At 39.3% G+C, this 140151-nt stretch overlaps 1 protein-coding gene across 3 annotated transcripts; it reads right to left on the bottom strand.

The window, feature by feature from the left end:
* Positions 1–12888: 12888 nt before the first annotated feature.
* LOC139442629 (homeobox protein Meis1-like) lies at positions 12889–120574 on the bottom strand. Of its 3 annotated transcripts, none has more exons than XM_071223488.1 (13): positions 120505–120574; positions 106200–106313; positions 105850–106073; positions 105312–105459; positions 104552–104602; positions 103778–103828; positions 102424–102624; positions 78759–78891; positions 60610–60767; positions 50154–50230; positions 19559–19617; positions 17065–17139; positions 12889–16674 (listed from the first exon to the last, which is right to left on the bottom strand). In XM_071223488.1, the coding sequence occupies exons 2-13, from the start codon at positions 106209–106211 to the stop codon at positions 16337–16339; spliced, it is 1527 nt and encodes a 508-aa protein (XP_071079589.1). In that variant the 5' UTR covers positions 106212–106313; positions 120505–120574; the 3' UTR covers positions 12889–16336. The 3 variants fall into 3 exon arrangements, with proteins under 3 accessions (XP_071079589.1, XP_071079590.1, XP_071079591.1); XM_071223489.1 differs by lacking the exon at positions 120505–120574 and adding an exon at positions 107026–107111; XM_071223490.1 differs by lacking the exon at positions 120505–120574 and adding an exon at positions 106566–106584.
* Between the last annotated feature and the right edge of the window lie 19577 nt (positions 120575–140151).

A 140151-nucleotide genomic window follows, 5' to 3' on the forward strand; every position in this document is an offset into this window, starting at 1 on the left:
ATTTGATTTTACAGCAGCAGGCGTGTTCGCACACTGGGCAATAGAACCCGGATCTTCGACGTAATGAGCGAACGCATACACCACAAGGCTACCCAACCACTTAGCTGTAGACACGGTGGCATGGTTTATCAAGTCAACGTTGTAACATGGCGGTATAGGTAAGGTACCCATATAACTACCCGTCCATTACAGGACGCTCGGACAAAGAACCACATATTACAACAGTTTCACGGGATACATTGCCGATTGTCTTGGTTGAAGTTCCGTCACAATGTCAATGAAATACGGTGTTCTGAATCCTCTACCACACTAACGTACCACACTGAGTGAAGGAAAGACAATAGTCTCGGCTCAATAAGCGGCCCCACCAAGTTTGATTAAAAGAATTACCTGCTGCCTGAACCTGTGTTATATTTATAACAGGTACTTCTAACTCTAATCACTTGGAGGTAACGTCTCACTTCACAATACTCATTTCAACGTCTAGAAACTCTGCACCAGACCATGGAGCAAAGTCGCCCTTTAAGCAGTCCTACCTGCAGTCGCAGACAACCTGTACTCCACGTATGTAAGTTGAAACGTAAGAACGGTTTTGGCTGCGACGATGCACCATATTTCCTATACAGGTGCCGTAACGGTGATATAGCTCGTACCACCACACTCCCCATCAGTCCAGATGGTGTGAGGTTACAGCGCGTTCATCCAGGCATCTGTTAGTTACTGGTTTACCAAACATATCCAAGTATGTCCGCCAGTTGATCGGTACCTCGTTCTGAAAGCCGGAGTTTTGAGTCTAGCAGAATCTTGAGAGGCAAAGGGATACCAGCACGTGCTGCCACAATGACTTGATTCGTCAACACCTCAGTCGTATGGCAGTCAAATTTATTTTGTATATTTTCCTCAAGTATTAACTATTATTATTAGCTTTCTATAACTAATCACACTGAATTATTTGTGAAAATGTGACAAATCCCTCACAACCGATTTAGTGTGTTTCAGACTCGCCGAGACACAGTCTAAAGCTTTAGGCTTGGTACAAGTTAGCCGCCTCGACAACTCCCACTGCTTTCCTCAATATATACATAAAGGCAGTCCATTAAGTAGTGGGGTAGATAATGCAGGAGATGTGACGAAACCGATGTCCCCATGCCTATATAATGGACTCGTTACACCCACGTGCTAAAAATGCGTTTCCCTGAAATTAGTTGGAATTTTTCCGTGTCACCCTATGGCACGTTCTACGGTTGCTATGGAGATAGAGGGGCGATCCCAACACGCACCTGCAAGTTGACGGTGCGCATGTTTACAAACATTGTCCATATCATGATGATGGTCTCGGTGTTTAAGTAAACAATTTATCTGGAGAACGTTAACCGGAAATCTACTGGTCGGAAAAACAAACTTCATTGGATATATCGTTGAAATGAAGTTAAAACAATATGATTGTAGTTAATAGTAATTAAGTATGTATACATTGCCAAAGTGATATTCAAATACGTATGTGATACCAACATGTTAAATTAAAATGCTTGCAATTTATTCGGCCAAACAAACATACTGGAATTAATAGTTATAATTAACTGGTATTTTGAAGGTGACGACTGGATCCGTGATGGGCTGGCTGGCTGTTGTAGTTTAGTTTCGTACCCCAACTGTGTAGTCCCGTGTTTTACTAGCAGTTACGGAGTTATGTCCTACACATAGTGTAGCCATCCTTTATGTGAGCAGTGTACGGACAACAGCATTGGTAGTCTGACGTGTCAGTCGCTCACACATAAGGTTTTATTACAAAGTGTGACGGGGTGGATGGGTGGCTTTACATGCAATCAGCCACATGCTTCACGTCTCCAGACTCCGTGGATGGGTGGCTTTACATGCCATCAGCCATATGCTTCACGTCTCCAGACTCCGTGGATGGGTGGCTTTACATGCCATCAGCCACATGCTTCACGTCTCCAGACTCCGTGGATGGGTGGCTTTACATGCCATCAGCCATATGCTTCACGTCTCCAGACTCCGTGGATGGGTGGCTTTACATGCCATCAGCCACATGCTTCACGTCTCCAGACTCCGTGGATGGGTGGCTTTACATGCCATCAGCCACATGCTTCACGTCTCCAGACTCCGTGGATGGGTGGCTTTACATGCCATCAGCCACATGCTTCACGTCTCCAGACTCCGTGTATGGGTGGCTTTACATGCCATCAGCCACATGCTTCACGTCTCCAGACTCCGTGTACCTTCCATCAGTCGCGTTATAAATGTATCATTAATGGTATTTTGCGTAAAGCTTGGAAATTGGACTTCCGATGTGAGTGTAGATAAGTTCTACGTTGTGAAGAGAGGCTGCGAGTTATGCCATAATATTCAAGTAATTTGTATATAAACCAAAGAAAAGAATAAACCAAATATCCGACATTTATTATGATATTGGGTTTATGTTCTCGAGACTGAAGTCACATGCAACGTCAGCCTTACTATAACCATTGGGGTGCGAGTGAAGGTGTATGTGAAGTGAGTTGGTGTGTGTGTGAAGGTGTATGTGAAGTGAGTGGGTGTGCGGGTGATGGTGTATGTGAAGTGAGTGGGGGTGCGGGTGAAGGTGTATGTGAAGTGAGTGGGGGTGCGGGTGAAGGTGTATGTGAAATGAGTGGGTGTGCGGGTGATGGTGTATGTGAAGTGAGTGGGGGTGCGGGTGAAGGTGTATGTGAAGTGAGTGGGTGTGCGGGTGATGGTGTATGTGAAGTGAGTGGGGGTGCGGGTGAAGGTGTATGTGAAGTGAGTGGGGGTGAGTGTGAAGGTGTATGTGAAGTGAGTGGGGGTGAGTGTGAAGGTGTATGTGAAGTGAGTGGGGGTGAGTGTGAAGGTGTATGTGAAGTGAGTGGGGGTGAGTGTGAAGGTGTATGTGAAGTGAGTGGGGGTGAGTGTGAAGGTGTATGTGAAGTGAGTGGGGGTGCGGGTGAAGGTGTATGTGAAGTGAGTGGGGGTGAATGTGAAGGTGTATGTGAAGTGAGTGGGGGTGAGTGTGAAGGTGTATGTGAAGTGAGTGTGAAGGTGTATGTGAAGTGAGTGGGGGTGCGGGTGAAGGTGTATGTGAAGTGAGTGGGGGAAAGTGTGAAGGTGTATGTGAAGTGAGTGGGGGTGAATGTGAAGGTGTATGTGAAGTGAGTGGGGGTGAGTGTGAAGGTGTATGTGAAGTGAGTGTGAAGGTGTATGTGAAGTGAGTGTGAAGGTGTATGTGAAGTGAGTGGGGGTGAGTGTGATGGTGTATGTGAAGTGAGTGGGGGTGAATGTGAAGGTGTATGTGAAGTGAGTGGGGGTGAGTGTGAAGGTGTATGTGAAGTGAGTGGGGGTGAGTGTGAAGGTGTATGTGAAGTGAGTGGGGGTGCGGGTGAAGGTGTATGTGAAGTGAGTGGGGGTGAATGTGAAGGTGTATGTGAAGTGAGTGGGGGTGAGTGTGAAGGTGTATGTGAAGTGAGTGGGGGTGAATGTGAAGGTGTATGTGAAGTGAGTGGGGGTGAGTGTGAAGGTGTATGTGAAGTGAGTGGGGGTGCGGGTGAAGGTGTATGTGAAGTGAGTGGGGGTGAATGTGAAGGTGTATGTGAAGTGAGTGTGAAGGTGTATGTGAAGTGAGTGTGAAGGTGTATGTGAAGTGAGTGGGGGTGAGTGTGATGGTGTATGTGAAGTGAGTGGGGGTGAATGTGAAGGTGTATGTGAAGTGAGTGTGAAGGTGTATGTGAAGTGAGTGTGGGTGAGTGTGAAGGTGTATGTGAAGTGAGTGGGGGTGAGTGTGAAGGTGTATGTGAAGTGAGTGGGGGTGAGTGTGAAGGTGTATGTGAAGTGAGTGGGGGTGAATGTGAAGGTGTATGTGAAGTGAGTGTGAAGGTGTATGTGAAGTGAGTGGGGGTGAATGTGAAGGTGTATGTGAAGTGAGTGTGGGTGAGTGTGAAGGTGTATGTGAAGTGAGTGGGGGTGAATGTGAAGGTGTATGTGAAGTGAGTGTGAAGGTGTATGTGAAGTGAGTGTGAAGGTGTATGTGAAGTGAGTGGGGGTGAGTGTGATGGTGTATGTGAAGTGAGTGGGGGTGAGTGTGAAGGTGTATGTGAAGTGAGTGGGGGTGAGTGTGAAGGTGTATGTGAAGTGAGTGGGGGTGAGTGTGAAGGTGTATGTGAAGTGAGTGGGGGTGAGTGTGAAGGTGTATGTGAAGTGAGTGGGGGTGAGTGTGAAGGTGTATGTGAAGTGAGTGGGGGTGAGTGTGAAGGTGTATGTGAAGTGAGTGGGGGTGAGTGTGAAGGTGTATGTGAAGTGAGTGGGGGTGAGTGTGAAGGTGTATGTGAAGTGAGTGGGGGTGAGTGTGAAGGTGTATGTGAAGTGAGTGGGGGTGAGTGTGAAGGTGTATGTGAAGTGAGTGGGGGTGAGTGTGAAGGTGTATGTGAAGTGAGTGGGGGTGAGTGTGAAGGTGTATGTGAAGTGAGTGGGGGTGCGGGTGAAGGTGTATGTGAAGTGAGTGGGGGTGAGTGTGAAGGTGTATGTGAAGTGAGTGGGGGTGAGTGTGAAGGTGTATGTGAAGTGAGTGGGGGTGAGTGTGAAGGTGTATGTGAAGTGAGTGGGGGTGCGGGTGAAGGTGTATGTGAAGTGAGTGGGGGTGAATGTGAAGGTGTATGTGAAGTGAGTGGGGGTGCGGGTGAAGGTGTATGTGAAGTGAGTGGGGGTGAATGTGAAGGTGTATGTGAAGTGAGTGGGGGTGAGTGTGAAGGTGTATGTGAAGTGAGTGGGGGTGAGTGTGAAGGTGTATGTGAAGTGAGTGGGGGTGCGGGTGAAGGTGTATGTGAAGTGAGTGGGGGTGAATGTGAAGGTGTATGTGAAGTGAGTGGGGGTGCGGGTGAAGGTGTATGTGAAGTGAGTGGGGGTGAATGTGAAGGTGTATGTGAAGTGAGTGTGAAGGTGTATGTGAAGTGAGTGGGGGTGAATGTGATGGTGTATGTGAAGTGAGTGGGTGTGCGGGTGAAGGTGTATGTGAAGTGAGTGGGGGTGAATGTGATGGTGTATGTGAAGTGAGTGGGGGTGCGGGTGAAGGTGTATGTGAAGTGAGTGGGGGTGAATGTGAAGGTGTATGTGAAGTGAGTGTGAAGGTGTATGTGAAGTGAGTGGGGATGAGTGTGAAGGTGTATGTGAAGTGAGTGGGGGTGAGTGTGAAGGTGTATGTGAAGTGAGTGGGGGTGCGGGTGAAGGTGTATGTGAAGTGAGTGGGGGTGAATGTGAAGTGAGTGTGAAGGTGTATGTGAAGTGAGTGTGAAGGTGTATGTGAAGTGAGTGGGGGTGAGTGTGAAGGTGTATGTGAAGTGAGTGGGGGTGCGGGTGAAGGTGTATGTGAAGTGAGTGGGGGTGCGGGTGAAGGTGTATGTGAAGTGAGTGGGGGTGAGTGTGAAGGTGTATGTGAAGTGAGTGGGGGTGCGGGTGAAGGTGTATGTGAAATGAGTGGGGGTGAATGTGAAGGTGTATGTGAAGTGAGTGGGGATGAGTGTGAAGGTGTATGTGAAGTGAGTGGGGGTGAATGTGAAGGTGTATGTGAAGTGAGTGGGGGTGCGGGTGAAGGTGTATGTGAAGTGAGTGGGGGTGCGGGTGAAGGTGTATGTGAAGTGAGTGGGGGTGAATGTGAAGGTGTATGTGAAGTGAGTGGGGGTGAGTGTGAAGGTGTATGTGAAATGAGTGGGGGTGAATGTGAAGGTGTATGTGAAGTGAGTGGGGGTGAATGTGAAGGTGTATGTGAAGTGAGTGGGGGTGCGGGTGAAGGTGTATGTGAAGTGAGTGGGGGTGAATGTGAAGGTGTATGTGAAGTGAGTGGGGGTGCGGGTGAAGGTGTATGTGAAGTGAGTGGGGGTGCGGGTGAAGGTGTATGTGAAGTGAGTGGGGGTGAGTGTGAAGGTGTATGTGAAGTGAGTGGGGATGAGTGTGAAGGTGTATGTGAAGTGAGTGGGGGTGAGTGTGAAGGTGTATGTGAAGTGAGTGGGGGTGAGTGTGAAGGTGTATGTGAAGTGAGTGGGGGTGCGGGTGAAGGTGTATGTGAAGTGAGTGGGGGTGAGTGTGAAGGTGTATGTGAAGTGAGTGGGTGTGCGGGTGATGGTGTATGTGAAGTGAGTGGGGGTGCGGGTGAAGGTGTATGTGAAGTGAGTGGGGGTGCGGGTGAAGGTGTATGTGAAGTGAGTGGGGGTGAATGTGAAGGTGTATGTGAAGTGAGTGGGGGTGAATGTGAAGGTGTATGTGAAGTGAGTGGGGGTGAGTGTGAAGGTGTATGTGAAGTGAGTGGGGGTGAGTGTGAAGGTGTATGTGAAGTGAGTGGGGGTGCGGGTGAAGGTGTATGTGAAGTGAGTGGGGGTGAGTGTGAAGGTGTATGTGAAGTGAGTGGGTGTGCGGGTGATGGTGTATGTGAAGTGAGTGGGGGTGCGGGTGAAGGTGTATGTGAAGTGAGTGGGGGTGCGGGTGAAGGTGTATGTGAAGTGAGTGGGGGTGAATGTGAAGGTGTATGTGAAGTGAGTGGGGGTGAATGTGAAGGTGTATGTGAAGTGAGTGGGGGTGAGTGTGAAGGTGTATGTGAAGTGAGTGGGGGTGAGTGTGAAGGTGTATGTGAAGTGAGTGTGAAGGTGTATGTGAAGTGAGTGGGGGTGAATGTGAAGGTGTATGTGAAGTGAGTGGGGGTGCGGGTGAAGGTGTATGTGAAGTGAGTGGGGGTGAGTGTGAAGGTGTATGTGAAGTGAGTGGGGGTGAGTGTGAAGGTGTATGTGAAGTGAGTGGGGGTGAGTGTGAAGGTGTATGTGAAGTGAGTGGGGGTGAGTGTGAAGGTGTATGTGAAGTGAGTGGGGGTGCGGGTGAAGGTGTATGTGAAGTGAGTGGGGGTGAGTGTGATGGTGTATGTGAAGTGAGTGGGGGTGAGTGTGAAGGTGTATGTGAAGTGAGTGGGGGTGAATGTGAAGGTGTATGTGAAGTGAGTGGGGGTGAGTGTGAAGGTGTATGTGAAGTGAGTGGGGGTGAATGTGAAGGTGTATGTGAAGTGAGTGTGAAGGTGTATGTGAAGTGAGTGGGGGTGAGTGTGAAGGTGTATGTGAAGTGAGTGGGGGTGAATGTGAAGGTGTATGTGAAGTGAGTGGGGGTGAGTGTGAAGGTGTATGTGAAGTGAGTGGGGGTGAATGTGAAGGTGTATGTGAAGTGAGTGTGAAGGTGTATGTGAAGTGAGTGGGGGTGAATGTGAAGTGAGTGTGAAGGTGTATGTGAAGTGAGTGTGAAGGTGTATGTGAAGTGAGTGGGGGTGAGTGTGAAGGTGTATGTGAAGTGAGTGGGGGTGAGTGTGAAGGTGTATGTGAAGTGAGTGGGGATGAGTGTGAAGGTGTATGTGAAGTGAGTGGGGGTGAGTGTGAAGGTGTATGTGAAGTGAGTGGGGGTGAATGTGAAGGTGTATGTGAAGTGAGTGGGGGTGAGTGTGAAGGTGTATGTGAAGTGAGTGGGGGTGAATGTGAAGTGAGTGTGAAGGTGTATGTGAAGTGAGTGTGAAGGTGTATGTGAAGTGAGTGGGGGTGAATGTGAAGGTGTATGTGAAGTGAGTGGGGGTGAGTGTGAAGGTGTATGTGAAGTGAGTGGGGATGAGTGTGAAGGTGTATGTGAAGTGAGTGGGGGTGAGTGTGAAGGTGTATGTGAAGTGAGTGGGGGTGAATGTGAAGGTGTATGTGAAGTGAGTGGGGGTGAGTGTGAAGGTGTATGTGAAGTGAGTGGGGGTGAATGTGAAGTGAGTGTGAAGGTGTATGTGAAGTGAGTGTGAAGGTGTATGTGAAGTGAGTGGGGGTGAGTGTGAAGGTGTATGTGAAGTGAGTGGGGGTGAGTGTGAAGGTGTATGTGAAGTGAGTGGGGGTGAGTGTGAAGGTGTATGTGAAGTGAGTGGGGGTGAGTGTGAAGGTGTATGTGAAGTGAGTGGGGGTGCGGGTGAAGGTGTATGTGAAGTGAGTGGGGATGAGTGTGAAGGTGTATGTGAAGTGAGTGGGGGTGCGGGTGAAGGTGTATGTGAAGTGAGTGGGGGTGAATGTGAAGGTGTATGTGAAGTGAGTGTGGGTGAGTGTGAAGGTGTATGTGAAGTGAGTGGGGGTGCGGGTGAAGGTGTATGTGAAGTGAGTGGGGGTGAGTGTGAAGGTGTATGTGAAGTGAGTGGGGGTGCGGGTGAAGGTGTATGTGAAGTGAGTGGGGGTGCGGGTGAAGGTGTATGTGAAGTGAGTGGGGGTGAGTGTGATGGTGTATGTGAAGTGAGTGGGGGTGCGGGTGAAGGTGTATGTGAAGTGAGTGGGGGTGAATGTGAAGGTGTATGTGAAGTGAGTGTGGGTGAGTGTGAAGGTGTATGTGAAGTGAGTGGGGGTGCGGGTGAAGGTGTATGTGAAGTGAGTGGGGGTGAGTGTGAAGGTGTATGTGAAGTGAGTGGGGGTGCGGGTGAAGGTGTATGTGAAGTGAGTGGGGGTGCGGGTGAAGGTGTATGTGAAGTGAGTGGGGATGAGTGTGAAGGTGTATGTGAAGTGAGTGGGGGTGAATGTGAAGGTGTATGTGAAGTGAGTGGGGGTGCGGGTGAAGGTGTATGTGAAGTGAGTGGGGGTGAGTGTGAAGGTGTATGTGAAGTGATTGTGAAGGTGTATGTGAAGTGAGTGGGGATGAGTGTGAAGGTGTATGTGAAGTGAGTGGGGGTGAGTGTGAAGGTGTATGTGAAGTGAGTGGGGGTGCGGGTGAAGGTGTATGTGAAGTGAGTGGGGGTGCGGGTGAAGGTGTATGTGAAGTGAGTGTGAAGGTGTATGTGAAGTGAGTGTGAAGGTGTATGTGAAGTGAGTGGGGGTGCGGGTGAAGGTGTATGTGAAGTGAGTGGGGGTGAGTGTGAAGGTGTATGTGAAGTGAGTGGGGGTGCGGGTGAAGGTGTATGTGAAGTGAGTGGGGGTGCGGGTGAAGGTGTATGTGAAGTGAGTGTGAAGGTGTATGTGAAGTGAGTGGGGGTGCGGGTGAAGGTGTATGTGAAGTGAGTGGGGGTGAGTGTGAAGGTGTATGTGAAGTGAGTGGGGGTGCGGGTGAAGGTGTATGTGAAGTGAGTGGGGGTGCGGGTGAAGGTGTATGTGAAGTGAGTGGGGGTGAGTGTGAAGGTGTATGTGAAGTGAGTGGGGGTGCGGGTGATGGTGTATGTGAAGTGAGTGGGGGTGAGTGTGAAGGTGTATGTGAAGTGAGTGGGGGTGCGGGTGAAGGTGTATGTGAAGTGAGTGGGGGTGAGTGTGAAGGTGTATGTGAAGTGAGTGGGGGTGCGGGTGAAGGTGTATGTGAAGTGAGTGGGGATGAGTGTGAAGGTGTATGTGAAGTGAGTGGGGGTGAGTGTGAAGGTGTATGTGAAGTGAGTGGGGGTGCGGGTGATGGTGTATGTGAAGTGAGTGGGGGTGAGTGTGTTTGAAGGTGTATGTGAAGGTGTGTGTATATGTGTGGGCCTATATGCTTGTGTATGTATTTGTATATTTGTGTGGAAGTGTTTTTATGTGTAAATGTGTATAAATGGAAGTGTGTGTATGTGTGTGCATGTACGTGTGTGTGTGTGTATGTGGTCGTAAGTGTGTTTGTATGTTTGTGTATATCTAAGTTAGTGTATGTGTGTATATATGTTGGTGTGTGTAAGTGTGTGTATGTGTGTGTATATTTAAGTTAGTGTATGTGTGTGTGTGAGTGTGTGTGTGTGTGAGTGAGTGAGTGTGAGTGAGTGAGTGAGTGTGAGTGTGTGTGAGTGCGTGTGTGAGTGAGTGAGTGTGTGAGTGTGTGTGTGTGTGTGAGTGTGTGTGTGTGTGTGTGTGTGTGTGTGTGTGTGTGTGTGTGTGTGTGTGTGTGTGTGTGTGTGTGTGTGTGTGTGTGTGTGTGTGTGTGTGTGTGTGTTGTGTGGGTATGTGCGCCTGTATGTGGTGAGTGTGTGACTACGCGTTGTGGGTGTGTGGGTGTGTGGGTGTGAAGGTGTGAGAAGGATGAATGTGAAGGTGTGAGTGCAGGTGTATGTCAAGGTGTGTGGGAATGAAGGTGAAAGGGGATGTGAAGGTGCGAGGAGGTTTGATGTGAATTTTCGAGAGCGAATTTATAGAGAGTGCGTAAGTAGTGTTGTGAGGCGGGTGGAGTATTTCTGTGTGGATGTGTGAAGGGTATGTGGGGTGTGTGAAGGGTGGGTGTGAGAAGTGTGGAGGATTCCTCTATGGATGTGTGAAGGGTATGTGAGGGGTGTGTGGAGGGTGTGTGAGGCGGGTTGAGGATTTCTGTGTGGATGTTTGAAGGGTATGTGGGGTGTGTGTGTAGGGTGTGTGAGGCGGGTGAAGTATTTCTGTGTGGATGTGTGAAGGGTATGTGAGGGGTGTGTGGAGGGTGTGTGAGGCGGGTGGAGTATTTCTGTGTGGATGTGTGAAGGGTATGTGAGGAATGTGTAGGGTGTGTGTGGGAAGTGTGGAGGATTCCTCTGTGGATGTGTGAAGGGTATGTGGGGTGTGTGTAGGGTGTGTATGGCGGGTGGAGTAGTTCTGTGTGGATGTGTGAAGGGTATGTGAGGGGTGTGTGGAGGGTGTGTGAGGCGGGTGGAGTATTTCTGTGTGGATGTGTGAAGGGTATGTGGGGTGTGTGTAGAGTGTTTAAGGCGGGTGGAGTAGTTCTGTGTGGATGTGTGAAGGGTATGTGGGGTGTGTGTAGGGTGTGTAATGCGGGTGGAGTAGTTCTGTGTGGATGTGTGAAGGGTATGTGGGGTGTGTGTAGGATGTGTGAGGCGGGTGGAGTATTTCTGTGTGGATGTGTGAAGGGTATGTGGGGTGTGTGTAGAGTGTTTAAGGCGGGTGGAGTAGTTCTGTGTGGATGTGTGAAGGGTATGTGGGGTGTGTGTAGGGTGTGTGAGGCGGGTGGAGTATTTCTGTGTGGATGTGTGAAGGGTATGTGGGGTGTGTGTAGGGTGTGTGAGGCGGGTGGAGTAGTTCTGTGTGGATGTGTGAAGGGTATGTGGGGTGTGTGTAGGGTGTGTAAGGCGGGTGGAGTATTTCTGTGTGGATGTGTGAAGGGTATGTGGGGTGTGTGTAGGGTGTGTGAGGCGGGTGGAGTATTTCTGTGTGGATGTGTGAAGGGTATGTGAGAGGTGTGTGGAGTGTGTGTGTATGTGTCAGAAGGATATGCCAGGCTTCGCGATGTGCTTTCAAAGACAGTTTGGGTTATGTGAAGGATGTGTGTGAGGTTGGTGAAGAGTATGTTAGGTGTGTGGAGGGTGTGTGGGTTAGGTGGAGGGTGTGTGTGAGTTGTGTGAAAGCTGTTTTTGAGGTTGGTGAAGAGTATGTTAGGTATATGGAGGGTGTGTGGGTTAGGTGGAGGGTGTGTGTGAGTTGTGTGAAAGCTGTTTGTGAGGTTGGTGAAGAGTATGTTAGGTATATGGAGGGTGTGTGGGTTAGGTGGAGGGTGTTTGTGAGTTGTGTGAAAGCTGTTTGTGAGGTTGGTGAAGAGTATGTTAGGTATATGGAGGGTGTGTGAGGTAGGTGGAGGGTGTGTGTGAGTTGTGTGAAAGCTGTTTGTGAGGTTGGTGAAGTGTATGTTAGGTGTGTGGAGGGTGTGTGGGTTAGGTGGAGGGTGTGTGTGAGTTGTGTGAAAGCTGTTTGTGAGGTTGGTTAAGGGTATATTCGATGTATGGAGTGTGTGTGATGTGAAAGGAGTTTGTGACATGAGCGGAGTTTGTGTGACATGAGCGGAGTGTGTGAGGTGGTAGTCTGTTCTGTGAGTTCTGGCATGAGGTTGGTGAAGGGTAGGAGATGAAATGAGTATGAGGTTGTAGTGTGGAGATTGTGGAGAGTTTGTGTCACATGTGGGAAGGAGGGCATGTGAGTGGTGTGTGATGTGCACAAGGTATGTCTGCATTGAAATTTACTTAAGTTGAAGGCGTTGGTGTGTGTGGAAGACTCACATGAGCTGAGAGGGGGACATGAATGTAAGGTACTGGGGTTTATGTGTGAGGCGAGTGTGTTTTGAGGAAGTATGTGAGTTGAGTGTGTTTTGAGGAAGTGTGTATAGGGTGAGTGAGTGGGGATATGTGTAGGTTGTGGGTGAGTGTTTTAAGTATGTGTGCAAGGTTTGTGGAGCTCATGTATGATATGGGTGCAGAGTTTACACATATATACAGGATGCCCCAATACATATAGCTGCAATATCAAGCCAATTTCAAGAAATGGCACTGACTGAATGACCTGGCAACAAGGCCTATGAGCGTCTGTGGTGAAGATGTACAGACATTCACCTCCATTACAATACTGGTTTCAAGTTTTAACACAAGATGTTAAGGATGTTATTTTTATACAGTTTCCTTGTTAAACCTGGGGGTACAGAACACATCACCTGCGTTGTCCAGTCCCCCGTGGGACAGGTATCATCGTCCTTGTCAACAGCAACAGCACTCCACATTCATGTTTGCATAATCAGGCGTCTGCACAGAACAGCTAATGTTATACCCCCTGTGAAAATATCCATTATGCAATTGGCAAATCCTTTGGGAGGGTACGACTCACACAACTGAAGACTTGAAGAAGATTGTCCAGCATCCATGGCAGTTCAGCCTGCTACTGGCATCACAATTTGCATTGCACTGCTAAATTGTTTATTAATCAGGTAAAGTCAAACCAACCAAATGATGACAAATTCTATCACTTCCAGCAAAACAACTGTCTATTTCACATGTTCCAAGTGTATAACGCAGCTGGCATATTCCACTTGGGGACTATGAACAATCCATGCCATAGTCACTCCTCTGTAACACAGGTCTTCAAATATCAACAAGTAAAAATAACCAACACAAATTTTATTTCCATAATAAAGATATTTTTATTTCTGCAAGAGTTCATGGCAAAACCAAAAATCTGGTCTGTAATTATTTGAAAGCTAAAGAAAGTGGAGTACAGCTGAATGAGTTTCTCTCTCCCTTGTATTCCCATAATGGACCTTAAATTCTATTTTCTTTGGACGAGTCCATTTGGAATACAGGGAGGGAATATGAATATTTAAACCTGCCGTGTATGAATTACAGATCATGTTTTTTAAACTTTGTGTGGCATTCAATTTGAAGCAAATAAATAGTAATCTTTGGTGTAATCAGTGTATTGAACAACAGTCAGCAAAGTTAAAGCTTGGCAATGGAAAATAAAAATTTGGCAAATAATTTGATTTTTATTGATGAATGATTATCACAGAAATAGAAAACACAGTTATCAATTTTCAGTGAAATAAAAATTTGCATATCTTGAACAGAAATAATCTAATATCATACTCTAGATATGGAAAATGAGGAAAAGAAAGTTCTTTGGCGATTATGATGAAGTTGAACTCAGTTAATACACAGGAAGCATGTCGTCATAATGTGATTAGACAAAATCCACATATATACATACCATCACTTCAACAGAAATATAAATACTTGCACCTCTTGCACATTACACGTAAATATCAAATTGATATGTCACACAGAGTCTAGCGAGGTTCAATGATATCTAACCCAGTTACTTCCCTTTTTTCTCACAATAACATCAAAGATGGGCTTGAGCTACACCAAAATGTTGACTTGAAGCAGAGTGACATTAATACACGAAATACAGACAGGTATGAACACTATAAACAGAGTTAGATTTATACAACAAATGACCTGTGAATCTTCCACAACATGAAGGAACTTGTATGTTCAGTATCTACAAAACTGTACATTGTAATAAAAATATTATCGGCTATTTATGTTATAAATCTGGTTAAACCCTGATCTTCCCTCTCTGATTGTCTTTCCTGTGCTTGACATCAAACATAAGAGCAGCAGCTAGCATTACAGAGTTATCTCCCATGATGATTTGTCTAGAGAGTAGTCTCCCTTGATATTTCTGACTGCCATTTTGACAGTATTGTTTTAATATGTCCAACAGTTCTCTAACACATCTATGCACTTTCATTTTTCAGTATTGTTTTCCAAACAAAATGTATGATATATTGGCTGTCCAAAAGAGGTGTATAGTGGGATAGTTCTTAAACTTGGAAACTTGTTTTTGTTCTGTCATGATGGAAAGATACATTTCAGAAACATTAACTCTGCATATAGTTAAAGTTTGTTCAAAATATGTGGTTTAAAAGAGAAACATTTAGTAGGAGACCTGAGTGATGTGGTCAGACATCGGCTCAAGCAGTTTGGATATTTGTGTGAGAATCATTAATGGCTACTTTAAAGACATAAGAGAGTAAATATGACAAAGAACTTTTATTATTTTCATATTTTCTGAACCTCTTAGGAAATATAACACATTCTTATGCCTTCTTAAGAAAGATTTCAGAAAAGTGTTGAGAAACAACCAAGCAACCTGCCTTATGAATAATGGAATATATATTTTCAGATGGGTTTTGTTATTTATAATGAACAGTGACTTCTGACACTATATTAGACTTCTGGGTACTGAGAATTGAATATATTCTCATAATCTATGTTCAAAAATGCATTATTTATTCTATACAGTTATTATGTGAATGACAATATCTAGTTTTTATTTGTCCAAGACAAAACTTAATTAAAACTTGTTTCTATGTTCACTGACTAAATCACATAATATCATGAAGAAATCATTTAGTTTCTTTTATGAATTTGTCTCAGCTTACCAAAACTTTTTGAAGGACTGATTTGTAAATGCAAACTTTGACAGAATACACTTTGTACTTGCCATGCCATAAATCAAGTGATGCCTATCACCACGCATCTTTCATCACAGATCTGTCACCTGATGCAAACAAACGTCGCTGTTTTTGATATCAAGAGAGAGAGAACCGAAGTGTACTTTCTGGTCTCTTGTTCTTGTCAAATGTCCAAATCTGTGATCAATGTCATGGGAAGATTACTCACTGATTTCAAATGCTTTGAAAAGATGACATACCTAGTCACACACTTAAAGAAAAATGTCGAGCAAACAAAATACTAACATTTGGTATGAGCAATTGTTTGAAAATGATTCTTTATTCCTGTGGGCATCAAATCTTGGTTGAATAATACGGTCACATACAGATTGTTACGGTGGACATCTACATGTTCACCATTTATCTCTACCATGCAGCAACTTCCACAAATCAACAGCATTTATTCTAAATACTCAACAATTTTGCACCAAGTTTTACACAGCAAAAGTTTGCTTATTTTTCTATGATACATGTACAAATTTGAAAAGGACAGTGAGGTCAGGGTGACCCAATTAGCACAGGTCATGGTGACCCAGATGAACATTTTGGTTCAATGACTGGGTTCTTCATTAACATAACAACCGGCTAATACTATAGACCTTAGGACCTGTCCATATCAGGACAGATAGAGAGACTAAAAAATACTTTGGTCATAGGCCCTGCCTGATGTGGGCTACATCTGAGGCGTTGTTCAGCCTCCAGGAGATCTGGAGCGACATAAAGCGTCCGTGCCTCTTTGCTCGCAGCTCTGCAGCTCCAGTTAATTTCAATAAGTTAATTTGGAATGCAAGTACATTTTTATGTTCCAACTTAACACAGTTCTTGAAGCTTAAAACATTGAAATGAGGTATTTCGAGTCTTTGTAAAGCTGTTGCAGGACAAACATGTCACCAGTATCGGAGTCTATAAATGTTGTACATACACATTCCTTGCTACTTGACAGGGGAGGGGTGGGAATGGGAGTGATAACAGTCATATCATATCCTGGGAAGGGGAAAGTTAACAATATCATTTGTCTCAAGAGAAAATAAAGTTTTTAACTCAAAACCAGGAGCTAAGAATGATTTTTTTTTTGAATGAAAATATTTTTTTTCAGCGGTGCCATGTCTTATCTTGGTCATGTCACCGTGTTGGCATGGGCAGGAAATTAACAATGGCAAAAAGACATTATGATCAATGTCCTCTGTGACTAGGTCCTGTTAGAATTTACACACTGTAGCACAGCTCCTGGGAACTCCTCCAGTCAAAACTCCACACCGCAAATGTCAACTAAAGCATTGTGGGAATCTTATTCCCTTGCAGCGTCTGCTGTGAACCACCACCACCACATTCCCAGAAGTCTGATCTTCCGTTCATCCATCCACCCGTTGAACTGGTCGCGTCACGACATATGCATGTGGCTGCACCGTAGTTTACAACTACAGAGTTTTATAATCAAGCACAGCACGTGCACAGCTGCCGGTTTGGCGACGCTCGGCCACAGCCAAATATCCCTCGCAATTTTGTCCAAAAAAAACACTTCTTCAGAACATATAACGAGGATCAACAAGAATCGTCACACTTTTGACAGAACCCGTTTGAGCGTTTATCCAGCGTGAATGTCTTGTATATGCTGTCCCATTCCGTCCATGCTGGCGTGAAGGGGAGGACTTTGGGTTGCGGACATCCCATGGTGAGCCATTCCCGTGGCGCCGTGCCCCATCATCATGTGATGTGGATGACCAGGAATCAGCATTGCTTGTGAGTGCACAGGGGGGCTGAACTGGGACATTTGTGCATAGGACCCGCTGACAGGGGGTGCATACATATCAGTCCGGTGCATCCCCTGAACCCCCAACATATCGTAGCGCTGTGATCCTTCCAGGTGGGAGTACCCTGCCTTCATAGGATCGTACATGTCCGCTCCATGCATGCCTTGCAACCCTGAAATACACACACAACACTTAGTCAAGTTCTCTTCTAAGATTATTGGGTGTGAAGTGTTAAAACTTATATCAGATCAGAATTTCTTTCACTTGTTGAAACTTAGAAACTAAGAAACTTAAGATCAAACTTAAGATTCATCAAGAATTACTTCATGAATCTTTTCGAAATATTAAATTGGACCAAAAAAATAACTACATGTAAAACAAGCACAGACAAAATCACGTATTCGTAGGTGCAAAATTATATAATCTAAACAATTTAAGTCATTACATATAAAATAGATAAAGACATTTAGTATTCTGATTAAACAGCTATTTCTGGATTGAGTGATGATGGTCACACATGTCCAGGGGACAGCCATAGAGGTCACAATGCATATGTACTTACTTCCCATCTGCATGTGTTGGTTGTCAAGGTAACCCATCCCTGCCTCCGGATTGTATGCTGCATGTGCTCCTGGACCTAGAACAGCAGAACGGACATTAGAAACTGAAGAGGTGCCTCTGACATCCCCCTGTACAAGATGGACTCTTCCATTAGCAAATGAAAGGATGATTCCATGTTTGTACAGGGAAGGCATGTTGTTCAGTGGCAAATTGTAAATAAAGATGTTCATGCATTTGAAAAAGTGCCACAAAAACAGTATTATCATAATGGAAAGAGAATGTCAATCAAGATAAGATATACAGTGTTTCATTTTGTTACAGGTTAAAGATACCAATAGTTTTGTTCATCGAATTGCCTCAGTTTTTTTAATTGTTGAAATGAACACTGTTATGGTGCCATATTGAGGTTGTACATTGCATCTTGATTGACAGCTGATTGACATCATGCAGAAAGAAACCACGAAAACACACAGCATCAGGTCAAAGGTTGAGAGATATACAACTTTTTCATCATGCAGGTGAGGTGGGCATGCCTTATTGATCAATTAAATGTGCAATTCAATTTAAAAAATAACTCTCAAAATATTTCCACTTGTCCAATATTTATACATTAACTGTGAAGATGGTGAGAAAATAAAATAGCCCCGTATTAACTGCTACTGGAATCAAAGCAAAACTGCTCAATTGAGCCTTCGATGCTGCTTCCGAATTTTAGGCCACAGAGGATTCGAAAATTTTTAGCCAATCAGATTCCTGACAATTCTTATCTGCTTGACTAGTGATCTATGATGGTTTATCGTGATGAGAGTGAATGGAAGTGAACATGTCGACTGTAGTAGAGGGCACGCTTGTGAGTAATTGCTCAGATTGAGGAATCGGCAAGCTGCAGGTACCCTTGTTTAAGCCAATGAAAAAACATCTCAAAACACTTTCCAGAATCAATCACAGATCGTTGATTTCTGTCAATAACGACGACTGTGTTGGGACGGAAGGGTAGCCAGGGAGACCTTGGCTAATGTTGGTTTTTCAAATGACATTTTAAAATTCTTTCACAAACTGGCTAAAAGACTGGTATGGCGGCTTGGCTGTAAGAGCTCAGTGATGTACAAATTTGAAAAATCGGCCTCACATCTTCGTTAATGGTGCATACGATTTGTCGTAGATGGCATAGTGCCCATATCATCACATGAAATGGAAATTTGATTATTGTAATTTGCCCCACCATTGAAAAAGTCAGAGAATTAAACATCAAACAGTCTGATTGGGATAATTAAATAATCAAGTTGAAACAGACGCACATTCCGAGAAAAACTTGCTTGAGTTGGACTCCCACTGGACTAATTAAGTGCAACAATTGAATAAAAATCATCACCACTAAAAGAAGATTTATTGAGTAATTATAGCAAATATTGTGACAGTTGTGATATGTACAAGTGTCAGTGGGACCTACTAGCATGTGGTTCTCGGAATTGTCAGTAGGAAATGTACAAGCTTAAACAATGACAGAAAAGTCTACACACTAACGAGAGAGAAAGATTAGCAGGAACAGCAGGAGGGTACATACAAAGCAAGGAGTAGGTAGTGCCGACAGAAAGGTACATGCCAATTTCGGCAGGAGATTTGGAAAATTTGCACTTTCATGCATGTGTGATTGACAGCTAGTGCAATGCGCAAGCATGTTTCATCTGTGAATTATAAGTTCCCACATCTTGAGTGAGACTCCTATTCCTATATAGCATCCCTACTAATGAGACGAAAGATGGAAATCGTTTCGCTTGTCAGATTATGTTGTCCATTTCCTTAAGAAGTTGATGACATGCTGATAAAAGTCAGGCATGATTTAAACAGGTATCATAAAATAAGACAAGAAAATAATATTTGCTTTTAAAAAACACATTGTGTGGTGATTATTGTTGGATATTAATTACCTGTGATCATGTTACCGGGTGATCAGACCGACACAAATATGTCCATTTAATACTGATATACAGCAGATGATCATGGTATTCCATTAAAATGTTATTTCATCTCTGACAGGTCTTTTGATTGATGTGTCAGAGGCTGTACTTGGAGTATAGTCAATGTACAGTGCAAAGTGCAGCATGCAATTTATGAGTATTCGAGTATCATCCACAATTGGAAAAAAGAGACATAGGAAAATGGTGAAGAAAGAGTAGAGAAAAAAAGAGACTAGATCTAGATGTTGCAAGCGCATGCACATATCTTGGAAAGGTAAGTCATCATCTCTTGTGGGTGGGGTGGGGAAGGGCTTGGGGGGCAGGATAGTGACCTTCACCAAGTTTAGGTCAAGGTCACAGGTCAGTTCCCTCTCTCCAGTGATCTCTACTCTCTCCTAGTTGTGTTTTGAGCAATTATGTGCTCTCTCTTTTTCGGACCACAAGTCCGAGTTTTACCTGGGGAGAGGCCGAGAGATTCAGCTGATGACGACTTACGCCTCCGATTTTTGAACACAGTTACCAGCTGAGATGACTTGCCTGCTCTATTTGATTGGTCAATCATTGGTTGAACAATTCTTCGTCTTGCATTGATAAACCTGAAAGCAAAAAAAAGTATTTCCTAAAACATCCAACACACCATGTAAAGCATCAAGCTAAGCCTATCCCGCCTTTGTTCTACAAGGCAGCATGTTTGCCATGGTGATGAAAGTTGAACGAACAAAGGAATAACATATAATACACCAAAATTAACAGGCTCAATAATAATTTTTGACACCCTAATCACGACCGTGAATGGCCACACAGCAACTGGGGGTAATTGGAAGGTTTGTACCTGGCTCTCCCATCAGTGCATTCTAGCAAGAATGAAAAGTCTTTTCACACCAGAAATTTGCTGAAACCACTCGTGAAGTGACAAGTGCTATTAGAGCTTCATTAAAGTAGCCCACTACTATTGAAAGTATGGGTGATAATCATAAGCAGAAACCTCCACAAATATTTCTTCACAATTTGTATTTTCTAGGCACTCTTATTCTGTCAGAGGCACAATGGTCCACTTGATATTGTGTGGAAGAAAAAACACTCTCTATGCACATTTTCAATACAAGTAATACAAATAAAAGCCACTAGCCAAGCGAGGTAAGAATGAGAAGCAAAAGTGTTTGAAAACTATCTCCAAACTTCTCCAAACGAGTTCTCATTCCTCAATAATAATATGCCAATGCTCCTTGACAGAAACCTACTAGGGATAATTGGGATCTGTTTTATTTGCTTAGTTACAAAGGCATATTCGGGTGAAGTAGATCGCGGCACTAGAGGGCGCTAACCTGTTAGCATAGGCTAATAGCAACAATACCAATGTTGAGACTCTAGGCGGAGCAAGTTTTTGATTCACAATGCCAATCGTTTTATTTGTTGAACTTAATTTGCTTGCTGGCTTGGGGGTCCTATCACAAGCATGCAGATTTCCCACCTTGTTTCTCCTACAACTGTGGGCTTGCCAATAACAAGGGGTGATATTGACACTGGGTGCTAATTTCATACTGCAGTATTTCTCTTCAGCCCCTCTTTCATATTTTTTCATATTTTCTCAAAGCATTGATTACAAAAATTTAAATTTGAAATTTGAAACTTAGCTTATTAATTTTTATTTGAAGGTTGGAGACAGTGTTGTTGAGAACAGAATACTCTTTACCACGTCTATAGCTGTCACGAACTTGTCTCTAGCTGTCATTGACTTGCTTTATCATATTTGCAATAAACAAAGCCTGTACCTTGTACAAAGCAATAAAAGGCCTGTGGTATAGACACAGACAATAACAGCAAGTGCATACAGTTGTCACACCCATTCTTACTCTGCCCTTTATCTGGCAAGTGTTCAAAAACAAAATATGTCTTATTGTCATTTCCTCCATCCAAAGAACATTTCTAGATTTAAGTATTTTTACAACAAAAAATGTCATGCTGATCTGTAAGTTTTAGAAATTAACTTAGACAAAAAATGAAATTGTGAACTTTTGTAATGATTGCATTAACACAAAATCTATAGCATCAAATCTAATCAGTTTTCCTCTGAAGCTAGAACTGGGGACAGCAAAGCTTTCAAAGACCCAAAATTATCAAAATCATATTTTCTTTGAGATCAGAGAACATTTTCTGGCTAAATACAAATTGAACATTTTATGGGTTAATACTAAAAAAACCCTGACATGTGCCACATAGTCTAATGATGAAACAACTACAGACACAAATGAAATTCTGAGTTACGGACTAGTTCCTATGTGGATTGAAATGAAGGCCTGACAAGGCACATTTGAATAATTGAAATAATAGGGTCCCACTGGGCCTGCATATTACCCTCTCGAAATATTCATATCCCCAATCTTCATTCCAAATAATTTGCTGTATTGCATAATTTTCTGACATTGGTTTAAACTTGGAAAAAGCCGTGGATAATTTGTGTGGGGAGGGTAAATAAAATCTCAATGTCAGATCGGTCAAATTTGTCTTAGACAGTTTTCCAGTCGGAACAATTACCACAGAGTTTTGGTGGTGGGCAAATCCTTGTGGAGAACTGTGTAGTTTGCAGAGTACCTTATGATTAATTGCTGAATACACTATCGAGGCGCCAAGACGAACCTGCCTAGCTTGGCAATTTGTGGCAGTTTGGGTTTGGGATGACTCGTTCTCATTAAGAGGTCAGGGGATGACCTTTCTGACTCCATTTGGAACAGATAGTTTCCGAAGAAATTGCACAAATTGCACCACAGGCCCAGGAGGAGAGAGAGGCTAGGGAAATGGGGCTGACAAAAAACACTCTTTGAAATTAAAATTTCGTTTTTCGGGTGATTAATGGCGGAAGGGGTGAAAGCGATCTCTGAATCCCGGGGCTCTGCCATATTCTTTCCAAGACTCCACTGGTCCAAATTACATCTTCATTCTCATTAGCCAGGTCCGCTGCGATCGGGTTACGATTTGATGATATTCTCTCCCCCTCTTGCTCCCCATCCTCATCCCACTGTAGCCTGCCCTGTACACCTCCCTCCCTCCCCAACACATGGTGTTGGGGAACACAGGGGGCCTTGGCCCAAACTGCACGACAAATGACTCTCCCCTCGTTTTCATTTGCACTTCAGAATGCCAGGATCACAAGAAATGGCAGTTACGGGCAGGCAACGTCCCATCTACGATAAATTCCAACTCTAATCAAAGCCTCCCCGAGGACGTCCTGAGCTGTTGGAAATTCTCTGACTGAGCCCAACTGATAATTGAAATAAAGCCTTGGGTTGGTGGTACCATTGATGGCACTAATGAGCACATTATCCCTTGTTAATGTAAGCTACATGACCCATAAGCTACAATATTGGCTTTGACATAACACTGGCTCAACAATTTGTGCAAATAAATTTTTCTCCCTCCTGAATGCTCATTAGTGAAAGCGTTCTCCAGTTATGCTAAATGGTGCAAATTTCAATTGAGCTTGTCCGCCTTGATTGATAGGCAAAAAAATACAGACAACTTTCTATGCAAAGTTGAGTTTTGGTCCAGTAAGGATGTGATGCAAGGTATCATTTCTTGTTGTATTTCACAAACTGTGGGACATCATTATTGTCATTGGATGAGAGTTTTTATAACCTTTCCATGTGAACAGATGGCTTATAACATTAACAAACTTTACCCATTTCTCCAGTCACATATTTCAAATTCAACCAATTGAAATAAGTTTGTATTATGTCTGCAGGGTGAAGGGAGATGTGACATATTGTCCATGACAGAGCCAGCAGAGGTGGAAGGAGTTACTTCCCTTACGTTATCTTTCAAATGCCCCAAGCAGTTCTGTATTTTCGAAATTTAAAACTAAATCTTCAGTAAAAAAAAAGAAGAAGATTTTTTTGTTTTTAGAGAATAAAACCTTAAATTAAAGGACTTTTAAAAACATTTTAAATCATTTCGATTCTTCACCATAATTGAAATGCAACTGCTTCTTTCAAGGTGTTCGAATCCTACAAATCGATACGAGGTTGGGTTAATATGCCAAGATTGTTTGGGTTACCTCACTGAATGCAGAGACACAAGAGAAATGCTCACTGGCAATTATATTGGACTGGGTACGTTGGATGAAATATTTGATGGCATCGTGACAGTTTCATAACCGCACTGACCTATCCTGCCAGGTTCCTGAGCAATATTAACCCTGCAGGATCCCTCATTCTGTCAAGGTCGTCTCGTTTGGTCATCAGGGCTGGGGCAGGCCCTCCTCGACCTCCAGTGTACCAATCATCCGCCAATAATCTACTGAAGAAATTACTGCTTTCCCACGGGATTTGGAGGGCCATTTTCCATGCGAGTTTTTCCTGACGACATTTTGATATTGAAGGATATGGGCGACTCCACTGATGGCTCTTTTAGTCAATTCTGATCAAGTCGAAAGCAGTTCCATTTCCCTGTCTTCGGTTCCAAAATTTTAATTCTCTGTAGCGGGTGTTTCTATATTGCCATGAATCTGGCTCATGAAAGGCGACTATAGCAAAGCATTCACAAATTGTGCACATTTCTCTACTATTTCGAAAAGTGTGAACATTCGATTTAGAAAGTTCACAAATTTAAAATCAACTGATATAAAATTATATGAAACTGTAAAGGAAACTAAAGAAGTAAAATATGTATGACTATGAGGGTTAGAACCTGAGAACCCTTTCTTCATTACCTGCTCTGACATCTAGAATCTTAGAACCTACATTAGGATTTCTTTCCTCTTAAACCTGTCAACATTATCAGCTTGTCATCTATCCATACTTGCTTAAACTGTCATAAAATAATGAATTGCCCTAGTCGGAAATGAGTTGAAATTCCCCCGAGTTGAAAAAAATACTCATCATTCAAAAATCTAGTAATTGTGATTTTTCTTCAAGATTGTCAAATCTATATGAGAGTATGAAATTCTACCAGACACAACAATTCAATTTAATTCAAAACTGACCGAAAATTGAAATGAAATTGCATAAATGCTACAGACTTGAATCCCACACAGCAGTGGATAAGGACTGTACACTTATCGCACAAGACAAATGACTTGTTTTATCAAAGTATGCACACATGATTTTCAGCCTCCCCCCCCCAATGAAATCCTGAAGCTGTAGATGGTGTGGAGAAAACTCGCCTGCTCTCGTGTACCCCCTTATCACCATGTGGGGGTCTAGCCCCAGTTAATAGGGATATAGCAATTATTTCGACTTATAATGAGCCGACCTCCATCTAATGGTGGACAGGTGGCACTGATCGTAAGAACTTCGCATCAAGGATGTCTAACTTCCTTGCCTCGTTTTGTATTACTATCATTTTCTGCTTTCTCCGACTACACATCCAATTTTCGACTTCCTTCGCCCTTTCTGAGCTATTATGACCTTCTTTTTCCCTGTTCCCTTATAGGAAATGCTGCATCCGAGAGGCTGTGTTTCCTAGAGAGGAGAGGATATGGTGTTTTCTTTCTAAATATGAAAAAGTTGCTGTTTATGGATGAAACGAGGGCCCATTTATCAATCAGTTTATATTCCGGCTGATATTTATAGGTCTAAGTAGAGGTATTGCTATGATCAATTAGGGCTGTGGAGATGATGTTATCTTTCCGGATCCATACGAGTCAAGTAGAGTTTTTAAGGAAAATCATCTTTAGCTTGTCAATAATTGAACTACAAACAAAATGTCTCAGATGGCTTCTAGAATTACAAATGCATAATAATCTAGTGAAAACATTCTCAGTGAGTATCCGATGATGGAGACGGAAAGATCCTGATTGAAACACTGATTCAGATTTAATACCTGCAACAATATGGTCATGTTGATGAAAGGTATGCGTCCCATTTGACTCCACACAGTTCTGGACATGTAAATATTGGGATTGTACGTAAAGATGATAGTCTAAAACTTAACACGATCAAAACAATTTTCAAACAAAAATCATACTGTTGCATGATAATAACATTAATATCATATATATTTCATGATGGAACATCGGCATTATTATGTCCATTTCATATTAAGATATTGTCATAATAATACTCATTTCATGATGGATATCAGCACTTTAATGTTCACTTCTTATTGGGATATCAGCATACTAATGTCCAATTCTCACTGGGATATCAGCATAATAATGTACATTTCATGCTAGGATATTGGCATTATAATGTACATTTCATGCTAGGATATTGGCATTATAATGCACATTTCATGAAAGGATATCAGCATTATAATGCACATTTCATGAAAGGATATCAGCATTATAATGCACATTTCATGAAAGGATATCAGCATTATAATGTACATTTCATGAAAGGATATCGGCATTATAATGTACATTTCATGATAGGATATCGGCATTATAATGCACATTTCATGAAAGGATATCAGCAATATAATGCACATTAGAAGGAAAGAATATCAGCATAATAATGTACATTTCATGAAAGGATATCGGCATTACAATGTACATTTCATGCTAGGATATCGGAATTATAATGCACATTTCATGAAAGGATATCAGCATTATAATGCACATTTCATGAAAGGATATCAGCATTATAATGTACATTTCATGAAAGGATATCAGCATTATAATGCACATTTCATGAAAGGATATCAGCATTATAATGTACATTTCATGAAAGGATATTGTCATAATAATGTTCATTTCATGATGGATATTGGCATTATAATGTACATTTCATGATGGATATCGGCATTACAATTTTCACTTCTTATTGGAATATCGGCAGTACTTGTCAATGTGAAACAGATGTAAGCACTATCATGTACAGTTCCTGATGTGAGCTGTGAGGGCTGTCCCACCTGGCCACAGTCCCCCCAAGGGGGTTAGGGAAGTGTCACTGCCTGCGCTTGGCTGCGTGGAGTCCGAGTGGGTTAGCAGTGACAAGCCTTGCACCATGTGCATCTTCCTGGCGCCCTGCAGGGGCCATTGAGGGGCCAGGGACCACTCTGTGCACAGATTACACATGTTCTACAAGTGCCATGGACCACCACTTACTGAATCATTAGTCCTCACATGGCACACTGAGCATCACAGCTAGTCAAACGGGAGACATGTGTCAGTAATGAATTTACCATCTTCACAAAAGGTGGAAATTTTATTAGATTATAGACTTTAAAATTGTATTTTTGAAACTGATCTGATTTTTATAAATTGAATATTTTGCTAGGAATTTGATTAAGCTGCTAGACTCATCTTGAGTGAAATGAAAAAGCAATTCTTGTGTTGATTGCAGAGCATGGACATGATTAGTGAAATTTACGTGTTGTGCGCTTTGTGAACTGAACATCGAAGTCAACGACCATGCAGCCTCGGAGAGGGAACATATTTCACAAACACACAGATTCGGTTTCAGGAAACGAGGGAGAAAATTCTTGTGATGATTGTTAGACAAGAATATGATTATTGAAATGTACATGATGTTTTTCCCTATGACATAAACAAAGGTATGATTAATGCAAGTTGGCTGGGGGTATCGTGGTTTATCTGACATGTACATGCTCCATAAATATAGTGCAATAAAGCACAATTACCAAGCCCTAATTGACATTCACTTGAGTGTGAAACTTATCTGTCCAGGAAATATAAACCATAAGTGATATTTACGAGCCTTGTACCTCACGTAAGCTGCTGATCATCTCTACCCTGAGTCTCCGCACTCCACATCTATGCCGCCATTCCAGGCCTCCCCTTTCCCGAGAGAGTTCTACAAAGGTAGCACTTTTCAATAGGAAAATTAGGGGAGAAGCGCCCTGAATAAAAACCCCATTTTCCAAAAATTACTATAGCGGATCTCTTGATATTCCTGATTAACTGAGGTGCCCTGTTACCATATAGCCTGCACAGAAAAACGGATTTCTAACTATAGCCTATTCTCTCACTTCTCTATGAGAATTGTGATTAATCATTTCACTGCTTATCAATCGATTTCGCACTGACTGGATCAATTCTTGTTCATTTCAACTCAAGGTAGCTTTTTCTACATTTCATCAGACCTAATTTTCTGTAACGTATTACTTGGTATTAATGACCACAATTTCTTCTTTTGTGGTTTCTCATGCACTGCTCATATTTCTTAATGAATTTGTTTAGAATAATGAGATAATATACTTATTTCTCCCCCGCTGGTATCACAACATATGACTGCGATGTTGGTGAAACGGACAAATTTGACATAAGCTTCTAATTATCATTGCAGCCCAGTAATAACAAAGTCTTTTAAGGCCTCTTCCAGCACATCTACAGGATATGACACCCAGATAACCTCCTTTTATTTTCACTAATTGCCATGTGTTCATTTTTACACTCAGGAAATTAACAACTTTCACCTTCCGAAGTCTCATCCTTTAGACAAGTAGAAGACACCAAACCATCCTTATGGCTTCATTGTATCTGAAGGTGGCCATGGCATCGATTATTTATAATACTGCCCCTGGCTATCCGAGATGAGGACATGAAATAATACAGAAAGATGCACATGCTTGAGATGGTCGTCATGTCAGTGCTACAAGAGACTTAGTGAACACATTCTACAGCAATCACAAGCAAGCCTGGAACACAGGCAGTTCCACTCCAACCACCTGCCCCATCGCTGACCAAGGATGCCACAACAAAATGCTATTTCTATACCTTTAAGTTTCACGAAAATGACATTTGTTTCGGGGTTGTGCATTTCTTTTAATCCTACAATAAACTCAATTCTGTGTCGATTGCATCAGTTGTACTTCAGTGCTCGTTTGAGGCGATGGCAATTTTCTGCTAGTCCGTAAAGGGCTGAAATGAGACCGTGCACAAAATAGCACTAATAAACAGGTTTAGAAAAGTCTCATTTCCTGGTGATTTTCACCAGTTGTATCAGTGCTCATAACACGACGCAATCAGCGTCTCTAGTGAAAGCCATGTGCCAGCTGATAGTATGTACTTAACTCGTTAATTTCATCCCCACTTTACTGCCGATGTAATGTGCACTGATGGGATTTTTGTATCTAAATAAACATCCTTTTGCCGTTTTTTGGTATCATTTCCTCCACAGTTTATCTCCCACGATAAACTTTGATTTGTAGGAATTTGAAGGATCGTGTGATGAATACTTTATTGCCTGTGAGCTTCCCAAAGAGACATGACTGTTTGGGACGATGACAAGTCACGTCTTTCTTGATGTTTACAATTTGAATTAAAATTTACCTCCTTCCACATCTTAAAATAAAAAATTGTCACCAAGTCATGAAATTTTTAAACTTTTCAATTGGAAAACTTTGACAAAAAATATCTTTCATTAAGTACTAAAATTTTCATAAAGCCACTTGAAATGAACATCAGTTAGATACCCGTAATAAAATCCATTTATCATACATCCTTACAAAGTATGAAATTCACATCACCATTTGACCTATTACCTTCCCATCTTAACTATCATGTAGGACTCCACTGTTAGCAACATAGCATTGCCTCTATTCATTAAAACAGAAGCAGTATTAATGGGTGACTGTCATCTCGGAGCTGTCAAGCTATCAATCATGAGGCATACATTTCATCACTGTCAGTCAGCAGCAACACACTGCTATGTACATGTCTACAATGCAAGGAACATCTACAAATGTTTGTGGTTGAACTTCACAGATGTCATTATCTATAAATGAATCCAGAAATATGGGTGTAGAAAATAGTAGGAGTGGGTAGCCACACCCTGAGGTTGACCTGTTCTTTTCCAGGATATTACCCAGGTTAACACATAATTTGCTGATTGTAATTCTTAATTTGTCAATTACGAGAGATTGACACTTAATGCAGCACAAACGCGATGTGCGGTTACTTATAATAGGGGGCCAGCACAAACACCAATCACCCACGGAGCAAATGTCTCGTTCATCATCCATGAAAACAAAATGTCATAAACAGCAGGGAGGTAGGGATATTAGCGATAATTTTGCAAAAAGGGCACTAAGCTATCGCATTAAAGTGGTTAGATACCAGTCATAGACACTGTGACTCGCGTCAGTTGAGAGGTAGTGGATATTAACATCATAACATACATTTATAGACACACAATGGGAATGTAGGCCAGGGATTACATACGCTGATGGACAGCTGATGAAGCAGGCGAAATATAGTATTATTCATAGGCTACATTCATCACTGTGATGTGTACATAGAAACATGCATATGCTTTGAATAATGATTCAGAAATTTTAGCAATTTAATTTTGACAGCATGAATAGTGTCATAACAACATAGGCACAAGTGTGACTGTAAACGGTACAATAAACGTAACCTGGGAATTCGGTCATAAAAACTTATAAGATGTAATTGTGAGTTTCCCAGTGCTTATCATTAATGGCTGTCGTCCTTTACGTCCCTAAGAATAGATTCGGGAGATTTATAGTGAATATAAATACGGCGTTTTATGACTATTTAACAACTTTCAAGCACACCTGCCTACATACTTGTGAAATTCACAAAAGTCGACCACGCACTTGGCAAGTAAATGCTTCCTTTAACTCAGGAAAAGAAATGATTATATTTTTTTCTATTCCATTTTGACAATCGCTACAAATCATTTCAAATATGTTTCTGAAGATTCAAATGGCAAGTATGAGTTATCCCCCTTAATGGTGCAATGTCTTGTTAATGAAGTTGAGATGTTTTCAGTGGGAATTCTCAGTGAGGACCCAGATGTAAAAGAGAACATTTATCAATGTACAAGTAATGCTCCTGATGATCGCTATGTAAATAGATGAAGAGAACACAATCTTAAAATGGCTAATTACGCATCACAACAGTTCTCCGAGTCAACCTTGCACCATATACCAACATACAAATTGAAACTTTTCTCATAAAACAGCAAGATTACTGTGCAGACAGCGTATTGAAAATGCCACAAGATGTATGGAAGTTTAATGGCGTTTCCTCTGCACGGTACCAGCAAGATACATGTAAAAAGCCTGCAGATATGTTTTCACGAGGAGCTTTACTGCCCCCTGTAAAAGTTTTACGAGTGTGCCAGAATGCGCGTGTCTGCTCAGGAGGGCCGGCAAGTTTAATATTCAGTAGGGTAACTGGGCATCCATGTACATCTCAGTCCAAAGTGGCAGTTTGAAAAGCTATTAAATCGTAATGTTGGCCTCATGTCATTGAGTCGATATAATGAAGCAATTTTTGCCCCAGTTCTTATCAGGCTATTAGTGCTCATCTTTACTGGCATCTACTGGTATATATACTGGTAAGTAAACACCAGTTGGAAAAACTGTGACACCACTGGCGAAATTATGCTTCTTTTTATCTGATTGGAGATAATGAGCTTAGCAAATGTGGCATGAGCGTCCATCTCGGCTTGAAATAAACCCTGAAATTCATGCAGGGTTATTCTGAAATCAGTTTGCTTGCTGAGGATGATGTATGAGCCAACCAAGCAAAGACCATTAACAACTAAAACCAGACAGGCTTATTATCAGTATTTGGAAGTGCAGGTTCCAAATCTCCATCTCTAATACACTGAGGCTGAGCAAGGAAAGGTGGGTTTGACAGGGCACCTGCCGTGAAGTCAGCATGCTTTCAGTGTTTCTGACATATTACATCATGAACGCTCTCAGTACCTTTGCATATTTCAACCTCTGTCTATTTGGTCCCTGTCGTGGTGATGAATTTGAAAAGCGGTGTAAATATGATGTGTGTGGTTTGTGGCTATCATGGCATATTCTGTACACTCTCCATACTCTCTGGGTAACCAGCTCCACGCATTTCTGGCATTTGGCATAAATTTAAATTCCCCAACATGACATCTCTGATAAATGGACCTTTTGATGAAAACAGACTGTAGAAATGTAAATTTGACATATATGATTATTAAACCGCAACGATGCAATTCACATCGGCAACTCAATTAGTAAAATGTATGAAATGCATTTGGACTTATTAGATTACCACACAAAAACAATGTATAAAAAACAATACTTAAAATTCATGCATTATTCTTTCAAACTTCAAATCCAGTTGAATAATACAAAGAATTATTTTTACAAACAACAAAATCTATTAATGGCAGTGAAAAAAGACACTAATCTTCAAATCCATATTTCTTGACATAATTTCAGACCGATACATCAATCTATACTAGAAATGGCCAAACTCCCAATTTTTGCCCCTAATTAGCACCAGTGGGTTCTCTGCGCGCCTATCCAGGATGATGGGTCTCTCCTGATAAGACTGAAGCCACAATTTTTCAGTTTGTTGGCCAGGCCTGTATGAAGGGCCCTATCTGGCCCTGGCAGACCCCGATATGACACTACTGTCCGGGCAGTGATGGATGGCTACGTCCCTCATCAGGTCTAGGAAGACAAGCCATAAAGAGAAGGAAGCCACATCTCGCATTTCTCATTACAGTCTCTAGCTATTTGTCTTTCTTGGTGTATTCAAATCTTCCTTGAATAAAATTTCCTGGAATGATATTCCTTGTGTTGGATTGTTCTCAACTGAGCCGGCTGGCATATAGTATTTTTCTCTTCTTATTATTAGTTCATACTTTTTTTTTCAAATATTAAATCACTCAAGTTAAGGATGTTAAAAAAATATATTTTTGAATTATGATCCTGACCTGATTTCAAATCTTCACACTCAATTTCTGAATTTATGGCCCCCAATTTTTATTCAAAATTCAAAATTTGAAGAAAAAGAATATCACAAATAATTCAATTTAAACAAAATGGAAGAGACAAGTAATTTGAGAATAGTTTATGAAATGGTCCCAAGCCATGGAGGTACTTTCTGACTTAGCCAGCGCATTGGGAGTTTGTTTTATGTGAAAAGAGAGGTGGGTGGCTGGAACGGAGACATAGTTAAACTCCCTGTCCCCCTCTCATAAATTATTCCCCCTTCCAGCTTCCTTCCATTCTGTCACCATGGCAACACAAATTAAAATTCTGATAAGGGATAGAAAACAACATTAAAATGTAATGCGAGATGTGTGCTGGATAAGACTGTGAAAATTACCCTGCTCCCCAAAAAACTATAATCATCCCATGCTATGCTTCACAGTAGCAGCACGCAGCTCCGTCTCCCTCCACCACCGTCCCCCCTTGGCAAGAGGGTCAGAGGTGAGAGATGAGCACCCTTGTTGGTGTCAGCCCTTAGGGGTCCCACTTAGGACTTTGAGGGGACCAGACACAGGAATGCCAGTACCAGAATAAGATACATTTAGGGCTCTCAGCTTCTTAAACTGATGGATGTGTATTTTATCTTATTTATATTTTTGTTAAAAAAAAGCAGATCTCACAAAATTCTCATTACCTGCCAGAAAAAATCAAAACTCCTTATTCATTTTCTGTTCAGCATATTTGTTTCAGTCACAGGTCAAAATGAGGCAAGTTTCATTACGGCTGACGAGTCCTTAAATTAAAGCAGTGTGATACCACATAAACTGTTTTTTTTCCTTTCTGAGCCAGTGTCTTGCTCGCAACAATTTGTCTTGGTCTATTACAAGTATGACAGACGTGATATATTTGATTGATGATGGTAGAGGAGGGACTCAGAAAAAAACACATTTTCTTTTTCACTGCAGAGCATCACTGACTAAGCTACAATCTAATATCACAAAGAAACTACAGTCAATGCCAGGATGTCATTCTGGAAATAATATTTAATTGTCATTGACATTATCACTTTTCTCTGGTTTGACATACTAATATTAAATGCAATTAGATAGTAGCTGCAACTTGTTTTGTAAAAAACATAATGTCATCTTTGAAACAATGGCATAATTATGATGCTTGCATACAAATATGAACACAAAATGAGAATGGATGCACAAGAAAAACAATTTTCTTTTCACATTATAACATTTCAATGTGTTTCTACTTTAAGGCAAAGCTTTGGTATAAGCTTTCAAAATATTTATTGATAAAGGAGTGATATTTGGATAAATTCTTGTATGATAATAGCCACGCGCAAAAGCTCTGCATTATTTTCTCTTTAGAACATTAGAACAGGGCTTGGAACAGCTTCAGGGAACACAAGGAAAATACAAATACAAGGGGAAGTACAGCAGGAGAGAGAAGGGAGGAGGATGGAAGCCACATGTTCTGTTGCCTGGGGCCTATGATGTAAAGGCTGCCCTATGTAGAAGATGAAGAAAGATATCTATTCACTTGGCTCAAGTGAAGGTGAACCATCAACACACAAGGCCAAGGAAAGGGGGTAACCCTAGCTTCTTGATTTTCTAAACTCCTGTCATTAAAACCCCATTAGGCTTGGCCAAATGTGGCAAAGGGGCCAGTGTGCAGCCACTCTGGACACCTTGACCACGGATAGTGACCACACAATTCTTTTATGAGTATTTCACTAGCTTTTGAGGACTTTGGCAGTGTGCCTTGCATCAAAGATGATATCTTGTGTCGAAGTCGCCTGTGAAAAAGAGATTCTTCTCTTTCGTCCTATACTTCAATAATGTTTTCCGATGAGGAAAGCAGATCGGAGTGGCAGAAAAAGCCTCCATAGACGACCAATTTCAAATGGTTTCAATTAAATACAGTTTAGGGAAGAGAAAATCAGAGATGCTTCCATAAGCAAAGACTGGTATTGGGATGTGGGAACAGAGGGGACTCAAAGGGGTGGCTGAAGCTCAATGGAAGAAAGGCTATTAGGGAGAATAGAAGGGCTTGAGCGTGTTATTGGGTTTGACAGATGACAAATGATTAGGGGGTGGGTTGCAACAGTGGTCAGCTTGACCACCATGTTACTTCTGACCCATTAGATACAACACCGGTCAACATGGCTACCCTTAATAAGGGCATATGGCCTTTATACAAAGCCTCACAGTGTGGCAGGAAGAGGACAATGTTGCAGCGCCCCCTATAGAATGGATACCTAAATTTACCCGCCCTGCTTCCATTCACAAACTCACACGTTTAGTCCACCATTCAAGGAATTCCTGTTGAGCAAAACCTGGACTCAAATGTCTGCATAACAATGAAAGGGAAGTACTTAAGCCCTTATGCTGGACACAGCTTTTCATCCGGCAACCCTTTTTACTCTTCATTCAAAAGCAATATAATTCACACAAAACATTCTCCTAAGTCATGGTTTTTAGCATGCCTGCTTCCCATTGTTGTTGTATCTGACCAAGCAATATTCTAATGACCAATGTTAAAACCCCTCACATGTGAACAATATCTAAAAGGATTGAGAGTGGGACGTCTGAGATTGCAGTCTTTGTCCAGTGACTACTGTAGGTACCATCAGGGCACAAATTGCTCCCAACAATCCAATAGATTCTGTGCAGTTCCCGCAGAAACCGTACCATCATCAAATTCCCATAATGAGATTCTCTCCACATTGATGATATTATTACGGCCATCTTTAACGTCTTGGATACATGGGATAATAACTAACTGGCTACCAAGGTGGCTCCAAGATGGTCCAAACCCGCACCTTCCACGAGAAAATTACAACTCTGTCTCCAAGAAGAGGATAGGCCTAGACTGAAGTGGCCTCACTAAATGGCTTAACAAGAGGAGTCTTAGATGACTATTGTCAGTGTCGAATGACCATCTTTGCATTAGACTCCCTAAGATTGAGTTAATCATAATCCAAATTTTCCAATACAGCCCCATACATAAATCAACCCTGTATCATGTGATTATCTTGGGAGTTGAATCTGAACCAATACTTTGTAAACTAATGTATTTATTCAGAAACCTCCATTGTGGTGTCTCCAACTGATCGGATCATTCCAATAGATAAGAATTTAATTATTTTCCAAAATGTCAGTTTTGAAATTCAAACTTTGAAAATAGAATCTTTTAGAGGCAGTATCTCTTTTCCCCAGTTTCTAGAGATAACTAAAGAAGGATAATTACTGATAACGATTAAGAAAGTGTTTGAGAGCATTAAAATATTAAATTTGTATTGTTTAGCTACTCAGGAGATTTCTTTGGTTTCATTGTCCTCTGGGTATACCTCTTGAATATTTAATCCAGCTGTGCAGCAAAAATTGATTAGCGATTAAGATTTTCACATCTTGATCTTCTTTCAACATCAAAGAGTTGGCAAAACAAAGAGTCTAAACATTCCATGACACAATCACCTCAGAGTAATCAAACTTTGTCTCTCAAACAGAAAATATCAATTTTTCTCCACCTACAGATATTCATTCATGCCTTACCATCAACACAAGGAAAAACTAGGTGAATTATATCCTTGTTGAAATCATCGTAAAATGATTATATTCAGAGTGGGATAACTCTAATAAAATCACCATAAAACTCCATAGCCAAATTGAACACTGAAATAGGGAATTATGAAAAATGCCCAATTTTTTGGCCAAAATTTAATACAAGATTAATTCTGGCCAAATTACATACATGAGTGCACTTGCCTCATGCTTAATTGGTCGCGCATCAAAATAGGATCTGCATATGCATAATCATTCACGTAGGTCTGGTAAGGTTGAACGTTTATGAATCACAGGGCGTCGACATGTTTCTTGTGATGTATTTCGGATCACAGATCCATAACAACAATTAATTTACTGTCATTTTTATCGCTCACGTGACTGTTGGAAGCAGAATTCACGCGAAATCAACGTCTCTACACTAAACCAGCACAACAGCTACAATGTTGCAAATTCCAATAGGATCGTAAACAAGACAGTCTGAAGAGATGGTGCTCTTGACAATGATCAGTGTTTTTGCCATGCTGAAGTGTTCCGCACCACTGGTTCTAGATAGCAGCCATATTTCACACCCCACTGAACTACAGGAGATTTATACGCCTTCGTTATGTGAGAATAAGTAACACGTTCTATTGCCTAGGCTGCCTCGTATACATTGGTAATATCACTAACTGTGTCATCTTTGTCCACTATACTTGTTTAAGGTTTTCGGCTTTAACAAGCCGTCTCATTGCTGTTGATCACTTAACAGGGTTGAAATACATGCCATTATCCCCGTGGTGGGCCTTTCATGAAAGCATGTTGGAAGACATTAAAATTTCTTGCATGATTTGTCCGAGTCTGGTCAAATGAGTATACAACTGGTTTTATTCCTGTTTCTCAGCTGGGGGCAGCTAACTCTCTAGCAGTCTGGGAATACAACAAAGATTAGAGTAGCCATCACACTCCACAACACTGCATAGTCGCCGTTCCAAAAAAACCCTTGTTATTTCCATAAATTTGCTAAATTAATGTGAAATGGATAGGACAGAGGGTGGCAGTTTGAAACAGAATAGAAACAATCTTATGTATCACCGACCTTCAAAATGTCAAAATAATCACAAAGTTTATATTCATAAATTTTTAACGGTATGGCACGCATGGAGCGAAGCTAATTAGCAAAATTAAAACCAATATTTTTTCATTAACTTTAGCACGTTAGAATTCCCCTCGAGCACAATTTTAATAATCAAAGTGCATTCAATCTGCTTCTCAAGTGGTAGAAAACATTGTGAAATAATGGCCACAAGGCTACCATAATGGCCTTGAGTTGGCAGAACATCTTTAAGCTTTCAACTGATTGACTGAATAAATGCTACATTTTATCTGAAGAGATGAGGATAAATTCCCATCATGCTAAGGAGTGTCCGGCTGTTCCTTGTAATATACCTCACATCAGTGACCCATTGGTCACACTCTACCTTGCGGCTTCCCCAGTGACACAACGCAGGACCCAGTCAGGGGGAAAATTGCTACCTGTTTTCCTAACAAGAGACGCCAGGCCGTTCAACAGTACTGGCACCCAAATTCTCTAGAAAATGTGTTGCTTAATGACAGATTCGCGTGATTCTCTACGATCAGACAAAAATACACATCATGTTGACCCTCGACCTCTATTTTTTTCCTCCTTCCAATGAGGAGATTTCTACAGCAATTGCTTCAATGCTGTGTGAAAATTACCCAGGCTGACCTGGGCTTGGCCGAAAACAGAGGTAGCATTTGCTGCGACCAGCTTTCAAGTATTAGGATAATTGGCCGAGTTGTGCATGAAGCCAAACAGTCGAATATAGAAGTTAAATGAAAGAATTTCCTTTATCGATAAGGCCTCCTGCAAGCCATCATACACAGCCTGACTGCCTCTCTCCGCTCGAGTGCCCCTTAGGAAATTTCCTGATCCTGTCCAATCTAGGTAAGGCCCCTCATCTTCAATAATCCTCATCGCAACATAAATGCTTCAACAAAGGAGACCCATTTCTTAAAGCCATTTTTCTCAATTGTCCTAGGAACAGATGAGGCAACCTCTATGGACCTTTCAAATCAAGACCAAAGATTTACTTTTCATTTCTTGACCAATCCTATTTGTCCAAAACACCCAGTACAATGACCAAGTATTCTCCAGCATCAAATCTTGTGGCAAACGAGCTGTGCACAAGCCCTACTGCTGGCCAGTGGTGTAGGACAAACACTGCACTGGGTACATTACACCCCACTTCCATACCATAAACCCTTTCACCTAAGATCCCCTTAACAAATTACTTCTTTCATAAAGTAAGGATTATTTAATTTTCCTCATTTTCCATTATTCGAAGCCCCTTCCGGGGGTCAGAGAACTCCCCTGGCCATTTCACCCACAGAAATGGATCAGTGAGCCGTATGTAAAATTTAATCTCATGCCGACTTTTAAAATGATATTTGTTGCAAAAGGTCATGAAGGCAACAACACATGACATGTCTTCCTATTTGGGCTCTATATTTAGAAGCGTTTTTTAATAAACATAATGACAATACTTTGCTTTTTTCAGAATACAACATCTAGGCTGTAATAGCAACACACAGAAATGGTACCCCCCCCCCCCCCCCCCCTCCCCAAAAGTATATTTATGATGACTTGTTCATGTCACCTCTAAGTGCTCCCTTTACACTAAGTTTTCAACTAAATGAATATACTTCCATCAATATAAAAAGCTTAAAAGAGGTCACGAGTCATATTTTCTTTCGAGCATCTTGTGCATGAAGACAATATAATGTAGTGTTTACACAGAATCCAAGGAACTGATGCAGAATACCTATAACAGTATGTATGATGACATGTCCGATTTAAAGCAGTACACCGGAGCGACTTTAGAAACATATAATCACAATTGTAAATGATCAGATATTAATCTGGGCTGTTTCTCCTGTCACAGCTGTATGTAATGAGAGATTAGATATTGAGCATACAATTTCACGCCCTTTTTTAACTGGAAAAATTATCGTTTATTCAAAAGAACAATTCTCAATTACCCATTTTTCCACATCTGTTGCCAGTGAAAATTGCTTTTTGGTAAATTTGAAAAAAAATTTCCTTGTAATCGGAACTGTTGCCTGGCGATATGAAATGTACGTCTATTGATTATGTTTCAGAATTTTCATGACTCCCTTTAATTCAATATCATCAATTTTTCAAAACATAGGAGACTACAAGTCTAAGACTTAGCCAAATGAATGGATTAATCAATTCGTGGGAAGCGAAGGGATGAACAACTCGTCGGCACTGTTTCGTACCAAGATGCGATTTGCCTCCTTAAAATGAGATTTCAAACACATTGGGTCAGCCCTTGGTATCTTTCCTGTCATAAAAGAAAATAAGCATGACGAATATGTGGTAATATGATTTCAAATAATAACAGTTGCTCGCTCCCTATGATTGCTGGTTCGATTTAGGATTTTTAAACATTTTTTTTTATTACAAACCTGGAATTAAAACAAACAAATCCCCCGATTTACACAGAATGATAAGTTATTAAATGTTATTTTTGAAAAGTCACCACAAAATGAAATTACTGAACTGCATACAATATTCCTTCTTTTGGCTGGTAAAGTTTCTATGACGTTTCATCATCTTTGAATCCGGACAAAACATCATATGAACTACTTCTATATTGATTCATATTGAAATGTACAAGAGGACATGTGATGGATTTCTCAGACCAAAGGTCATGTAGTGCAAAATCACATTTTTCTTCAATTACACATTTCTTACTCAGATTTGAAATGATCCGTTCTTACTGTACTCATTATATCCTTTAAAAAAATCCAGGCGACATCTTGGTTGGAGCACATTGTAATAATCAAATTATGAGTCCAATTACTGTAGCAAAATTTTCACATCTCTAACGATAATAATCCATTTAGCACAATGAGTTTTTTCTTCTTAGATTGACCATCTTATCACATAATGCTCAAAATATGATTCGTACTCCATGAAAATTCATAATTGGGTGTCCGAATCGGTTACATATATTTAGCAAAGCTAATGCCGGATACAGATACGACTTTCGGGAAAATCTGCAAAATTTCTGTCTGTCCCAATTACTGATATTATCCATTTCCTGGTTTACTGTCATCTCAGGCTGGATGAACAGCACATGAAATTCAAATCGGGGAGGAAAAGGGAGGAGAAAATAAGCCACACTTGCCCGATATCAGTGATCATGTATGTAGAATAATGTGGCAATATGAGGGGCTAATATACAATTGTGTATTAAACAGGTCTTATCTTGCGATGTAGGGACTGGTTATAGCTCTTAACTGGGGCGTCCATCCCAAACTATCATTAGGCATTGTATCCAAGGAATAGACAGCTTAGCTACGGATTAGAAGATAATGGGCGAAAATGCAAAGGGGCCGTCTTGAAATCTGTGGCCAAATGCTAATTGTCTAACTTCTCCGTCCCAAACATGCCGCCATAATGGGTCCGATAAAGTACCATTGTCTGATCAGCGGCTTGTGTGGCGAATGGCTTAATACGGAAATCTCATTAGATGGAGCGGGATTGCGCCCTGTACGCTTCAAACAAAGAAGGTATCACATTAGACAGTTGGTACAGTTATATTCTGAAATTCTGTTCTAGTGTTCGTAATGGTATTAAAGCTACAGTGTCATCTAGGCTAGCGGAACCGTCGCAGCAAATGTGCACTTTTCTTGACAACACTGGCATATAATCGGGAAATGTATTCACACAGAGTCGACAAGGAGACAACGACTGAATACCAAAGTGCGGAAGAACATGGAAAAAGGAGTAACGACAAAACCTGAAGCAGCATGGTAGCTAAACCTGGGTTTGATACACTCTCTTATCATACTGCCTCCAGGCCGACTTCAATCTCCAGACAGGGAAAGATTCACCACAATTTTCCACCATTAGCTCATAATATCAAATCCATAATTGTAATCGGATATATGTTGATTCCAAGTCTTCAATGAGGCCAGCGTCATGCTCCAACCCGTCTCAATAGCCTAGACAATTTCAATTTAGTTCGACCCGAATCTCCATGCCGATTCGCCGGCCAGTATGCAGAAAACGTAAATATGATACAAAAACAAATGCAGATAAAATGGAGGCCGTCCAGGAGAGAGGTTGACTGTGGAGACAGATGAATAGTCCTGCCGTGGGCCTGTATTGCTCAGGTGGTGTGTGGTCGGTCGGTCGGCTGGTCGCAATCCGTGGACCATGCAGGCCCAAATCAAGTAATCAATTTCCCTACACAGTCTCGCTATTCTGTTTTTTTGTCAATGAAGTGTGAGTATATGGCACAGTGGTCCGCTAGCCGACATGCGATGCTGATACATAATGCATAAGGGTTCTTCTACTTTAGAGCGGCGAGCTAATAGCTCGTACGGATTAGAAAGTAAATATTTGCAGAGGAGCTAGCTAGAGGCGGGAAGAAGAATTTATTGCCGTATTTCAAAGAGCATTCAACACGCATCTCCCTAACTAGTCTAATTACCATATAAAGGCTCAAAATAATAGAGAAGAAAAATATTGAGATTTTTTTTAACCAGTGACACATGGTGTTTTCTGTTTGATAAGGCGAACAACTAGGCCTGTGTTCTGCATTGGGTCAAATACACCCCTGATTGGCATAGCGGGATCTGGCACATTAGCTATCTATCAATGAGATACCACTATACATGCAGTTCACACACATCAATAGCCCAGTTTATGTCCCAGAGGCGCCAACCAACCATGGAAAATTTTCTTTGCAAATTTGCTTGACATTGTGACACAAGTTTTCTGGAGTGGAATTGTAAGCACAATTGCCCACATAATGGAACTAGTGTCATTGCGAAATCTACCACACAGTCAAACATTTAGTGGTGTTGAAAAAAGTGCTGCCTTTTGAACCCACTATGAAGTCGCAGTATGAACTAGCCTATTTAAATAAAGCGTGATCATGTGATAAGCTGCTCGTGTAAACAAACAGCAAAGCAGATTGCTTATAATATAAATCTTCTCTTCTAAACATAGACTTGGTAATTCTTTGTATAATCTTGTCTATTCATCAAACCGCATAACGGGGGAAAAATCTATGACAAGAACATTGAAATAAACATGAAAATATACCCTCCCGTGGAGGGGGCAATAATTAGCATTTCACTTCACGGAAAATTAATCAGTGAAATCAGCACATGATGAGTGAAATTGGCACGTTGAAATCGCTGCCATTTACTACAGTGTGGCAGTGGCCCATTAAGGATCTGCTATGTCATAGTGTTGTAATTGACAACACTCAACTCTGCTGTTGACATTGCCTTATCTATTTACTTTACTTGACTTTCATTTGTCACACGCTTCAAGCATGTAACTCATGGTTGGAGTCAAAAGAATTCAAATTACCCATTTATGAAAATTTACTGAAATGTGCAACACATATTGACAGAATTGAAGTGTTATGGAATATTCAACACTCAACATGAAATCAACGACCTAGAAACAATATTTGAAAATGATTTGCTCAAAGAACCCTAAACAAGCAGATTACTTAAATATTCCTCATCAAACATAAATAAGATAATTAACACTGCCTAAAATACTTTAATAAACCATGACAAACAGATCACTACAATTAGCCAACAGTGGATATACAGCAAGTATATATTGAGTATAAAGTTCTATTAAATGGCTGGGTATGATCCAGACTGAAATGCTGCAACAAGCTGTAGGGTTAGTGCTATCGACGACGCCTGAGTACCATAAAACGTCTATTTCTACGCCGATCCCCACTGTCTTTCTCCTCCCAGGCATGTTAGCGACACACGCCATTGAAACGAACTAATGGGACTGTTTTTCAATCAGCATGATCACTATTACTCAATAACAAGGACGTAAACCAACGGAGATAACTTAAATACTAGCTTGGGATCGTTGTGTCAATTTTGTGTGATTTGATAAAAGACAATCACTAATATCAGCTTGGACTGAAAGCCTAAACTACCTCAAGGAAGCTCTGATATAAAGATGATATCTTTTATAATACTCTGATTATCAATAGCATCCTTGAACACAACTAGAGTAATACTTGCTTTCTGCCTCCGAGTATTCTTTCTTGTCACAAGCACAACTTAAGAAAATTAGCTTAATAGCGAGCCTGAGGCATGTAAGCAAGGACTGCAGCCTCCATTATATTGTGGGGCAGCTCTTTGCCGTCTGCTTGTGAGATGGCAAGGCAACTGTGTACACGACACACAGAGAAAACCATAGTAATACCTTGTATCTACTCCTTATTGTTTATATGACTTACTTGTGGGAGGATTGATAATCATGAAAGATAACTAGGGTCTTTTTAAGAGTCGTATGTTATTTGCAATTTTGTGTGTGCTTAAATTATCTAACTGAACAGAAAGTTAAAAGACAATGTTTCTTGTAGAAACAGAAAACTTTTTAAGTAGGTAAAACACATTGCAAGATTTTATGAAAAGGATTATGTTTAGGCTGAAATGACGTAATAATTGGATTGCTAGATTTTAGAATGTTACAAATTTGTGTATCCCGTCTGAAAACTTTACCCTTGACTCCTTAAAACCAGCTGTGCTTTTTGGTAAATATTTGACAATTGCGATATGGCGCAGACACATTTATAGTTGTGGTGAAACTGGAAGCTGTAGGTGAAGAGCCATCACAATTACCATAAAAAGGCTCCTTTGGGAGGCTGTAAATCACGGCACAGTCTCCACAAGGATTTAATTCTTCAGGTAAACTGCGATAGTGAGTGTTATGGCAAGGTGAATCATCCCCGTCCTGAATGTAAACAAACACTGGTCACCTATCTGCCAGATATCTACACCGGCACAGACTGTGATCTGGCAACCTGCGGAATGTACATCTCTGTGCAGGCTATACATACCAGCTCTCTGCACCAAGTACATGTACTCAGAAGTATGCAGGAACCACAGACATGTCCATGGATCCATGTGATACAGGAGCCACAGACATGTCCATGGGTCCATGTGATACAGGCAGCCACAGACATGTCCATGGATCCATGTGATACAGGAACCACAGACATGTCCATGGGTCCATGTGATACAGGAACCACAGACATGTCCATGGGTCCATGTGGTACAGGCAGCCACAGACATGTCCATGAGTCCATGTGGTACAGGCAGCCACAGACATGTCCATGGATCCATGTGATACAGGCAGCCACAGACATGTCCATGGATCCATGTGATACAGGCAGCCACAGACATGTCCATGGATCCATGTGGTACAGGCAGCCACAGACATGTCCATGGATCCACGTGATACAGGCAGCCACAGACATGTCCATGGATCCATATGATACAGGCAGCCACAGACATGTCCATGGATCCATATGATACAGGCAGCCACAGACATGTCCATGTGATACAGGAACCACAGACATGTCCATGGATCCATGTGATACAGGCAGCCACAGACATGTCCATGGGTCCATGTGATACAGGCAGCCACAGACATGTCCATGTGTCAATGTGATACAGGAACCACAGACATGTCCATGAGTCCATGTGATACAGGCAGCCACAGACATGTCCATGGATCCATGTGATACAGGCAGCCACAGACATGTCCATGAGTCCATGTGGTACAGGCAGCCACAGACATGTCCATGGATCCATGTGATACAGGAACCACAGACATGTCCCTGAGTCCATGTGGTACAGGAACCACAGACATGTCCATGGATCCATGTGATGCAGGCAGCCACAGACATGTCCCTGAGTCCATGTGGTACAGGAACCACAGACATGTCCATGGATCCATGTGATACAGGCAGCCACAGACATGTCCATGAGTCCATGTGGTACAGGCAACCAGGGAAGTGTACAAGGGTCCATGTGATACAGGCAATCAAGGAAATGTACAAGGGTCCACTTGATACAGGCAACCAGGGAAATGTACAAGGGTCCACGTGATACAGGCAACCAGGGAAGTGTACAAGGGTCCACGTGATACAGGCAACCAGGGAAATGTACAAGGGTCCACGTGAACAGGCAATCAAGGAAATGTACAAGGGTCCAAGTGATACAGGCAATCAAGGAAATGTACAAGGGTCCACGTGATACAGGCAATCAAGGAAATGTACAAGGGTCCACGTGATACAGGCAACCAGGGAAGTGTACAAGGGTCCATGTGATACAGGCAACATTTCTAGTTTGCAACATTTGGTGTGAATCTGTTGAGATTAAATGTGCAACCCCTATAGACATGTAAACTGTCAAAAGTCACTCATTTCTGCAATATCCGCAACAGACTAGTTTTTGTTTGCAAGTAAAGACACCAACTGAAGATGATGAAAATGATGATGGTAAATCCCCAGATGCTGCCGTACCTACCCAGAAAGGTAGAGGAGGTAGAGGAGGGAGGCGAGAGGAGGGGACTGTATTCCGAATCGCTTGTCTAGACTCCCAATTATTTCTCAGTGAAGCGATATGCTTGCAGTTGGCTCCAGTTAATGCGTTATTTCACACAAAGGTGCCCACAGAAGATGAGACCTCTCAGCCGTGGTCAAAAAACCCAGCTCTTTTCGATAAACCATTTTTGTTCCCCATGTAATTATTGAATTTATTATCTGCTTCATTTCACAGCAATATTCTATACACCAAGACATTCTTCCTTAGCCGATATGAAACATGAGCAGCTTCTCTTGTTAATAATCAGCCAAAGATTGACAAGGATGGTGCGAAAAATGGGGCAGAGGGGTAAAAATATCCCAAATCCTGAGAGAGATGGGAGCCCATTAATAATGACCCTTTAACCCAAAATATGAAGGCTAATTTTTGGCTCACCAGATGTTGCCCTTTTTCTAGAACTTCTCCAAGGTGTGTAGTTTGGTTCCAAGTCATAATTGTAAACACTTTCTTACTTATGCTGCCTATTCTAATCTAATGTGATGTCATTTAAGGTAAGAACTGGTGATAAACATTTGGAAACTATCTTACCAGTAATTAACTCCTCGATAGCAGCAATGAGCTCTCCACTTGGAGTTACCTATGTGTCTTTTAAGCACTACAGGCAGGGAGAAGTGATGGGTAGGCCATAATTGAAATAAATATATGTAAGTCAGCATGGCTTCCCCACACCATTAGTTTAAGCAAGGGCGAGGTACAGGAGGACCTCCTGAGGAAAAATTGTAAGTCTGTGACAAACGATTCTCTAGAGGAGATTTAATTGTCTTTCACCCAGTTGCAAGTTGGACCTCTCACTTGTACTTAACCCCCTTGATCAGGAAGAATTAGCCCCTCTTGTTCCAGCCACGCAGACAGTCTTAACACTCCAAGAGTTTTCAAAATCCACAGGGTGTTGTGAGGTTGCATGTGAAACGAAAATCGAATCAATCTAACTGCTTATTGGAGCCTTTACCAGGCCTGCTCCCCATAATGCATGGTGATAAGATAAGATAAGTAAACGCAGAGCTTTGCCACCTAGCAGCGTGCCGGCCAGTCCGGGCCAGCCAACATTTCATCACATGAGTTGAAGGACAGGGCTTTATCTGGGGTAGAGAAACTAGCTCATAAACTGCATTTTAAGTTTTCACGATTCAATAAATGAAATTTAGGAGTGGTTGCTGGGAGAACTGACGATAACTTTTATGACCTTTAAAACATATCATGTATATTAGTGTGTAAAGGAGAGTTTCCTCCTTAAATTCAATAAAGCATGTTGTGGCCATGCTGTTAGCTGTGGAGACATGATAGTGCCATTTCCATGACTGTCTGTTAGTTGACATTTCACAGCAATGTTTGAAAGTCCATTAAAATACAGTTAAATGAATAAAGTGAGACTTAGAATGAAGGATTTGTGATAAATGGCAGAGAAAGTAACTGGATGATTTTGACTTGATACATGTAATAGAAATGAACTGTGCATCAGGGTGGGTGGCTAGGTGATGGGGTGGAAGGGTGTGAAGGGTGGGGTCCTACATGAAAATAATTGAGGTATCAACTCATGAATAAATAGGTCAAGACCCTAATGGACACACAAATTGTAGAGGAATGTGAAACTGACCCAATCGCCTGGAGATATGTACCAAAAAACAGTGCTGATATCGACAAAGATATACTGGGGAAATACAACCCTTCCAGCGAAATTGACATACATTCCTTGAGACCAGCTTTATCTAAATGATTCCGTTTTGGCGAAAAGATGCATTTTGATAGAGGACCCCTCCGAATTGGCAACGGGCTACCCAGATGCTCACAAAAGACGAAGCCCGAAGCAATCTTTCCACCCGGGCGCGCAGCATTGTTAGTTCCTTCAATGAATTCACAGCTAACAAAGCCTAAACTGGCTGATGCTCTTTTTTTTGTGATTTTGCCGTCATCCATTGTGAGTGTTCCTCATTTGAGAGAGCGAGCTTGCTGCTCCGATGGTGGGGCACTATTAGAAGATACAGGGATCGCAGATATAAGCTAAGATAGTCTTCATATTCACCTCCCTATGCCATGCTTACACGGTGGCGAGCCAAGCAGAAAAGAGTGCTGGTCTATGTGAAGGGTCAAAATTGCTTGGTTAGCCTGCTTTCTTTTCTTGTAAGAACCTCAATTTTAAAACTTTTAAAAGTCCCTCTACACACAAGATGATTCTTTTGTCCAGCTACATAACTCGAAATGGAGATTCTTATCAGTTAACAGCTATCAGCATTGTGACAGACAAGGCTGAAACATACATCATCACTAACATGTATAACATGCAAATGACGGGCGACACTGCATGTCGGTGCAGTGATGTCAATTTCAAGTGAAATTTACATGGACTGATGATATCAAAATTCAAGGACAATATAAAACTTGAAACTGAACATGAACCATTTTTTTGCTACATTTGAAATTCCCCTTAAGTCAAGTATACCTCATCTCGCATAATTTGTCTCCCTTGAATGCAATCTCTTGGCCTGTTAGTCGACGAGAGTAAATGCCAACAAAGAGTGCCAAAATCATAATGGCCACTGTAGCCAGTAAGATAATTTCCCCCTCTTCAGATACACCATAAACATTCCTGAAATTCCACAGTAAAAGAACTCACTGTTTCCTAGAGATAATGTAGACAGACCCCTGTTTACATACAACCAATATTTCCACAAATTATTTCATTACATGCAATAAACTCTGATTTTATCAAAAACAAAAAGTAATTCATTATTTTTTTCATAAATCTCGTAGATTAATATTTCCTGATAACTTCTGTCATATACAGAGATGTCAATTTCAGAATCAATTTCGAGAAATGTGCATCATAACAACAAAAGTGTATGTGTGAAATTGACAATGTAAATATACCGTAACACACTTGTACTGCTCCCTTGCAAGGAGAATCTACAGTGCAATAAACAATCCTTAGAAGATTGGCTGTAATTGAAATGTTAGACCAATGATTTGCAGCAAGGAAAATTCCCTGCGCCAGGTTTGGTTCAAAGACTAACAAACCCGGTGGGGTTCCAGTGGCTACACAGTTAAAAGAGTTATGCCAAAATATTTTGACCTTGTCAATTGCACTGTGGAAGAAATGCTCAAGGGGTATTTCTCCAGAAAGCCAAAGACATGAACGACAGACTTGAGCAGGCAGTATTCAACACAAATCTCAATTGGCTTGCTCTCATATGGGAGCCTCGCCAACTTAACTGCCACGTGTACGAAGCATTGGCAATAATTACCCTGTAGATAACAATCCCAAGAAACACACCTTCCAACTAGTTTTTCCTTCTAGCTTAATTCCCCCAAATTAATACTGGCATGTTATTTATTGGAGATTTTCATTATGCCTCTAAAAACTTAGTGTCTGTTTTACTTGAAATGATGACTAAATCTAGACCATGCTGTTGTTATAACCTGCTACTGAGATCATTAACTGATGCATCATTTAGAAATATGTTTCAACTAGATAGAAATGATTTGTCAAACTGGCCAGTAAGTCTCATTTCAGTCCTACAAAGCAAACACTGCAATCCATGGTAAGAGCATTGGTGACAATTAACCCTGATCCCTAGCGAGAGTGATTGACAGCTACCTACATCAAATATATCACAGTAAATCTGGGTGATCCCGATAAGCCTGACAAGGTATCCCTGGATCTCCACTGAAACAGAACTACAGCCATCTCCTACACACTGGCGCTTGCCATCATACTGCACAAATTAATCAAATCCTACAACTAAACCATCTTAATAAGCCAAATTAACACATGCTGATGTGAAATATACATTCTAATTTATGAAATTGACAACTTCCTGAAACTGACATCTCAAACCATGAAATGAACAGGCCTCAAAGTGACATCCCACATCTTTGAAATTATGTACTAAATGAACCAGGAGTTCCAGAACCTGACATGTAGCACATTAAAGCACCGTGCTTGGTCCTCCACATCGCAAGTTACGTGTACCTAATCGCTGTCAACCACGTCAACCTTTGTACCTTTCAACATGTGTCACTCTGGCTTGACCTCTGCTTACCTGAATTTCCATTGGAGATACTACCTAGTCAAATTAGAGCACAGTATCGCGTGTGCAGTCATTGTGTAACACAGATTTGTGCTCGTGAGGATTTCGTGATAACCCGAGTACCAATCGTACTTGATGGCGTTTATCATTTCCTGAGTATTGTGGGCAAGAGGGATGTCCTTGCTCCCCCGCCAAGTCACCTATCAACACATTTGTGATAAAATATCACTTGACAAGATTTAAGAAATCTACACCTGCATAATCTCGTCCGGGGCATGTTATTGTGTACAAACAGTATTTGTATTGCTTGCTTATATAGAAAGCATGCTCCTTGCTCAAATTGTATCTTGCTTTTATCACTGGGAAATATTTCAAACTGTAATTATATTTACCTTTGACCCTAAGCACCTTCCTGAATTAACCTTTGAGCCTTACCAAACTGATTAGACCCTCACAGTACAACAAAAGCCTTGGTGGAATTTAGATCATGGACAAATAAGTTTGAGTAGAACAATAACCTGCTTGTGTATAAATAATATCCTAATTTGATATATGCAGTGATAAAATATTTGCAAGCTGGCAAGTCAAAACTAATGGCAATCTTACAAAGCTATCATAATGCAATGTTGAGCTACTTTTGCAGGAACAATTAACCCTCTTATTCCAAGGTCAGCTCGGGAACTGATCACATGACCATCTTGACTTAAAAGCTCCCCCCATTCCTCTTTACCCCTCATCATGTACCTGATATTAAATGGACTTGTCGAAAACCCATCTGTAAATTATAAATCCCAAATGTTGGGCATATTAAGCCGATTGGTTACGAGACGTTGTAATATTTTATATCCTCATAAAATACCACCACCCAATCACCGATCAACAAGCACAAATATACCTGCTACACAAACACAAGGAAGCCACTACATATTTCCCCAAGAGGATTACGAGAATGTAAGTTTGTAACTTAATTTTGGGGGAACAGTAGGGACAGGGGAGATAACTAGTAAAGGTTCCACATTTTTTCCTCAAAAAGACAAAGTTGGACTGAAAAAGTCCCTCTTAAAAACATCCCCCTTAATCAGTTGAGGCGGTCATGTAGCAGACATGGTCTCAAATTCCTGCAGGAAGATATGACAAGCCAGTAAACCAGCATCCATTTTTATATGTCCATTATCTTGGTGGATTGTAAAACTGCGTAACTCTAATTAGACAAATGGAGCCACAGACTTGGCCTCTCTCTCAAGTAGTTCGTCTAGCGGGGAGAATATAGTCGTCCACCTCATTAGTGGGGCTTCACCTTGCAGTGGTGACATCATTGAGATGATTTGGAGGGGCTCGTAGCTTTTCCGTGCCCCAAAGAATCTCCAAGAATGGTCTTAAAGTTGAGGGAAGTCTGGGGAAGGTCGCTTTGAGGGCACTTACCAATTGTTTACTTGTAGTATCGTCAGACCAGTGTCTTGAGCTAGCTGCTTCTTCTGTTCTTCTGAAGGGTAGGGATGCTGCAACCAAAAGATGCCACGTCATTAACGCAGTCAAAATAAACCTGCGTTTACCCACTTGCTATTTAATTGAGTAACGTTCTTGTACCTCGGAAAATATTTGTTTGATTTGGGGAAGGCTCTTAAACTGTGAACTGAAATCTTCCTTGGGAGTGAGTTCACATAACAAAATGTGTTTAGAAAGGATATATTTCAGTGTGGACCACAAGCCGACTAAACTCAAGATAAGTAATATGTTCAGGCTCTATCAGGGCTGGACCATCTGGAATATATTTATAGATTATATTTTCAATTGTAGACAAAAAGGGGACTGAGGAATGATACATCTTTGTTCATTTTGTGACCTCATGTTACTGGAAATATTGAAATACTCTATCTCAGAATATACAGCGAATAAACAGGATTTAGATTTCATTGCACTCACATAATGCAATAAATATGCTTGAATAAATACACATATAATATCATAAAACTCTACTGAAATGTTAACATCTACTTAATGGCATTTAACTACACTGAAGACGCATACTGTTAGATGATGCTTTATTACATGATTCACAAACAAAACTTGACAACATTTACAGTTGCACAAAAGCTGAAAAATAACCTATAAACTGATTCAAGCATTTCAAAACTGGATCCAATTTCTTGCCATATAGTGACATTAGGATACCATGTAAAATATTTTTACAATTTGGGTGTAATGTCAACTCATTAAGAATGGCCATTTCGTATATCCTTGAAACTGTCCTACAATAAGGTGTTAAATGCCAGTGGGGTGTGATGGTGCACAAACAATATACCAACGTGATTATGGACCAAGTCGTAATAGCAGTGAAAGGTCATGTGGCAGTTTGCTAAAATTACAACCACGGGCCATCAAGCACTTCCAGCAACCCTGGACAGGAAACACAGGGACTCTATGGGGTTGATTTGGGAGATAGGGGGGGTGGCGAGGGGGGTGGCCAAATGTCACGTCCCTTTTTACTCCCATCTCGTTAAACATTTTAAAGATGAAAACAATGCAGTATCTTGCTCTGACTCAGGGTCAGACTTCCATTGTTGTGATGACTTGAGACCTCAATTTTCGCCAAAGTTTTGTCGGCCAGTCAGATCAAGCCTAGCTGACAGAAATGATCAAGTCTCGCGGGATTTTGGGAGTGACATGATTTCCAATCAGATTTTTTTGCTCATTACAACCGAGAAGGAGGTCAAGACCATCATAATCAATTCACAATTTTTCTCTTTTGCATATTCGTTATTCTATGTTTGAGAAAACGATTATCATAACATGATTATCATTTCCATATTGAATCCCCCCAAACTGCAGCGACACAGCTAAAGCTATGACCTTACAAAATATGTTTCCACTAAAACATTCAATATCAAAAAATATTTTTGGAAAGTTTTCAAAAAAGGCTGTGAAACTAAATAAATGTTATTCAAACATTAAAGAAAATAGTCTGGATTTAAAAAATAACAAATACAGAATGGTAAACAAGTTGGTTTTTATCCAAACATCGTTGGAAACTGGATACAGATTTGCTGATTTTCTGTATACTTAGACCACACTGAGCACAATTCTGCAAAACATGGCTATTCAACTTTCATTGTGGTACTTTCCTAATTCAGTTACCTCGGCGACATTGACCCTACTATGCACACAAAGGGTAAATACCCCATGTTTTGACAATTTATAGAGGCGGGACCGCCCAATCACAAAGTCAGTTGCATTGTGTACTTTGCCAACTAAGGCAAACATCGCCCACGATAGGGGAGCCTGAGATCTGCTTATGCACTGAGGATTACTGAGATCTTATTTCCTTTGTAACATTGAGTTGATACTTCTGTAGACTTCTCACTTTACTAAAAAGCATTATGAATAATCTCAAATTAATGCAATAATTCTGTATCTTAAAATGATAAATGTTACTTGTGTATTTCATGATTGTCTGACTAAATAGTAAAAACCTAAGCAATTTGATTAGTGATTGGAGCATAACCTGACAGAAAATATTCAAGGAAGTGATGTATGTTTCTAATCTCACTTGTGCCTGTCAAGATCACTGATAATATTATTGTCATATTATGTGTCTAAGATGGCCTAGACAAATTTTGTTTATTCGTGATAATTATGATGTCTGGGAATATTATTTATTTTTAGTAATTTGGCAATATTATATGTGTGTTTATCTTTCTGGGTTGTGACCAAACCTCTTATCATGGGAAAGAAGTGATCTAGTCTCTCCTTAATATAAGCTGTCACACAATAGTGAAACTAGCACCACCCAAATTAACATGACATTTACATCTAGTCACAAACTTTCAAAATATGTGCAAAGTATAACACTTATAAACAAAGAAAACAGCCTAAAAATACCCTACATCATATATCATCTCTATAATCTACCCTGGCACCTTTGTATATTTGGATCTCTGGCTAAAAATACATTTTGGCAGAGAACAATTTTCCTTCACTCCAGAAATCCGCAAGAGACAACGCTGGACAACCATTTCTCTTCATTACAGACAACTAAGGTTTTCCTTCAGCATAATGTAAATAGAGTTAAATTAAGTTGGCCAAGTACATGTTAAAACCACTGAATCAAGCTTATCTGAAAAACAGCCAGGAACAGACAATAGAAAGTACTTGCAACCTAACATACTGATGTTGGGAGTAGAAAAACTAAACTAATTATCTTGGACGGCTAACCTGTAGAAAAATCAAATTGTAACATTTGTTCAAAATATTTAAAATAAAAAAAAGCCACCTAACATAATTGTAGAAACGAAAAATTTCCCCGAGCTAACAAACAGGTGTTGGGAAATTAGCAGATATCACTTTCTCAAAATAATATAGGGTTATTTTCCCGAGCATGCATACATTTATTATTGAAACATGACAGGGTTTGAAAAATGTTTTGGTTACGAGTGTCAATTTCTTGTCAATTAGCAATTAACAACATTCCAGAGGTGAGTCTGATGATACCTAGTGTTTAATCTACATCACCTAACACAATTCAGCCGCCATTGTTTCCACGCTCGCACAAATCCAATATACTCCGGCTATATTTCAGAGTTGTTTTAACAGCTACACAAAAAACACAATATGTCTGAAAATAGTATTTGCAGTAACATAAAACATTATCTATCTAAATCCCTCCTAAAATACTTCCTTAAATCAGATAGAAGGTACGATGAAATAAAAATGTTTCCTTTTTTTAAAAGAGTTAAGTCTGTTTATTTTCAGCCGAATTTCTAGGTCATTGCCACAGTTTTCAAACTGAGCTGTGAGCTGTAGAAAATAACTGGTGCCAAGACCCATCTCAGCTCATCATGCTACTCAGTGGGGTATTAAACAGTAGACGGAATTAAAGGGATGTTTTTAAGCCATTGAGAAATATCACTTATATGTACAACTGTGAAGCTATGGAGACGAGCATTTACGTTTATTTGAAATATAATTAAAGGATCTTGGAGACTGTAGATAGTAATGTTATATCAAAACTGTCATGAACCAAAATAGAAATGATCTGCCATAATGACATCTCATCAATTAGGGCGATGGCATTCACATATTTACCTCCATCAAAGAACTACTGACAAGCCAGGTATCTGGGTCTCCATGTTCAAACTTGATTCAGAAAGTGACATAGGTTGACCACTAGCGATTGAACAACATTAAGCATTAAATAATTATTGAAATGAACCACAATTACCGAAAGTCTCTCTTAGGAGGAGATGGTCTCATTGCATCTGTCCAAACAATGAGTGTGTTCCCCAGCTGAAGGAAGGGATGTTTGTTTGGTCAGGGGAGATGGACATGGACACTTGGGGTGGTGAGTGACTGACACAACAGCTACTGGGACACAACCCCCAGCTGAGCCCCCCCAGGACACAATGTACTTGCCACCCCTGTAATCAGTCGGATCCACCCCCAGCCCCTGGCCCACTGGGGGCTAGCTACTTTAGAGATTCCCCTTCCTAGGCTGTGGATGTGGTCTCTCGTTGATATAGTCTGTTTGAGTACTTGATCAACGAAACAGACAGCATCTTGAAATAGGTTACACAAAATTGACGCAAAGTCTGGGTATGATTTAATAATATGAAAATTATTAAAACAAAGGATAAATACTAGATTGATGCAAGATTTGTTTCTAACCTGATTAGATTTCTCATAGACAAAAAAGAAGGTCATCTAGCTATTGAAACCAATTCCAAATTCAATATAGCACAGCTAACTGGCATCATTGTCTTCATATGTCAATCAGTCACATTCAATCTGCATATTTAATTCCAAACACAACCTAGATTTGAAATTAGATCTAGAAAATTGCAGTTTCTCCTTTCATAGCCTGTGAAGTGTAATTGTAGGATAGTGATCCGATGATCGGCTGCCCAGTGTCCAGCGAGTGGACAATAGGGGCGGGTGGCTGGTCATCAATTAGGGAGCACTGAGGGGGACAAAGGGATGACACTTGTATTGAGTGGACACACTAGTGGACACTGGGTAGCCACAGTCCACTACATTTACCCTAGGTGGCTAAATGGCGGGTATTGTACGGGTAACTGTGTTTGTTTTGACGGTCAGTGGCGGTCAGCTTGTCAGTACATTATTGATGTCATAAAGATGGGCTGGAGAGGGTGCGGGACAATTCCTGATTAGGGTTTATGTTGCATGTAATAAGGCTGAGTCGATGGCATCCCATGTTCTGTCACACATTTGGCTTTGTGACACCTGAAATTTACGACAAGGCTGTTTGATTTGGGATTACACAATGTAAGAACTACTCAAGGAAAGACTCCATTTACATCATCATCTAAAAGGGTTAATTGAAATTTACAACTTGCACTTTTCAATTTTTGATAGTGATGTATCTGCCGTTGACATGTTAGTTTCATAAAAAATGTCAAAACTTGTCCATTTCACTGAAATGAGTATCTCTCTTGTCCATCAAATCATTTAAGTCAGGTACAAATTGTCAATTAATGGTATACGTTGTTCTCAAAAAGCATTCCAAACACATTACCTGTCTCGTGGCAAGCATGCCTTTTAACTTGTTGTGTCATTTTTCCACAAAATTAAAACTGGCTTTGAAATTTTCAAAATACTGTGTAGAGTTGGGTCTCATCTTGTTGCCCGAGTCGTTTACACCATATATCAAGCCAATCAAACACATGCTTGTAAGTTTTTTCATCATAAAAGACTTTTTTCATCTAACTTGATCACAGAATCAGTAATTTGGCCAGGCCTTTTACATTTATCAAAGGATGCATTGATAGTGTAATTAAAAGCACGATGCAGTTGAAATCCAAGCATCAAAGACAAGCCAGTGACACAATAGATAATGACGATCTATACATCAACAATTCACCAAACACAGGGATCCATTTACAAGCTACATCTATGCTGCGAAAAGCCAAACTTGAGTGTTTTGTTGTTCTGGACCTACACGGATGATATAACAATAATTAACAGTAATACTACAGTATAACTTGAAGCCTAGTTGTGAAATTATGTATTGATTTATTTATGCAAGCAACAATACCAGGTCCTCTTTTCTTGATTATCGAGAAAACATGATGGAAAACATTTGGTAACAGCTTTGCAATTTAAGGACTTAAGCGAGTCTATATTCCTACATCGTTGACTACATTCTCATTTCCTTGTCCATCCGGCTAGTGGCAGAAAAAATGGTGCACATCCGAGCAATTATGCCATTGTCTGAAATTAGTTACGCTTCTTAAACAAATTGTTGTTTTCAAAGGACCAGTCTTAAAACAATTAATGTTTCAACTAACAAGTTGCCGCTTGCAGCTACCAAAATGTTTCTTTTTTTATGATTACCTTGCGATGATGTCGTAAAATATTTCAAAGACTTCTCAGATGAAGAAATCCATGTTTCCAATCAGTTTCCCAGATCCATTTCATATCTACCGACATCAAAACAACCACAGAGACAACTGCTGCAAAGCCTTGTCATTAGGATTATTATTAAAAGAATCACTGCAACCAAATACTGTTGGTGTGAAACGTATACCGTATCGCCTCAAGCTCAGAATATGAAAAACTTTATTATACAGTGTTAAAGACCTGATACGACCCATTTACCAATACCAATATTCTCAAGTCATTTGAATGGCAATGAAATTAGCGTTTAGTACCGACAAATTGATGGAAACTTAATTTCTCCTCATATGCTTTCTTGGTAAGTTTCCCCCCGATTCATTTTCTCCTAATCAAAGTGATATACCTACTAGAATACAATGCCAAGACTCTGGTGTGTAGGTCTAAAAGTAATTGTACAAACAGGCTATAACAGAAGCGTTTGCATTATGCATGCTCTTCTGCAAATTGAATTGCCTGTTATCAGTGCAGGGTCGCCCTATCCAGTTAAGGGAATCGTAAGCACCCCAATGTCAAAATGGGATTAACTGGCCTCACACTCTCAACTCTAAGTAGATTGTTTATCTGAAATTTCTCAAACAAATGACTGTAAATACTTTGGAGAAAGACAGCGAAAAGGCTGCTTATTTTCATCATGTATATTTGATTTGCATATCTCAGCATAGAAATGACTCATTTTGGCTAACAGATTATCGGAATTCCCACAAATCGGACATGGTCACTAATTTTTCAGTGAACAGAGCAGAATGAACGACCACCCGTAGACCCCCTTGTCAGCTCTCCCAGCTTTTAAAGCCAATATTATTGTGTTTTCATTGTTTGCCTGAAAGCCTTTTAAATGAGAGAGAAAATAACTCTATCGTAGGGTTTGGTAAACTAGGAAAAAATATCCGCTTAATTGAAACATTACCAGATTAATCCAACAGCTTCCACGGATCATTGGGCATAAATAAAAAGAAAATATAATTGTCACGCTTACTAGCTTTGAAGTACTCATAAATATCTTATTTTGTGCGATCACTCTTCAACTTTAATCAAATGAGTGTAGGGAAAGTTTTAAACAGATTTCGCTTGCCATTAAGGGAACTCAAGCACAAAATGATTTTTCCTTAAGGCTTGTGATTTCACCATTGCCTTGTAGGAGATAAAATGAAGCTATCTAACTTTTTAAAAATTCCTGCAAGTTGTTTAAAGGCAAATGTGTAATGCAATTGTTGAGAAAAAGTACCAAAAGATTTGGAAATATTGTGATAACATTCTTGCATCTCACATTGGCAATACAAACCATAAATATGGAATCTACTGGAGAAAACTGCCTTAATTTCCATCAATTTTATTGGCAAAGTGAGTAGTCTCCATCTTGTAGACGACAAAAAAACCAACATTACTAGTTGATACCATTACTAGACATTGATTTCATTCCTACACTATTTCGTTCGAGCTCAATAATTAAATTTATCTTTTTCTTGGCAAACTGAAATAAACACAATCAGATTTGAGGATGCTTCTTAAATATGAAAATTTAAATTAAACATGCAATAAAAAGTAATGAAATATTTCCTATGCTCTGCCTCTTCTGAGGTAAAAGGTTTTGCAAGCAATGCTCTGTTTACTACAGATAAATACCCCAATATTTTTTCACAGTTGGAAAATACAACAATTCAATAGTCACTGATTGGTAACTTTGCCGGCAACATTGTGACGCGAACAAAATAAAAGGAATTCTTTTGCTGATTTCCCAGATTCATTTAAGTCAGCTGGCCAGTGCGCGTGATTGAAAAAGGCAGTAATTAGATTTACCTGCCCATTAATTAAAGAATCTATACGAACTTCGACCTGCCTTCAGATTATTAAAGGGCATCTTTTCTTTGAGTTCCACATTAGTTCGGAAATGAGGTCTTACGAAGGTTCGCCTACAAGCAAGATGGCAGCCGAGCGTAATTGAGTCAGCCCGACGACATTAACAAGATAGCTCGACGTTAGACGCTGTCTTTTCCGTTTTAGATTTTTTTCCCTCTGCTCAACAAACTTCTTTCAAGTTGTCTATTCTTGGGTAACTTTGTTTCTATCGTTTATCGAAAGTAAAAGTGTGGAACAACGATACTGTGTTTTAAGTTGCTGCCTTTTGTATGATATCAACAATCTCATGTTCGTAAGTCGAGCCAGGGACACAGGAAATCAAAGCACATTTGGATATGTTGCAATTAACGACTGAGTCAAGAAACTTGAAACATAATACAGAATTTTAGCAATTATACCCATTGCAATACAATTGAAAGTTTTCTGAACATATTTTTGGACATTAAAACCCTTAAGAATTACTCTTTATTTCTTATGTCACAATATTTCTACAAAGTATTCCCCAGGAATATTGCAGATTGTTCTCGCCCCTCCAAACACTTCCAGCTATTCAAACAAAATCTGTGCAATTGGAGTCTTCTGTCAAATAATGAGCATTTAATTGTTTAATGAAAAATACATGTTGCTTAACCTAGTCTTTGTGTGTTGTCGCTATCCGTCAAAAACATCCTGCTTCCTGGAGCAAACTTTTGATGGCGGAAGTTGTGACTTTCCTAGTACCTAATTACATAATATGCAATATACTAACGACCATATTCTCATTAATCAAGCTCTGGACACCTCAAAAGAAAGGTTCCTTAATTAGAAATTGTTCAAAGCGGGGTCTGAAAGGGGCATCCCTGCTCTTATCATGAGCGGTCGGCATGACTCACACGCTCTCACAAAAGACGCGCCCCTGAATCAAAAAGATAAAGAAAATTAAGTTTAGATTAAACAAAAGAAAATCAGCAATTTCTTCCTCATTTTCTCCAGAGTTGTTGACCGACAAAATTCTCATTACTAAGAAATTAAAAGTGTTGGAAATTAAGCAGAAAGTTAAAGAAAATCACCAATGCCAACTACAGTAGTGGTATTCAATTATTGTCAAGCCCGTCATCTGACAAGTTACACTACAACACAAACCTAGCTGATTTGGCCATGAACTTTTCACTTTTAACTTTGACTTTAGCTCGTATTTCTAAATGATATGTTCATACTACCCACAGCTGTGCGCTGTAACCGGAAGAAGAATGATAGTGTTTTTCATAGTGCCATGGAGAATATATGGCATAGGCCTCTCTTCACCCAGCAGTGGAGTATGTGGCATGTTGACCGATGCAGCCTCATAATCAAACTCTCATCTGGACATATAACTTGACCGCTGGTCAATCAAATAAGAATTACTCTCAACAAATAGTCATGGAGCGTGGCTTCTTCAAGTCAGGAAAATTGGAAAAGGGGGCAAGGAGAGGCAATACTTGGACAGTGAAACTTGTTCCAAAATCGACGATAGTGAAATAGGCGCTAGTGAAATCGACGAAGGCGGCAATTGCGATCCTGTGGACCCTATTACACTTCCCTATCTTCTTTCTACTGGTCATTTGCCTGTCATCTAAATCCTTTGAGCCGAACAAATTCGGCTGATAAAGCCCCAAAACTAACACAGGGTCTAGGCTTGCATCCCAAGCTGTCACTCAGTCGCCGATTTCTCATTAACTGCCGAAGTCTTTTAATACGCTCTCTAATTCTTGCACCTTCCTAGGTAGGGAATTATCACAAAGTTGGCGGGTGCGAAATCAGCCCTATCTGCTGTTCAATCATCGACAGCCCAAAAATGATAATCATCGGATTTTCTATTACAGCCACTCGGCAAATTTAGTCATCCTAAAGTCATGAATGTTAATAGAAAAATATCAACTCCATAAGATGGCCCAAAAGGATACTCCCATGTTCCCCCTACCAGAGATTTTTTTCACATTGAATCAGGCTGTTTTTTTATTGCACAACTGGCAAAGTCGCTGGCGAAAGTGTGGGTTTAGGTATTGCGTTGGATTATAGGCGCGTTTGGTTAATGCTGCCATTATGAACAATGAGATATTGAACGGGAGCCCTAAGTGACTGAAATTTATAATAAATGGAAGCAATGGAGGACCATCGTCCTTCTCCCTGCAGCCATTAATGCCACAAATCCTGCTAAGCATACCAAGGCATAAAATCAACACTCCTGGCATTTTAAGTGTGATTTTAGAAGGTAGATATCGTAATGTCATCATCGCAACGCCATTCTCTTTGACACTGGTGAAATAAAAACAATCTATCATTACCCCTCAAAGCTAATACTTTTCACCGGTTACACTGCACCGACACCCAAGGAAAAGTTATAGCTACTAAACTGGACTTGAGATAGGATTATTTTCACATTCGATCAGCAATTGTCTCATCATGGCTAATTCTATTATCCCTGACCATGAGAAATTTATCGCTACTACATAAACCTTTTCAGCTGAATGTCGTTCAAGTAAATTTTTTGGGAATGCCTGAATTATGTTTCATAATAAGTTCGCAAATAGTTTCAAAGTGGCTCGCAGTTGCAATGAAAGTGACATTATTTGGGCTGTATTTTTTCACTTACTGAAAGATGCTGAAATAGCCATGCCCTCATGATGTTAGTTGCAACTTTGGGGAAAATTCCACGTTTCTTTTGGCGTTTTGCTGACCGACTGTCTCCTGTTCCATCGTCCTCGCAATCTGTTCCTTCTGCGGACCCTACGCTATTGTCAAGGCCATCACCTGTCACAACAAACATTAAACATTTGAAATATACATACACATGTTGATCACACCAGTGAAATAAGCACCAAATCTATGTAGTTGACACATGATATGTGACGGCATGTAATGCTGGGACATTGTCTGTGGTAACATGTTACGTGTTCGATATCAACGATTATGTAAGTAATACAATATAGCAGGGCAGCAGACACATCACCACAGGCCTAAAATGCACACTTGTAACCTTGAACTAAACCATGACCATTGACAACTAATTTCTGGCGGCAATAAAGTCTTAAAAATAATAAATGATAATTGTTTGATAAACATTTCTCCTTGACAGATGCAAATGTTGTCAATTTCATATCGAAATTGACATGTTTAGTCGCCAACAGTCATTACGTTTAGTGTTGTAAGTACCTCCTGATTGCCAATACACAATGCGACAGATGCGTTCAAACAATCTAATCTTAGATACAAACTTGAGGGCATTTAATAAATGACACTTTCTCCAACCATGTGTACTTTTCATGCCAATCTAAACATGAACCAGTTGACTGAATGATTCTTAAGCCTTTTGCATCCATTGTTGCAAGGAAGCGTTATTGTTGCAGGGTTTTCTTTAGAGGTCAGGGCTTTTCTCACTGACAAATAGGGCATTTACTTTCCACAAATTGTGAAAACAATCTCCGTTTCCTGAAAAGCTACAGCCTGATCGCTTGCGAAAAGAGCTAGAGGGAAAATTCTGCCAAAGAGCGAACCTCCATTGAGGGAGATCTGACAAATTTAATTTCTTCCACAAATAATCCATGGCCGAGAGAGTTTCATATGACGCAACTCTCGAGCAAGTGTGTTTACTGAAGTCACGGTTTAGTAACGTTAAGCAGTGGCAACAAACAACATTGGCGAACTGATTGAAAGGAATCATGGGTAATCCGACTAGCTTGCTCGTCAATTTGTTTCTTTTGTATCCTCCGAACAAACTTTGTTGAATTGGGAAAACTAAACCATTCGATTCCAATCACTGGACCAGTCCAGGGACTTCTTCAGTTTTCTTGAATCCATGACACAGGGGAAAAAAGTTGACCCTACATTTACCTTCATTTTTTTCTGCCTATAAAATTTGTTATTTCTAAAATCATTAATCAAGGTCTATTCATTCAGTAATGTTGACATCAGCAGTTTTTAGGAACAATCATATGAATAAGTTCTATTTTATCTGTTGGGGCGTTTTTAACAACTTTTCAACCCAATCCATATCACTCAAAAGGTTCAGGTACTCTGTCATGGGGCATCATTTTTGAATATTTTCAAAATTCCTATTACTTTCTAAAACTTACTCACAAGTTTAAGATGTTACACTTCAACAATACCAATACCAAATTCACCATGTCAAAATCATGTTAAAAGTTTTCAGGTTTAAAAATGTGAATGAAAATATATTCAAATTCACATCACAACACAATCAGAGTCACAGCGAGGAAATATATGACTATTGGTCAATTTCATTTGTTCCGATTGCATATACAGTGAGATGAATGTTTTCATATCCAGTCTATATTTTCAAGGAATTGACCAGTACCCCCGAGTGCAGTTGGAAGCCCAAACAAGCAATCAATTTAGGGAGGAAAGGTTGGCGGCCTCCTGCAGGCTGCGGGAGCTGAGCCTGGCCGAAAGCCTTTCCACTAGATCACCAAAGCATATAAATCACGCGATCGTTGCATGTAGACGCAATTGTGTCACTTTGGAAGCACACAATTTCAATATCCGCACATCGTTACGGGGATGAGGAGGGTTTTCAGCCACACGAGGGCCCAGGCTACACAGCCCCCAATCTCTGCTTTGAAAACTTAATTATGATTTGAAAAGATGAAATGCTGAAAGAGAGAATTCTCTGTGTTAAGATGTATTTTCCTGAACGTAATGAAAACTTCGAAACTGTTTCACCCTCTGCTAAGAAACTTTGTTCTTCTTGATGATGAGATTTTGAAGAGAGAGTAAACAACATTAAAAGCATTTTGTAAATAATGCATGTGTGAAAAGATATGCCAAAGTAAATACAATTTTCAACAGCTTAAATGAAGCAGTAATAATTAATTAAAAAATGAACTGAAATGACATAAAAAGATATTCTTCACAAACAAAAATCATTACTTAGAAAAAGTGATATTCGTAAAATCCCTTTTTTCAAAATTAAATGCATAAGTTCTAAAAATATAATCTTCATGTCTATGAGAAATAAGTGACAAGCCACAAAACCTACTGTGCATTGATAAAGGGAATATGTTACTGACACATATAAATAATGGGAAAACTATCCTGGCACTCGTTAGCTGCGAGAACCATCAGCATCCAGAAGTAGTTTCCAGATACTCCATGCTTATAGCAGGATGGATGCTGGATACCGCAGATAAAATTCATTAGGTATTTCTTGGTCTACCTAAGAAAGAGTCAAATGAAACTATCTGTCACTTCCAGTTTAAATCTCCATCCATCTTCCCTTCCGTCATCTTCCGTTAGTGTCACGATTCTTTGTACCAACTTGCCTAACAAGCCTCACAGGAAATTCCCACATAGGTAAACTCAAATGTAATACAGGTAGAAAGGCACATCAAAAAGCATGGGAAACCTCGTAGGATATTGACAGATCCCAAGTGAAATTAACGTCAGACGTATATTACAGCTCATGTCAAGAGGAATGTCTTTGAATCAGCCACTCATAATAAATCTCAATAACTTCCTTTTTTTTCAAATTTATGCATTTTTAAATATTGGTATCCTTTTTTTTAAATATCGTTTTAAATTCAATTTCTGAAATGAATTTTCTAATCAATTTGAGCCCATCAATCATTATTGTGACAGTCATTGACATGTTTCATGTATATTGCATGCAGACTTCTTCTGACTGATGATCAGTGATGGGCAAAAAGGAACAACTGCATTGACACACCAGCCATGGACGTTTATGAAGATGGAATATTTGTATTATGAAATTATGAAATTCCACACTAATTTGGTCATCTACCCCACTGGCGTTCCCGTAGAACATCAAATACTAACACAAAGACATGCAGAGGTCAAAGTAAAGAGACTCACTCGATAGGAAAATCCACGATCCAAAATTGATATGATGTTTGCAAATTAGATTTACTATTTTCTCAACCATGTTAACAGGATTTTTTGCCCCAAATTGTGCTGCACATTAGGTTTGATTTACTACTTGCGAAAGACTGCAAGACATATGGTTCAAAATGGATTTTTAATGCAGTACTTAATTTTTTTTTAAAGTCGTCTACTCAGGGTAAAATGTGATCTTTCATGTGGCCAGGACCCAGAAAAGCATAGTAGAGCGGAGACATTATGTAATTTACCTCTCGGTAGGCTAAACGCTTTATGAGGAATTAATGTAGTCCCCAACCTATTCATGTGAGCATATTTCACTCCTCTGTATAATATACAAGTACAACTACATTCAAATTTCATTTTTCCATAGGAAATAGAAATTTGACAGAGGTGCTGACCTGATCCTTGAAGTAATCACCTCATACAGATTACAAGATCGTCGATTTCACCAACAAAATGTACGCATTTACAACATCATTGATGCATATTACCATTTGTCTGTCCATGGAAATTAGATCTGTATTTGTATTTTTGAGCATTGTATCTAATATGAAACCATTAGAAGGGGCCTTTCACAAGGATCAAATTACCTTACCAATTTGCCCTAATCCACAGAATTCAATCTCGTTACTATCACCAAGAGACAGACGCGGCGACGTGCACCCAATGTCGGCTTGTTACATGTGGGACAATGTCGACTACCAGCACCCGATTTGCTAACTGCTCCTTGCCAGGAGGTCGCTGGCCTGGGCCTGACAACACTGTCCTCCATATATTTATTGCTCGAACAATTGTACCGAAAAACCAACAATAGCCTCATTTATAGCAGTGATGGCGGAAGAAGGTGTGCGTTTGACAGCTGAAACTATCTCCCCGGCTATGTCGTTTTGTCGTCAATTGCGCACTGGTTTGAGTGGCCTGGTATTGGCAACACCATTTCCAACACCCCGGGATGTGGCCACGAAACAGAACTGATGCTGCCCACCGACCCGCTGGAGTCCTACAGACTGCAACTCTCAACAACAATGCCCTCTGGTGATAAAAGAGAGAACTAGCCCCAATGGGAGTATCGTTTTTCTCAACGCCAGACTTGCTAGCAGAGCCTGGATCATCACCTGGTTCCAGGCCGACTCTCTCCGTGGACCCTACACTCCTCCCTACCCTCGTACTACCGGTGAAGAAATGCATAATTCATGATTTTATCGAATCAAAAATATGACTCTCGGTACCCTGGCTGTGTCCCTGTGCGGTTATCAAGCATCCAAGTCCAATGTTGGATGTAGTCCGTGCTGTCTCCTGGTCAATTATACGTATTTCCAGACCCCAACCTCTCACACATGCTTACTGAACTCGTAGATCATTCACAAAAACGATTAAAATCTTCCAGGGGATAAAAGCCAGTAAGCTCCCTTTATTCTTGTCAGTTAGATATGAACAGTCTGAAAAAATGCCATTGGCAAGCAGGCTAAAAGCCTAGCACTGAGAGTTATGACGCTTCATTGCACAATTATTTACTAAAAGTATCCCAGTGACAGCCAACTGACCTCATAGTAGTCAATAACATGGCTTGATGAATTAGCAAACGGAAAAACCAACATGAACAAAAACTGTTTTTCATAGGTTGAGAGAAGGCATTAATCACTAACAGCACAATCAACATAGTGAAATATGCCTCCCCTTGTAACGGGATCCAGTATATAGACACTGCAATGAACATCACTCTTCCCGGCATAAATACTAGTATCCTCATTCCAAACACACTGGGCTATTAATCTTATCAAAATTTCAAAATTCAGGTGAAAATTTGAGAGGACTTACAAACATAAAAGAGCAATTGTAAAGTATTTTGGTCCACGAAACAATAAAATATTCATTCTATTCATTGCAGCGCTGTGTCTATGAATGGCAATGAGGAACGAAGGCCAAGTAAATGTGTGAAATGTACTGCACAAAAGCAGTGAAACTGACACTTAAGATGCTTTTTCATCTAGCTGATCTTTATGATCATGTTCCATATTTTCTACACTGTCAGTTGCAGGATGACTTTTTGCAAGTCAGATATCAAATTTCATGTGACAACCCTGGCATTTACTAATTGTACTAAAAAAGTCTGACTGTAACAAAAAACATGGGACTGTTTGTAACAGATTCCATGATATTTCAAGCCCACTGCCTCCTGATGTAACTCTACCTGCCTCTGTTAGCGCTGTGCCTTGCTTGTTTTTTGTGGGATTCGGGAACCAAATTTTGCAGACAGCCAAAGAAATAATTTTTTCGTACCCTGACAACGATAAGCAATTTTTCAACAAAGCCACTTCACATTTTTTGTTTTGTTCACATGTATGTTTTGGTTGCCATGGAAATGAGAGGAAATAATACAGCAATTTAGAAAACCCTCGGTCGACTTGGTGTGATGGAATGCTGTCTGAATTTGAACAAGATGACAGGATGCAAATATTCCATCAAATCGGTGGTGCAAACCTCAAGCTGGAAGATTACATATCATTTCGGGCAATATCATAGACATTACCGAGGGCAAGTTATCGATCCAGGCCAATATAACCTAATATGAGGGTTCCATCCCTGACCGTGACAAGCTAACCACTCACTAACTACCACAAGCCTACCGAGTCTTAGCATTTTACAATTCCCTTAACAACAAGATAAGCACTTCTATTAGTCATGTAGTGGAAGGGAAAAAAATATGATTCGCAATTTAATATGGCATATTGTTGGAGAAAATGCGTGAAAAGGATCGCGGGGTGCGTCAGGGGTCATTTGCGGACTTGCCCCGCATGTAATGAACTTTTTGTTTGTCTAATCAGGACCCTCATTCTGGCATCAAACAGACCCTGTCGGAGGGATGTCAGAGGTTAACAAATAATCTGGCTAATTCTAGCTGTGTCTGATACAGAGCATGGTGGAGAAGTGAGGAAACTGTCACATATAAATGTAGACTGCCAGTAGTCAAGCTATTATCTTCTCTAAGGCCCTGGCCCTGAAATTTGCACTCACCGATATCGCAATTAACTACACAAGCATCCGACCAATCGCTGCACAACCCCACATTTTCCAATGATTTTCCACAGACCTCCAATACTTCAATTCATTCATCAAGGATCCCTCAATTTTTGACTGGCTGTCCAATCTGTTTGCTATTGAAAATTTCACCAGTTGTGACCCATAGCAACTTCAAAAGGCTTGAAATATGCACCGATTGCTCTGCTAAATTAAATTTCTAAATCTGTTTAAATGAATGAAGACTTTGACTTATAAACAGCTTTACATGCCTCCTGTCATGCTTATTGCCACCGCTGTCAATCTCAGCTCACAGGCCATGCACTGGCAGTAATTAACGAGGGAAATATCTTGATGAGAAAATAATAACTGCTGATCTATTGTCCTTGGTCATAAATGAATAGATGCAGAAGGAGAGAATGAATGAATAAATATTCCCAAGGAGTACTTTTACTGGCAACATCATACGACGCAATGTAATAGATGAAACACAATAATTAAACGAAAATTGACAAATGTCTCAATGAGTTTGTAATGTACATAAACAAATGAAGGTATGACTGAAAGAGACAATATAGCTTCCATCTATCCATGGCTAGCGCCATAAAACAAAGAGATATGAATATATGCCAAAGTTGTCTTCGGTCTGTCGTGGAGCACAGAAGTAATTATTCGACAAAATCTTGAAATGAACATTGACGCATTGATTTCTGGCGTTCATTACGGCAAATCTGACACTCTGGGGGTATTGGGAGCTTTGCTTATTGGTTACTAAGATAGAATCAATAAGGTTGGAAAATGGCACTGCTTTTGGAGACGAAATCTTTGGTAATATGGCCGAAATTTGGAAATGAGTGATAAAAATGCTGAGATTGGCTAGATTTGATAGTAACTTTTCTGATCTCAAGTCCAAACTATGGAAAAATCATTGGTGAATGGCACAAGCTAATTGCAAACAATATCTCCAGCTTTCTCCCCAAGTTTTGGGCAAACATAATTGGGAAGGCTTCCCCGATCCAATCTAATTAAAGTCCCAAACTTTCATTGATTTTCTTCATTTGGTCCAATCGAGGACTTGGGTTATCAATAGTCCTCCCAAGTCAAAAGTCAGCCAACGAGGTGAAGTAACTTCTAAACAAACTTAACGGCAACACTGCCTTAATTTTCTGTGCAAACATGGGATTTGCATCAGACGATCTTCCTCTTATAGTTCCCACAGGCAAAAATGCTTCTGACCACTTTTAAGTTCGACAAAACCTCAAAAGCCTCAATGTCAAGAAATGGACTTTTCCTGTTCTCCCCCTGTAGGAAGAACGTGACCAAGTCATCTCTAACCATTAAAAAGAAATATCATGAGGAAGAAAATATTTCAGAAAACTGTGCCAACAACCGTCTTGAAGAATTGATTTACTATTAAAATCTTTCATATTTGTTTATTTCTGCAGACTTCAATCCTAATGTTGGTAAAATCCACTAGCTCGCTGATATGGTGCCGGAACCAAAAAATAAAAAAACACATACTATGATGCTGAACATGCTATACCAACATGATCCATACAAATGGAAGCAAAATTCTGTATTTCTCATAGAGGCGTCATCTTTTTTGCATAACATTAAAAAAAAATAGAAGTATATTTAAAGTCAGATTTTAAAATCAATAGCAAAAAGTAATACAGTTTTCAGAAAACTTCTTTGCAATGCCAAAAAGGCAAAAACAACATTTATCAACCCAAAGTTTTTTTCTGAAGACTGAGCAAAAAATTGTTTTGGGAGGCTGAGATTTAATCTAGAGGGGAATGGGGGAGTGGAAAGCGTGTGAAGTTTTGAGATATATTAGGAAGCCACATTACTTTTGGCAGGCCAACTTTCTGCTGCAAGCTGATAGAAGGAAATGGAGTCCCTGATAGCGAAATGAGATAGTTCTAGTTCCAGGAATGTTGCCCTCATTTCTGCTACTCGCAAGAAGCAGGGCTCACTGAGCTATTTGGAGGATGTTGACATTCAATATTTGTGTCTTTTCTACTACAATACTTCATCGGAATTTTACAGCTTTTTAAAATCTAAACAACTCTAAAATAACCCTTAAAACTTATTATAGACTTGAAAGATGTTGAACAAAATGGACGCACATACATTTCGACATGTATGTAATCCATTGCGGCGTGTTCATTTCAATCACATAATTCACATTCGTTTCTTTCAAATTTCATTGCAGTTATAACCAATTACATCTCAAGCTACAGAAAATATCTATTTGTGTATCTCCAGACGCACATATTTCTTTGTTTTATTTCTCTGGCTGCTGTTGAGAAAGTGAAGGTTCTCTGAGGCTGATGCTGAAGACCCCTGTGGTCTGTGTCAACAAGATCTCAGTTTAATATCAGACCCTCTCAGCACTGTCCACAGTCATGCTGTGGTGGTTTACTTACTTAACTAGTCAACTTATCAGCCCGGTAGGGAAGTACCCACAGGCTCGTTCCATCAGAGCTAGATCCATTTCCTTCTCCAGTGAAGGCAACATAGGACTCACAACCAGTTACAACTTAAAACATTCTTCCTTACCACAAACCTATATATCTTACGTAATCAGCCTTGTACATGTAATTGAAAGTATTTTTTCAGAAATCTAAGCTGTTAGCATATTCAAAGTATATATCCAAGTAAACCTAATGCTTTTCTTTCCTATTTTGGTTTGCAGTATACATGCTTAATCTATTTATGGATTCTTTGTTGGTATTCAAGTTCATTGGGTGTTGTTGGTGTAACATTGCGTACATGCAGAAAGAGGTAGATGTCTTTTCACTTTAATTATTAGTTTGGCCTTTACAAATGCCAGTGATATGAGGTTCTACAGGAGACTGGTGGGATGAACATGTATACAGGTGACTTGGCACTGTATAAAAAGTCTGGTGATCCAGCCAGCTAGTCATGGGTGTGTTCTCTTTCCAAGACCATGGTGTATTTCCATATGTTCCAGAATACCGGTACCTCTATTTACCAAGAACAAGCCTAGTAGAAAAACACAAAACTCAACATGTGTGTATGTGTCATATGGATGTAACTGATGGATGGCAGTTTTAGGACTTGGTGAAATTAAGGTTACTGATTCAGAAGAAACACTTCAGATAAAGCTACTGCTATGTATCATATCAGAGAATTTTCGATATGTTCATTTCAAGCACCATGAAATGAAGGTCTGTTGGTATAGTAGCTGGTGACAGTGGCGAATGTGAAACAAGTGTTTTACATGTGATCACATTACAGATCGAATTAAGGAAATGTTTTCCAAACCAATTGTGAAATTCTTTCATGTGTTTATCTTGTGGGAACCTGTCAGTGAGCACTGCACTAACCCAGGGTTCCCACTGCAGAGGTTAGCAAAGGACATGTAGCAACAAACCTAGCTATTGTTTCAGGTGGCGGGTGCTTCAATGATAATTCTCGTTTTCATTCTGTCGACACCCTCGCTTGGCTCATGCTCTATCTCTCAGGATCGTAAAAATGTACGGCATCAACATGGGTACGTTGCAAACAAGGAACTAACTATCAGATAGTGAAATGCACAATAACAAACTGAAATGAGTATCAATGTTGCACTGACTGTCCCAACAAATAACTGATTGCTTTGATATCAACGCTTGCTGACAAAGTGTCGATTTCATCATAGGAAAATAAATATGTACAACCAACAAATTATCTATTTTAACCCCAAGAAAAATGTCCTAATGTCTATTTCATTGAAAATCAATTCATGAAATTGAAATGAACAAGGCATTTGATTTCACCTAATATCTTCCCGGCAACTTGAATTTTGTTTATTTCCTGAATGTATGAGTTGTTTCCAAGTTCTGTCCATCTTGGCAATATAGTATCCAACAACTGCAAGACGGAAACTTTGTCTGTTTCAGGAGTCAGGGTTATTCAAAATGTAAGACCACGTCACGTTTCTTACCAATGAACATAAGAAGGGTGTCATGTATTTGCAATGTACATTACTGAAATGTATACCTCGCCTTTAGGCAGAATTCCGGTTACTCAAAACAAACAAGTCCAAGTTTTTCTAACGGAACAGAAGCTACTGGCAATTAAAGATTAAAGGTATTGCCATATTTTCTATCCAAATATTCACATGTATATCTTACAGCCAAATGAAAACAGGACTACTTTCTCCTGCTAAGAAAACAATGTCATTCAAATGTGTTCAATTCCGAAGGCTGTTTGTTTGGCTTGTCAGTCAAAGTGTCAATCACGGCATAAAACCATGAGGGGTTATCAAATCTTAAACATGAAATTGACAACAAGGGATAAAAATCCACTTTTTATGCAAACAAAAAACATTCTAGAAGATCATTTACATCTATTTGAAGAAAGAAACTATTTGACTCAGCCCCCTGCCTGTAACTAGGATGTTAGACACACTTTACACAAAAATTTAACTTTCTGAATCATTTCAATATGGAAATAAAGCATTATTCTACCATGTCATATGCAGGATCGACAATATATTTCAGATTCAGTTTCTCAAGACAAAATAGTTTTTAACAAGTACTCACTCACCAAAAAAAATGGTTCAAACTGTAAGTGGTAATTTTTCAAAATCATAGGGTAAAACTGCCATCAGCCAAGTTTTCTAGGCCCCAGGTCAAAGTTTAAATCCACACTGATAAGACATGCCTGGTTTGTTGGGGGTGGAGTCAGCTGATGTGAAATACAAGCCTCTCATTGGCAACTGAAACACCCTGCCTCCCCCTGCTCCTAATCCCCTCCCCTCCCTCTCCTGTGTCCCCCATCCAACACACTTTGTCTCCATGGGACACCTAATCCCTGGTATCATCACTGTAACATTGTCTCAGAAACCAGGAGGGAGGCGGATTAGAATCCCCATTTGAAGCCTGACCTTGTGAAATAAAGGGCTTCGACTAAGTGGGTGGAGACATTTTAATTCCTGAATTGAAAGGCAATTCATTAACAACATGGTGCTTAGGACAATGGGATTTTTAACAAAAATGAATTTTGACCTATCATTTTTATTTTTACTATTTTCAATCATTCCTGTTTTTGACAGCTACTATTAATTTTTGGAAAATTGTTTTGGCATATTTGGCATAATGATTTTGTAAATCTTTCAGACATTTTTTCTTACAAATTGAGAAATTTCCTAGGGTCTAGAACTTTGTAATTTATTTGCCAGAGGCATATTATTGTATAGTCAAGCATGATTATCACCAAGGATTCAAACTGACATTAAATATCATCCAAGGGTAATAAATTCTTCATATGGCGTCATTAGCTGTGCCCAAATTCCCTTCTCAGTCCTCTCACAGCCAATTAAAATAGTTTCACCATGCCACTCCTGCAATTCAGTCTCAGAAAAATTCCTGGTGTTGGTCAGCTAAATGACCCTTCAAAACTGACCAAGCTTGTCCCTGACAACAGGCCACAGCTGGACCTTGCTATCTCAAAGAATGCTTAAACTCAAAACAATGTCATTAATTTGAAAGTGATACCCCCTTCTCTTTCCCCCATCCCCTATCTGACACAGTCCAACTGGCCATCAGCAGTAGCCAAATGCTTGACCCTCTTGCATGTATATTTCCTTTATTCACTTCCTCAATCGTTGGCCACTTCCGTTAATTTTGCCCTGCGGCCACCTAATGTCCAGTCAGGCTCAGGCCATGGCTAGCCCTAAGCTAACAGCTTGGTAATGTGTACCGATTCCTCTTCACATATCATAAATAATCTTAATTAATTGTGATGATGGTCAGTCGTGATGTTTATTTCATCTAATACGAAATGCATATCAGTTTGAAGTGTTTATAAACTCCACTTCCTCTACACTCATCCCTGTTCCACCTTACCAGGTCAAACACCAGCGACATATATATGTATATGTATGTATATATGTATATATATATATATACATATCAACATCGTCATGTTTATTTCATTGCCATAAAAATCAATTTCGAACAAATATCTCAGTACAATCATCATAAAATCTTTTCCCAGGTTTACATCACTTTCTGCCCAAGACCTACTTCTCCATTTGTAGCCATCCTCCTGTCCTACCTTGCTAGATCCCCACCCCTCAATAACTACCCCCCACCCCCTGACCTACTTTCCCCCACCCTCTGCATACCTCCCATTAAAGAAATCGACTGCTACATTACCTGTAATGAAATCTACCTGGATAAACAGTCCATTATCCTCATAATATAATATCCAATCAATGTTCATTAGCATTGCGACAAGCGAGCCCAGGTGTGGGTTGTGGGACACTGAGAATGGTTTGATGGAATATCACTTTGGACGGTGGCCCCTGGGACCCGAGCTTACCCCACCACTGTTGTATGTAGATGAATGCACGATTTAATTACCGATTCCTCGGGATACGCTGGAAATTGTTTTTAACTTGGCTGTGCCAGATGAAATTTGAGCCACCCACATCTGTGGATTCGAAATAATTCTCCGCTCACTCCCATCTCCCTGTAGAGTATGCCAAGGAATAGATTATTAAGAATATTCGAGGAGGGTTAGAAGCCGTTGCCGGCCATGTGTTCCGGTGAGCATACATCAAAGTGCATAGTGATCTCTACCTCACTTTGAACCATCTTTCTACCTGGAACCTGGGTCGACCGAAATCATACCAAGGTGAAAACGCTAATTGTCCAAGCTTCACCCCGGCACAAGTATCCTGTGAATAGTGGAAAGAATATGTTTGTAAACACAGAGGAATTGCTTCTTTTTTGCCTCTGCCAACCCGGATTCGTTTCTTTAGATGTATGACTCTGGGGGCAGAGGCTAAAGAATTATGCCATTATTTTCACATTAGGCTTGCTGATAGAATTTGGGGAGCTGAGGGGGGGCCTGCTTTTCATTCATTTTTATCAAAATACTCTCGGAGGAGGACTGGGTTGAATATGAAGCGGATAGAAAATCCCCGAAAAAACTTAGTATGAAATTGTGTAAACTGTCCTCACTGTCCTAACTAGGCGGAACAGTCTATTTGATTTTTATGGGACATTTATCCCTCGTAATAATTTCATCTTTTACCTATCCCAACTGGGCATCAAATCACATGGTCTTAGGCCTCATTGACCAGTCAAGGACCATTAGGTCCATTGTCCAGTACAAATGATAGCCCAGCCCTTCCAACATTAATTCCTTTTAGGTAATGTTACTTGTGTTATAGGATCGTGGTTTCCTTAGCTTAAACTCTACAGCCCTTTTCAGAGAGTTGACTAAACGTTTTGTTGCGATTTGTGTGGACATTGAATAGTAGGCAGTCTTTTTTCACTGTACAGCTTCGCAGCTGCTAAACCCTGTGAATGGGGTATTAAAAGAGCCGTGAAATGAAATCAAATGCCAGTGCACTGTGTCTCTCAATAGCCGTGTTTCCTATCAGTGGGTGACAATGCCCACCGTTCTGGCGTACCAACAGCGATCACAAGTGACTACCTGGTCAAACTCGCCGTGCTCCCCAAACCCACGTTGATAAAACCATAATGCACTATGATAAAGACTGGGGCGGTCGGAACGGGACTTTCAAAAGCTTCATACCTAACAATCGATAACAGCTACCTCTCAACTATGGGGTGATCTTAGAATCTAACCCAGGGTGCCCTATGTAGGAATTAATATCTTGCCGATCGGTCGTTCCTTTCAGGACTATGGTGAAGGAAATCTACTCAAGCGGTCTGCATTGCGCTCTATCTACACAAACTAGGGGGCTCAAGGCTTTTCTCATGTTGCTGGGATCCGTTCATTTCTCTCTCTCTCCATACCTTGCAGCCTTATCAATCTCTACACCAAACTATTATTCTCTTGGGTTTGTTTTGGAGGCTGTTTGGCCTGCCCAATTGTTCCCTGGCACAGCTGTTTAGCATTTCCTTGCCTTGAGTGTATCCATCCCAAGTGGCTCAGGAATGGCGTATCAAATGTGACCCCAAGGAAGATGTTTTTAAGGGGTTTCGAGTGTTTTCAGAAATTTTTCGGCAATCTCCGACCAGTATTAACCGCCTATCACTGACAATGATCAAGCTTTCTTTCTACAGGGCTGAGGAACATTTGAACATGGCAGGAAATACATTTAGAAAATGAGTTTATGAGATCCTCCGTGCAGACCAGGTGAAGCCACATGATTGTACAGCGAAGGGGGAGTGCTGAAGGGGGAGGGAAGGCGCTGAGGGGGAAGGGTGGCTGGTTGAGAGGGGAAGGGACTTAGATTTCATTCCCACACGTTTTCGATTTGTGGCAATCCAAAACACATCAAGAACGGGAAAGGTTAATGTTCGTGTTGTTAAGAATGCAAACATGTGAAGCTGGAATAAAAACAATTCTCAACGGCCCAAAGCAGATATCTCAAGTAGGCAAAATTATTAAATTTATTTTTTTTTATCCAACATAAATAATCAAGAGCAAACATTATTGGTTTTACCCCCAGCACAGAGAAATAAAACTTCAGCTCTTGCAAAAGTATACAGCTGGTCACAAAAATAAAGATTCAGAAATATTTTTGAAATCATAAAAATAATTGATTTCTCATCTTCTAAACATGAAACCTCTACGTGAGATTCTTAAGTCAACGTGTGACACGTCTTGTGTGTGTCTGTATGGTCACAGATAGGTTGATGTAAAGACAAGAGATTAACGGTTGGGACATTTATGTCCCATCATCATAAATAGGACAGTAAAAAGATCATCGGAAGCCTGGAATCAATAGCCAGCAACTGACACCCTTTTGAACCGGTCGTTTTCAGACAACATACAAAAACCGTGTTCTTCTCCAACTTTATGAGAAGACACTTTATTAAATCTGCCTAATTTGTTATTCCACTGACAGTTGCAATTGTGTCGGCAACTCCCAAGAAAGCATAAAATCTGACCGTAAACTGAATGAAATTTCAAGTTGGTGACAGGAAGACTAGGTGACGAGCTAACGTTTATTTCATCCAAATTATGATGACAACTCTTTCTTCGCCAATTTCTGGCCAGTAGTTATTAAGTCGTCCTAAATCAGAAATATGTACAGAATATCTCAAAATTATTAAATTTGGGTCACCCTTTTTGACATGTTTGCTGATTTGGAAGTAACTCTTTGCAATTATGAAGAGACTAAACTCATATCGAAACTGATAAAATATCAATGGTGGTTCATTTGAAAAATTGGAATTAAAAATTGTCTGGGAAGAATGTCTTTCTCATAAAACTTTTGCAGCAATTGACTGTAAAAATATTGATTTAAAATCATGTGTTGCAAGCTTCCCCATATAATCTAACTGCTTTTTAATGAATGCTATGAAAAATACAAACTTAATATCATAGCCATAGCCAAACAAGGACATAAAAATGTCAATGCTTTTTTTAAGAGCAACATTATGATTACATGTCTAGTTTATACTCATAAAAGAGCATCATTATGTTTCTGAAAACATTTTTTGCCCCCCATGTAACAAATGTATATTATTCTCACTCCACAGTCACAATCAGAACCGAACATAGGAACAGTAACCAGAATTAAGCTTGTGATATCAAGTTTAAACCGTGAAATTAGATTAAAAAACAAACTGAATAGAAAATTATGAATTTTACTTTCATTAAGTATCAATTCAGACATCAATCAAAATTTAACAGATCTGTATAGTTCATGAAAGCAATTAGAAATGGCATTAGAAGAAATTGGAGATGGGCAGATATCTCCTGCACATAGTAATGGACAATATCACTTAGAAAGTGTGCACTGACATGTATGACAAGTATTAGCTTACTGCCACACGTAAATGATATTTCTCTTATTCCTGCTGTCCTATTGATTTGATGGATAGAGATACACAATAGTCATTTGACACACACATTCATTGTCTATGTCATGCACATTTCAACTTGAAATTAACATCCTTCTATATTATTGACAGTAATGAATGTCAGCTATGCCACAACTGTGTTTTGAGGGTAGAAATAAACTAAAGTCAGCCAAACCAAACTTAGATACCTAAATAACTACCAACGTTTGCTGATTTGCACTAAACCGGAAGGTGGCTTGGGGGGTAGAAATCAACAAACACAAGTATGTTGATACTGTTAATCAAATATGAAATCAGTGTGGTTAGTGATGAAATGGGACTTCCCCACAAGTTTTTCTCATAATTTGATGACATATGTCTTGGTCGTCCAGAGCAGGGGAAACAGATCATGCCCTTTCCGTAATAAATATTTTATTTTTGCAGCTTTTTCATTACTGGATGTTGAATTTGTTTGGCCATATACCAGTGTGTTAGTGCTTATACAGCCCCTTCCGCCTTCTCAAAACAATCCCTTCTTGCAAGGATAACAAGTTTTCCATCAGCACGGTATTCAGGCATGAAGAGGAAGGCCAACAGAGTCAAAGACTTGTGCACATGACTAAACCTCGGACCTAAAGAGAAAAACGCAATATTGGATTTCTTTTCTGATATATCCAGTGCCTGTTCGAATGGCTGCTTTGGGGGGAAGATGGAGGGGGAGGGATTCAGGGGGGTGAGAAATCTCCTTTCGTTTTATTTTCTGGATCAGTTCCCTTGAAAATCACCTCTCTCCAAACTTGTGGCTGTTTAGGCCACAGATTAGGGAGAAGAATACATGGGACGAGGGTTGAAACAAACGAGCATCACTTTCGCTTCACATCTACTGCATGATTGAAATCACAGATACATAGTTAGACTGATTTAGTACAGAACACACTTCCTAGGTATAGCCGACATCAACCACTTAAACAGTAAGACATTGCAGTTTCATTGAAACTAAACAATAAACTTGTCCATGAAGAGGGGAAGAAGTTGTGTTTCTGTTACAATCTAATTGGGGTGCTTGTCTGTGAGTCTTCTTGTTCTTTCCTCCTTGTTATATACACATGTACATATCGTTCTCCCCGAAATAGACAACTTGGCCAACATTCTACCACACTTGCAAGGCTCACATTGCAATGTTTTCTTATCCACTGGTCGAAACAACTGCATATTTCCTTGCTAAAAACTTGATCAATTCCGAAACTCAAAACCTGTCAAATTATGATGACTGACATCTTGGCAATCAATTACCTCAATGTTTTTTTTAAAAAAAACCACTTTTATCATGAAATTCCCCCCCTTCCCAAGCCCCAAGAAGCAAATTTTGGAATGTTACCATCAAAGATGAGAGATACGAGATGGGACGGTTCAGTCCTGGTGTTGATGTTTAAGACTCAAACTGCCAAAGACTTTCTGTAAGTTATCTAAAACTATGCTTCTATAAACTTCAAATAAAAGCCTCTAAATTTTTAACCCTGTTTTCCAAGACATTATTCTTTGAAATTTGATTTCATGGCCACCGAAGGGGGAAATGGAGGTGAGAAGGTTAACAAGCACTGTGGCCAGATGCAATGTTTCAAAAGAATGTAGTGCATCATTTTTCAATAGAGTGAGTGAACCCGCTCTTCCTCGGCTAACTTGACGAGATCTTGAGTCGCACAGAAAAGAACTTGCAACTCCTTTTAGTTCTAAACTTTGAAAATTTCAACAGAATTAAGCTTTTAACTTGAATTGATATTCACATTTCTCATTTTGAATATTAAAGTCTAGATTTGTAATGGGCTCAAAGTTCTCCTGATTTTCTCTCATTACTACAGATATTTATTTCTCAGAGAATAAATCTAAAATTCAAACAAAATAATCAAAGAGAAGCTTGAAGTTTGAAAAAGATATTTTTTCAAAGTTTTCATTTTGTTTTTAGGTGCATGAAATTTAGGTCCATATGAAGATCCTGTATCATTTTTATGATTGACATAAAAAATGTCAATTTCATGAAATAGACGTAAAAAGTTGGTATGGATGAAATAAAAGGTGTTTTTTTTACCTGACTCGCTGTTGTTTTCTGCATTGTGTGAGGAATTAGTATTTGGCTGACTAGATGGCACGGGTGTATCCCCAGACCGCGAGGACTGTGTATCATCGGCTTGGCTGTAATTCAAACTTTGTGATGGCGGCCTCTGCAAAAACAAACATCAGCACCATGTACATATAAACTTTAAAGCACATTTCACTGCAAATAGAAACATTTTGAAATCCAATAAAACATATTTTTTTCATAAATTTCATTTCATATGACCACCCTAGTAGAAAGTTGCAAATTTACTGCATCAAAACATTATTTTTTTTCAATTTAATGAGGAAAGGTTGTGTCAATGTTGTTAATTTTGTGCGATACATTTCCCATTTGATTGACAGGGGGATTTATTTGCATGTTTCAGGTGATATTCCTCAACTGGGGTCAACGAGGCAGGGTAACGAGGGGGGTTTACAGCGGCCTGTATACAAAGTCACCTCTTAGTCTCAGGATACCATATACATAATGAGTTTTGCTCGTACACACACAATGTTTGCTAGTTTGAGCTAGGACGCCGCGAACAAAATACTCCAGAGAAAGGGACCGCTTTTACCATAGAGGCCCATGGAGTAGGCTTTCTCTAGTTTTTCTTACATTCGACCACTCCTGCCAAATCTATTCTAGCGATAATCTCATATTGAGGTCCTTGAAAGGAGGTTTTAGACACTTTTACTAACACTTGCGCTCCTGGTCTTGAGCTAACTAGGTTTCTATTCATGGCTGAATGTCTTTGGGTTAGCGACACTGTATAAGGCAGGCAAGATTATATTTTTATTCATACAGATATGAAATGGATGGATTTATTTTCTGAAGCTCTCAAACTCGTGAGAAGAAAAAAGCCGTTTACTCGCCCTAGACTGGTGAATGTGGTGGACTTGGTAGTATCGTGTGTGTGTCTTTAACACTGTTGAAATCTCATTTGTGACGAGACCTCAATAGCAAGTCTGTTAAAGTTTGCAAAGCGCAAGAATGTCCCACAATGACTTCCTTGACACACAGGGTTAGAAAGAACTTTATCTGTCTACGATAAAGCTGTGCATTGTTGACAATTGTAAAAAGCCCTACCTATCCCATACAATCCTGGAGTGTCCGCGGTTCTCTGTAATTATCAAATACTTCCACTATATAAAAGACTGAAATCAACGCTGGTGATCTGAATGATCTTAAAGTCACCGTGGCTCAGATAGCCTGATAGCATTCACAGTGCTAAATGCAGAAAAATTTGCATGGTGCTGTTGGCACATTGACTTTGTCTACCTCCCCTTGGGTAATTTCTGATGGTCAGATCTACTCCTGCAACAACATGAGCTAAACCATTGCTCAGCATAATTGTTTTCTTAACTGTATGTGATTCAGTGGCAGTGGTAACAGAAATGTTCAGAGCAGTGGACACACAAAGACAATGCTCGGGGTGTGAATTATGTACTTGGTGTAGGTTGCCACCATGTGTGTGTATTCATTTGTGACACTAAATCTGACTCATCCACCACACATTACACAAGTACAAACAGACAGTATCATCAGTTGGTTTCATTCAAGTGTGTACTGATGAAAGAAAAAGGAAATAATTTGACCTCAACAGATATATACAGAATTATGGGTAAAAATGTCCTAACAATCCTGTCAAATAATGTAATTGAAAAAACAACAAAACATTTTAAAAATATGAAATAAATTTGAAGGTCTCATTTTCAGTAAAAAGTTTATAAACCTCTAAGAACTCCAACTGAAACATAAATTATGAAAGTTATAACTTGACAGTGAAATAGACAAGCAGGTGTATCTTACAATGTTTATTTCGGTCAATTTAAGAACAAGAAGCACTTGTCTGTGATAGCTGCACCTTATATAGCAGGCCAGTGTCATCTGATCGAGAGTACATGGCCCAAGGTTCATGCACGACTAGCGTCTGCTCCTGACTTGCGTCGTCGCGACGACACACCCGACACCCCTACCGACAGGTAGGGACAACGCAGGGTGACGGATCCAGACTGCCACCTATAGCGACGGTAGATATGTATCATAGCTGCTACCTATTACCTTAGATTTGATAGCGCCATGGCGCTGCCTCATTAGACCATAGGCTTATCAATGCTGAATCGCTTCTCTAGATATACACTATCAGCTGAACAGATACATTTCACCTTGATTAACATCTTAAAATCACCTGTTCTGCTAATGACAATTAAGTGACGGGGTATTTTCACTAAGTGGATCAGTTGTGTTGACTTCAGTGGAGATTAATGTGATGTTAAAGCATTCAGCAAGATAAGTTTAACAAAAATGGCTTGTTGAAGTATTTCCCCCTCATCAGATACTGCATGGCATTATTATATTACACTATAAATATGTACTTAAAATAACAAGCGATTGAAACTTATATTTTAATTGCTGATCCCTTGTACTTTCAAAAATGAGAGTAGATTATTCATGTGAAATTTAAAACATGGGCAGAGATGTTTAACATGGGAATATTGTTTATCATTAACTGTCGTATCATGATTGTTTCTTCAACCAAACTACTGATTACTACATAAAAACCTAGATTATGGATAACTTTTTTTCCTACTTTCAAAAAGGCAACTTTTTTCTTGCTACGTGTAAGGTCAGAGGTCATATGTGGTACATGAACAGTAATTTGGATTTCCCATGACTCATTTTGATAAGGTGTGTCGTTCCATGGCCAGCCCCACACAGGTTTCCTGTACAAACTGCTGCACCAATGACTAATAGAAATAGTAGGAAGTGGGTTAGATCTGCCAATGAAGTTTTATTAACAAAAACAGAACATGTATGTATTGTAATAAACCCACTTTGGAAATGTTCATATTTTATAAAAGGATAAGTTGTTTCTATCACATTTTCTACTCAATCAAGTGATGCTATATTTCAATTGACAGCATTATCACATAGCTCATCAATCACAACGTGTAAGTATGTACTAATTGTCGTTTATACATTAAAGGAGGAATGTGGAATATTTTGTTCATGATAAAATATTCCATGCCAGGAAGAAATGTATGTGATAAAGTCCAACATTATACCATGTTAGTTACAACCCAAATATTAGTAGGATCAACTAGCTGCAAAATGACCTTTTATATTTATTGCCAGTAGCAGCTATCAGAACTAGACTTCATGTGGCAGTCAGGAAAATATCCATACTATGAAACAGACATCTGCAGCCAACAACCTTATCAATATCTATCCGTCACTATAGAATCAACCAGTTTATCTAGAATTTGCCACACATGGCCACTTATTCATTGTAATTGTATTTTAAATGCCGGTGGGTCCAAAAATCATTAGCCTTCTGTATATCACAATATCCTAATTTCCCACGCCAGCACAAATATAACAAAATGTGTTTTCTTATTCAGGCCATCTTTGTCAATAAATTGGGAAATGTACGTTATTGTCAGTCCGCCATCTGTCAAGCGAAAGCGACAGTGATCGATTGCAGTTTAACTGCCATGGCTTTGTGAATGAATTCAAAATACTTGAGCTCCTGTAAGTAAGAAATTGATCTCGTGGCACTGGGGTTTTGATTTGTTTACATTTCCTATTATCTGAGGTTCTTTTTATTCGGCGTGCAATGAACACAAGGGCCAGTTGTTAGGTGCAAGGGTCGAGTGGGGAGACCTCACAGGTCTATCAGGTACATCATGGTATAGAATTGAAAATCAAACAAATAAGCAACATGGCACAAGGAAAACAAACAGATATTTGCTGGAGTTAGAGGGATCGGCAAAGATTCGATTTCATGATATGTTTAGAATGACATGGTAGATATCAGCACGTCCAATTCACCCATATATGACATCTAGTACAATAAAGTATGTGAGACGTTTCATAGCTTTAACAGGCTTTCCGAGTCCCCATGTTCAAATGTCTAAGTGCTTCGTATGAAAATAAATCAAAATTTGTAAAATAAGTAAACACAAACAAAATATCAAACTATGTTTGACATAACCAAAATTTGGATTTTGCCAAAATTATTGTCACAATTTCTTATTCAAAGCCTAATATTTTTTCTGGATATCATATCAATGTACATGCTTGTGTGATGATAACTAGCATTCCTTATCATGATTATAATAAATTTACCTACTTCTAAACTAAATTGACACTTTTATTTGTGAGACAAGCCCTAGAGCTTATGCTAATGGTCAAGTAAACCCACTGGAGATTCTGTCATTATCCACTCCCACCTGTCCTAATCTCGACAGTGACCAGGGTCAAAGACTGACCCACTCACTGACCAACACTCTTCATGACATATTACACCCAAGTAAACACTCCTAATCACTTCACCTCTGCAGATAAACATCGCAGATCCGGTCTGAGCAGACATGTTTTGCAAATGGGGCAGCTTGGCTGATTTTCATAAATAAAATTGAAACCCCCCAACAAATATCAATATCAGACAATCACTCCAAATATAGGGACTTCCATAAAGTTCAAATATATTTTTAATATTTTTTTTTTCATAAGAAAATAATAATTATTTTAAAAAACGAAATTTGAATGGATTTTGTCTTCTTGTATTTTGGACTAATCCAGTTGTCTAAGTATGTTTACAAGTTTATCATTTCTCTATCCTTGAGCTTAAATGTAATGACGCATTTCTGAAGCCATTGATTAACAAAAACTAGATTGAGTGGCCTTGGGACATCTGGAAAAATCTCTGATCAAGGGAGGAATCAGTTAAACAAAGCCCTACTAAGTACTCAATAGAGGCAGGTGACAGGCAGACATTCACAGATAATGAATGATCCCTCAGGTAAAGATGGATCTGTGATAAGCTACACTCAAAGGTTGAAACTGCCTACCTGCTGTAATTGTATATCAATTAACAGGTGTGGGCTAGGTTTTATGAACTATCACATACTACAGAAATTAACAAGAACCCATTTCAGAGAGAAATTAACAACTGATTCCAATTGAGCTGAAAGCTATAATAAATTCAATGTAAAATGTAACATAAAATTGTTTGATAAATCAACAGTAATTGAAAATTATTTGACACACTAACATCAAATGCTCTTTGGTAAAAAGGAAAGAGAAAGAAAAATATGTTTTTGGTCAAACATTAGGGAATAAATCTCTCCAAAAGACACAAATGAAATTGACTTGATTTTTTAAAAATATTTCAAGAGAAGTTTCTGGATATTTGGGTGAATGACATGTACAAAAGGTCATGAGAAAATCGAGTTACAAGTTGCTATTTATCAAATCATGCCTGGCTTTCTTATGATTCATATCTGTGAAAAGATATTAGTGGATCTTAAGCTTGAAATATACATTTGTCAATATGGAAGCACACAGGGTCAAACCTTCCAAGCACACACACCAAAGCCTATACATCCCCTTAAACCAGGTTTACCCTTTGCCTGTAATGTTCACAAAGATGCAAGTTCATAAGCTAAGCACTGATGACAGGTTTTAAACTTTATCGTACCATATTTTCCTCGAGACATTATCTCATAGTTTTGTTGCTATTTTGTGCTTTTGTAACGTCTTGGTACAAGTCCACGTGTAGCGAACTGTAGGAGTACATTCCTGAAGTGCCCGGTAAGGCCTAAACTGGATACCTGAACTAATATCTCCCTCTTGTGAGGGTCAGGGATATTTCAGCAGGTGAGTGCCACTGATATGTGATAACAGGCGTCATCTGGGTCAGCACTGTGACATTTTCCCCAGCTTGTGGATAGCAAATATAGGACAGGAAAACAAGATTTGTTCGATTAAGATTTGTTAATCAATAAATTATCTGGAAATAACATATTTGCCTTAGCAACTGTCAAATAAACGGTTCATATCAGTGAAATAAATTACCCACAAATGAACTAAACTTCCCCTGAATTTGAAAGGAAGAAATTTCACAGTGCATTCAGTTGTCTAAGCCGAGTTAAGTTTGTCAAGAAAAAGTCAATGTGCTTAGATTAGCGACATATGTCCTGGTATATTTCATTGCAAATGAAAACGAATCTTACCTCTTGCATTTCTTGAAAGGAAGCTGGAGTACCAGTGACAATTGAGAAGAATAAAGCTGGAGAAATGTGAATGGAGTGGAAGTGAATGTAACCACTATTGCAATCTATGACCAGATTGTCAGTTGCCCTGAGGAAGAGATCACTTACAGGATTTTCCAAGCAGTCTAAGCCATTTGACAGTTCTCTCTACTTAGTCCCAAGATGAAATTTGTCAAAGTTAATATATGGGAGGGGTAGCTACCATCACAAGTCCTGGGGCTAAAACACTTGTGAAGAGGATTTATAGAGTGAGCCCCGTGCATATGACAGACACATATGCAGACTACCTTTAGGCTAGAAAAATTGAAATCCCCGGCGTATTCCTTCAATACAGAAACAGGGAGCCAAGCTTTGCCTCTTTACTGGGTCTGTCAAATCTATCTCCTTATTTGCCCGTGTTTCTGCATGAGGCAGGGTTTGTGTCAAGAAGGGGTAATGATAAATCATGTATATTTCCACTGGTTCAAGGTTTGTATGTATAACATTAGGTCTAGTGCGACCAGTAAACGCTGTGATTAATAGGTGCTTTCTCATCCTTCCACTGGGCCCCATTATTCTCTGTTGGTCGTGTTTACGACAGCCCTGCGGGATTACCTGCTGTAATGCACCTATCAATTCGCTGTATTAATTTGTGATAAAGCCTCGCTTCTTAATACACATAGATAAATATCCGTGCGCCCCAAAAAATGAAAAGCTACACATTAAATGCCTGGATGAACAGCCCATTGGACGAATTCACAATACGAATATAATTGATTGTGTAAAGTTTGCCTTTTAACTAGGACTAAATTGGTACGCAAGTGTATAAACTCGATCCTAGCATGTGATTTATGGCGTGCAAATTGTCAATGAAGCCCTATCCCAGCCATGTGGATGCATACCTCTCTATTGAAAAAACATCAAACGGAAAGTCTTTACCAGACATTAGCCAGCAGATACAAGACACAAGTTGGACTGTTTAATTCAACACACCTACCCAAGTGAGAGTTTAGTGTTATATAATTCACTGAATGTATGGGACGTGCAAGTTTTATGCTCGTTATTCAAGTAAACTATCAATGCACAATAATTATTATATGACCCAATGAATTCACCAATACGGGTAATATGGTTCAGTGCTCCCCTTTTCATTTCATTTCATAGCTCTACTGACAGCTTTTCACATGATAAGGTTCAAAATTCAAGAGCCATTATAAGCAAAACAACCATTTCCACCACCTCCTTTCATACTTTGTCATTTATTTGCAAAAAAATGTCATACAACATACTGTTGAAAAAACTCTCTTGACAAGCATTCTTTGTGTGTCACCATCCCTAGTTTGTGGTTAAAAGTATATGTAAAAAAACAAGTGTGTAAAATTTGGACAATATTGCAAATCAAGTTTCTATTTCTATCTTATTTCTATTTTCTATAGCAAGGTAAGGTTTCCTACTTCATAGCATCACAATGGAGATTTAGACCCACTGCTGAGAAAAATCAAAATGCTGTAAAAAAATATTGCAATTCAAATATTGAATCGGTATAAAAAGGTGCACATTAAATTCTGGAAAAGTGAAACTATGCATCTCTCCCACGTGTTCGGAATTTCTAACAAGGAAACACGCTCCCTGCAATTCACAAGTATATTGAAAGAATCGGCCGAAACAGAGAGAAAAATCCATAGTCTCTGGAGTAGAAGGTCTGAAGCTACGTTTTATTATGGAAATTCATGTAAAGGAGAATCTTATGGTCTTTATTGATTATCAATAACACATACAATCTATAAGACTAATATTTGACTCCCCAAGCAGGCTGATGCAATGCCTTCCAAATGTGTGATAGTTGTTTTCACTCTCAATAAATTAAGTTAGATTTTTTTCCTGGGAAGGGTGAGCTTGTACGATCAGATTTTTTTCAGTCACTTTTATCTATTGATTACACAGGCATCTAGAGAATACTGTTTGAGATCTGCGATAGAATTTTTCCACTCAACTGAGCAAAAACACAAAGGCCTGTTTCGGCTTGCCAGGTCTTTTGTGATCCCTTGCAAATGGGCACCTGTCAGAAATGACATTTATGGCCTCAAACTAGTATTGATATAACATTTGGCAAATTTTCATGTCTTTGTTATACGCAATTTTCTATTGGTGTATAATGACCTCAGTACAGACACTGGCTGAAATTTAGATCCGTAACACATTTTTCCACTTGAAACTATGCAAAGAGAGGTATCCCTGTTAGCGTATTGAATGTACGCACAAGTCATCGACTGATTGCTGCAATTAAAACGCTGCGGAGTTTTTGCTGATGGACAGATAACCTGCCCTTGGCGCAGGTAATCTGACGTGGAAATAGACGCTGACTGGTCAATATCAAATGCAACATGTGCTCAAGTCATAAAACCCAGGTCTATAATGTGGTTGTGATTTGATAGAATGTCAAAAACATTGTCTGCAAACTACTGGATTATTATGAGAGATAACCTGGTGCTTTATTTGGTGTCTTGCCGATTTGACGACACTGGAAGGATGATAAAATCGCAATAGACGTGATCATAAAATTGACAGGCTCTGCCATGTTTGTACAGGTATAGCTGTTGGGAATGAATTGAACAAGCTTCTACCCAGGTGGCCTTGCAGCACTTTAACTGCGCTCCGCAAAAAACATGTAATCTGCATACGTAAATTTCATGTAAATTTCACCAACAAAACAAAAGGTTAGCAAACCAGGAAATGCAGTTAATGTTTTATCTATTTTCGCTGTCAGACTTAATTCCAAGCTTACAGTGCCGGTGGGATTCCGATTATATTCTCTTTTATAGATCCATAGTTTCACCGATGCATGAAATGTACCACAGAATGGATTTCCCAACATGCCTTATATCGTCGAATGTGAGTTTTATTTCTCGTTGAATGAACTTGAGAAGTACACTTTCTGTGCAGAGGCTAGACTAGAAACAAGCAGCGGTTTATCAATGGGTCTCATTGATTTTGTCCATTTATGTTGAGAGTTGAGGAAAATTTTACTAGCAGGCTTTAGAAAACAATGCAACATGTTGGTGTGCAGGGAAGAGGGAATCAATGGAGGGATGAATGCAGTGTGTATGAATGAACGGCAAATCGCCTGCCATGGGTGATCTATTGCATGTCCATAACTAGCCAGTGAAATAGACAACAGGGAAGAGATAACCTGTGCTCTGATGTGATTTATGGCAGAGTAATCCTCTAGTACTCGATTATGAGACAGGCAAGTAGAAACAAAGACAGCAATCAATAAACATAGGGTTCAAGTGTAGCCCCATTGTCTTTGGCCAGTAGCAGGATGTACATACTCTGCACCTGAATGCAGCCATCTCAAACACACACATTACATCATAGGAAACTCATTAATTTTCTACACAGATTCCTCAACAATTTCCATGTTTGCCCCGCTAATGATACATTGTCATGACGCAACGCAACACAATGGCAGCCCACTAAATGAGTGACATAATGCTATTTTCTGCGTCAATTAAAATAAATAATGTCTTTCTCCATTCCTAAGGCCACCTGTTCCAGATCAAAAGAATAACTAAGGATGCCATCACAGCTTAAGAATGTCTTGCTGAAGTGCATTCCTTGTCCATTTCACAATATCCGAAATATACGTGTTTGTAGATTTCATGATCACTTCAATTAATGAAATGTGCAAGTGAAGGTTTCAGGGTATCTTCTAATGGTTCCTTGTCAGGGGGCCATTTCAAGGACACACATCAAGATAATTATCAAACAGCATCTCTAAGGAAAAAAGAAAAAAAATACCTCAATCCCTATAAACCTTATAATGTTTTAAGAAAAGCCATTAATCCTGTCTTGTTTTTCCCATGAGATTAGCAGATAAATTTCATGTTTGGTACCACGACATATTAATTAACCCAACTAATTTCATTATGTAGAAGGAAAAAAAAGTGCATCAGATGGTATTTGTGTCTTGCCTCCTCTGTTCTCTGTATGCTCTTGTAGTGAAACCCTCGCCAAATGAGAAACACAGCATTTTTCGTATTCCGGAGTTACGCTGCTGCGTACCGCATTCAGGTGTCTTAGCGCCAACTTGGGATTTCCCCCAGCATTTGTGTTGCAAAAATCAATCAATCTCTGTTGAAAATACCTTTAATGAACTCACTGAGAGGAGAGGGGATTTATTCCACTGCGAGGTTTGTCGTAGCAGGGATTTTGGGCGGTAAGGAGCTTGCTTGGTACTACACAGCTTACTATCGCCGCTGACCACAGCTCAGAATGAGAATATGCAATTGGAGGAGAAGATTTTGGCAACTTTGGAGGTGTTTCAGCCTGTCACTTGTGCTTTGAAGAATTAAGCCTTCTTTGCAAAAAACCTGGCTTAAGTCGACACAAAAATACATGATCATTAGCAACCCCATATTAGAAGCTTTCTGATCAGGGGAAAAAAAAGGTTTCTATTTTTGTCATGGTCGCCATATTAATTTTTTCTGTTGACTTTTGCTAACATTTGATACCAAAGATGTTCTATCAGATATTGCACAAGTAAATCGTAGAAGGACTCAATTCAAATGTGTACCGTGATGAGCCGATTTCATAGGTAGAAAACACGAAGAATATCTGATACATTTCTTTATACTTTCAAGGCCTGGTCAATTGTTAACTTTGCCAAACGCATTTCCTTTAATACCAACACACAACAAATTAACTGGGAGATGGATGGACAACTAACTCTTCTTCTGAAATCTCAAGCCATTATCAGACAGGCTAAGACTTGCCAGTGAATTAAAAAATGCCTAATAGCAAGATTTTAATTCTCGTCAGCTGTTTGTCAGCTGCTGAGGATATGACTGTGAGAGGGGCCTGGAAGAGGTCTGGGTAATTAAACAAGAACAATGGCTACTCCTCGCTACATTGAAGCATTACTTGGGGATCGGAACTTGGCCAGAATAAGGAAGTTGAATTCCTGGTCATGATGATTGTGAGAGACAGAATCTGTGTACGTGTGGAGGTGCCTACTGGGAGATTTGTGCTCCAAGTGCTCGGTGCTTATCTACAGTCACGCCAAGATGGGACGGATTCCTTCTCTCCAAAAACAGTTCAGCTGTAGCTTATGAAACACAGGAATGTAAATTTAGATATGGATTGCGTCGTATTGATGGTTAGTTTTAATACCTTGTTGTGTAGGTGATGCTGATTGCACTATATTGTTCGCTTACAAAGTGTCATTCTTGACATGTGGTTGAGATTGTAATTAACAATGCTTAAATGTAGGTGGATCAGGCTGTGGCAGACTTTTACATTTTTAAGAAGTGCAGATATCAAGAATTATTGCTAAAAGCAATAATGTGATGTAAAAGCCATGAAGCTTAATGGGTCATCACATCTATACATTCATCAGGTTGTCTTGTGCAGGGTCACAGATCTGTTTAACAGCCTTTATGAAAAGGTATTTTTTTATTCCTATTTAATGAGTCTTAGAGACCTATGTGATGAGTTTGCATGAATTAATAACTACAAAATAGCCCATGTGCACGTACTTGATGAAAATGTGTCATAAATATTTGATGAAGTTGTTTCACAAGATGCTCAGACACATAACCGTTGCAATAAATCACTGATAATATTGAAGAAAGAAAAGAAAAATAATGCTCAAGAATGTTTTTCAAGGTAGGCAACATGGCCATGGTTATCAAGCAAATACCATGACTTAATTGCTTCTGGTTGCTGCTAGATTCATCAGTTAGCTAATGGTGATACAGCACAAGTGACTGCCATTGGGGAAGGCATTTCACAAGCTGTGAAATGCACAACGAAATGAACATGATTTGAAATAGACAAATCTGGCACTGATTTGATGAGGGAATTGAATTTTTTTGAGGGCGCGAAGAGAGTGACCTTAGGAGGGATTTCTGCTTGCAAACAGTGTAGATCATAGGCGAATACTATCCACTTTGACGGGTAACTCAGAGAGCAAAGCGAAACGACCAGGACTAGTAATCACCAGACATCTTATTGATAACTTACAGATATTGATCAATTGCCAGACGAAAACTCATTTTTTATGGCGCATTCGGGAAAATTACAATCTTCAACAGAAGAAAAGAAGTGTGAGAAAGCCGCCAAAACAACACTACTCCACAGAGGGATGCTTTTGGACACAGATTTGGTAATCTTGATGCATTCTCCGCATTCGTGTTCATGTCTGGCACAACAAAATATGATCAGTGTTATTTCTGTAATGAACTGAAGATGCTGAACTTGGTACAAAATCATTTTTTTCTGTGGTCCTATTCTTGGAGGTTCAAGTCCAGTGCAAAACACAACCCAGTTGTGAAAATAAATATTTATTCAATCACGCAAATTTTCAAAGAATTATGCCTTCGATGATAATGCGAAACAGAATCGTTATAATGAATATTCAACAACAACATCATCCAGCTTGGGAATAAGTGAAATATCACGACTGAGAAAAAGCACTAAATGATACATATCTTGGAGACAGTAACCCTTGAAGACTATTCACAACTGAGGGCGGAAATGCATACAGTCTTATCCCAGGTCCCAGCTGAAATTTCACCCCATCAGTCGAATGATGCTGCACAATACATGCATGAGAACATGGGAATATTCACACTGGGGTTTGGGGGAATTGCTGGGTTGCAGATGGGAGGAACAGAAAGGTGGTCTGTGGACAACGACCGAGTCCGTCAAGTGTAAAATGTGTGCTAACTGCCCGTGTTGTCCATTGTCGGGCACTATTGTTCCTCATCCACGAGCACGGCCGTTTTAATGGAACGCATAGGATCCCTGTCCTTTCGTGCATTGGGTACGAAGAACGTGAAGCTTATTCAGCCATGAATATTATAGGACATTAAGCTTTGCGCCAAGCTGGTCTGGTTGATCACTTGGCTGTTTTGCTTTGGTCCTTGATTCATTGTTGAGAATTGCTGGAAGTGCTGAGATAGAAAGAAACAAGAAAAGAGCAATATTCCTGCATTTGGCCAAAAATAAACAAAATTTACAAGTCACTCTTTTTTTTAAATTGACAGAACATTAAAGATCATGGCTAAAATACTGAGTAGCTTTTCATTCCCAAACTCTGACATTCATGAACACAATTACATGTTCTCGTCCATTTTACACAACAATAAATATTGTAAATGTATCAATTATTCTTGTGTGATTATAATATACCTGTTTATGAATATAAATTGTAATTGAAAAAGAGTTATTCTGAATATTCTGTCTAGTAATATCCAAACTTTTGATAAGAAGGTTAAGAAATTTGAACATACTTTGTACACTACATGAAATTGATGTGAAATGTACGAGCCTACAATCAGTGTACAGATATTCCTCTACATGCCCTACCAGCAATCAGCATTGACCCACAGTACCCACAGAACATGACAATCACCCAAACACATTATAGGGGTGAGAAAGCTGAAACTTTTTTGACCCAACACTGCCACGGTTTTTGTCGATCAAAGTGAATCATCCCAAATAAAGAGCAATTCCTGTGAGCTGGACTCCGGAGATGGTGATGAGATTAGCCATGACGCCATTAGCTCGCCATAGTCACTCTTTTCATGTCCCCCCCTGTGGAGGACACTTTTTTACAGCAAGAAATTGTGGGTGGTACGGGCAGTAAAGTGTCATACCATGCTGTCGTGGACAACAAGTAATATACCTGGTCGGTCTAACACTACAATCGTCAATTTCATAGCTGTCAATTTGTTGAGAAATAAACCCAGTGTTACTTGAATCACCAAATCTCGGTCCTCAATTCATAAATTCTGCGAGTTATAGGCGTTAATAGTCGTTGATCCATGTATATTACATAGTGATGCCCTGGTGATTAGCACATAAAACATGTTGATTTCATGCTGATTTCATGTCAGGGACAGGAGTTTCTCTATGAATATTAAGCGGATATTTACCTCGGCAGACACCCCTCGTTAAAAAGATGTATCACATTCTCTTTGACAATTGTATATTAAATAATGAGCAGATTTCATTGATATGTGTTATAATTGTGTAGAATACTAAAAGGTTAGTTTTCATAGATATAGATTTTATGAGGAAACTAAAAAACAGAACACAGAGTTCTTCCCCTTGAATAAAGACACACTCGGTGACCAGTTCAGTCCTTGATCCCAAATCAATAGCTATTGAAAAATAATTTAATATTTTCGAAAACTCCAGATGCATATAGACATATACATGTACTTACTTCATAACATCCCCATGCTGCCTGCTAAACTTTGTCACTGATATACATAAACAGCTGATGCTATTCATGTGAGAGGCAATAGATCACACTATATAGAATCTTAAAGTGTGCTGTTTTGAGAATTTAATTAAAGATTCACGCTTTATGGGTATTTTTTTCAACAGCTTTACACCTTTTCTCGAAATTCTTTAGATTAGTGCACATAATATGATTTAATTCAAGTTGAACTTTTGTCCCCCTTCTCCTCCATTGCTCAAACAGACATGTTTTGTTATGGATGGTTATTAAGGGAAATCATGGAAATTTGAAACCAACCACCACATCGGTATTTCTTCTTCATTCGTATTAAGAAAAGAAAGAGCTAATAGAGACTCAAACAACAACACATCAATGGAAAACCCCACAAGTTGCGAAAGATCTTTTTTACCAGTTTTCATTTCGCTAAAATGAAGTTTTGACGTTATTCACAATGGGATGAAAGCAAGGGGGTGTCAAAGGGACGTCCAAAATTGTGAACAGCACTGTTGGAATCTTATGGTGGGGGTAGCCCGGCCGGTTACCCCCTCTTAGAAATTTCATTGACATTGCCGAAGCACGGAGTGGGTCAGCAAAAGAGCTTTGAGGGGATCACAGAGAAATGGGAAGAAAGGACAGGTGCCGTGCGCACAAAAGCCCAGGCTCCCTACATAGATTGAATCCCAAGAAGTATGCTTAAACAGGTAAAGTGAACGCTAAGTAAACGATGCATTTGGCTTTTGGTTTGTTCACAACTAGCTCAGTGTTTTCGGGTCAAGACTTTTGCCACGAGCATACATTAACATTCTGACCCCACGGGTCGGCTGCTTTCAGGGCCTCAGGCAGCTTGTTGCCAAACCTCTATAATATTTACACAATTAATTCCCTGTGTGTTTCAAATCTATTAGTGTGTTTTTGTTACCTCAAAGGCTGAACAAATCCCAACATCTCTTCAGGCATTGAGGGGTCATAGAAATAGTGCAGTTACCATAGGACTATCTATGCATTCTACAAGATTAGCACATTATTTGGCAAATTATAGACAATAGATTATCAATATTCTAAATCGATACTATCATTGTTATGTTTTTAGAGGGAAAAGTAAAATGTAAATATATTATTTACGATTAGTGTAGATAAAGTTTTTATCATTAATTATAAGTATACTTAATGTTTTTATTCTTTATGATTAGTGTACATAAAATTATTAACAGGTATTTCTTGCCAACATCAAAGTACTTTTGTCAGATCAATATTAACATTTTACTTTCAACAACTTACATAACAATATAACAATAATGTTATGGACTTTTAAAAAAAGCTTCCTCAATAACAAAATGCCCAACATGTGATAATTGCTCAAATTTGCTCTCAAATATAAGCTTCTAGACTTGTCCAAGATATTGATTTTAACAGTAAAAACAGGAAAATTAAATACATTGTCAGGACAAGCTCCCTTAAGAAAATGCGTGGTGGTAATGGGTAAAATCTGCTGTGTTTGTGGCCCAGCTGGGGCCTGTACTGGTGGTGTTTCTCGAGTCACTTACTCTTGTGATTACTAGGCCAAGTATACCGCTCACATCCATCAGAATGCATTTGTCTCACTTCTAATTTCATTATTTTCTGATAAAGCCAAGTCCAGCACAGGGGACGGTGCCGGCCGCTGCCGGCCGCCAGGGTGACCTGAACTAAGGCGAATCTACTTTGGACATAAACGATCTTTGTCTTGAGACACTTAACATGGGCTGACAAGCACCGTGGACGCAGATGATGTGCAATTGACGACCATGCACCACAAAATAAACTGAGAATTAACACCGTGTCTGATGGTTGTGGTCTGTGTGGGGTGAGTAGGGCTGGTCAGAGGTGACGGGTGGTCGGGTGTGTGACAAGATGTATATAGGTAAGCCCTACAAAAACTGACATTAATGACAATGTACATCATGTCGCTGACACGGGAATTCAGTGTGTAGGGGAGATTTCAAGAATCATGGACCTTGTGTTGAAGACAGAAACTGACACTATTTATCACGGAAAGGACAATTCTTTTTATAACTGGTAAAACCCATTGATACAAGCTTGTAAAAGGTTGATATGGGGTAATGGCTTCAAGAATCATTGACCTTACGCGAGGACAGAAATTGACATTGTTTTCCAAGGAATAAACAAGGAATTTTTTTATGGCACAAAACCAATGATACGAAGGTTGTGGAATGACACCACAGGCGTGAATTGATATCAGCATTTGTGGGCACGGGCAGACACCCTCTGCTGAGTTTTTCACTGGGCTGAAAGTGTGTAGTATGGCGAAGGCCCATGGGACTGACGTTATGTGCTAGCAAGCCTGATGGCCTGAAAGAAACTGACAATGTGTACAAGGCGACAACTTGTAAATAATTGACCTGACCAAATTCACACTTTTAAAAGCTTTTCCTTTTTTGTAAATGCAGAACAGCCGAAAACTGTCTCCTCAAACTATTGAGTGGGCTTCGGACTCTGTCTGTCACAGGTACATGTGTTGGGGACACTCTTTCTAATCATTAATTTATGACAAGTTCACTCATCAAAGACAGGAACGTTGTGAAATAAGTGTTATCTTGCCTTGACCAGGAGAGTAGGGTGTAACGGTCAGGTCAAGACAGGCATGTTGATGGTGAGTAACTATTTGCATATACTACTGATATCACACCATATAAGAGTGGTGATAAGTACTATAAATAGCCCCTGACTGACCCAGTTGTCTATTTCCATATCATACGTACACATAAATCACGACTTGTGAAATCCACAACTTACAATGTTACATTGCTTATCATGAATATGGATGACACACAATAATTATAAAATATTTCAATAATTTAAAAAAAAAATACTTTACAAATCCAAATTCAAAATAACATTGTTGACATGTTGTCCATCATAATAAATACATATCAAAATTAATAAAAATATACTTCCACTGTTTGATTCAATAAAATTGAATTTGCTTGCAAAACTATTATTGAATGAAATCAGTTTCCATCCTGGTTGAATGTTTTAAAAAAATATTTGTCAGAGAGGAGAATAACTCCTTGTTTTTTTCTGATCAAAATCGATACATGAACGTTGTCACTTAAATCGTATATTTCATAATTGAATCCTTCTCCAAGTCTCCCTCCCACTCCCACATTGGTCCGCGACACTTTGGGGCCATGGGGCCAAACCGCTTTCGTGAAAACTTCATCAAATTTCAATAACGCATCCAAAATTCCACGCAAGTCTGCATTTTTTCCCTTGTTGATAGTATTTTGGAGTCTGGTTGTTGTGTGAAACTGGATAGCTAAGGGTATTGGTGGCGTTATACCTCTAGCCTTGCATGACACTGTGATTTAATGCTTGGATACGTCTTGAAATGTACAATGCACTTTCTTACTGTTTATTGATAGCGCCTGCAATTGATTGATGAGGGTCTCTGTCTGGCCCTTGTTTGAAAATAAACATTCTCAGTCCAATTATCGAAATATTTTTAACATCATCATTATGGAAATATGTCACTGCTTATCCCACAATACCCCTGTTAAAAACTACTAATTTCCTTTGGAGATTTGATGACAAAAAACGTGAAACACCTTCGTGTCAATATTACGAAATCTAATGACCAAAGTCAGAGGAAGTCAGTTGAACAAGAAGAAACGTATCAGATTGTAAGCTGTCAAAAAAATCAAAGAATTTCTAAGGAGTGGTGAATTTTAGATCTTGAAAGAAAAATATCCCCTTTGAGACCTTCTATGGTTGATGCAATAATATACTAATTGATGTAAATTCCTGTGGGTGGGCTAATGATTTAAAAAGAAATCAGTCATTTTTGCATGTCCTGATTTATTGCCTGCATGACAGCTCCTGTCAGTCTTTGAAACACATTACACTTCCTACTTTGAAACATGTGTTTTTATTTGTCTGATTTCCAACAAAGTTTTCAGAACATAAAAAATCCATTACAATATAAGTACATTCTATAACAATCAATCTAAGCCTTTGTTAGCTCGTAAATATTAAAATATTAGTGATGATGCTCTAACAATTTTTAAGTAATGTTCAAGTCAGCTGATTAAAATTTCAAAATGGCAAACTCCACATTGCATACATCACGGGGCAATGTGAGAATTCTTAAAGGAAATCGTATCACCTTTAGGCATAAAATCTTCTTTGAATTCATATGATGAAACTTCTAAAATTAATAATACTTGAAAATGTTTTTATGAAATCTAGAGGCTGTCGGAGAGATCATGGTGGTGAATATTTCCCTACAATCATATTCAATAGGTATATTTAATTTTTTGGATAATATTACAATAAAGTGATTTCAAAATTTGTTATTACAGTTCCCAAATTATTCTTGCTTATTTCTATTAAAAAAATTCATTCCGAATCATGAAAAATTATTGGAAAGAATTTGTTTGATCCTTTGAAAGACAATTTTCAAGATTTTCTTGATGAAAAAATGTCTGTCAACAAAACCTGTCAAAGTTTCAGTAACAAAGGTGTCAGGCCCTCCTCTCTAGAACTCTTTGGACCCTTTGAGGACTCTGTCATTGGATTAAGAAGCACCAGAGGGAAGGACGGGGTTGACAAAATAAGGAAAAGGGGCCATTAGCTATTTTGTAGGCCCAGGGAAAATGCAATACATTTTTTTAAGTGTGTGCGATTTTGAATCTATATCACATTTATTGATTTTGTAAAAGGCAGTGGAGAAATCTCCACTTTGAAGAAATTTTCTATAACTCTTGACAGCTTCATTTTTTAAAGCAATTTGAGTCTCTCTGGCCCCTCTTAGACATTTCCCTGCGACGGATAGACACATATCAAGACCCAGATGTGAAATGGACGAATCCTAAATATCTGATTACTCTATTCATTTCAAAATGAAAACACTACGGATGGATGTAGGGAAGTTACAAAATGGGTGAAAAAAAGTGAAATTAGATCCAATTCACCTTGAAATGTGCATCTTTTTAACTTGTTGCTTTTTTTCTAAATCTGTTTCTAGACTGATTATATTTTCATCAGACTTAGGGAGCGAATTCAAAATAATTATTTCAAGTAATATGTCAATTTTCAACAAAAAGTTTGAGTTATCTGTCAATCTTGACTGAAATGTGTGTCATCGGTGAATCAGCATTTTGATTTATGTTTAAGAATTCAACTGAAACAGACATTGCCCATTCAAACTGACCTGTCAATCATCACAGGTAGATATATCACTATGACAACTTCAATCACCTGTCACTATCAAATATTAACTAACAGACTTAACATTAATTTTAAATCACTTTTAACATTAACTGATACCATCTCCTAACCAAGTATGAAGTAACGACAGAACATCACAAAACAATAAATTGTTAACAGCCAATAAAATGCAAACAAAAGAGAAATTTATTTTGCCACAATGAATCTTTCATGAAGTAAAACCAAGTACACAGAAAGGCAACATCAGTACATGTTTACTCATTCTAACACACGCCATGTTTATTATAATTTTTTTACCATATTTACTAATTTCCCATGGGAAAACTAAAATACACCTTCAGTTGCAATTAATTACTGTTTATCCAAAATATCTCATAAAAGAAAAAATCCTTCAACAAAATGCTGGAATTACATACTATAGGTATTAGTTTTTCAATAACTTTAAAAAATATATAATTTTCCTGATTCAAAGATAAATTCAGTATGTTAAGGTATATGATATCAGGTCAAATATAAACACAGAGACATATTGCCAGCTGTGGGGGTGGGAGAAGGGGGGAGGGGAGGGAAGAAGAGAGGCCATGACTAGTCCAGGGAGACACAGATAACATCTCTCATTCATAGGACTCTAACACTTGTCATCTCAAATTTCACTTGTGTTATATTGTTGCCAGCAGCTGCTGTAACCATACCCACAGACACAATTCCTGGTGCAAAATACACTTTCCCCGCTGGTAAAAAAAAATACAAAACAACACAAAATTGATTTCTCCGAAATGAACTTACAACTTTTTCTCATAATCTGTCTGTAAAATTCACATCAGTTGACATGTCATGATTTATGAAATTTATCTTCAAAACTATCTAAAACAAGCACATTTTTTTCTTCCTATTTGGCAGGTTCGGTGAGTTTTTCCACTAACTAGAACACTAGCTTCCTGTTTAACTGTTTTAAACCATAAAGTCAAATATATACATCTGTTTATTTACATAAACCTTAGACCACATATACCGTAATGTATAAATTTGGTTAACTGAATATTATGTGCAACAGACGGGGGGGGGGGGGGGGACATTGACATGTTTTATTGTTACCTATGCCATTTCATCCCACAATCATGCCAGCAGCTCAAATGGTGTGTGTATTTATTTAACAATGGCAATGTACAAATCAAGATCTGCTTCTACCTATTTAGCAACGGTCTTCTAAGTAGGGAACAAGATAATTGAACGATCCTGGCGCGTCACTTCATTCTTCCTATAGCGCCAATATCGTTGATCAAAGCTCTAGCAAAATCAATTTATTTTATCTTTAATTGATCGGAGAGAAACTGCTACATCAGTTGCCACTTGTCAAAAGAAGACAAGTGATTGCTAAAATGTATAATAGAAATAACCGCCCCAAACAAAAGCCTGTAGAAATATAAACTCAAATCTGAGAAAGAAAATCCTCGTCGGATTTGCAAATCGGGGATTGTTTTGAAGTGGCCAAACGGTCGCCAATGTCAACACTCTGATATCCCAAGAGAGCTTTCCTAATTAACAGATAATGGCCATGATAAGAAGATATAGGAATTTTTTGGTGTCGGCTCCCTGGCGATTAACAATTGGGGAATTGTTTCTTGAGCAAGCCACACTAATCGTTCCCTTCTATAAAGGGCAGTTTTGGACAAAACCAGTAGACCATAACCTCCATTTCTCTCAAGGGCATAAGGGTATGGGGGTGCGCCCGATCCACCCCTCTATCAATGGAAGCTGCCATGCAGAAGAACGTTAGCCAACGGCGAAGTGACCGTCTTTTGCCAGGCGGGACACGGACGAGTCAAATTTAAACACTGCTTTTGAAACGAGATAAACGTTTTACCATGGGTCATTTTATAGTCGTTAAGTCTAACTTCTTTTTGTTCGGCGCACTGATTGCTTGAAGAAAGGTACAATGGTAACTGACCATCCCTGGCACAATACTAACAAACCAATGCTTAGTGAAACTTTCGTTACACTTGAAAAAGATAGCCCGACTTCGTAGCCGGAAGGCAGACTCCTAATCTATTTAATTATTTTCACAAGTTTTTATTTGGGAATTTAAACTCTAGTCGTAATCGCTATTGTTGTTGGAAATGTAAATAAAACAAGGCACTGTGGTGCTGGATCAATGGGGTAAATTTTCCTAACTTGTCGATTGTTGTAACAACAATACCGTTGCATGACAAATGACTTTTCTGTTCACCCAAAACCCTACGGAAATATTAAAAAGTCATTCCATAAACGACTATAAAACGAACGGGGATTGTGTTTAGCTCTTTAGTTTTACCCACCATTAATTTTACGTGAAACTTTTCATGCAGAAGTATATTTTCTTCCAACGAGTTTTAGCAAAATCGAACAACAAAACTACTAGAGTAGAAAACCCGGCGATACTAGAGGACTTGACACGAATACCCATGAAAGAATTTGCCACGGACTAACACAGAAAATTAACGCTTAATGTGAATTCTTATTGTTCAGAATTTTAAAAACACCCACACATGTACCGACACGATTTATACCAATTCACGCCACTGACCCGCCTGTAGGTTCAGCAGAAAGAAAACTTTACGAAATGTCTTAGGTCCCTATAGAAACACACCGCCCCTCAAATTCCCTCCAAAACAAGAATCATTTAAGCTATTATTACGGGCATAGACCATAGTCATCCCGCCCTGGTCTGGCACGAAATAATAATCATTTGCCTGATAACCAACTCAGCCTATTGTAAAGCTGTGGCCACCAGATAAGACACCCGACTCCTCAATATTAGGGTCCAGTAGATTCAGTACAGACGACTTGAAAAGTTCACGGAGGGATAAAAAGAATTGTTTCTGAACCAAAATCTTAAAGTTCGACCAAAATATAATTGAAGATTTTAGGATAATCCCCAGAGTACAATAACCGAATTATCTCGAAAAAATCAAATTAATATTAGTTAAACTCAAAGACTAAACAAACGGTCTTTTGGGACCGTCATTAGCATCGTCTTCATAGACAACTAAGGCTCATTAATATCTAACTAGTGTACATTTCAACATTCACTGCATTGCACACACAGTGTATTAATTTCAGATCCCAACACAAACAAAATCGAATACTTGACAAATCAGACAATATGGATATTGCTATGTGTATAAGTTTTTCATAAACTGCAGGATAATATGCAACTGGATCATTCACACGTGTATTTATTACAATTAATTGTATTCTTTCTATTATTGAAGAAGCCATAAATGCGCTGTAAGTGGTATATTTTAGAACATTAAAATTATTCTCATAAAATACGAAAGTTTTCAGTTTCCAAATGATATCATTTCATTAAATATTCACGATATGTTCCTAAAATCAACCACAATAAAGGAACGAAAATTGTATATCTCAATGAAATAACTGAATTATGTCTGCCATATCAAAAACGTGTCATTCAAATTATAACTACCTCCAAAACAAAACTATTTTAATCTAATAACACACTAACCATTGAGAAGAAAAAAGAAACCGAACAGACATAGCTAATTGAATTAATTTTTAGCGGTTCATCTTTTCCCACGTTAATTCCCCGTCTGAACCAAACAACTATTCAAATTGAGGCTCGGGTTCAAACAAATACATTTATCTCGTTTTTCACTGAAAATGTCTAATTTTGTCTTGATAAGAATTGCCAATTACAGGTGAAATGTCCAATACTGGTGTCATGGTGACACCGTGCGCCAATGTCATTTTTACGATAGGCCTATTGAGATTTTTATTCATTAACTCTCATAAAGATGATCACTTGGCGGCGCCGGTGGCTTTAAATTTCTTCATACCGCCCTTAAAAGTGACCGTCGAACAAACAAAATCACCATAAAAAACAACTTTCATTATATACCGTTTACTGTTACTAGTGTTATGGTATAATAATATTTGATGCGTTTTCGGAATATATGTCGGAATATCATTTTGTCTGCTATAATTGTTACGTGACTGGTCCAACTGTATGTATAGACACAACATCATACGATTGTCATTAATGTTTTGTCTACCACAAAGTAAACAATAGCACCTGCGAATTATGATACATGGAAACGCATGAAAACTACGGCTGATCAAAATGGAAATAAAAACGTGTGCTTACCTGTTCCTGGTTATTTGTCTCGGAATTATGTTCAATGGGGTTATCAGAATTTGAAGAATTCACTGTCGTTGAAGATGATGAACTTTTGCAGGGTGTGCTGTTACTCCCACCCTCGCGGTCGTCGATCACCAAGTCTATGGGCATTTTGCCTTTTAAACAGCTAATGTACCGATGGCAAAAATTGTCACAGAGTTCGTGCACCTACAAAATAAATTATACCAATTTTCCTTTAAGACATATTTCTTACAGAAACATTCTTGTATTTTCATTATTCAATTAGAGAGAGAAAGCACCATGTGAATTTCCACGAATCAAAACAAGCGAAACGACTCGCACTGAAAGTCCATTGCTAATTCGCAAATCTGAATTTTTGATTCTAAAATTGGTCAGCAAAAAGGACAAAGTCGGCATACATTTCGTAGAGGGATTTTTCCTCATTTATTAGATTAGTAATCCTTATGCCTTATTAGCGTCTTTCGAATGCAGATCACGGCTAAACGCTCCGAGCAGAGCTAGCCTTTTATTGTATCTAGTGGCTCGGCCAACATGGCGAACATGCGTCGTCTGCTACAGACCGCCATGCTGGCACGAGGCATTGACCAAAACAAATGCAGTTTCGGATTTTCTCGGGCGCTTCAATCGCCGTGTGGTTTCCAAAAGGACGTAATTTGTATATTAAATGTCAAAAATAAATTGCTGATGATATTTTCTAAACAACATATCCGCTGTTGACAATGTTAGATTCTATGCCACCTAGTAATAATGTGCCAGACTTGGTATCTACCGACGATTGCCTAGAACGTTTAGTACAATCAGCTCAGTGCGACTCACTTCGCGTTATCGTTTCGGGGTCCTATATGTTTGCATAAACTTGAAGAAAATGCTGTTATCAATGAAGGAAATTTTCTTCAGTGGATTTCATGCCGACATCACCAAGAAACAGGGTGGATATTGGCCTGTCACTTAATTCAACGAGCAACATCCACGATCGAAATTATAACATACATTTCTTATACATAGCATTTCATGTAAGAAACGCCTTATTTCCTACGTGTGAATAAAACAGAGATTAAACAGTTAATTATTCACATGTAACAAAATTGCTGGCTAGTTAATCCGCTTTGAGATTTAATCAAAATCTATCGCCAACGAATACTGTTGCCAGTTTCATGACATATACTGTAATGGACACCGCCAAAATACCAGCGTGACATGCAAACTAGACAAGATTTTAGCAATGGATAATAATTTCTTTGTTCAGCTGTTTACAGCGTGAATTAAACAATACTACACCAAGATGTTTCAACGGCAACATGCAAGGGGAAACAATTCATATAAGTATATTTCAACCCACCTTTTCTAATTCCAACAGATGAAAACGTAAAACCTGGATTGACTGAATCATCTGGAAAAAATGACGTGGATAATTTGAAACTTCATATAGTTGCATTGTACTCATACGAACGATAACAACACGACTAATAATGCCCCATAAAATATACGAGGCGATATAGCAAATTCACAACAGACCATGGGCGATTTTAGGCTCTCAATTTCCACTCGAACCAGATGCCAATTAAAGTTTAATTTATTTTATTTTATGCCTCTTGGGTTCTTGAACACTTGCGCCCTAAAAGTATCATTTCTGGGAGCTGGTCGAGACCCGCCGTCTAATCAAGGATAGATGGAAAAGTCTCGTATCAGTTACAGGGAGTCTTTTGTTTTGGAAGACGGTCTTCCCACTGGAGGTTAACCCATAAAACCATCTGGAACGTTTTTCTCGGGCAGAATCAGTCTAAAGTAAAATACTCAGTCCAGGCGCTATTTTCAGAATTTCCCTCGCGTCTCACGGTTCATTAGTGTGACTTGGCGAATTCGACCTTCTAGCGAAAACATGGGGCAAGTTGAGGCTCAAACTACTCGCTCCGTTTGCGAAAGAAATTTCCAAAACGGTCATTTGGCGATGTGGCACTTGGAGTTGATGAAACTAGACCGTTCCGAATCACAAATCTCCATCGACTTGGCCACAATGGTGCATTGGGGATGAGGAGAAATGGTCGTTATTAGTTCCGAGTCGGAAGCAAGTAAATTACTGATGATTTGAGGGAAAATAAAAACGAAAACATACCAAACTGTCCAATTCGTGGTTTGCTGAGAAAAAGGGTTTGTCCGACCGGGCCTGCCAAGGAAAAATTAGAAAACGGGAAAAAAGAGTAATAATAATATAAATATGGATGGTGGAAATGTTTGGATCCATGTATCTATAAAAGAATCGTATAGGAACCATTTTGCACGTATCAGTTGGACTTTATTATCGACTTGACCGAATAAATTCAATGTTATTGCACATCTCTGGAACAAAACTGGCCTGTCTCTACATTTAGACCACACTCGGTTTTAACAGCCACGTTAAGTATGGGTTTCTATATACAGAATTCAACCAAATCACATCGGAACATCCATCCCGACCATTTTATTTTATTATGTTCCTCATTATCTCTGCAAAGCGCTATAACTCTCGGGCGAGCAGTGATGAAATAAAAGGCGGACAATAAATTGAGGCATTGTGCAAGGTTACAATAATAAAATTCTCACTTTTCCTCTATTGTCTACGGTCGAAGCGGAATATCTAAACAAGTAATGAAATGTGCCGGTTTGATTGGAAATCATTATCGTACAATGCTTCGCCAACCGACTGGTTTAATATTTCTGTCCTGTACATGATTACAAGGACTGACGAAAAAACTAGACGACCTAGAAATTGCAGATGCATTCAGTGTGCGTAAAAATATTAAAACCTGGATCAGATTTCTCCGGATAACGACTCGGAAATAATTGAGAATTATTAGGGAAATTGAAATGCTGATGACAATGATTTTTATACGTACGAGAACTTGTTTGCTGAAGACGGCTATATCTTCGTTGAACGATTCTGATGAACACACGTCCCCACCCGCTACTCCAGGTTCGCGGGGGGTACATGTGGCTAATTCGCATTTTTCAAAAATTAATGCGAGAAGCGGGAAAAGTGCGTGTCTGAAAGAAGCGGAAAAAGATACAGTTATTTTTTAACATCACAGATATGGCCGCCATTTTGGGAGCCGCTAGTTACAGGGCAAAGCTAGCGTGTTTTCCTGATCATCACTGAAAATCGGCCCCAAATGCCACAAAATATGCCGACATAAGGCCTGGAGATGTCATTTACAGAGAGCAATGCCAAAAGACGGGGCCACTACACAAGTGTCAGGACTGATTTAGTCAAAACAAACCCGGAGAGCCGCGACCGAACCAAAACATTGGCTCAATGTGTTACAGTTTCATAGACGACAAGCCAGGCTACACGTGCCTAGTGTTGTGAACTAAACTTTGGACCTAGACGCGTTATACGGTGATACTATTGCCTGCCATAAGCGGGTATATACTTACGAATATATCGAATCTTTATCCCGTTTTAGTTGATTGTCTTGTGTCGATGACATCACGCCCGGCATTGTGCTGCTGGACGTGTAGGGAGGGTACTGGTGTATGGGGGACGGGCCGTGGTTGAGACTCGTGGAGGAGTGGGTTAGAGGGTGACTGGGCAAAGACCTGGGGTCCGAGTACATAGCCGAGGCGTCCATACTCCCGTAATGTGGGAGTTCATTGTCAAACTGCAAGAGAGACCAACACCTTACAACGAGCCACCAAGCACAGTATCAATTTCTCATAAATATTATAAACAGGAGCACTGTGCTCGTAAATTTCATTTAAAACAAGACTGTAGGTGTAATACTCACCCTCTGAGCCATCGGCGTAAAGGGGGAGAGCGTCTCCACTCTCGAATCTAAGTCCAGATATTGCGTAAGTTTTTACACTTCCACCGCCAGATTGGTATAAACAAATCCAGTGCCCTGTCAAAGAAGAAACAAACTGTCAAACACGGTAAAGCTCCATAGATCCAAACACGTTGGGCTCTGCCGTCATCACAACCTTAGTTTAACAACTGGCCTGTCGCAGCCTATAGCTAGTACCACTAAATCTGTCAATCAAGCCAGGGTTACTATAGAACGGGATAACAAATGAGCTGTCAAGGCCTGCCCTGCCTTGGGCGATCTGACTTCAACCAGTAGGGGATCCGAGTTTGCAACATAACACAAACTCACGCACGCTCTCTATCTGTGGCAGGCCGTAGACGTTCAAACTGGAGAAACAATATGGAAACTACAGAGCACGGAGCTTCCTATAGTCTGTCCGAGACTTTTTCCAGATCCCTTGCTGCTATTTCTGCTGGCAATCGGTCTCAGTCAGCCGAATCACTTCAGTCGTATCGAGTTTGCCCATTGTTTATCTCTATTGCGCTGTAATAGTTTTTCGCCTAACCCCGTTTTCCCCGGCAGTCTTTTCCTACATGCGAACTGCGATAACATCTACCATCCGATAGCAGTCTTCTTCGACAGCAGAAAAACTAAGCATGCGAGGAAAATCGTTTCGGCGCCAGTCGGTTAAAGTATCCAGTAACCTTACTCAGCGGAATTAAATTACAGGCCCGGCACTAATTTAATCTAGGTTCCCCACGTGTTTTCGTCCACGTTAGCGCAAAACATAACTAAACCATGCATATACCTAAACTGTTGTCTCGGTGTAAATCCGTATTCTCCGCGATCGCTGCTTGTGACAAAGTGTGTGAACTATATTTCTTTACTGTTTATCATCGGACTTGCAGAGAGACTGTCATACTGTGACTGAATACCCGTATCCCTAACACTCCGCCCTCTCAGCCACGCGGACTGAAATGGACTCGTCCGCTCCACCCCTTGCCCCGCCCCACTTCAGCTATGACACTCAAGGGTAATCGGGCGTTAGCGTTCAACCAATCACAGTGCGACCGCCTATACACCGCGCAAATTCGACTTCTTCTGCTCAGCTCCCAGGGTTTCGGGCCGAGTTTGCCGACAACAGGGACTAGCTCCGTGTACAATGCTTGTGATATTCCAGTGCTTGGGAAATATTTGATATGGGGAAAAGAGTATATACTGGAAAGTCACTCTGTAATCCCTATCTACTGGAATAAGCAAGTAAGCGTACTCGTGGAACGTTGTTTATGATAGACTCAACATCGCAAGAAATGCATGGCCACAATTTCATTCCGCTGCACGGGAGGACTTCTAGTGACTTTAACATTTTCGCATTCTTTCATGCTAACCTTTTTGTAAGTGTTTTTCAGTTTCTATCGTTTAAACTTAATCTCTGGCTTAACAGTTATTGATTTTAAAAATAAATCATTGTTAACGCTATACGCCGGCCAGCTTATGGATTTCATGAAATGAGCATCTGAAATTGCCATTAGTGTTATCGACAATGATCTGTAGGAATTTCTTGTCAAATTCAACCAGATTGCCACCACTTGGGGTCATAAAATACCAGTATAATATGACAGCAGTAATACTCCTTGTAAACGGTGTCTATGTCTTAAGCCATCTTGATATAATTAACAGATGGTATAATTAATACCACCCACTAATTACTAAACAGGGTGGCATTATAAAGTGACGACGTTCTCACAGTAGGACTACTGGAATATCTCATGTCGTCTCAGTCCCACCTACCTGGGAACTGTTGCCCAAATCGTCACAATTTTCCGCGCCATGATTTTATTGGCTTAACATGAATAAATCAAATCAGCCTCAAATACAGAGACAATGAGTACTAAGCGTATAGTATCTACTGCGCGGACAATTACGGAATTCCATAGGTCCTTCTGTGTCCGTCACTAGGGCAATTGTCTGCGAATTTGTTTATACATTTTCTCAAATTTTAATGACCGTCGTGGGGCTTATTTGTCCACAAGGTTAACTGTCTGGCATACCTACAGATGTAACATTTATCAGGTTACCTAGAATAGGTCATTTCATTGGAATTAACTCATCGTTTAACATACGTAGGATTGCTTTAGTACAGTGTGCGGCACTTTCAACATGGTACTAAACCACACGGAATCCAAACTTTGTAATGAATAAATATACACACATCACGGCGGGACAAATACGTATATTAGCATCAGCTGTATGGAGAGAATTTAAATTGCGCCTAATCATACATTCAAATGAATTTACAGTTTACACGTGAGGTACCGATAGTTTACAATCACTGCCCGTTATAGACGCACATAGATGGGAGTGACACCAGACGAGTTAATCCCTTGATACGTGAACACTATGCGGTGCCGCCTGAATATAGTATTAACTTTCTGAGTATGTTTTAGGTGTTTATTGTAAAACGAATTATATGTCAAAATAGTTGTAGGATTTGCTCTCTCTCTCTCTCTCTCTCTCTCTCTCTCTCTCTCTCTATATATATATATATATATATATATATATCATTTGAAATTTAATGAAATTTTTTAAAAATATATTCTAATCGAGAGTGAATTTGTTTAAATATATTATCAAAGAACAAACATGCACAATATTACACCATGTCTGTTTTAAATTTGTTTAAAAAGTAAAAATCTATGAATTTGAGTTTATACCTTAAATATACAAGAAAAAATAATTTAAATTCACACATTCAAACTGAACCTCCCAGAAACAGCAGCCTATTGTTTCATTAAGATGGAACCCCTGATTAAATTCATAATTAACTTACGTTGATTCCAGTAACATTTCATTTGTTAATGGCGATAAAAAGGAGAAGACCTTTAAGCACACATGGAAAACGCAATTAATCAAAATAAACGTCTGCTAGTATCATTTTCAAAATTTGATTTTAGCACTGCGCATTTAAAATAACTTGGCAAAAGTACCTTCGGGGTTTCTAATCTGTCCCAAGAGAATCCCATCGCAGACTGATTGGTGCATAAATTATGATTTGTTGACAAAACACGATTTTATTGATGAGAAAACAGTTTTGGTGTATTTTGAAATGTTGGTTGATCTGGGATGACTACATTAAGAGAGGAGTGAACAATCGCTGGTCTACTTTCTGTAGACCAGGCCACCCTGTGGAGTTCACATGACGGTGTTGCCAAAATAAAGCCCTGTCATCTAGTCTAAACATTTAATTCTATGTTTTGAAATAGAGCTAGATTCATTTACCTCTTACATATTCCAAATATGTGATAAATATGTTGTGGGATATTGTCACATGACTTGTGTGTCAGTTGGGGTCACCTGGGTTTTGAACCCTCGCTATTCGCATTACATATTCGTCATGTAAACCTAATGGTAAACAACCTAGCAAGGGTTGTGGAAAACCAACAGCGGAGGATGAATGCTATACTTTTCGATACACGAACAGAAATTACATACACAGTAATAATCAAAGCCCACACGAAGGAAGGGTGTTTAAAATCTCCCAATTATACGTTTGTCTGTTTGCGCTGTGGTGTATCTCCCATACGAGTTGCATTCAGTGTGTGATTAGAATCTGAAAACGCGTTGTGGGAATGACAGTCTTTACAATTCAACAAACTGCCAATAAGTGTGAATTAAGGGAGCCTAGACCCACATGCCTAGTCGCCAGATACATCTCCACGTGTTTAAGAGACGGCAACACTGAATAACAGTACATTATTTGTAAGAATCGCTTATTTATTGTAACCAGTTTTAGAAACCCAATGTGAATTGTCTGTTTCAGCTAAGGATGAAATCAACACGAAAGCCAATAGCAAAATAACATATCTCCAACACCGTTGTTGTTAGCAAATGTGTAAACACATAGCATAGGATAGCCTTTATTGACAACTAGCGGGGATTTGTCAATCAAGCCTGGAGTGAAATACACCATGTCTATTTCAAAGTAAACCGCCCTCGCCGACACCGGTGGTACTACAATGCCAATATGGCCTCATAACACATAGTTTCTATATAGCCGATGCAATATAGAACTTGGCGATGAAATAGGCACCCGCTAACAGTTTGGTTCGTATTGCTGGCGAGGGGGCTTTAAAAAGAACCATTGAAAGCACATATTAATGTGGGAATAACGACAGCAAAATATATCAGCTTTATTTCACTTTGATGTTGTGTCAAATGAGTTTAGTTGTGTATTTGCGTATGCAGGTGTCATGTCACTTTCATTGCGTGTAATTCCCGCATTCGGAATAGCAATCGCCTCGATATTGCCATCATTTTATAGCAATTTCACAATAAGTACTCGAGTCGTAACCATTACACAAACGGAGCTGTCATTACGAGTAGTGTAACGAGGGCTCCCAGTGCAATGCACAACGTCATGTACATATCATGTACATATCTGTGCAATTAGCAAGGTGAAACATACAAGTAACTGTTTATACGGACCAGGCATCACGTCTCGTCGATAGGGTGTTGGTGATTTCCATTTATAGTTGATATTTGGCCAGTAATTAGTATCAGTGACTCACAAAATTGGGCAAATATGGGCACATTATATCATAATCATTAATTATGCAATTTACAAATGTTGCTATTAGTTTCACATGTCTCTAAAAGAAGTATCTTAATGTCGACCATTTTCCTGAAAACGTGTTTCTACGATTACAATTGTTTTAACATTTGGGTGGTAGAATTAAGATGTCTATAAATCAGTAATGTAAATCCCAAACATAACCAACAGTCAAAACCATTACACGTGACCAAAGACCATATAACTGTTAATTTCAAAAAATGCTCCGACACGTAATGACAAAAACACGGCGTTTTTATCTCGTGTCACTGGCTAGAAGCAGCTAGAGGATAACTATCTGCTTACATCATGATAAACATCCAACAAAATGAGTGCCATTAATTACATCAATCAACATGCAATTTGATATACACATCACTCATCAATGGTAATTTTACTTTTTCTTCAAGGAAGCCTGCATATTTTTTTAAAAGGTTGTTCACGTTAAAAGAGACCCACTTCACTGATGCATGGTGTTAAGTTTGTATATTTCAGGGCCTATTCTAGCTGACCAATGTTTATGAAACCACTTCAACGGTGATGCGCGTGCCACTGAGTGACCCCCATATCCCCTCGATATGTAACGCCACCCCGAAGTGAACAAACCGACTGGGAGAATTGGCCCGTCTGACACTCGGAGCGGCCCTAAATGACTGTCGATGGACTCCCTGCCTTAATGAGCTGGTCCGCTATTCTTCATCTAGCGTCGAGGGTTAGCCTTTTTTCGAGGCAGATAGCGTGAAATTACTCTATAGGCACACTTCGGCCCCGGCTCTCACGGGTGATATTTTGACTTCGGTTTAACGAGATGTCCTTGTACATATTCGCCATGACGAGATTGTACGAACGAAATTGCGTTTAGCTCGGCGCGTCACTTCTGTGTTTAGCCTGGGTGGTTTAATGAGCGCTCGTTACTGATGACCCCCTCCCTGCCTCCCCACAAGCCCTGGGGCCCGTCCCAGCGCAAAGGCACCCTGGCTCTGCACCCTAACTTCAACAATACGACCTGTGTTGACGTGTCAGGACTTAACCGTCAACTCGGCGACAGCGAAACGGGCCCCTCGGCGAAATGATTTCACCAAAACATAAGTAGCAATTCCAGCCGTTTACGCAAAGAGACTGGCAAGCTTGCCAGCCTCAAGAAGCCTAATTTAGTGCGAATTCAACATCCGTTGTCGTGGATGTGTGGAGCAGATACCGGAGTAGCGTTCTGTTAGTTATTTTAGAAACACGTGCAGCATCCCAACATCCCCCGGGTAATTCCGAACCAAGATTCAGCCATATATCAATGTACCGTTCATTACCCACTGTTGAAAAAGACACGGTCTCACAATAAACAACAACATTATATGCAACAAAAACATGACGGTTTGTCAACTACGCACAACTTTGTCACACACATGCTAACGATGTATATGACTGGAATTGTGGTAAATTATATTGAAGGAAACGTTCTCTATTGTAATGTATGTATGTGTTGAGGTGCACGGGGTATACTAGCATGGACAGGGAGGCAATATGGGTCGACTGACCGCTACTGACAACCATCACGTAAATAGAGATTATTATACGAGCATATATCTCTTACTGCTTTGACGAAACGAGTCAGAAGTCCTGTAGTTCCCGAGCTAGAGCGAGGGTAATACATGAATTTACATGTGTAATAATTTCTTCATTGCCAATTATTTCTTAATCGTTTTGAGCTCCCCTTTAGAAGAATTCACTGATCAAGACCGCCGTCTTAGAAAACCACAATTGCCGAATGACGTTAACAATCTTCTGCTATGACGTCGTTTCTAGTGTGATGTCATTCCGACCTTACGTCACAATTACGATTCGAATGACGTCAACAATGCCGCCCCGACGACGTAAACAATACATAGGTGCGCGTGAAGGGATATTTGAACTAGTGCACATACGATTTATATTAACTCGGTTATTTTTAACCGGATGGGTAATAATTTCTCTGCGTTAGAGTGGTGTATCTTACAGTCAGCCTCTCACCTGCAGACTGCTGTTACAGAAGCGTCACTGACATGCTGTACATCACTGGAGACTTCTGCAATGGACACTTCGTTTCGCATGTAGATGCATCCTGACTTAGACGTGGAGCAGGTCAATGGAGATTAATTATTCTCACAATACATTTATATCACTCAGTGTTCCGAATAGTAACTTACAATAAAATCATATATATATTATTTAGCCAAATGCATACGTTTAGTTTAAAGGGCACGACTAAAATAAGCGAGATTTCCGCCTTCGTTGTGGTTCTACTGTGTGCGAGGCTAACGGGGGTTAGTATTGCACAGAACTTAACAATTCGAGAGCAATTGCAGACAAAACGGCTACCATTGACACAACAAAACAGGTAGGATCGCCAGGATGGTGAATTATACAATTAAAAAAGCGAAATGGACACGATGGCGTGATATTGAAATCTACACGATGCTTATTTCATCCGTGGTGAAATCGACAACGCATACGGCGCGGTCCTGGGGAGCAGATTGAAATAAGGACACTGGCGTTTCCCTGTTCATTTCAATCTCACGAGAAGATACGCGCATCCTAGAGCTACGATCGAACAGAGGCTCGCCTCACAGAACTTGTCAATTGCTCCGAGTCGGAAATCTACCAATAATCGGCCACGCATTCGTGTTCTGTTTTCGTTCCACTGATTTCTGTGACATGTACGTCCTATTCACCTCTCACCGCTGCTTATCCGTTTCACGCACTATCTCTCTCACTTCCCAAATCCCGTCTTTCTTTCATTCCACAGTTTATTAATAAGAAAATTCCCACTATCTCCCTAAGCCGTCCGCAACAAACGATATTGCGCCTCGCTCGCACACGCTTGAGTGAAGTTTTCGATCCAGCCGCTTTCGCCAGCCGGTATGAATTGTTCAATGAAATACTGATTGATTGCGTTAGTAACACGACACAATTTCCTCTCACTGTCTATCACTCATTCATCTGTCACTCTCCCCCTCACTCACTCCATCGAGTCTGTTTGGGTTATCTGCCCATGTCGCGACACTCTCTGATAAGAAAACGATTTCTTTAACTCAATTTTGTATTTTTCGGAAAACTCCCAGTTTTCCCATTACTTTCGATCCATTAGAAAACCACATTACTCATTTTTCTCCTTACAGCTTCGAATTAGAAGAATATTCACGAACAGCTCGTGACAGCCCGCTATATCCAACAATGGCGATTGTTTTTAAAAGCAGATAATACAATCCCGTGAAACTGCATCTTTACTGGGCTCATGTAAGCAATTACGTGAAATTGTTTGAGAAATCGTTTCCTATAAACAACGTTAACAATTTGTTTCACAAGAACAACCCACTTCCTGAAAGCCGGTAATATTGCTGCACGAATCTGAAAAATTAAATCTCAAGTGAATGTACGCTGTAGTTCTTTTGATGTGTTCTTTTAATGGTTAACATATATATCAATAAATTATAAACACATAAACTGCTACATCGAAGCAATCAACTTCCCAACAATTAGGTCACGCGGATCAGGGTCGACTCTACCCCGTACCATCTGCACCAGGCGAAATTGACACTGTGCATTGAAAACACTCACATTTCATCCTGCTGTCGTCCTCTTATCATTTATTCATTCTGTCTATCTAGTGCTTCACTCAGACCCTGTGTTGGGGCCGACTTATCATGGATATTCTTTTCCAGACTTGATTACTACTCCTGCAAAGTACGCCGCCCGTCACATAAGTTTGTCATTTATTCATCTATTATTCATTCTTTCATTCCCTAGCCTCGTTTCATATCCTCTTCGCACATGGATCTAGTTACGGGGGTGGGGGAGGGGGCAGATTAATGGTGGGGTGTGATTGGACACGATTTAAGGCTTTGTGGAGAGATGTAAATCTTTGTACTTTGTAGTTTCAAGAAAGGTTGAGCGAAATTGACAACTTAGCATCTTATGTTTCACAAATTACGTTTGCCGCATTCCATTGTATTATTTAAAGAACAATCCAGTCTCTAAGCGGTATATTGATGTATGTTGGTAAGGGTTTCCACGTATGTTGGTGATCTATGCAGTACGGGTTAGACAATGTATATCCAAGTAATGAACAATCACCAACATGACGTTAATATCTGAACAGGTCGCTCCCACGCGTCGTTGGCTATGTAGCAGACAATGCTGGAACACGTAGCACATTTCAATGTCAGAGAAATAAACAAGGTGTCTGCGACCATCACACACTGTGAGCAAGAAACGGGGAAGAGACACACCTGACAGCAGCCTGTCATCACAGATTTCAAGCTGGGCTAGTCGCTGACCACGTCGTCCCACTCTAATATCGCTCTCTCAAATAAACGAATCATCTTTGATAGTGACGGACTATTGAGCTAATATATATCTCAGACAATAAGTGATATGTGCAGTTTTGGGACTGATACGGTTGTTTGAATGACAAGGATAAGTGACACGTTCAATTCTAATCCCCAAGTGATATATTCGTGTATTTCAAACACCGGGCATTTCCTCGTTGTTTATATAGTACTAAACCTCGGTAAGGTCACGAATAAGATTCCCAGACATTCGTTACTCAATATATCGGAAAAACACACAGTGAGCTATATTTGCTTTCCTGGCCCAGTAGAATGCGCGTGTCACACATCCCCTTGGCCTAATCTGGAGAATACTTTTTCCACCATTCGTCCACCCTTAACTTGTCTTTTCTGTCAGTCTTCCTTCATTTCCTTTATTGGATCCAGACAGGCTGAAGATTCGGGCCAACACCTCCTCGCGATGACTCAATGTTTTACATCTCGACACTGCGCAAACTATAGCGTGCGTACGCACGTTCGCAAACATTCCTGACTTAGTCTTGCGCACGTGAAAATTACTAGAACAAGGGACTTTCGACATATCAAGTGTTTTGAAGATGATTTTATTCGTTTAATAGGGGAGTGAGAGTATTTAGCGCTTGTTTCTCACAGCGAGTGTTGTGTCGCGACTTCGAGATGTCTAAGAGGTGGCCCCTCAATTTGGTAACCTCTTCATTTGACAAGCTTTCATTCGTAACAATCTGACTCGTAATGAAATCTTTGATGGATAGGCCGAGCAAATTGAATATTACAGCATTACCGTGAAAATGATACGAGTCGAGGGGGGCTGCTCCCGACGTTCCGAAATAAAAGATTTTAATTTTTGACAGTTTGTAAACGCTAAAAGTTTCACTGAAAAATAAGCCGGGATAAATTCTAACGGTACCTCGCTCCTCTTGAATTAATCATATTTGCCTTGGTGGGAGCTTCCCGTGTCACAAATGTCACATCAAAAGTTTGTCAAAATTGATTATGAAATTTGACAAACATACCAAGTTGGCTATTGTCTCCCTCTCTCCCACTCTGTCACTCAAATAAGACTCAAGTCGCATTGTCCAAGCCCGTCCGTGTCACTTATCTTTCGTCACAAGTCTCACTTGGAATTAATAGCCCACTGCCCACTGAAATTCACTTTTTCAAAAAAACATTTCGGTGAACTTCTTTGTTCAATAAAATTAAGCTCTACCCATGCAGTGAATAATAACTGTATTCTGACCTCTTAAGTTGTTCTATCATAACAGAAACATCACGCAATGTAGTACATTCATTCTTAGTTGAGGTCGCTGTGTCAATATGTTATACTATATTTATCCGTGGAGGTTTTGTTTGGTCTGGGGTTTTTTTTTATATGAAACTGATATTAACGGTGAATTAGTTTCAAATATATCCTCATTAAACAGTAGGATTGTTCAGCAGCATGCCTTGTTTCAGAATACATTTGAACACACTGATTACATGCGTTGCTTGGGTGTTTACAGTGCGGGGACAGTTCGATCGATTTCAGTAGTTCATGAAATTTACATCAGTTCACTATGCTATTCTTTCTCTTCCGCTTATCAAATTACCACCATAACATTCGGAATAAATGAATTTATGTTTTAATCATCACCGATCACGCACCTGTCGTAACAGCGAAGCATGAGATGTCAATTTCACGAATACCTACACTTTCATAATCGCTTATTGCCACTCGATATCTGCTTGATGATTGCACCTGCTATTGACGATGAAGATTCTCCATTAAACGCTGCTCTGTCAGGCGACACGGCTTTTGTATCCACCTATTTCTGCAAGAACGATTCATTGATCGGCTGCATGATGATATAGACACCGTCCAGGGGAGAAATGTACATTGCAGGTGAAATGCATTACCGACAGATCGCCAGGTTGTTGTCGATTTCACAGGCCTGTCAATTAGGACATACTCGTTGGCAAGTTAATGCCTACCTACTTGCTGTGTTTATTTTGTTTTCCCGCCCTGCTAGTTTCAATTTGTTGACATTACGGTATATTATGAAATTGATTACTGATGCAAAGTGATGTAAGTGGCCCGGGCTCGCCGATGTCAGTTTCAGAGCTGAGTTTACAAGTCTATGTCAATTTGTTTATTCTGGCAGGTCGTTGTATGTCTCCATGTTATTAGGGAAAGTACCACTTTACCAGATAAATAATCATAGTCGTGTGTGTTATTATCAACTATGTTTTTATACATAAACTACAGCGTCTTACTTGTTTTTTTCCGCACGTATAGAAAAAACATCATGCATTTATACCTGCTAAGATAGCCGGTTTCACTAACCTTTATCAGTATATTTTCCTAACCGTATAAACACATCATATATACGAATTGTACATTATAAAAACACAGCAGCATTATAACAACATGTTCATATCACACAGCATATGTTAATCTTTACCATAGTCCATGAGGACTCTAATTTCACATTTAAAAATTGATCCACATTTTAGAAATACTAGATGTCAAGTACTTTTGCAACATGAACTATTAACGTACTTGTTAAATCCGTTATAAAAGTATTTGTCTTCAGGCTTGATAACATCGACCAACTTTATTTTTCCTATAGCTTCTCAGTAAATTATTCCTGGTTCTCACTTCGCTGAAGTCTATTTAAAAGTTTGGGCGTTTACAAATTATGCGCAATATTTGGTACAACGCCTCACTAACTTCTCATTCAAATGTGCATACTAAGAAATTAACTTTGTACTCCCACTTTTCTGCGTCAGTATGGGGAATGCATAAAACAGACATTTCGTTTCTACAGAAAGTGTGAAATTGTCATTCGTCATGAGCAGGCCCTGCAGGGAAATCCCGTGTAGGAAATGTACAACTGCCTGTAGATGGGTGGAGTCGGTATTGTTAGCACGAGCTAATGACCCTGCCGCCAGGGCGACATCGGTGCCGGACAAGCTCCGTCGTCAACGTTGTGTATGGTCCAAGCAGCCGCGTGCACGCCCCAGCTTGATGGCTGGGTCATTTCAGTTACATGATAAACAATGGGTCGGTTTTCTAGAGCTTTGTAAACAAAGGTGACTGATCAACATACATGGAACTTGTATTAGCGTAGGAGACGATATGGAGCCGAGAGCTCTGGTCTGTAATGTCGAGGAATAATTTAGTGAAACTGATTGAAAGGTAGAACTACTTCATCCAAAATGAAATTTACATGTGTCAATTTCTCAATTCATTACAGGAAGTAACTTTCATTTCACAGTATTGTCATTACTGGAATTGCGTACATTTCAATTTTAAGTCGGACGTGTCCTGGCCATGTCAATAGTTATAATATATACATACCACTCGTTTGTCAGGCTTCATATTAAAGATACATATGTCAAATTGTATATTCAACAATGACTGTTTCGTGCAAAAATATAATTCCATCCTTCAATATCATATTTAGTATTAAACCATATAACAATAGAATCAGATATAATGTTGTTTAAACACACAATTATATAGACATGTCGACAGACATTCGGTATATTGTGTCTAGTTTTATATAGCACGCTGTTAAAAGTTAGCAACATATGGAGGTAGGTCTAGAAATATATCCTAACCATAAGCTATTACGACCTTGCAGTCTGATGTATTTAATATTTTCTGTGTAATTATGCTGGCTATTAAACCGGGCCGTTTTCAATTACATATACAACCGTTTGCAGTAACGGGCGAGCCAGGTGTATATTTTGCTTGGTTCAATTCTTAAATAGGTGATTACACAATTGTTCGTGAATCAAAATAATAGTGTTTCTATATTTATTTAATAATTTGATAGTAATATCTGAAATATAATAGGAAGATATCATTATGATAAGACACGACATATTTTAAAATATTAATGATATCGATTTAACAAATGGAATTCATTGAAACAAGTTAATGCCGGTGGAAACAGAACAAAGCTGTATTACTCTGTTATGATACACTGTCGTTTCATAGTATATTCGTAGTTATCCATTATAATATTTTGTAATGATACAGCCTCCCCCCCCCTCTAGTCCCGATATATAAAATCACTTACAGATACCCGTGGCTACAATTGTTTACATCTACATGTAAGGGTGATTTACTGTATCAGCACTCGTGTGAAATACACATTCGTTTGAGGGGGATGGTACAGGGTCATAATCCCAAGGCTTACTATAATATAAAAAAAACATAAATCACATCAAAGTTAAATGTCCTTGTCTCATACTAAAAAAATGCTCATTACTTGAGCCTATTGGTAGTTGTGTCATTGTAACACTTCCCCGTAGTTCAGAACTTACAGTCAATGGTTTGTCATGTGATTTTGTTCTTCCATTAGAATATAACTATCCACATAAGTGGGAGGCCTATTGCAACGTGTTCTTTGTGATTTTACATGATCAACACGAAAATTCGTTACTTAAATGATAATTGTAGCGATTCATTGAAATAATAATAACAATAACAATACTAATAATAATTGTCATTATTTTCCTTAACATCACGTCCCGGTAGGACAATGGCAACATCAACTAAACCCTGCTCCACATATATATGTATACGTGATGTTCACACGATGTCAAACAATAATGGCAGGTTATGGTCTGCGGTCATGTATTTTAGGTGTTAATTTCGAAGTAAGTAACTAATTTATATAAAGCGTCGAATGTCCTTCATATCTGAATGTATACAAAACCTCCAGATACGGTTGACTGTGGGATTGACAAGATTGGAATTTCGATCATTTGAAGTAAACAAATCTTACTATTGTTTGTGCCGAAGCTGGTGTTGTTTAGTGTTGGATGTAATTGGCAACGCGGGCATGGCGGCGATCGTCTGCTACTAAGCAGACGAAACGAAGAATTTCCCGCGCTTGTAGCTGTATCGCCGCCAGGAAGCTACTCTCGCCGCAGAATCCCTTGGTGAAAGATTGCTCTCTATGTGAATCACTGCTCCTCAAAGATTCGAGTGAAGCTTGGAGATTGTTTGAATTAAAAGTTAACATCGGCATTTCCTAGCTTTTTGATGTATGGTGCAAGTTTACATTCGATAAGTTGTCCGGAGCTGATGCGCCACCGACTTAAACATACACACGCGTGGCTTCGAGCAATCCATAAAACGATTTTCTCAAAATGTTTACAGAATTTCGCGGCTATCCAAGTAGCTTATCGTTCTATCACATTCAAACGCTTTCATCGGATCCTTTCTGAACATCCCAGAAACCCCTCGAACCTCAGATTTCAATTACCCGAGTCGAAAAATAATGACATTTCACATTAGAAGCGATTCCCTGTGTTATATTAGCTTCGCATTAATCTCGCTGCTTACCTTCAAACCGTAAATCCGTTTCCACCGACCAGCGTGTCTTTTAGAATGTATAGGTTTATGGTATTCCGTGGGATGGGCTAAGTGAACTTACTCCAACTTTTAGTAACTTTAGTAATGTGCTCCACAATCGATAAGTTTCCACTATCGTTTCAGCACTCACACAGTCAGCGTCAGCCAGGTTCTCTCAACGCGCCAAAGCGCTTATGCGAGATTCCGCGATAGGTTTCGTGGCTAAAACCTAGGGTTCCAAATTCCAGTTGCGATTAGGGACAATAAATTTTCTCCCGTCTGTCACAATGTGATGCGTTCGGGGATATGAGCAAAGCCCGGGGTACGTGGAGACTTTCTTACGGCGAGGACCTCTATCTGGGGGTCAAGGTCATATTTAGATGATGAGGTCACTCGAACCGTTAAGAAGATTAATTGATGACAGTCTATCGGTGGCATAATTGAGTTAGTTACAAACTGAGACAAAGATCGTTCAAATTGTCGTGATTAGTCGAGATCACCCCCGTGACTATATCCCCACCCCCGGGGAAGTCAGGAATCGTGTCCTCACCCCAGCAGCCTTTCACCTTGCCCAGCTAAACAAGCATCTGTTGAGTACCGAAAACAATATGAGAGTGGCGGTAAGTGTCAGAAGTGATGGGAAGGGGGAGGGGGGCTCTCGGAAGTATCGTTTTTCACTGTAACTTCTCCATCCACCATCTTTCATTAAACAGTCTATTTTCAGGGTGGAAAATCTCGTTTGCTGTTCGGATTTCGTTGCTCGGCAGTTACTTCCGAAACAAGAGGGAAGGGTATCCCCATTAATATCTCCGACATATTTTCTGTCCCTGTTTATAGCGCGGGTTCATCTGACACAATACACGGAGGAATATAACGTTGAGTATAACTATTTTAGTCTCTTACAAAATGAATTTACCAAGGCATATTTCGAGGTTACAGGTTTTAAATGGTATATGTGTATTTCAGCCTCCATCAGGTTTTAAACCGAAGTGAAACTATCTGGATCTGTTCGTGCATGATCAAACTGTGAATCATGCTTCCATAACAGAATGTCAAGCTTTAGGTTTCAGGTACTTTTTGAATCCGGGTGGAGAACACATGATGGAGATCCCATGACAATTATATAGTCCTCTCGAATTAAGCCTTGATATGATAACAATTATATAGTCCTCTCGAATTAAGCCTTGATATGATAACAATTATATAGTCCTCTCGAATTAAGCCTTGATATGATAACATAGGATTGACAATCAGAAAAAACATACGCCATAAATACAACACGAACGCAGTGGGTTCACGTATATCTTAAACTGTCTAAAATGTAACATGCATATGTGTTATTATATATTAATCAACTACGCTTCCGTCACATAAAGTATAAATCAATTATCAAACTTTCAGAATCGTAAGATTTCGTGTTTATCGGCAGAAAGCTAATGTTTGCAGTCTTACTAACTCAGTAAAAGTCGCAACGCCCACTGTCGTATCAAAATCAAAATAAACGTTTCATATACAGCATCGACTTCATGACCATTTATATACAAAGAAGCATGTTCCAGGAGGCTCATCGCTCGTCATCCAACACCCCTAAAACAAAGGTGATGCTCGGCGTCACGTGACGAAATTAGATACTGTTTAATTGCCTTTGTGTACATGTCACGCCAACGTATATTGGTTTAATAAAGAGATTCCGATGCGTTTACCATCAAGGAATACCCCTGGGTATTTCGTAACTTCCATCCAAGCCCTCGTGTGCAGGCACCGTGACGTTAGTGCGACGCTGACGTTAATGAGTCGGACGGTAATTAGGCGGCCATGACGCTTTGACCATTGGCGTTGTTTATTGTTTGTGTCAGCGGCAGCAGTTCTTCGGGGCATTTTGTTGTTATTTGTTTCAGCCTTGTTGGGATAATTAGTACATTGAGAAACTTAAGTGTTATTTACGTTGTCGTAACTGTTGTCGATTAAGTATTGGTTTGTTTGATGATCCGTGAAGTTGTTACATATCCGCGTACATGACGTGTTGATGGGTAGTGCCTCGTGGCTATAGGGTGAGGTTCGGTTGGGAAATGTACTGTCTTTGTTTACACAAGTGTAAATATCACTGATGAATTTGTAAAATATACTTCATTGATATATGAATATTGATTAGTACACATCAATAATGAAACATATTTTTTATACACGGTACACGGTGTATCTTGCAATGAGATATCTTGGGATTGAGAATTCTTCAACTGCCGTCAACCCCTTACCACGAACCATGCTCCTTTAATGTATTTAGACAACATATAGTTTCATCGCGCTATATTGTGTCCACTTTCCAAAACCAAGAATGTATCACACGACCGTTCTTAAATACGAAGTGTAAAGTTTAGAATACATACTGGACTTTACAGACTGCTCGTGTCACATTTATATTGCATTTAATTATTGATATTTTTTAAATGGACATTTACGAAAATCAGTGAAATTATTCCAAATGCACATACCATAAACACACTGTGTAGAATATTCTGCATATAACAACAACAACAACAACAACAACAACAACAACAACAACAACAATAATAATACAAAATTTGAAAATATGTTTAATTTGTTAAATAAATTCCATTAATCTTATCACATGGTATCAGTACAAATCACTTCTTTTATAATCTGCAAGTAACGAACCCATGTTAGAGTAGAGCAAGTAATTTGTGCCAAGCGTAATCATCCGTATTGTGTGGTTACCGGTTAGAAAGTCGGGATGATCAAGGGTCGCCTTATAACTTGAATAGGAAAATTTCACCATCGACACAAGTAAGACCTTGTAAGTACTAACGGTATATATAACGGTATCTGTATATCTGATATACACAGACATGCAACCAAAACTAGAATAGTTTCTATATCATATTTAAATGATTTCTTCTTGTGTCACAAAAATATGTCAGCTTTTGTACAAGACTACGAGTGTATCAATACCACCATCAGATGCCATTTCACAGTAGAACAACCCAACATGAATAGCATCATGTCACACACACACAGACACAGACACACACATAGAGAGAGAGAGAGAGACACACACACACGCACACACACACACAGCGCGCGAAATCATTTATATATTTTTTACGCTAGTATACTGATTCCGCCCATTTATAGCGTTTTCGTAAGCACTTAAAGCAGACAGACTACCAGAGCCAACTCGAGTCGAGGAATTGGCAAATATTTCATAAGTACATGTATTACTATTATTATACATATATTCATGCCATTCAACAATCCTGGATATATAATATTTACTGAAATATACATGTACATATATTATAAGTTATGAATTTTTAATGTCATATTAGTGTGTAAGTAAAGTACTACTTTGAAATTCAATTAGCGCAAAACACCCTTTTGCTGAATTAATATTTATTAATGTGTGAATTTAGGAAAGAAGATATGTCACATCACGTTTTGAAAGTAATTATTGTTACGTGACACGATGTATTGTTCGTAATATGAAAAAAATACATTAAAAACTGCTTTAAGGTCAGAAAATGAATTTTCATACTATTAGGTATTGAAATACTGTTTCAAAAGGTTTGTAATTATACATTGTTCATGTTTTTGTAATTATTCGTCAATAAACAATCCAACATAAACTCAATGTATGCATTACGGACAGGTTTGCACAACAAAAAATGACGTGTGAATATTTATATCAAACATGAAACAGGTTTAACTCACACATTTTGAAGTTTTCATTCTAAAGTTACAAATTAACACAATTTACGTTCTAGTATTTCCCGTCCACACTTAATTTTTTTATGTTTGTAAATTTCAGCTGTTAAACTTAAATGATTCGATTACAAACCTATGAAAACAGCATTTCTGTAATTTACCCCCGGCATTTATTTATCTCACACCCGGGTCTCAAGAGCGTATGATCGGAGCATACGCCCATATTGGTAATCAATCCACTGACTTTAATAAAACTAACTTTAAAATTATGTTTGTGAAATCTAATAAGTTATCAAATGTAAGGGCGATCGGTAAAAGATCTGAAAACCATTTATGCATGAAATTATGAATTCTATTGAAAGAGATTAATCTGTCTGTTAAGTTTGATCAAATTAAATCCTTTGAAAAAGGACATGTGCATTTACTGTTGAATATCAATGAAACTAACAATCCTCTGTGCAAACGCTGAAATGTATCACGTTCATACAAATCGCCCGCTGTCATCCACACATTTTCCCATCTAACTAACATGTTGGTAGAAGTAACCCTTGTTGTCCACGAAGAAGAAAGGAATGGTACGTTTCTCGATGACCTAAATTTAAATGCCACCGACAACCACGCATTGTTTACTGTTATGAAATTTCATTCATCATTTTTCAATAGGGACTTCACATGGGACTAGTGTCAACACGTTGAGCGTTAACCGACCGACCCACAAGACAACATAACTGTCATCTTTGACCAGATCAATCATTGTCTTACTGGTCATTTCATGGGGTCTTGACCTGCAACAAAGGCGATGACATCAGAGGTTGCGGTCTGGTCCCGACACAACCCCCTAAACACGCCCGAAGACTCGCCCCGTTTGTAAAGCAGTCTTTCGCTGAGACTGTTTCTCCTCAGTTAATTATTTCAGGGGCGGATTAACGTTGTAGGGAGAGATTTAGACTCCTGGTTAAGATAATGTTATCGTTTTGTAGATGGCAAAGTGGCATTATCTTACCTAGAAATTGATCCCTTACTTATTTATAGGTGGGTTTATCTGCTGATCGCATTAATTATTAGATAAACAGCGAGTGACATGTAAATATTTATATCTAATGTTTGTGTACGGCCGCCGTTAATCGATTATAGAATCCGAAGAAGGTTACAAAATATCTACACGCGACGCGAACCGTTATTTACTACACGAAATGGAATGGATAATTCATTAAGGTATTCCTATAGCGTTTTATATATATATGTTTCATATTCTTTCAATGGACTTATTTTAGTTTCTGTAGACATGTTAAGTGCATGCAAATATGTCGATGAATGGATGCAATATCACAGTATGGGTGAGGTGAAATAACTTTTAATGTCGCGTTCCAAATTATTGCAATTATACAGCGACGTGCATGCACGTTAGAATGTGTGGCTGCTTGTACTAGTCTGGACTAATGGCGAGTTTATATTACTAGCCCACTGAGATACCATGCCGCAGTTTAACATGAATACCCCACTCAGACACAGTATACTGACTCCGAGCCGACCATTCCTTGTTTTAGCCCCTTAATGCCGAGCCCCGGGCAGGGTAACAATAAGTACCATTTTAAACGTCTTTTGGTATGACGCGGCCAGGGATCGAATCTCGGACCTTGCGCTCTCCGGGCGGACGATCTTCCACAAGACCATGGTGGCTATCCTCACTGTAGTCAGATGTGGCAGGGTAGGATTGGATCTATGGGGTCGTCAAATTGTCCATGTATGTTTAACCTTTATTTTGGACAAGCAACCGTATATTTAAATTCTGTCAATATTCGTGAGTGACCAAATTAGAAGGTTTGACAATTTAAAACTACACGCACGAGATAGAAATTTAAGGCAACATGGTCAACTGCATTCTTTATGTTATATACATCGAGCATTTCTGTCCGATAATATGTTACTGTTCCATTTCCACGTTTTTTGCGTGCGTATGTGTGTACAAAAAGAACACATATGGTAAAATACCGAAACTGAAAGTCGCCGATAATAATTATATAGGTAAATTAGAGTGAAAAAGGCACGTGTCAATTCATCCTCTGCAGCAAGTCGTTTAATGGCTGACAAATGACGGAACAGTAATTTTTTCGTCTTTATTGACTTTTTGTTTATGTTTTTCCGCCCTCCAGCAATATTCCAGTTATATGACGGTGGTCTGTAAATGATCGACTCTGGACCAGACAATCCTTTGATCGATAGTAACCATGCCACGGAGCCTGACCACCCGATCCCTTTGGTCGCTTCTCACAACCAGCGTCGGTTGCTGGGGTATCTACCAACACAGAATGCCCACTGGGTGCCGTATAGAAAAAGCCCCGGTTTTGAAAGATTCATCTCCACAAAGACAACACAAATCTACATAGTGTAGAAACAATTTGCACCATGTTATATTTATTTCAAGATTGGCTTAAATGTTACAATACGTTTTCGGCCACGGAGAAAAGAAAGCCTTCAGATCAGAACATTAAGGGTCATTGCAGGGCGACCTTAGAACATCTTCCTTGTCAGCTAAAGAACATATCACGAATGTATAGACGCGTAGAATGTTGGCAATTAAGGGTATCGTTTAAGTTTGATAAAACTAATCTCTTAAAAAGGCTGGGAACTAACAGTGAGCATTAATCAACTGCGTTCAATAATTTAGCTACACTTGAACTCTTCTTCACTTGTGGAAGTACATACATATATTTCCCTTATCTCGAGCTTGCTGAATATCACTTAAAGCCGCACCACACCATTCTTGTTGAGATGGAGATGTTGGCATCCTGCTGTAATTACCCGTGGCTGGTGAGAACATGACTGGCTCGTAACGAGAGTCCTTTTAGCTAATTATGTCATGAAGTATGTAAAATAATTATTATGATTACTTGTGTTGTCAAAATAAGAGTTTGGGCCAACTGGGGTTATTAATTGCCTTTTTATATGTAATAATGCTGTCGTACTCTGATAATTCTGTTCCGATATGCATTACAAGAACTACTTACAGAGACACATTATTGCGTGTTCTATTTCATGACAAAGTCCAATTCAAATAACGCACATTATATGAAAATGGCGATATATATATGACATGAGCATGACAATCACGACCTCTATACCACACAGCATGTTGTCTATGGGGAGGGCGAAGGGATTGAGTGCAATGGACATCTCTCACCTGGTCAAAAGGCCATCTTTGTTGAAGGAGTCAACTGATGAATGGGGGCATGTCCCAGAATGACAGGGGGTCCACTAGTAGTAGCACAATCACCAACCAACACATCAACATTGTGACCTACATATATTTTATTAAGCTTAGAGGTCAAAAAGATTTTCCTGAAAGCTCTGAGAAATATTTTACGTAGACGAACATGCCAATATGGATCCATCCGTGTCAACAGTTACACTCATGATTAATGAGAGAACATGTACACTTCACTGTATTGAATGTAAGTTTGAACTTACTGTAGTAGAAGAACGGGTTCGCAAAACGCTGTACCCATGTGAGCAATTGAAAAACCGCTGGTGCTGAATCATACGCCCCTCTAGAAATACTACCATGTCTACAACATATAACGGCAAATTCCTGTCTGTACACGTGTTGATCCTGGTGCCCCTGTACTAAGTCGTTTTATGCAAAAAAACCCCTTTAAAGTGACCAATTTTTACAAACATATCTGAACCCTGCAATGCAGTTTATTAATAAATGCATTTGTATAAAGGTTCCCCGGGCTATCCTTGATATTGGAATACAGGGAATTGATACAGAACCATCGTTGGTGCTGATTAAAATTTCATTAAAAGTGTCTCCGTTTATCTTTACTTTAAAAGATATCAAGTGGAACAATCGACAACAGCCAATGCTTCAGCCTATCAGCTCTATCTGACCAGCCAGACGCGATAACCTACATGCGTGGTTAAGCTATCACTGTATCGACCATTAGAAAATGCTTGAAACACTTCTTCTTTTTCATACGAAAGAGGACATAGAAGTTTCGGCTAGTTTAAAGCGTAGGACATTTGTAACGTTTGTATGAACGTATATATAGTTAATAAAAGATTCACTATTTTAAAATGAATAGTGACATTTAAAAGTAAACCTATGTAGGAGATCTAATGGCAGAAAAGTATCAAATTGAGGAGAGTAAATTTATATTGCCATCCTCCTCAAGAGCAAATTCATTATTATCATATGTAAAAGTTGTATTGTGTGGTTTGTGAACCACCAGGTACCATATGTTTAACAAGCTCTTTGTTTACCATAGTTCTGACTCTGTATATTATGTTTTCGCCTCAGTTGTGACACGTTCACGTGCATAGTTTTGCATGAAAACAGCGATTTTGTGTTTTTACATTGAAAACATTCAGTGAAACGTTATGGTAATAAACATTTAAACGTTTGCGAGACTGTAATGTTCTATTGGATACTAACTTGACAGCATCAGCTGACAATGCCAAGGTAATAAATATGGACCACATACCTAATGTTTTATAAATGTAAATTTGGTACAGAAACCATTTTGACAGGTAGGTCAGAAAAACTGTTTTACGAAATGACAGTATGTGCATAAATTGTCAACATCAATTCGTGATGTACAGCACTTCCGACCGTGACACCCCCCCCCCCCTCCCTGACTTACGGCACTCACTGGGTAGCGCCCCTACTTCCAGCCACATGTCTCACAGTGCTGGCATGTGGTACAGAGGCAGCCTTACATCACCACTTACACCTAAATGTTACATTGTAGAAACAAGCACCACTTTCATCGGCATGTTATATGGTGCAAATAACACATCAATTGTATCCATCTGTTAAATAGTGCAAACAAATACAACATGTATTCATTCGGATATTAAATAGTACAAACAAAACCACTTGCAGAAATATGTTGAATAATGCACATACAATATTCCTTGTATTCGTATATTACGTAGTGCAAACAAATTCCAATTGTATTCAAATGCTTCACCAACTGTATTCGTATATTAAATAGTGGAAACAAATACCAGTTGTATGCAAATGTAAATAGTGCAAACAACTACCAACTGTATCCAAATGTTAAATGATGAAAATAAAGATCACATTCATGTGTATGTTATGTAGTGCAAATGAAATACCAATATTATCTCCATGTGCATAAAAGTGCAACGAAAGTGGATGATTCTCTGATACCAGCTATTCACATATTAATCATTTTATCATTCTGATGTTCTGTGTATGCATTCCTTTGAACTAAAAATAACTATTTGTTGACCGATTCTAGCGGAGGGGTATATTAATCTAGTGCGCACATGTTTCAGCAGCTAACAGTTCTGCACAGTTTTATAAATATATGAATAACTGTATTAATAGTTTATGATATTTTGGTTACCGATTGCAGCTGTCCCGATTCCGGTATAATTAAGAATAATGTGTACCAGCTTAAGTAAACTTAGGTTAGCTGTTGATGTTGGAAGACATAAACTTGTACCCTGTGTTCGATGGTGTATACATGTATTATGAAGGAAATACGTTTGTTGGGAATGAATTATATGTTCTACTTACACGCAACCGATAGACCGCTCCCAGAAGTCTACTTCAACAGATACCTTAAATCATAATCTGTGAAATGCCTCACTGACATCACATCTCTGAAAACGTTGATGTACGACACAAAACGTATCTTTTGCCTACAATGTCCAGAAGCCGAGTACTCTGCTTATGTCCACTTGTTTCACCGTAAGCATGCACTAATGTTGAACTTACGTCCATTGTCTATGTAATAAATGAAATGTCTCCCTGTCGGACGTGGTCAGTGTATACTATTTCATCTGTTTACTACACCCACAGGGTGTACACACACACTTCCATTAAACACCTGTACTGGTTGTAGTCAAGATGATTGATCTTTACAGGACATATATTACGTGTTGTTTCCCTGGCGTATACGCTACACAGATGTATCCATATCAGAAAGCGTTTCTTATACTAGCTGTGTGCAAATATGTACATCGTTTGTGACGGCATTGTAGATAATAGTACCATCTACATGATAGACTTGCACATACATGGATTTGAAGTGACACATGTTCGCATGCAATGGTGTCATGGTGGATACTATTTTGGTTACTAGTCACTAGTGTGCAAACATTCTTTACAACAAATACTTTTACTGAGTTGTATTGAGTTAACTAACAGAAATATGTGTCAACTGATACTGCCGTCCATATTTTGTACTCGTCATATTTAAACTGTGTCCTCAGCATATCGTTAAGTGTACCAATGTTTGCACTCACGATCTCACTAAAGACGTGTTTATATAGTGGAGTTTGACTTTCCAGACTGTTTGCGGCCGATAACACCGAAGAGTAATATACATATTGTGTTTACTATCCAAGCCAAGGGCAAACCTGATCTAGTATCCTGATCTGTATTTGTGCACCTGGGCTATAGTGATTACAGGGGTTGTATTCTTGACGAGGTGGACAGTTTCCAATAATACCTGAAGTAAAACTTGATTTTTAGTCTACCTCAAACCGTATAAAAAGAAATCTTAGAATAATTTAATATGAAAAGATGATAACAAAATCTTAACTGCATTGACAAATCTGCCGTTCGTTTTTAATAAATGATCAGTAACATTGAATTTTTGTTTAAGATAACGGAAATCAGCTGAATTATATATATGATATATCTCAAAGAAACGTATCTATTTAAACATATTGACGTTCGTGTTTTACTTTTCGTCTTTTGTTCAGTGGAAATAATTTCAACTTTGTTCTTTATCAAACACAATCTTAAATTACCTGAAACAGTTGATCTATTCTTTAAAGATAAACAATGACGACCTATAAGATCGTTAAATGGCATTAAGCTTTCATTTTATCTGAACTTTATAATCATTTTCTAAAACCTAATGTTGCATGGTAAGATTAGAATTTAAAATCGTCATAAGATGTTTTCTATTAATATTTGAGATGATATATAATACCCCAGACAAAGCTGAGAAGATAACAACAAGATGTTAGCCAGTGAGCCCTGATCTCAACAGGTGGAGGCAGATTCCTTCTTTGCAAGACGAATTCCTGTCATTTACCTTCAGTGGCAGAAAATATATGACTGATTAGTAATTTAGAGTTAACACGTGTCACTATAGTAACCACAATGGACGAAATAAAACGATTTGGGCGATAAAATATTAGAAACACAGTGATTCAGTTTTGATATATTTATATGGCAGTTGTGATGTATCTGTGCCATAAGATATGCATGCGAAGTAGGTGGCACGCTCTTGTTTAAACTGTACGTCACCTTCACAGTTTGGTTCGTAAATGTTTGAAATAAATCATTGTTCAAAGAGCCCATAAAACTAAAATCCGATTATATAATGAAATAATAGTAATGAGTCTATTTGATTGATCGGGGAAGATTTGGAAATCAAGAATAACGATATATATTTCTTATCACTTACGCAAATTGACACGCTTTGTATATGTGAGTTCGTAAGACCAGTTCCGTGCAGACCCTTGTAGATGGTGGAACATTCTTGTTATTCCACTACCCCCGCATCATTATATGAACGAACATTTATAGATTCATTCCAATTTCGACTCAAATTCCATTTATCACTTTCTATAATGCAAACATGACACTTAACGTGTCCCGTTCCTTAGTCATGATAAGACTTTTATTCTGTTCTGATCAAGACAAAAAAAATATAATCCGTATGCCGGATCCGCTTTTTCTTCTTTGTATTTGCTAGAGTGAGTGACAGTTTTCGGATTAGCCTGATCCCAAAGTGAGGCAATTCCAAGATGGCGCGATTTCCTCCCGGGAGAAATTAGGATGGAGCTTTTCTTTCATTTGGGTCTGATATCGAAGAGCTCAACATTCGCAGAAAGTATTATTTTTCATCTTAGGCAATGAAGCAGGCGCCATATTTGTCTTGAATCCATTCCCTTGGACTCATCGCTTCTCTAACCTAAATACGTCTGGCGCCATTTCTTCTTGGCTTGCAGACGACCTAATTCGACCAAACACCAAAGGGAGATAACTCAATATTTTCGGATTAATCTGTCTGATGAGTGGTTTAGAATCCATCATGCACTTAGAACGAAATACCCGGAATTAAATCAGTAGAATTTGATCAATTTCCATTTGCATACAACCGAATTCTTCCGGTAATATAAACTCTTGTAATCTGTTTTGAGATCTTTTAATGCTTTTATCATAAGAAAATCAATCATGAGCAAACAGAATAAAAGACTTGTTTGAACATTATAAAGCAAATCAAGAAAACAACACATACTATGGGAGTTTGGTCAGTACAAATTGATATTCATATAGGAACATATTATTCCACACCATTGCATTGATCAAAAGGATAATTGATTTGATCCTGACTTTGGAAATACGACATATATTATGTTTCTCAGTTTGATCTGAACGTTAACAGCATTGAAACCCTGACAAGTTACACTGTCATTTTGATAGTATCTTTTGTAAAGGTAAAGCCTTCGTTGAACTGCTTTGGTATCAACTTGAGATGTCCTTTGATCGAGTGTTAAACGCTACTGTCAGCAGTAATATTCCAGCTACACCATGTCGTATTACAAGTTATAGTCTGGGACATGCAGACCGGTGACCGCTGTTCATAGCATGAAGACGGACCCACATCGCCTTGGTATAATGGCGAACAATCATCCAATGTTTCTCGTTACAACATTCACTATTGACCATATGTTTCGTTACACCGTTCAATATTGACAACATTTCGTGTTAGAACATTTAGTATTGACAAGTTTGTATATGAAAATCACATCTTAACAACACTAATTTGAATCTGAATTATATCAGTTGTACATCATAAATATATTTTTCAATTCAGCTATACATAATTCTTGTTCCTGGAGGGATAGCGAGTTTCGTTCGAGTTTAAACAGAATAAGTTTGCTTTGAGATTTATTGTATGAAAATATGATTATTTATAAATTGAGTGTATTTGCACATTTTGATGATAAATTAGCCTACAGGTTTTCATAAAACCACGGACATATTATTTTATGCATGTACATGCATATTCAATTGTCTAAACAACATGTTTTGTCCGAGAACGATTAACCCCAGATCCACAAATAGGAATTACAGATAATCATTCCTGCAGCCTATGGCCTACCCATATGGCAAATCGTGAAAGGTATACGTTGAGTGGTTATTAGGAATTCTCCCGATCTGATCAAGATTTCGACAAATGCTTTGTAAATGACAAGTAACGACACTCAAAGACAAATGAAGTTTTCATGCCGCGCTTCGGATTCCTAGCTGCGATAAGAAATCAACTAACAATGGACAGGTTAAAAATTAAATGCTCAAACCAAACGTGGCTTTCTGTCTTCTACCATTCTATAGAAGGCCACGCAGATGCTGTGATAAAGCCTTGCTTTAAGATAATGCAGGCATCTCTTCGACTATTAATTATCCACAGTTGATATCAATAATACATGACTACGTTACTGGCATAACTGGAAGGACTTGTTGTTTTATTTGTCTAAATTAAAGGTTAGGAGTGGTCGAACGAAACATGATAGGAAGAGCAACTTAAAAGTTAAAAATGGTGACTTTTCGAAAATATGTCTTATTAAACAACTGAAACTTATATGCACGATTCACAAATTGTCATTGTTTTTGTATTCCCGTGAAGATTCCAGGTTAGAATAGGTCTTCAGCAATCCATGCTTGCCGTAAGAGTCGACTATCGGGATTGGGCGGTCAGGCTAATATCATCGTATCCCAAATTGTGTAGACATGCCCATAATGTCAGTCACCGGATTGTCTGGACCAGACTTGATTATTTACAGACCGCCGTCATATAGCTGGAATATTGCTGAATGCGGCGTTAAACAACAAACAAGCAAACAAACATCATTGCTGTTGTCAAAACGTGTATTGTTCCTGTTTGTTGATGAATACACGTGTATCGCTTCGAGAACAAATGACAATGTGATTATCTGCACTACCGGCAGAGATTTAATTTGTTTAAGAATGAAATGCAATGTATTGAAATGTAACCAAATTAAGGACACTGACAGATCAAGTACAGTTATTGGGCTTGACCATAAATCATGACATCATGTAATATAAACTGCATACCATGTATATCATCACAGCTTGGAATACCACATACCGTGAGTAATGGGCTGTATCTATAATGCGGAGAGAAACACAACAATAGATAGCAAAGCGACTAGGTAGGTTGGTAAATTTATGTTTGCTGTTACACATTGAAATCATCGTTATAACAACAAACGTATATGATATGTTATCATTCGGATAACATTATACATTACTTCAAGATCTCTTTTGAACTCTAATCAGTCCTTTGTTACTACCTCGATATATGAAGCATGTTATAAAGTCTATCCTATGGAACATGTTTTAAAGTCTCTCATAGGAACATGTTATAAAGTCTCTCATACGGAACATGTTATAAAATCTCACATACGGAACATGTTATAAAGTCTCACATACGGAACATGTTATAAAGTCTATCATACGGAACATGTTATAAAGTCTCTCATACGGAACATGTTATAAAATCTCTCATACGGAACATGTTATAAAGTCTCACATACGTAACATGTTATAAAGTCTATCATACGGAACATGTTATAAAGTCTATCATACGGAACATGTTATAAAGTATATCATACGGAACATGTTGTAATGTCTCTCACACGGAACATGTTATAAAGTCTATCCTATGGAACATGTTTTAAAGTCTATCATACGGAACATGTTATAAAGTCTATCATATGAAACGTGTTATAAAATCTATCCTATGGAACATGTTATAAAATCTATCCTATGGAACATGTTATAAAGTCTATCTATGGAACATGTTATAAAGTCGATGTTATGAAAACAGTTATAAATCTGTTCAATGCCATAGTCACGACCATTTGGTGCAATGGATTATTTAGAATGTTATAAAACTGATCGTAATAAAAACAATATTATGGACTGTGTTGTGTGATAATGTTAGTAACTCCATTGCTGTATGAAGGATAGGCACAACACATCAGTATCAAACTATATTTCACTAAGAATATTCGGTGCATCGTACACTTCTTGTGCCATGGCAGTCGATACAACTCTGAAATCATAAGAAAGTGATAAGCACGACTACCCATCAATACCAACTCACATGTACAGGATATTTGGCATTTTTCGTGAGATCTCCGTTGAAATAGGATCTTAAACTGACTGTCTGATTGCTGTTGAGGTTTCAGTGCATTCTCGATTTTTAAGATAAAGCGGATAAATTATGAATACGGCGCAAGTCATTAATAAATAAATGTCCCAGTAAGTGTGAAGCAATCACAGCAGATGCTATATACACGGTATCTGATTGTAGCAGTCAATGCTCTGAAATAGACATGATATACACGCTAATACATTGCAGTTGAAAGGACATGTTCACTCTTCCTTACATTGATGTCGTAGTGGAACTATCAGTTGGATATTTTCTACTACTGTTGGTTTTCTTGCTAGTTTCATCAGCATAAGTCATTCCAGTGGAAAAACAGGATATGTATACTAAAATGTTCCCAATGTTGATAGATTATATTGCGTTTTACAAAATACTTACTGACCCTCAACACTGAGCAGGTTCTTTCAGTACCACGTTATTAGATACGTATCTTGATTAAATAATTTCATTTATTAACATTAAATCAAAGAAATTCTACATAAAACTATTCTGCTCCCTAGTGCTGTTATCAAAAATAGTTGACCTTTTCCATTGTACACTTCATACGCTTTGCGATCAGTTTTCAAAGTTCTCGCTTTCATGATTTGCTAAATATCATGGTTATAATTTTTTGCCAAAATCTGTTGAGTTTATCCGGTGCAGGTAAGTAAAGGACCGTCAACTAACAATGTGATCACGGTATGGTTTATGTATATAAAAGGAGAAGCATTTTTATCTCTTTCAAATACAGCAGTACTGATGCTCATAAACAAGCATTTGTGATACAGCTTGGGTCATATAATATTAATTAATGGCATGGAATGTCGTTTGGAGAGCTTCGATAAAGGACACAGACATTCAAAGTATATAATTAACTTACTGCGCTGCTTCAATCCATGGGAATAACGTATTGCACTGAAGTAAAAGTATTAATTGTCAATATCTCATGTACATTTTAACATGGAGTGTTCAGCAAAATCGTATACACGTTTAACCGATAGCAGCATGCATATGGTCTTCATGAAATAGTGTCGAACAATAGTTCTTGTAGAATTTTAATGAGTTTTGTTATTTTCATTAAAGGTGTGGAACCTACTTGATTATGCCTGAATCAATAAATTTGCACCAATTCTCGTCATATTGGGACAGCACTGATGTACATTTCGCGCGTCATTCTTAGAAAATAGACATATCTTATTACATGTCTATTTCACTTGTATAATGTACTGCGACAATTCTACATTCATATTCACAGAGCAACACGCGGATAACACTTTTATCCATAAATAACTCCATTTACAATCACGAGGTTTCACTTTTTGAAGATGAAGTAATCACACATTTGACCTTTTCTGATTTGAGGTTTCAAATGGCTAATTCATTAAACTATTTGAGACCTACTATGTACCAACGAGTCTTTGTAAGATGGGTCTACTCGCATGGGTTCCCTCGAGAGCAGGTGATAACGTATATTCTTGGCATTAGCGCCAGGGCCCTTAATCTGATCATTTTCTCCGACGTGGTTAGATTAAATATTTAAACAAATCTTTTGTTCGGTCAACGGGAATAAATCCTTATACATTTAATAGCGGTAATGTAAGGTCGGCCCCTGTGTCCTTAAATCACTGTTAAGTACTGAGGCGGGGCTTTGCTATCTTAATCTGAAACCCTATCGAAACCAGATACTGTATAGTGTGGGAGATGTCTTTTCCTGCAAAGTGATAATTCGTTATTTTAGATAATACATTGAAATTGACATTGGGAGTGGAAACGTGTAACTGACAATTTTTCAGTTGTAAATTTCACGATATCCTGACATTTGGTTGTTGGGCCACGTACGTTTGACAGCTGACCCCTGCCTTGAGTCTGGACTGTGTTTTCTTAAACTACTCAGTTTTCGCAAGCCCGTTGGGTCAGGCCGGGAGTCGTTTAACAATGAGTTTAAATCCAACTGTTTATCTTTCTGTCGAGATCACCATAACCCTCCGATCAGCTTCACGATACCACACCTTGAATGTAATCAGGGTTACATAGGAAAGCGGTGTGTTATTATTTTATGGAAGTCCATTATGTTAAAAAATCTAATATTCTCTCTCTCTCTCTCTCTCTCTCTCTCTCTCTCTCTCTCTCTCTCTCTCTCTCTCTCTCTCTCTCTCTCTCCCTCTCTCTCTCTCTCTCTCTTCGAAACGACTATAGTAACATCTGATAAACCGACATTATAAATTGTCGCAACCAAACAGCATAACTAGCTTATAAAAAACAACATAGTGCAAAACATACATTGAACAAATACTTAATAATAATGCTATGATTTAATTTAAAAGGAAACCTTCGTTCTTAACAAATAAGCAGTGTGTTTGTAGGGTTTGACCCTGATTTGAAGCGTATACAAGTTAAATCAAGGCATATTATCTAAGTTGTGACCCTTTTCAGATTTGGTGTAGCAAGCAAATCGAACCCGATTTCAGCGGATCCTGCAACGGCAAATAGACCCAACTCTGTACTTCGAAAAGGGGCTATCATCCGATTAAAGTAGCATGCCTGTTAACAGCGGCGGCGTGCTAAGTAGAATGAGACATCATCAAAAATTGTGGTGACAATACTTTTCCATACAAAAATATGTATTACACATAACATCTAAGTGCGATACTGAATATTCAGTTATATTTCTATTCATGCTTTTATTATTATTATCAGATCCAATCCAAATTATATTTTTGTTCACCTGAACCGGTCCCGTTTAAGACATGATATCAACTATTTAAAAAAGATACATTAAAACTTTATTCAAACATTTTGACGAGATTTTAAGCTTGGTGTGAGATTGACAGTTTGAAATGAAATTATGCCAACAAAACAATTGTACAGGAGTAATCATGGTCCTAAAATCAATGCATGTTCTGTCAAATTAAGCATTATTTTAGTAACAGTTCGCAATAAGCTTTAAATTCTTCATGCATAGAAAAGAACAATAATCTCTTCAAAAAGGAATGAAATGGGCCCAGCCACTGATGACTCTTTGATGTCATTTTGATCAAAATTTGCTGCGACATCGTCTTTGAAAAGATCGTTGTTGAGCTTTCTCAAAAGAGTTTCCATCCGAGCCGAATCAGTCTCACACCAATTTTCATACCTCCGAAATCTTGTCTCTAGATTTTAAGCTATAATACAACTAATTCTTCCTCAAGAAAAAAAATCGGGCGACTGCCTTTGTTATATAAACAAAGAACGGGGTATTATAAGGCATCGTTCAGTTTTTTTAAATAGAAGGATCAAACACGACAACAGCGCCATCTAGGAGACGAACACAATTATTTTTGAAATGAAAATGACTATCTTGACAGGTGCACGTTGCTTCATGTAGGGTGACTACGGCGCGATAGGAAATGTTATCTGACAAGAGAGGATATTCTATATGAACAAACCAGTTCAGGGGGTTTAAAGAAAGGTTTCCGTGCAGAGTTACCTCCCCCGTATGTCTTAATTATGTAATCAGGTGTGAATACCCAATTCACTCCGTCATATATGAGTTGGTTTATTGATCTTTTTGCGAATACACATACAGTATAGCGTAGGAGGGCGAGGGTGATGGCTGTGTCTTGTGAGTAGCGTATGTGATAAAGGCGCTTGCGGGTTTGTGTTGCCTCGATTTCTGCACCCGTGTAAACATGTACTGGATGCATGTCATGCATATGTAATTGATGCCTTTGCACACACAACTTTACACGATGTACCCACGAAACAAACATTTGTACACACACTAGACACCGTAGCACAAGTGAACATACACAATATGACGCTCACACATGTCTACTCTTTTATGTTAAACATACACACCTTTAGCTAACACGTACACACACAGCACACCTTTAGCTAACACCTACACACACAGCGCACCTTAAGCTAACACCTACATAAATAGTACACCTTTAGCTAACACCTACATAAATAGTACACCTTTAGCTAACACCTACACACAGCACACCTTTAGCTAACACCTACATAAATAGTACACTTTTAGCTAATACCTACATAAATAGTACACCTTTAGCTGACACCTACATAAAAAGTACACCTTTAGCTAACACCTACATAAATAGTACACCTTTACCTAACACCTACATAAATAGTACACCTTTACCTAACACCTACACACAGCACACCTTTAGCTAACACCTACATAAATAGTACACCTTTAGCTGACACCTACATAAATAGTACACCTTTACCTAACATCTACATAAATAGTACACCTTTAGCTAACACCTACATAAATAGTACACCTTTAGCTAACACCTACATAAATAGTGCACCTTCAGCTAACACCTACACACAGCACACCTTTAGCTAACACCTACATAAATAGTACACCTTTAGCTGACACCTACATAAATAGTACACCTTTAGCTGACACCTACATAAATAGTACACCTTTAGCTAACACCTACATAAATAATGCACCTTCAGCTAACACCTACACACAGCACACCTTTAGCTAACACCTACATAAATAGTACACCTTTAGCTGACACCTACATAAATAGTACACCTTTACCTAACATCTACATAAATAGTACACCTTTAGCTAACACATACATAAATAGTACACCTTTAGCTAACACCTACACACAGCACACCTTTAGCTAACACCTACATAAATAGTACAACTTTAGCTAACACCTAC

Source organism: Haliotis cracherodii, unplaced genomic scaffold (genome assembly GCF_022045235.1).
Source record: "Haliotis cracherodii isolate W230 unplaced genomic scaffold, xgHalCrac1.p SCAF_5, whole genome shotgun sequence".
Lineage (NCBI taxonomy): Eukaryota > Metazoa > Mollusca > Gastropoda > Lepetellida > Haliotidae > Haliotis > Haliotis cracherodii.

What these genes read in the sequence shown, in the direction of transcription:
- LOC139442629 (XM_071223488.1), bottom strand. An exon ending in TGACCAATCAAATAGAGCAG is followed by an intron (nt 17,140 to 19,558) that starts GCAAGTCATCTC and finishes CTGCTGTTCTAG; the next exon opens with GTCCAGGAGCACATGCAGCA. An exon ending in CCAACACATGCAGATGGGAA is followed by an intron (nt 16,675 to 17,064) that starts GTAAGTACATAT and finishes TGTGTATTTCAG; the next exon opens with GGTTGCAAGGCATGCATGGA.